This window comes from Macaca thibetana, chromosome 4 (assembly GCF_024542745.1).
Source record: "Macaca thibetana thibetana isolate TM-01 chromosome 4, ASM2454274v1, whole genome shotgun sequence".
NCBI lineage: Eukaryota > Metazoa > Chordata > Mammalia > Primates > Cercopithecidae > Macaca > Macaca thibetana.
Window position 1 is genome coordinate 148,539,807 of NC_065581.1, and position 144,179 is coordinate 148,683,985.

Genomic DNA, 144,179 nt, shown 5'->3' on the forward strand with positions numbered 1-144,179 from the left:
AATGAAGGAGAATTGTGTTATCTGGTAGAGGGATTTCCAAAAATGACTTATACTTTGGGTTAAATATGTTTATTTAAAAAAAACTTTCTCCATAGACGTTTTAGATGTCTATTATCGATAGAAACTTGTGGTTCTTGAAACTCCTGTTTACATTTCATGAGGTAGTTCACACATATCTTTTCAAGTGGAATGGGTAATGGCCAGTGTATTTGTTAAAAACTATATATATCACATGTGTTTATGTATGTATGAATGTATATTCTATACACACGTGTATTCTATTATCTTTCTGAGGCAACGTTAATGAATTGCCATATGCACAGGAAAAAGAATAACTGTCATTTGATCCATAAATCTGCATTTGTGTTTTAGTATGTGTATATAAAAAATTATTTACCCAGTAATGTTATTTGACATTAAATTGCAACAAATAAAATTTATTGGTGCTAGTGGTTTGCATGATAAACACAAGTTTTTTGTGTATTGATGACCAGCACTTGTATTGGGTGAAAAGATAGTTACTCCTGCGGTTCAAGAAGGGGGAAAATAAAAGACTTGACTGTTTCATAAAAGGCATAAAACATTAATACACAACGTAGATTCTTTTATTCTGGAATTGTGACTGAAGGACAGTCATGGGGATTAAGAACAATACTTTAAAAACAAAAATCTTGTTTCCCTTCAGTTAAATCATTTCCTTCACTGTTTCCTATCTCATCTTTTTTGTTGTTTTTTGTTTGTTTTTTAACAGTAAATCCCAGAACAAAGGTTTAATAATCTTCTTTTCCATCGACTGACTGCTTTTTTGGATGGTAGGCATTCTCTGGTGCATTGGTTCAGAAGACTTCACCAGGGAAGCCCATGGTTGACCTTTCAATATGATCATGATATTTTTCATCTTCGCATAATATGGCTGCTGTGTCCTCATCCTTCAATGAAAAAGTCTGTCATTTCCACCACAAAGACCAAAGGGAAAACATTTTCAATTAAGTTTCAACTATTTTGTTAAAATTCACTTGTCAAGTACTCTGAAAATGTCAACTATTGTTCTGTTCTTTTAGCACATAAATGTACAAATTCTCATCTGAACCTTAAAAAAAAGACATAATTCTTAATTTCTATGCACAAAATAATGTAAAAAATATATAAAACATTAAAAAATTATCAAAACTATACGGAAAATTCAAAATTGACCAATCATCTTGGGAGATTTTAACACACTTCTCTTACAAACTGGCGAATTAAAAACTGATGAATTAAACAGACTGGTATGTAAAAGACATGAATCAATTAACAAAACACATTCTTTTCTTGCACACATGGGCCATTTCACTAAAACCAACACATACCAGATCATAAAGCAAGTATCAATGAATTTCAAACTCATGTAGTCACATCACAACTTAGAAGTTAGTGGCATAATATTTTTAAGGTCTGAAATTTAAAAGCACATTTCTAAATGATTCATAGGTCATGAATAAATCATAAACTTTAAAATACTTAGAGCTGAATAATTTGTGGAATGCAGCTGAAATGGTACTTCAAGGTAAATTTTTAGCCTTCTCAAATTAAACATTTAACAACTTTAAGAAATTAGGGAAAGACTTAAGAATAAATCCAAAGAGAATAAAAGATTGGAAATTGTAAAATTAAGAGCAAAAACTAAGGAAATAAGTAAAGACTATAATCACTATAACTGAATTCAGCAAGAGTTATTGAGACAAAAAGGCACAAAGAAAACAATATGAAAAATGATAAAAGCGCACATTAAACAGAGATTTTAAAAAAGAACATGGATTGCTATGCTAACTTCTGCTTTAAGCCAAACTAGAGTAATAGGGACCAAGACAAAAACAAGAAACAATAGTTTCCAGACATTAGACATCAGATAATGAGGAACCATGATCTGCGAAACAGAGGAAGCAAATTAGCTGAGCCCTATGACTGCTCTGTCTCTTACTGCCTAGAGTTTCACAATTGCCGGGCAAGGAAGGGAAATCCCGGTATAGCTACGAAGTCTCTAAGTTGGGGAGAAAGAGTTAGGAAGCCACGGAGGACAAAACTAGAGTTCACAAGGTAGAGTACCAAATGTGACAAAACTACAGATTGCTCCAGATTATCTGCAGAGGATTCCCCTTGAGTCTTCAGCTGAGTATTGTTGACCACATGTGACTACTACCCAAGGCCTTCTAAAGAACCACCTGAAAGCACAAGGGGAAAAAATTTTTGGAGCCCACAATGATCAGGAACAGTTTAAGTTCCACTAGCCAAAGTGAAAATCCCTTGTAATTCATAGGGTAATAAAGTACTCGGAATGGTACTGACTCAGCAGTAAAATAAATGTTGTTCTGTGCCTGCCTTACAAAGTTTAAAAGCAATCCTTTGAATGTTCACATTTTTTCCCCTAGTAACTTGTGTTAAGAAGAATATGGGAAATTCAATATCCAAACATGTAAATGCATGCAAATGAAAAATACTACCCATAATAAAAAAATCAATAAACAGAAACAGACCAAGAAATGACAGAATTAGTAGCAAGGCCATTCAAATAGCTATTATTATTATACTTGCTGTGTTCAAGCCAGCAGAGGAAAGCTTGAGTATGATAAAAACTGGAAGATATAAAACAGATCCAAATTGAATTTTTAAAGATAAAATACACAATGTCTGATATAAAAAATACACTAATGGAATTAAGAGACCAGACACAACAGAAGACTAGTGAACTTGAAGACGAAGCAATGAAAACTACACAAAATGAAAAATAACCAAAAATAAGCATTAATAAGCTGTGTGAGTATTTCAGGCAGACTAAGTAGAATTGGAATTGAAAAAATGTTTAAATAATTGCTGTGTTTCCAAATTTGATAAAAACATAAATCCATGGATCCTAGGAAGCTCAGCTAACTCTAAGAACAAGACTTGGTTGCTTTGGGGTGTAAAATATGCGTTTAAAACTTTGTGTTACTGGCATGTAATTTAAAAAACATACTGTAGCCCTGCACTCCCTACTGAGCACTTGAAATATGGCTAGTGCCAGTGAAAAAGTGAACTTTTGCTTATGGTGATGGCAGCATATCTCTATGAATTTATTAGAAAATCATATTGTTATTGCCCAAAGAAGAAACTTTGTACCCAGTCACCTCCCATTTCCAACTTTCCCCAGTCCTAGATACTAATTTATGTCTGTTTCTATAGATTTGTCTATTCTGAACATTTCATATAAATGGAATCTGGTTTCTTTCACTTAGCCTAATGTTTTCAATGTTCACCCATGTTGTACTATATATCCGTATTTCATTTTACTACTGAGTAATATCCCATTTTATGAATATAACATTTTATTTATCCATTGGCTGATGAACATTTGTTTCTACATTTTGACTATCATGAATTGATCCCTTTATCAAATGACACTCTTTATCTCCAGCAATAAATATTCCTTGCTCTGAAATGTACTTTGATATTAATATGGCCACTCCAACTTGCTTTTGATTTGTGATAGCATGGTATCTTTTTTCCATCCTTTCACTTTTCACCAATTTGCTTCTTGAAAATGTTTTCTTAGAGGTAAAATACGGCCTTACTTTTTTATTAAAACTGATAACCTCTGCACTTTAATTGGCATGTTTAAATCATTAGTAATTACTGTGATTACTGATATAACTGGGTTTGATCTATCTTGCTATTTGTTCCATCTTCATTTGCTTTTTCTCTTTTTCTGTCTAGTTTTGGATGAGCTATTTTTTATAATTCTATTTTTTCTCCTTTGTTGGTTTTAGAAAGTAAATGGATTTTTAACCAATAATAGCATCTGTCTTTGTTCTGTTAGGAAACAACAATCTTAAGAAAAAATGAAATGGACACATTTATATAAATGCAATTTTAAAATATTTTATTATTTGTTAATATAGTGTTGTAACATTTCATAATATTGCATACTGCTCAAAAGTTGGTTTATTTAGTAGGGTAAGAATATCTTCTCTTCTTACTCCCCAGTCAGAATTTAAAGATATACTATCCTTTTAGAGCTCTATTATATTGGCTCCTAAAATGTCACATTTCATAAAACCATGTAATGAATAAACGTTAAGAACAGTTTGATTTCACAGTTTCACAAGCAGCCAGTAGATTGCTGAATTGAGAACCGCAACAAAAATTCGCTAAGACTTTTTTATATTTATTTTTCCATAATGCTCCGTCTTAAAAGAAGAAAAAAATATAAAGGCAAAGGTAATATATGCTTCTTTTAGTCCTTTATCCAATAAATCAACCTTTAATTGCAAATAGATTTTACAGTTACCAAATGATATGTCAGTTCCGTGCCAGCAGAATGTATTACTTTTTTGCTTTCTTGTTCTGGTGTTACCAGTAAGTTGAACAAATGACACTAAAATTTAAGAACACTATCACTTAAAACAACGTTTTGAAATAAAACATAGTAAAAAGACCACACCAGTCAGTCAAGTGCTTATAAATATAAAACAAGCATAATTGCATAGATTAAATAGGAGAAATTCAGATTCAGACAAAAATAAAACACCAAATTTAATTAAATAAATGAAAAGGACTCTTTCAAGTATTTTCTTGATATTTGCATTAATGCTACATGCATTCCTCTTTATAACACTTTTTTTGGCATAGTTTATCTTGGATATAAACATAACAAATCTTAGAAAAACAAGTTAAAAAAGTATTTTTCCCCCCACAAGGGCCAGTGAAGACTAACGAAAATACATTTTGGAGCATTTTATTTTTTTTCTTTCTTTCTTTCTTTCTTTTTTCCTGGTCAGGGCTCTGCCTGATGAAATATTTTAAATGTTATACTTGAAAAGAGTAGCTATATTTTTGTAGAATTTTAATAACAAAGTATTTGTTAGTCTTGATCCAATAAACTCATCAATAAGCCAAGTCAAGCCAAGTCAAGAGCTGGTCCCAACTGCTATATAGTGCTCTTTGCAATCAAATATAAAATTAATTACCCAAGTAATATATTCAAGGAAATAAATATAACTGTATTTAAATGCTTATAAAGTATAATCATAGTCTGTAGAGATATGTTTGTTTTACCGGCAAAATTTAAGTTCCCTTTCATAGGTCATTCTGTGTGTATGCATGAACACAAACATATATATTATTTTTCCTTCTATAAGAACTATTTTGTTTGAAAAATTTGGCTTAGAAATTTATTATAGTGACTACAGGGTGCTCAAAATAAAAGGAGGCACAGCTGGTCAGTTTATGAATCATGCTGCATTATCAATTTTAATTGACTAGAAAGAGTAGAATACCCTGTCACCTGATACTTAGAACCATCTGCACCACAAAAATGTTCATCTGATAAATTCACCATCAATTTGGTAGGCTTTAATGTAACTACCCTGTTTTTTTAATACAGATAATGCAAAAGGAAATCATTTTATACTCAACTATATACCTTCCACTATGAAAAAAGGGGCACAGATACAATCTTCTACTTAATAATAAAAAAGGGCTGGCAGATGCACTCAGCATTACGAACACCATTTAAACCTGTATTTTACACCTGTAGGTTTTAAGTGTCTTGTCAAAAGCTTAGTTTCATGATATGTAATTTACAAAGTGATATATTCTTTAAAAGTACTCCTATATACATTTTCCTCTTGGAACATGCCTCTGATTTCCAGCAGAAACATTACAAATACTATCATAAATGAAATCTTTCTTTAAAGAATAGACCATGAATCATATCAAAATTGCCTTAGTTCTCATCTTAAAAAGAGTTGTAAACTAAGTTTTAAGTAAGTGTTCTAGGTATATAATTGGACACGTAAATAGCCTATGTATAACTATAAATTAAAAGATTGAGTTCAACAGTAGTTGAACTGTGAGAGTAACGAACACACATATATATGTATAAATAAATATATATATAATTTTTCTATTGAAACCTTTCTTTTAAATTTTCAGTTTGAAGAGGTTTTTGCTGTTAAATCATAAAATATACATATTGACCAATCTGACATGAATGTAATCTATGATTTATAACAAGCAGCAATATGACCCTCCGAGTATTACTAAAAGAAAAAAGTCTATCATAGATTTGAACCATATTAAAGAATCTTTAGCAATTTTCATTATCATCATCATTTAGCATCCAAATGTTAAACGTATTTAATAAAATTTAACACATAATAAGGTTATTTCTTCAGGATAATTTTGTCATTCAAGTACCTAAACTTACTATTATATAGAAAATGAAACTTTCAATTACTGCTCTGAAAAATCAGAGAAATAATTAGTTATTATTTTAGATACGTAGCACTACTTTAGATTCATGATGACATCTCTTTCATGATGATCTTTAAAACAATGAGTGAAAAACAAACACTGTTTCAAAAATGGTAGCATATTTGGTTGAAATACAAAATATACTAATATACGTAGCACTTATATGTTAAAAACAGAAATATTTAAATGTTTTGTAATCTTTTTATGTGTTCAACATGAAGAACAGCTTCTCTCTTCACAATTGCCACATTTGAATGGATTATCAGTACAGTATTTCTTCTGTTTTATAAATAAATTTTATAGGTATTCTGTTGCAATTTTTTTGCAAAGTATAACCTACAGCACAGTGATATATATAATTTAAGGTAATAAATACTTTCACATTCTAATTTAGCATTTGCATTATTTCATGCTTCTGAAGCTTTTTTGTTTTTATTTCTGCTTCAAGATAGAGGTAGATTTAGTAGAGATTGGGTATGTAAGACTTACTGCCAAAATGCAATTATCAATAGGTTTACTGCTAATGTGCAGTTTCCAAGAATGCTTGAAAAAATTCAGAATCACTAAGTAATACTTCACCAAAGTTCTCCTTTTCAAGCTTAAATTACTAAATAATTGCATATTCAATTATTCACAAATAGATACAAAAATCCAAACAATAGAAGATATAAATACAGGCACAACAACAACAAAACTAAAACAACAACAAACTACAATGAAAGATTGCATCTGAATGGAAATTTTTGTTTCATTTTGCTTTCTAAAAGTGCACCAAATTCTCTTTTCTGTTCTATGTAAAAAAAGAAACGTTCTTACTGACGCTGGCAACAAAGAGGAGTTACCTGAAGCTACCCTTTTTAGCCATAAATTTTTCTTCCTCCAGTATGTTAAAGTTGAAATCCATCCATTGGTGCTTCCTGCTGCTGAAATATAAACTGTTGTTGGTTTTCATCCACCTGAGGTACAATGCTGGGGTCATCTTCTTCTACACCAAAGTAATGTTCAATCAGATCAAATGCCTTCTGGTAAATTTCCTGATTTTCATGGCTTTGCAAAAACTCAATTTTATCCAGACCTATTATACAAAGCATATATATAAAAACAAATTGTTACTACAATTTCAATATATGTTTAAATCAAAATAATAAATGAACATCATCTATCACCTCACTGGCAATGGGACTGCTATTTTAATCTAATGGTTGCACATATTGATAGCCATCACTTATGGTTTATACTTCAAGAATGAGAGTATGTGGCAGTGTGATATGAAGAAGGACCATAGGCCTGGGAGTAAGATCACAGACACCACCCTGCTAGGTGTGTGATCTTGGCCAGGTAAGTTCAGTTCTTCTGTTTCTCAACTGTAAAATGGCAGTTTTAGATAAAGTAACTCCACAGGTCCTTTCTAGAGCAACTAACATAGCGCAAAAAGGGAAAGCAACAAAACAAATTAAATGAAGAAACTAAAACATGCTGAGCCAGAGAATATCAGTATGAAATAAATGTGTAAAATTTGCAAACCCATACAATAAAAAACATACAGCTGCTGTATGATTTAACAGAATTACAATCTACAATTGAAACTGAAAGGCCTCATTTTGAAAGGATGACGAGAATCTATAGCAATAGATTTTACTGCTTATCAGAAAAAGCTCCACACATAAGTCTGGGTAGTGCTGAAAACATATTTCATTTAATTACAGACAAACCACTTCAATCAGATTATCACAGAATAAAAAAGCAGCAAAGAAGTCATATCTATATACGATCACAGAATAGCTCAAACCCTAGTCTAACTTGGGGTCAAAATAATGACTGTAGTAAGACAATACTCTTAAATCAATGACTAAATCTTGTATTCATGTAATGTCTTATCCAGTGATGTTATATAATTTGAAAGAAAGACAAAGTGATATCATGGGCTTTAAGAATCAAAAGTAAAAGTCTGAATCAGCCATACAATGTAAGCGGACTTAATACAGAAAAGTGAATATTTAATGCAAATAAAAGAAAATCAATTTAGATTCATGCCTTATCTAAAATAAATTCCATATGATTAAAAGTTTTAAGAATCTAATTTTTAAAACTTGGCAAATAAAAAAATTAATTTTCATCAAATCTCTGTGGAGGCAATGACTTTGTAAACTTTGAAAGAATAGAAAATTAGACTGAGTTATTTACGTTAAACATAAATGAACATGGGATGTTTTATTAAAATAAAAGAATGTACTCAATGGACGATCTGAAAAAAAAACAGACCTAGGAAAAAGCCATATCAAAATAAACTACTATAAAATAAAATTCAAATTTTTACCAAAAAAAAAGTCAAATAGATAACCAAAGTATAATAAATATGCAATTTGGATGAGGAAATAGACTAACTCATGAAAAATACATACTACTATCTATAGTAAGTAAACCAAAAAAATGTACATAAAAGCAACTTGGTGTACTATTTTACATCTGCTAAGTCCGCAAAAAAAAAAAAAAGTATGAGGTTGTAGAATAGATTCATACAATGCCAGTAACTCTGTCAGCAACAGGCCTTTGGAAAGCAAAATGAGAAGACATATCAAAAGCTTAAAAAGAAGTCAGTGCCTAAGACTCAGCAACTGAATTCCTGAAAATTTATCCCTGGATATTAATTCCATAAAAGAAATAAATTTATACACAGAAGGATGCTTATTTTGGTATACATAAAGTGATAAACTGGGAACAAACTAATGGTCAACAACAGGTTATGGTTAAATTTCCATTCAAATGGCTAAAACTTCACTCAATATATAACATTATGGCCAGACACGGTGGCTCATATCTGTAATCCCAGCACTTTGGGAGGTTGAGGTGGGCAGATCACTTGAGGCCAGGAGCTCGAGACCAGTCTAGCCAACATGAAGAAACCCCATCTCTACTAAAAATACAAAAATCAGCCGGGCATGGTGGCATGCACCTGTAATCCCAGCTATTCAGGAGGCTGAGGCACATGAATTGCTTGAACCTGGGAGGCGGAGGTTTCAGTGAGCCAATATCACACCACTGCACTCTGGCCTGGGAGACAGAGTAAAACTGTGTCTCAAAAAAAAAAAAAAATTACATATTTATATATAGTATATATATAACATTATGTGGCCATTATAATAAAAAGTATGTAGAAATTTAAAATTTCTCCAAATGTTAAAAAGTAGAACATAAAACTATACATACAATACAATTAAGTCAATGTAAAGTATTTGTGCATAAAGACAACGTAAAAAAAGGTAAACAATAAAAATAAATTGTTAGGGTAATAAAATTATGGGTGACATTTTAAAACTTAAAAAAATATATACTGCTTTTACAACAAAAAAAATGTAGGGAACTAGAAGGGGAAAGTATCTATGACAGATAGTTAAGAACTGACTATAATTGCAAATTTTTAACTGATTGCTTACCATATGCTTCTTCAATGAGAGCACAGTATGGATTAACGCCGATTCCATTCTGCTTAGATTCTTGTTCTCCAAGACGTAAAATATTTTCAAGTCCATTTAAAGCCACTTGGACTATTTTGGAGTCCATAACAGTCAAAAGATCACAAAGTGGTTTAATGCAGCCTAAGGCTACCAAATACCTTCAGATTAATTTAAAAGAGAAGAAATGGGAAAAAAAGATTTAAAAAGACTTAAGTACAAAAGTGTTACTGTTTGTAACAATAACGCAAAAATATTTTTCATAGTGAAATGTTATATAAGCAATTAAGAAAAAGTATTCCTACACAAATGTAAACATTACACATATTTAAATTCTCACATAGGAAACTTAAAATTTTCTTTACTCAACTATTCTCTAATTTAACATACTTAGCAATAAATGGTCTTGCAAAGACTATAAAATACACACACAAACTGGTACTTGGGCCTGTTTTTCATGGTGCTCATCTGAGCACTAAACGTACGTTCGAAAGGTTTCTGTTTTTTTTTTAAAAGGCAAGCCCACACACACACACACACACACACACACACACACACACAGAGAGAGGTCATAAGGGGGTAGACAGAAATGGAAAGAAAGAAAAGACATCTAAATTAAACTTGAGAAAATTTCCCATAAAAACAATCACAGCTAATGTTCTAAAACATATGCTGTGTTTCAGAAGCGCAGAAGGCCTCTACGAACAAAACAGGCTCTCTTGTGAATAATTTTCATAAATAATATTCACCAAAAAATTCCATTAATTTCTGAATGCGTGTCCTTTTCTAGTTATTGGCTGGTTTTTTGTACTCTATAATGTAAATTAAGTAACTGATTTGTTCACTTGGCAAAAAATCCGTATTAAGTACAAAGGTTAAAAACATACTATGAAGCCAGGCTGTGTGCCTTCAAGTCCCAATTCCACTCCTTATTAGTTTTGTGACCTTGAACAATTACTCTGTGTCTCAGTTTCCCCATCTTAAAAATGGGAATAATAATAGTACCAACTTCAGAGAGTTGTTGTAGGAACACAATAGACATTTAATAAAAGTTTCTGTCCCTCTTTTAAAAAAAATGTATATACCTTCACTGGAGCACTCATTTGCCCTATACTGTACTGTAATTGATCAAAAATATCTGTTGAATGAATAACTGCCTCACAGTTAAGAGATTAAAGGAGATAAAATACATGAAAGTAGCTGATACATTGCTGGTGCTCAATAACTGAAATGACTTAGCGCAATAAATGGCAATAGTAGGCACTCAACTAGTGGTATGGATGCAGAACTTAATCTGAGATCAAGAGGTCTTTTCCCATATATGCAGACTTAGTGAAATGATTAAAGTGCTTAGAAAAATAATTATCTCAATTTGGGTACTTGATCCATACTAATAAATTAAAGGAATAATGTACAGAGTAGATATAACCACAAAAATTAATTGAAAAAATACAACTATTTGCAAGTGAACAAACTTGCAGCCCTAATAAAATAAAAATAACATCAGCATTTAAAAAATACAAAATAGAACAAAGGAAGGGTCTTGATTTATTACTGCTTGTATCCATGACACAAAGTGGAAATACTGATTAAAGCAAAGAGAATAGAAAATAAAAGGCAGAGACAGATGTTACCAATATACACCAATATAAATTTGAGAGAACAAGATAATACTACAAATGAAGGCAATAAAAGACAATTTAACAATAGGTAGATTTCAAAATCATGTGATTTATAAAATAGCATTGTAATTTGACTTGTTTTATAAACTGAAAAATAAATCAAATATGCATTAGAAAATATTTTCTAAGAAGTCTAGTTTCATGGAGGGATCCTCCAAACAAGACGATTCTGTAGAAGTAAAGCTTTTAATAGAGGTGTAAGTGAAACTTTGCTATGTCAGATAAAAAAGAGTGAAAGTACATGATAAAAAGAGATTCAGGAATCAATACTGACAATAAAAATTATGATGATTACAAATAATAATAATAGTAGCTATTCTTAGTTATTATCTATTAGTTATTAATAATATGTTTAGGAACTGTGCTGACACTTCAAAGACATAAATTTCACTTAACTATCAAGATACAGTCCCTCAGTTTCATCGGAGATTGGTTCCAGGACACCCTTCCTCTCAATACCAAAATCCACAGATGCTCAATTCCTTTATATAAAATGGCATAGTATTTGCATACAACCTATGCATATCTTTCCATGTATTTGAAATCATCTTTAGATTACTTATAATACCTAAAACAATGTAATTGCTATGTTACTAACTGTTGTATTATGTTTTTAAATTTGTATTATTTTGTACTGTTGTATTGGCATTTTTCACTGTTTTTTTCTTTTTTAATATTTTTGACCTGCAGGTGGTTGAATCCACAGATGCAAAACCCAAGTATATGGAAGGCTGACTATACTACCATTACTATTTGTTACTGGAACTCATTTTTTAAAATGAAGAAACTAGATTAGAGGGGTTAAATGACTTTATCAAGACCACACAACTTTTACTGAAGGAGCAGGATTTGAAATCAGGCTGACTTAAAAGCCCATGCACCTATTATTTATATTGTCAGCAGAATAAATAAATTTAAAAAGCTTAGACTCAAAAAGCTAATATTAAAAAAAGGTAACTAGTATAGAAAAATAAAAGTAAGATACTATCCATAGGCAAGGCTAACAGTCAATGAGGAGCAGAACGTCACCATATAAACAGTGTCTATTTCACTTTTTATTTAAAGAGGATATTCAAATTTGTTAGCCATTTCTATATAATAAAGCTATATTTTTGTGATTAAAAAATATTTAATGCCCATGACAGTGTACTCTACAAATTAACACAGACCGTTCCCATTTGGATTTTTAATCTCTGATTTTTCATAAGCAGCCTATCAAGGAGAATGATGTTATATTTTAAATGAAAAAAACAAAAAAACCATTGTGAATGAGTAACTGATATAATACATGCCGTCATTTCATATTATCAAACTGACTTAGAAATAATACTTTAGTTGCATCAGTAAATAAAAAATACGTTTTATTTCAACTTTTGTCTCATTTACATTTAAAAAACAATTAAAAAGTGTATATCATACCTTATTTGCTCTGGAGTACCTCCTGATGTCGCATTAGTTATAGCCCAAGCTGCTTCTTTTCTGGTACGAAACTCTGCTTTCTGAAGAATCTCAATCAAAACAGGAAAAATATTTGCATCTATAACAGCCTGAGAGGGGGAAAAATATATAATCAGTACAAACACTGTTTCTAAAATATTACCAGCAAAAAAAATATTGAAACTCAATGGCTTCAAAATGTCAAGGTTTTTGGAAATACTTTTCCAAGAATTTTTAATTTCTATTCTATCAGCAAACTTTCAAATATTTTTCTTTTTACATAGGAAATTGGCTTTTTAAAGACTGGAGAATAACAAAATATAAATTTTAGAGATGATAAAGCACAAGGCATGTGACTGATCAAAATGGATAAGTAATCACTGACACAAAAAGCTTGATGGGACCCTAATAAATCATTAAAAGCTTTGAGAGGAAGATTATTGCGTAACTTATTTAAAACTAATGCAAAAAATATATATATTTCTAAAGACAAACCATTATGTGTCAGGCACTGTGCTAAACACATACACACACACACACACACACACACACACACTCTTGCTATATTTCACTAGAATACTACAAGTAAATGTTATTATTTTAGAGGAGGAAAGGCCATGTTCTTTAAAATACTTTTTCGGTATCTTTTTAAAAAGGAATCTTTTTTAGTAACTCAATAAAAAACATTTAAAAAGTGTTAACTTTTGTCCAAACTGGTTTCTTAGACCTTGCTGTTCTACTCTCAGATCTGGAGGGTAGTTACCTGAATCTGAGCTCTATTTCCAGCAGTGATGTTAGAAACAGTCCAGCAGGCTTCTTTTCTAATTGACTCCTTTGGGCTACTCAATAAATGTAAGAGACAGGGTAATGCAGAACAATTCAAAATTACCTAAAACAAGTTAGAAATGGAAACAAAAAGTTTTATAGTAAATAACCTATGTGAAAAGCTACTAATGAATTATTTAGATGTACAAAAAACATTCTAGAAAATGAAATTAAGAAAGGAGAAATTCCTTCCAAAGGAAAATTTGCTGTCTTCTACACTTCTGCGATTGATAAACCTAGTCTCATGCCACTATAAGGAAGTGTCCTGTTCTCAGCCCATTAAAATGAAAATCATTTTAATGTATTTAACTACATTAAATGCGACATCAGGAGGTGTATCCTTCATATTTACAAATGTTCTAAGAGTTCAACTAATAAAACTGAAAAAAGATTTGGTGACTTGAGGTCAGGATCCAACCTCTAGTTTTCCCAAATGAATTGTTGAAAAATATATATATATCATACAGTCTGAAAAAAATCTAATTCTACAATAATTAAAAACATTAGCATGTAGAATCAATTGGCTTCATAAAAATTTTTACTATCTTACTCTTCTTCCGTAAACAAGTATATTCTGCATTGTCCCTTTACATTCTTTATTCCATTGCAAGATTAATTATGTTCCTATATTCAAAATACTCCAATGATTTACATTAAATTCATCTGGTGAAGAAGTATGGAGCAGTGCACCAGAAATCCAACGGAAAATTACAGTATATGTCTAGAATGGCATTTTCATTTAAAGAGCTATATTAAATGAATAACTGTCAATTACTAAAGAGCAACTGTTTAATAACTTTGATTAGTATCCAAATAGGCCTTTAAAAGGATAAAACTGAAAAAAAATATGTAAGTTAGAATAAAAAATATACTGTAAAGCAGTAAACAAAGGAGAATCCAACGTGTTAAATAATTTAAGTTTCTCTATCTTCAAGAAAGATTGTGCTGGGCATAGCGACTCATGCCTGTAAGTCATACTTTGAGAGGCCAAAGCAGGAGGATCGCTTGAGCTCAGGAATTTGAGACCAACCTGGGCAACATAGCAAGACCCTGTCCCTAAAAAAATAAAAAAATTAGCCAGGTGTGGTGGTGCACACCTGTGGTCCCAACTACTTGGAAGGCTGAGGCGGGAGGACTGCTTGAGCTGGGAGGACTGCTTAAGCCAGGGAGGCAAAGGCTGCAGTGAGTCATGATCACACCACTGCACCCCAGCCTAGGGGAAAGAGCAATATCTTGTCTCTAACTAACTAACTGACTAAATAAATAAATAAATAATAAGATTGTAACCCAAATCTGGCTGGAGTCGATCTTGACAGCATATCTTCTTTGACATCTCACCATCCTCCAAGATACAGACACAGACACACACACAATTATGGTGATGTTAAAATCTTGATTAATATGTAATCAAGTTGTATGAAACATAAATTTGTTTAAGTCCCTTATGTTAACAACTTACGATACTCAAGTCTGAACTCACCTGTGTTTGAATATCATCACCAGTCACAATATTACCAACTGCCCTCAATGCAGGTGATACAACTTTATAATCATTGTGCCTAAAAATAATAAAAACATGAACCTAAATACTAGTAAGAATTTAAAATTTACACAAAAGTTACAAAAATACTACAAACTCCTGCAGGGTGTTCAGCCAAAGATCCCACTGAAGTTTTACTAATCATTCTGATAACCTTTATAACAAAGGATCTAATCCAGGATCATTCACCACAGCCAGTGTTCATGCCTCTCCAGTCTCTCCAGAACGGTTTCTCAGTCTTCCCTCGATTTTCATGATTTTGCCATTTTTGAAGATCAGAAGCCCGTTAATTGGGTTTATCCAATGTTTTTCATGATTAAGACCCAGGTTATATACTTTGGCTGGGGGATATCATAAGTGCTATAATCTTTTCATTATATCCCAGTCTTTTTTTTCCCATTATATTGGTACTGAATTCTGGTCACTAATTACGATGATGTCTGCCAGACTTTTCCGCTTTACCATTATCGTTTTCCCGTTTATAATTAATATAATTAATATTTTGCAACAAAATACTTTGAGATAATGCAAAATTCCACTCCTTAACCTACTTTTACCACTAAGTTTTAGCATCTCTTGATGCTTATTCTGAAGTATTGGTAATTATTAGTATTATTACCAGTGATGTATTTCTAATACTATCATTCCAACTACATGCTTTAATGTGGACTTATGGGTTTCGTATTTTATTCAATAAAATGTACATTAATATAATTTATTTCAAAGCACAAATTGTCCCAGGTTTGGATAGTGAGAACCCCTTCAAATAGGCTTCTGTGTCCTTTTGACATCTGTCCATTATTTGAGCACTCATTACTTCCTGCATTCATCTTACATTTTCTCAGTCCCACCCCTGAAACCAGTCATTTCTCCAAGAATCATGGTTCCTTTTAATGGAGAGTAGTGTTTAGAAACTTCAATCTGAACTTCAGTTTCCTTAGCTTATTAATGTAGAAGTGTTACTGCTCCCAGGCCCTTCAAGAGGATGCACACACACACTTACACACATATATATTTACTTCTATACCTAGCTATGTTAAGAGCCATGAGTTCACACTGATATTTTTAGTTCTAATCTAAAATCATTAAATTATTCAGGCTTTCTCCTCTTCCATATTTTTATCTCTATTCTCTGATAACAAGAAATAGCTTCTATTTTTCTAACCTCCCTATACCAGCCAATCTTCTACCTCAGCTAGACTGGTATCCCACGATGTGCTGGCTCCAAGCCCTGCTCCAGTCTGCTTATCTGCTCACCCCAGTGGGTGTCATTATCAAGTTTAGGTCCTGATCCCCCCTGCTGAACCTGCATGCCCACCCTCCTCTGATGCTGTCCTCATGCTGGGACCCCAACTCCTTATCAGACCTCGCTTTGTGCCATCTACCTTGTTTGGCCCTACAACGGCTTCTTGACAAAAGAAGAAAGGAAGGAAGATAATACATTTTTTAAAGAAGGTAAGAAGATGAAGTTATGAAGTTACAACATCTTTTTAAAACAAGTTTTCTTAAATGTTTTTAACTTCTTTGTATAGAAAAGCTGTTCTTTTTAAGGAAAATAGCTATAACAGCCCAGCAAAGAGAAACATGTTATCTTTAATAGAGGTGAAATACTAAATGGCTTTCACTACATGGACTTTTACTCAAATTAATTACTATAATGAAAAATAAACTAGATTATTCGTTCTGTGAGAGGAGAAACTATGTTCTATACTTCATTAACAATGTCTCACACAACACCTTAGCAGATAACAGGCATTCCATAAACACTTATTAAGTTTCTCTAACTCATAAAGAGATCACATTAAACTAAGGAAATTCATTTACAAAATAATTAGTCCCAACTACAAGACATAAGTTCCAAATTTTAGGGTCAACTTTCTAGGATTGTGTCTATTCTGTTAAGTGTAGGGTCAGTAGCTTTTTAATTTTCCCTGAAGACAGTGACTCTTGAGATATTTACAAAGCTATTACTTGAATTGCTCATTTTAAATCCCAATCATACAATTATTAAGCATAAATTATTTATAGTTACATCAAAAGTTCCACCAATCTTCGACAGACTCCAGAATCAATGACTGCTTGAATTTTATCATTGGGTCCATCAGAGAGATAAGAAAGGGCCCAACACACGTCTGCTAACACATCTGGGTCACTGCTAAACAACAGTCGTGACAGGACATTTAAGCAAGGTGAAACCTGTAAGGGAAGAAAGAGCATATCTAAATTTTTTTCTCTATTTAAAGCCAAGTTTCCTCAGAAAAATATAGAAATTAATTTTAAAACAAAAATTTAATGTTATAAAAATTTATATTGTTTTAAAATTATAATCAGATATATGAATATGAAGCTAATTATGACTACTGTTAATCTTATATTGAATAAGATATGTAGTAAAATTTGTTTTAAAAAATAGTAAAATATTTGGGATCTCTTGTCTGTGTCTAAATCATACACACTCCCACAAAAAAAGCACACCAAAACTGAGAAGTTCAAAAGTTCTACTTAAGTGTTTGCTATGAGGATCACAGAATATAATCTAACTTTAATAAGCCTCACTTGACTCATTACATGTACTTATCTGGAAATAAATCTACTAATCATTTGAGGAACTAAGGTACAGAAAGTACAAAAATAAATATATTTGTGAAGGGTATTCAAGTGGAAGTCATTATTAATAAACTATTACACTGATAAGAATGCATGTAGCACCTAAGAACAGTGCCTGACATAGAGTAGGCACTCAAATGTTGGCTTTTTTTTTAACTCCCATGATCACTATTGATGCTATGTTCCTTAAAGTTGTTTTTTTTTTTTTAAAATAAGCAACCTAACATATCCCTTAGTCTTTCTCCTCAGTTAAGAACTATGTTAAGCTGGGCACGGTGGCTCACGCCTGTAATCTTAGCACTTTGGGAGGCCGAGGCGGGTAGATAACCTGAGGTCAGGAGTTCAAGACCAGCCTGACCAACATGGACAAACCCCATCTCTACTAAAAAAAAAAAAAAAAAAAAAAAAAAGAACTATGTTATATGTTATATACCCCACAAATAAAAAGTGATGACATTTTTCTTAAATGTTCTAATATTTTAGATGACTTTTCCCTTTAACCCTGTTTTAAAGATTATCAGTATATAAACCATTCTCTTCTGAAAGCAGTTACCATCTCTGCTGGGCCTGTCCTCTAAAGATGATTTTCAAGATTATCAGTATATAAACTATCGTCTTCTGAAAGGAGTTACTGTCTCTGCTGGGCCTGTCCTCTAAAGATGACCCTAGGACTCATGTACACAAATCAGTTAGCTTACAAAATAGGTATGTCCATCTGTTAGTAGGCAAATAAAATCAGCACAACTGGATCCTTCTCCAACGATCAAGCTTCCACCCTTGCCAACCTCCTCTTCCTTGAACAGAGAAATCAGGGTTTGTTTTTCTTTTTTTTTTGTTTTGTTTTTCAGACAAGGTCTTACTCTGTTGCCCAAGCTGGAGTACAACCTCCACTTCCTGGGCTCAAGCAATCCTCTAGCCTCAGCCTCCTGAGTAGCTGGGATTATAGGCGTGAGCCACCATACGCAGCTAATTTTTGTACAGACAGGGTTTCACCATGTTGCCTAGGCTGGTCTAGAACTCCTGTGCTCAAAACAATCCGCCCACCTCAACCTCCCAAAGTGCTGGGATAACAGGGCATGAGCCACCATGCCCAGCCAAATATCAGGTTTTTAAAGCAAATATAAAGTATGTTAAAAAAAATTAATATAGCTGACATATGTCTTTTCACTGAGTTAAAAAACAATGAACTAATACATATTTCCAGTATTAAGTGAGCAAAGTAAAAACATTTCTGCCCCAGTATCTTCTCAGGAAAAAAGAAAAGAAACAGAAATACAAATTCTAACTCTGAAAAAGCCAGTAGACATTAATAATCCTGTCCACAATATATAAAGACAAAAGTGAATAAAGAAACAGTAACCGACTCAGGAGAGAAAAGTGGAACCTTAATGCCAGGAGAGGGAACTACCAGTAAGAAGAAAGCTAATTTATCTCCCCACCATCATCTCCAAATGCTTAGAAATCAGAGGCATCAGGTATCACAGACAGGAGGGGAAACGGTGCTAAAATAGAGGAAGAGATTAAAAATCCGATAAGCAGCAGGTTAGACTTTGGGTCCCTACTACAAAGGTAAGTGACTAGCATTCTCAATGCTACCAAAGACTGGAAGTTTATTTGAAGGAGAAACTGGACAACAAAATGTGAATCACAGAAACTGAACTTCAGGATATAAAGCACAGTGGAGGTTGAAATGAAGCACTAGACTAGAAAGTAGGAGATAAGTGTAAGTCTGCATACTGACTACTGAAAACCTCTAGCTCTCTTCCAATACTCAGTTCCCAGATGTTTATTATTTGTATTTTTTATTTTTGAGACAGGGTCTTGCTCTGTTGCCCAAGCTGGAGGTACAATGGCATGATCACAGCTCACTGTTGTCTCAACCTCCCAGGCTCAAGCAATCCTTCCATCTCAGCCTCCTGAGTAGCTGGGAGGACAGGCATGTGCTACCACACTCGGCTAAATTTTTTTATTTTCTGTAGAGACAGGTTCTTACAATGTTGCCCAGGCTGGCCTCGAACCCCTGGGCTCAAACGATCCTCTCACCTCAGCCTCCCAAAGTGCTGAGATTACAGCATGAGACACAGTGCCCAGCTGCAGGATATTTAGTAGCCAGGTATGTTACCTACTCTATACCTCAACCCAATCTACCCATCTTCCAGCAAGAGAATGGAAACTCTGTCTCTGAAAAAAATGAATGGTCTCTGAAGAGAGACTGAAATTTAGTGTTCCTCAAAAAAATATGGTTTTGCTGCCCAATTATCCTACAATGAAGTCCATTTATACACTCATCTTCCAATCAGCTTTTTAGTTTCTTCCGAAATTTGTTCAAAGATCACCAGATAAATGAAGATAGCCTCCAACATTAAAGTGATTAAGACAAACCACAAACAAAACAAAAAAAGCACAAAGAAACAGAGACACCAAAAAACAAACAAACAAAAAACACTATAAATCCTTAGATATGACAATTTGCTGAGTCCATAAAAGAATAGAATTCTACCTAAAGATGAGCAACCAGAGAGTAAGAAAACTAATTATTGAAAAGATAAAATATGATTGTAGAAATGAAAATTTCCAGCCTGGCGTGGTGGCTCACGCCTGTAAATCCCAGCACTTTGGGAGGCTGAGATGCGCAGATCCAACATGGTGAAACTCTGTCTCTACTAAAAATATAAAAATTAGCCAGGCGTGGTGGCAGGTGTCTGTAATCCCAGCTACTTGGGAGGCTGAGGCAGGAGAATCGCTTGAACCCGGGAGGCAGAGGTTGCAGTGAGCTGAGATCGCACCACTGCATTCTAGCATGGGTGACAGAGCGAAACTCCATCTCAAAAAAAAAGGAAGAAAAAAAAGAAAATTTCAAAAAAAGTGAATGATTAAAAAACAAATCTCTCATATAAAATTACAGAAAATGTACTTAACAAACAAGCCTTAAGCCCCAAAATGTGATATTATTTCATAAGTTTGGAATACATAAGTAAACAACAAAGTTTCCCTTAGGAGTTCACATTTTAGTGGAAGATTTTTAAAAATTAAAATACATATATAAGGGCCAGGCGTGGTGGCTCACACTTATAATGCCAGCACTTTGGGAGGCTAAGGCAGGCAGATTGCCTGAGGTCAGGAGTTCAAGACCAGCCTGACCAACATGGTGAAACCCCGTCTCTACTAAAAATACAAAAATTAGCTGGGCGAGGTAGCGTGCGCCTGTAATCCCAGCTACTCTCAAGGCTGAGGCAGGAGAACAGCTTGAACCTGGGAGGCGGAAGTTACAGTGAGCCAAGATAGAGCCACTGCACTCCAGCCTGGATGACAGAGCGAGACTCCATCTCAAAAAATAAATAAATAAATAAATAATAAAATTAAAATACATAAACAGAAAAACACATATATTATGTTAAAAGGTGATTTGAAGAAAATAGAGTAAAAACGAAGAAGGTCAGGTACACTCATGGGCTGACAGCAGTTGTTACAGTAGGTAGACAGACTTAAGCGGGGCATGAGAGGACTGCTCCCCCACCCACTAGGAATGTCAGGTGATGGTTTGGCAATTATCACATTGCATCTTTAAAAGTGATAAATTTGGCAGCCGGTGCCAGGAAGAGGCCATTTCCTGATGATCCTCACCTGTTGCACTAAAGTGTTAACTGAATGCAGGCACCAGGGAGATGCAACTTCTCAGGCATGTGCATTAAGAGACAAAATGGCAGAGTATAACTTTCCGGGGGTGGGGGGCACACTATTGGAAAAGGGAAGAAAGCCTCAGATGGGCATGCATACAACTTCCTAAACACACTGCTCATGCTCACCTTCCAAGGGTAAGGAGGGCACTGGGCATGGAGGCAGCACACCCTTAAGGGAAGAATCATGGGAAATGGGCCAGTCTATAGTCCTAGGATCAAGGTTAATTTAAACACGGCACTTGACCTCAGTGCCTGCTTGGGTCCCTTCCAAGAGTACTTTCCTTTCTTTCCTGTTCTAAAGCCTTTTAAATAAACTTCCACTCCTGCTCTGAAACTTGTCTTGGTCTCTTTTTCTACCTAATGCTCTCAGTTGAATTATTTCTTCTGAGGAAGCAAGAATTGAGGTTGCTGCAGACCCATAGGGATTTGCCGCCAGTAACTTGGATATCTTCCACTGGCACCACAGTGACAGATTACATTATTAAAAATAGTGGTAACAGTAGAGCTCATAAAAAATGTGACTTCTAAGCAAACAAAGATGAGGGAATCAGTCAAGTAGTTACCTACAAGGAGACTGTTGTAAGACAGTGGTTGTCAAAGGGTGGTCCATGGACCCCTGGGGGATTCCTAAAATCCTTTTGGGGGTATATGTGATGTCAAAACTATTTTCATAATAATACTAAGACATCATTCGTCTTTTTCATTTTGTTGACATTTGCACTAAAGGTACAAAAACACTGGGAGGTAAAACTATCGGCATGTCAGCACAAATCGCAGCAGTAGTATCAGAATGCACTGCATATCTTTGTATTCTTCACCTCCAGCTAAAAGGGCAGTGGATGGGGAAGAGCCAGTTTTATTTAAGAGTTAATGTGAATAGACAATAAAAATTACTACTTTTATTAAACCTCAACTCTTGAGTTTATGTCTTTTGAATATTTTATGAAATGAAATGAAAAGTAAAATGAGAAGGCATACTAGTTCATGATTTACCTTTGTGAATTACAAATGTATTATTTTTTATCCCCAGAAACTTTATCACTAGATCTTTACCAAAGTTTAAACTTCTCTTAGTGCTAGATACTAAATTTAGATACTAAATTCAAAAGAAGTAGAATGGTATTCTAAAAATTTACCCCCTTTCTGCCTTCCTAACAGCATCTTAAACAATAAAACTAAACTGGGAATTAATTAATCATCTGTATTTCTAGAGGCAAAATGCAGTAGATAGGGAAACAGATACCCTAAGATATAAAAGTTACAATGGAAAAGTACAAACGGTGAACCTAAAGAATTATTAATCTTTTGGGGGACTTATTTTCCTATAAATGAGAGAACTAGACTAGAAGATTTCTAAAGTCAATTCCTTCATACATGTGGTTGCAGTGACTGCCTCTGGGCACAGGAATTTAAGGTGTGTTAGGAAAAGTACAAGGGACACTTCCTTTGTATTGTAAAGCTTTTGAATATTGTATATGTGCAAACATTGTATGGTCAATAAAGAAAATAATTACTAAGCAAAAAGCGGAGTTCCTTAAACATCAAAAAGCTATTATATAGAAACTTAGGTTTATGGAAACAGATTTTTTAATTTGTGTATTTTACTCATACCTTACTAAAGTTTGGAGGAGGGTTTTTGCCTCTACATAAATTTGAGAGGGCCCACACAGCATTTCTTGTTGTTGTGAGTCTGTTTGAATTTGTTAATAACCTGCCAAGAAAAAGGAAAAAAAGGAATTATCACCTTACATTCATTTTTCCTCTTCAGCTATCGTAACATAAAATTTCTCTCCAATATATTTTATAGGATATTCAAACTAGTAAAATAGGAAAAAAGAATCTAAAATTCATTATGTTTTCAGAAGCAAAATAAGCATATTACAGTTCTATTTTCTAAAGTTTGAATCTACAATCTGAATTCTTAAAAGAATTCTTAAGAGGATGTCATGGGAAATTTACTTATTTCTATATATATTAAAGAAAGAATACTAGATTAATTTTTTTTTTTTTTTTTTTTTTTTTTTGAGACAGAGTCTTACTCTGTCACCCACACTGGAGTGCAGTGGCACGATCTCAGCCCACTGCAACCTCTGCCCCCTGGGTTCAAGTGATTCTCCTGCTGCAGCCCCCTGAGTAGCTGGGATTACAGGCGCCTGCCACCGCGCCTGGCTAATTTTTGTATTTTTAGTAGAGATGAGGTTTCACCACCTTGGCCAGGCTGGTCTTGAATTCCTAACCTCGTGATCCACCCACCTCAGCCTCCTAAAGTGCTGGGATTACAGGCGTGAACCACCATGCCCGGCCAGATTAATTTTTTTAATCATGAAAATAATATATGAATTCAGAAAGCAAGGAATACAGTTTCAAATTATATAAAGATTACCTACTGACAAGGGAAGTTCTTTTGTTGTGTTTTTAACAGAGTATGTCTTAGTATTTTTTTACCTGGTTTGCAATGAACCTTGGTATCTACTAAGAAACTGAGTATCTATAATGAGAATTTTTCTTCTCAGCTCCTAAGGAGTTACTACTTACAGGTTTTTTTTTTTTTCAAAGCATAACTTTATGTTTTAGTTATTTATATTTAAATAGGAGATCCCCTAAAATAGTAGTACTTGAAACTTTTAGAATTATGGACCCCCTTGAGACCATAATGGATCCTTACCTCAGAAAAAAAGCACATACATCAAAATTTGGCATGCAATTTCAGGATTTTGTTAACCTCCTAAGGACCTCCACAAACCTGCTAGAAGTACAAAGAACCTAGGTTAAAAAAAATCCCCGTTTTAGAGTGACATATGCAAATATGGTGCAGAACAGGTGCTTGTTCCTGGGGGAACACCAAGAAACTTGCAAACACTGTCAGAATCAAGTTGATTAGAATTCTGAAGACAGTCAAAAGTTTATGGCAACTAAGATAACTTTTAACCAGGAAAGGGCTGAAATCTGGTAGGAAAGGTTTCCAGCATTTTAACCTACTCTTACCCAACCCCCTCCCCAGCCGGACAGCAACCTTTAAGACAGAAGCCTGAGTTCTCACTGTGGGTTCCTGGTTCTGAAAGGAGTAGAGCAGAACTTGTTTCCAAGGAATTGTGTTTGTCTGTTCTGACCTATTTGGAGGCTCCCTGAAAAACTGATGCAAAGGGCTTGCCTTTGTTTTGCATAACTAGGAATTCTCTCAGGGTGGAAAAGTAGCTTTGTAAACAAGGAATGGTCCTCAAAAACATTAAAAGGCAAATGAATGAGATGTGACACCTGAGCAAAAGATACAGTTGAGGCAAACAAGGGACACATTGAAAACCTGTCTGGAAAGGTGGGGAGTAAGATACTTGGGCTACGAGGGATGTGAAAAGCTCCCACATGTATAAAACAATCTGAAGGCCCATGCACATGTCCAGGGCAGAGTCCACAATCAGAAAAAACATGAAGAGACCTACGCTTTCACTTCTAGTTTTTCTTTAGACTTAGCACTAGCAGGGAGTAAAGTAGTGCTAAGTCACAGCTGTAATCAGCCTGACTAAGCATTGAAGAGGTGGCTCAATGCAGGGCCAATCTTTAAAAACCTGGAGACTTTTTTTGTTTATTTTTGGCTCCAGATATTTAAAGCACTCTCTGCTGTCAAACCATTAGCTACCCACTGAGTTAAGGGAAAAGAGATTTCAGAGACCACGCATGACAAGGAATACAGGCTTTATAAAATTAATTTTAAAAGTCCCCAAATAAATAACTACAACAAAGAGCAACACGAAAACCTGGAAAGAGAGGAGAATCTGATTTCCATAGTTCCACAGTTACAATAATCAGTCAGTTTTTCAACAAGAAATTATAAGGCATGCAAAGAAATTTTAAAAGTTGTAGTCCATTAACAGTGAAATATATAAATTAAAAGAAATTTTCCCTGAGAAATCACAGACATTGGATTTACTATGCAAAGATTTTAAATTCATTGTCTGATACACTCAAAACAGCTAAAGGACCTATGCACAAAAAAAAAAAAAACTAAAGAAAACTATAAAAACAATGTCTCAACAAATACAGAATCATCACTATGGAAACAGACATTATAAAAAGGAACTAAATAGGAATTATGAAGCTGTAAGTATAAAACTGAAATTAAAAATTCACTAGAGGGATATAACAGCAGATTGAGCAGGGAGAAGAAAGAATCCACAACCCTAAGATAGGTTAACTGAAATTATTAAAACCGAGAAGCAGAAAGAAAAAGAATGACAAGAAATGAACACAATCTAAGAAAGCTGCAAAATACCATCAAGTATACCAATATATGCATAATGGAAATCCAAGAAGAAAAGGACCGAAAAGAATATGTGAAGAAATAATTATTGAAAACTTTTCAAACTTTATAAAAGAAATGAATCTACATATCCAAGAAGCAAAATAAACTCTAAGGATTAACTCAAAGAGATACACATGAAGACACATGTAATCAAAAGACAAAGACAGAATCTTGAAAACAAAAAGAGAGAAGTGACCCATAGTATACAAAGATTCCACATAAAGATCAATAGCTGATTTCTCATCAAAAACCATGAAGGACAGAGGCAATGGGATGACATATTCAAAGTGCTGAAAGAAACTCTCAACCAAGACTTGAATATCTGGCAAAACAATCCTTCCAAACAGAAGGAGAAAGTGAGATTCCTACATGAGCAAAAGCTGAGGAAAGGCATCACCAGCAGACTGGCTTTACAAGAAGAGCTAAAGGGAATCCTTCATGCTGAAATGAAAGGGCAATAAACAATACCTCAAAACCATACAAAGAAATAAAGAATACTGCTAAAGATAGCTACATAGGTAACTCTAAGAGCTAGTATTACAGAATTTTTGGTTTGTAAATCCTCTTTTTTTCCCTACATGACTTAAAAGTAAAATGCAGGGGCCGCGCACGGTGGCTCACGCCTGTAATCCCAGCACTTTGGGAGGCCGAGGCAGGCAGATCATGAGGTCAGGAGATCGAGACCATCCTGGCTAACACGGTGAAACCCCATCTCTACTAAAAATACAAAAAATTAGCCAGGCATGGTGGCGGGCGCCTGTAGTCCCAGCTACTCAGGGGGCTGAGGCAGGAGAATGGCATAAACCTGGGAGGTGGAGCTTGCAGTGAGCCGAGATCACACCACTGCACTCCAGCCTGGGTGACAGAGCAAGACTCCGTCTCAAAATAAATAAATAAATAAATAAATATATAAATAAAATTTTTTTCAAAAGTAAAACGCAAAAAAAAATTATAAATCTAGGGTAATGGGCACACAATGTGTAATATTGTAATTTGTGGCAATAACAAGAAGGGTGAGACAGAAATGTATAGGAGTAGTGTTCTTTGTATAATTTTGAAGGTAAACTGCGAGTAATTTAATGAAGGTGGTTACAAGTTTAAAGTGTTAATTATACTCCTTAGAGTAACCATTAAAAAAAAAAAAAACTTTTAAAAAAATAGGAAAGGAAACAAGAAAGGAATCAATACTGTAAATTATTTAAAAAAAAAAAAAAAGGGACATTTGGAAAACAAATAACAATGGCCAGGTGCTATGGCTCACACTTATAATCCCCTTGCCTTGGGAGGCCAATACAGGAGGATTGCTTGAGTCCAGAAGTTCAAGACCAGCCTAGGCAACATAATGAGACTCTGTCTCTACAAAAGCTCAAATAATAATAATAATAATAATAAACTGGCAACAGTAAGTCCCCATTTATCAGTAGTTATAAATGTGAATGAATTAAACTCTCAAAAGTAGTCAGTAACTGGCAGAATACATTAAACAAAACAAAACCCATAATAAGTCTACAATGCAGTCTACAAATGACTCATAGAATCAAAGACAAAAATAGGTTGAAAGTGAAATAGAAAAAGATCTTCCATGCAAATAATACACTTGATCTCAGCCAAAAGGCCGAGAAGCGATTTTCCATGCAAATAATAACAGAGCCAGAACAGTTATACTAATATGAGACCAACTAGACTGTAAGTCAAAAATTGTTTTCAGAGACAAAGAAGAACACAATATATTGATAAAAAGTCAATCTATCAGGAAGAAGTAACACATGGGCCAGATGCAGTGGCTCATGCTTGTAATCCCGGCACTTTGGGAGGCCAAGGTGGGTAGATCACCTGAGGCCAAAAGTTCGAGACCAGTCTGACCAACATGGTGAGATCCATCTCTACTAAAGATACAAAAATCAGCTGGACTTGGTGGCATGTGCCTGTGGTCCCTGCTATTCAGGAGGCTGAGGCAGGAGAATAGCTTAAACCTGGGGGCGGAGGTTCAATGGGCCGAGACTGTACCACTGCACTCCAGCCTGGGCAACAGAGAAAGATTCTGTCTCAAAAAAAAAAAAAGAAGTATCACTTAAAAACTTACGTGGTCTAGGCCGGGCACGGTGGCTCATGCCTGCAATCCCAGCACTTGGGAGGCCAAGGTGGGCGGATCACAAGGTCAAGAGATCAAGACCATCCTGGCTAATACGGTGAAACCCCATCTCTACTAAAAATACAAAAATAATTAGCCAGGCATGGTGGCGGGCACCTGTAGTCCCAGCTACTAGGGTGGCTGAGGCAGGAGAATGGCCTGAACCCGGGAGGTGGAGCTTGCAGTGAGCTGAGATCACGCCACTGCACTCCAGCCTGGGCGACAGAGCGACACTCCGTCTCAAAAAAAAAAAGCAAAAACAAAACAAAAACAACTTACATGGTCTAACAAGAATGCCCCAAAATATACAAAGCAAAAACTGACAGAATTGGAGTGAGAAAAAGACAGTTGTGCAATGAAAATTTGAGAGAGCAATATGCTGCTTCAAATAATAGACAGAACTTCTAGGTAGGTAATTAATAAGAAAATAGGGGAATTCAACACTATAAATCAACTAGATATAACAGACATCTAGACAACATTCCATTCAAAAATAGCAGAATATATATTTTTTCTCAAGCGCACATGCAACATTATCCAGAATACATTATATGTTAGATCACAAAGCAAATCTAATAATTTTTTCTTTTTTCTTTTTTTTTTTTTTGGGACAGGTTCTCACTCTGTTGCCTAGGCTGGAGTGCAGCAATGCAATCTCAGCTCACTGCAACCTCTGCCTGCCTCCGGGCTCAAGCTATCTTTCCACTTCAGTCTCCTGAGCAGCTGAGACTACAGGCACGTACCACCACACACAGCTAATTTTTGTATTTGTGTAGAGATGGGGTTTTGCCATGTTGTCCAGCTGGTCTTGAACTCCTGAGCTCAAGTGATCCGCCTGCCTTGGTCTCCCAAAGTGCTAGGATTACATGCATGAGCCACCACACCCAGCTCCAATAAGTTTTTTTTTTTTTTGAGACAGAGTCTCACTCTGTCACCCAGGCTGGAGTGCAGGGCATGATCACCGCTCACTGCAACCTCTGCTTCCTGGGTTCAAGCAATTCTCCTGCCTTAGCCTCCTGAGTAGCTGGGATTACCAGCATGCACTACCAAGCCCAGCTAATTTTTGTATTTTTAGTAGAAATGAGGTTTCGCCATGCTGGCCAGGCTGGTCTCAAATCCCTGCCTCAAGTGATCCGCCTGCCTTGGTCTCCCAAAGTGCTGGGATTACAGGCATGAGCCACCATGTCTGGCTCTGGCCCTGATAAATTTTTGAAAAGTGAAATCATAAAAAGGACCTTCTCTGACAACAATGGAATGAAACTAAAAATAAAGAGGGAAAATTAGAAAATTCAGAACTATGAGTAGAGTAACATACTCTTAAATAACTAGCGAATTAAAACACACACACACAGACACACACAGAGAGAAAATACTTTGAGATAAATAAAAATAAAAACACACACCAAAACTTAAGGGATGTAGTGAAATTAATACTCAGAAAAAAATTTAACACCCATATGAAAAAAGATAACCTTCCACCTTCAGAAATTAGAAAAATTAGAGTACATGAAACTTACAGCTAGCAGAAGGAAGAAAATAAAGTTAAGACCAGAGATAAAATACAGAATAGAAAAACACTACAGAAAATCAGTTAAACAAAAAGGTAGTTCTTTGACCAAAAAAAAAAAAAAAATCAACAAAAACAAGCCTTTATCTAGATGGACAAAAGGAAAATGATTCATATTACTACAATTTGGCTGGGTGCAGTGGCTCACACCTGTAATCTCAGCACTTCAGGAGGCTGAGGCAAGCGATCACCTGAGGTCATGAGTTCAAGACCAGCCTGGCCAACATGGTGAAACCATGTCTCTACAAAAATAAAAAAAATTAGCCAGGCGTGGTGGTGTGCACCTGTGATCCCAGCAACTTGGGAGGCTGAGGCAGAAGAATCACTTGAACCCGGGAGGCGAAGTGTGCAGTGAGCCGAGATCATACCATTGCACTCCAGTCGCAACAGAGCAAGACTCCATATATAATCATATTACTACAATTAAGAATGAAAGTAGAGACACTACTATCAGCATTTCAACAACAAGAAAGAATTATATGAGAATATTATCATCAAAAGCCAAGAAAGATAAGCTACAGGAAACGAAAAACCACTTGGAAACACAGAAACTACCGAACCGACTTAAGAATAGAAAATCTAAATAGAACTATAACAAGATATAGAATTCTAATCAAACATTTCCCAAAAAGGAAAAGTCCAGCATCAGATGGCTTCACTGGTGAATTCTACCAAACATTAATGAATAATTCTCAAACTCTTTCAAAAAATAAGAGAACACTTAAAATAATGGAAAGAATGTAACTGGATTATTTGTAACTCAAAGGATAAAAGCTTGAGGACACAGATACTCCATTCTTCATGATGTGCTTATTTCACATTGCATGCCTATATCAAAACATCTCATGTACCCCATAAATACACACACCTACTATGTAACTGCAAAATTTTTCTTTAAAAAATAAGAGAACACTTCCTCATCAATTCTATGAGGATAGCATTACCCTGATACCAAAGCCAAAGACGTCAAAACAAAAGTTACAAAAGAAAAAATATTTCTTTGGAATATACATACAAAAATCCTCAACAAAATTCTAGGAAACTGAATTTAGCAGCATATACTATGACCACATGGCATTTAACCAATGAATGCAAGGAAGGTTCAATATACAAATATCAATCAAAATAATAAACCATATTAATATAATGAATTTAAAAAACAAGTTATCATTTCAACTGGATGCAAAAAGTATTTAAAAGGGCTCAACATCCTTTTATGATAAAAACACTAAACAGGTTGGACCTGTAATCCCAGCACTTTGGGAGGTCGAGGCAGGTGGATCACGAGGTCAGGAAATCACGACCATCCTGGCCAACATGGGCAAACCCTGTCTCTACTAAAAATACAAAAATTAGCTGGGCATGGTGGTGCACGCTTGTAGTCCCAGCTACCTGGGAGGTTGAGGCAGGAGAATTGAACCCAAGAGGCAGAGGTTGCAGTGAGCCAAGATCGTGCCACTGTACTCTAGCTTGGCAACAGAGCATGACTCCGTCTCAAAAAAAAAAAAAAAAAAAAAAAAAAAAATCCAGAAATAGAAGGAAACTACCTCAACAGGATAAAGGGCATGTATCGAAAACCATAGCTCATATCACACCGAATGGTGAAAGAGTTATAGTTTTTACTCCGAGATAAGAAGACAAAGACACTCATTTTTGTCACTTCTAAATAACACTGTAATGGAAGCTCTATCCAAAGCAATTGTGCAACAAAAAGAATTAACACAGCCAAATTGGAAAGCAAGAAATGAAACTATCTGTAAAAAAACAAAAAATTTAGAGATGGGGTCTTGCTATGTTGCACAGGCTAGAGTGCAGTGACTATTCACAAGCATGATCATAGTGCACTACAGCCTCAAATGACCCTGACCTCAAATTCGAGCTCAAGACCAGCATGGCCAACATGGTGAAACTCCATCTCTACTAAAAATACAAAAATCAGCCTGGTATGGTGGTGCACACCTGTATTCCCAGCTACTTGGGAGGGTTGAGGCATGAGAACCACTTGAACCCAGGAGGCTCCTGACCTCAAATGACCCTCCCTACTCAGCCTCCCAAGTATCTGGGACTACAGGCACATGCCACTATGCTCAGCAATGAAACTACCATTATTGACAGATGACATGATCTAATATATGGAAATCCACAACAATCCACAAAAAAACTATTAGTGCTAATAAATTCAACAAAGTTGCAGGATACAAGATCAATACACAGGCTGGGTGTGGTGGCTCACACTTGTAATCCCAGAGCTTTGGGAGGCCAAGGGGGGATGGATCACTTAAGGCCAGGAGTTCAAGACCAGCCTGGCCAACATGGTGAAACTCTATCTCTACTAAAAATACAAAAATTAGCCAGGTGTGGTTGTACATGACTGTAATACCAGCTACTTGGGAAGCTGAGGCACGAGAATCGCTTGAATCTGGGAGGCATAGGCTGCAGTGAGCCAAGATTACGCCACTGCACTCCAGCCTAGGTGACAGAGCAAGACCCTGTCTCAAAATAAATAAAATAAATACATAAATAAATAATCAACACACAAAAATCAGTTGTATTTCTATATACTACCAAGGAACAAGTCAAAAAAGAAATAAAGAAAACAATTTCATTTACATTTGAATAAAAAGAATAAAATACTTTGGAATACATTTAACCAAAGAGGTATAAAACCTGTTTACTAAAATCTACAAAATACTGTCAAAATGAAAGAGCTTAATTAATCAAAAGATATCTCAAGTTCATGAATTGGAAGCCTTAATATTATTAAGATGGCAATACTGCTTAAAGTGATCTACAAAGTAAATGAAGCCCCTATCAAAATGACAATGACCCTTTTATGGAAATGAAAAAGTCAACTTACACCCACTAAGAAGATCTAAATCAGAGTAACAGATAATATGTGTTGGTGATGATATAGAGAAATTACAACACTCATACATTGCTAGCAGAATGTAAAATGGTATAGCTGCTGTGAAAAAGTTTAGTAGTCTCCAAAAATTAAAGACAGAATTACTATATTACCTGGCAAACTCCACTTCTACGTATATACCCACAAGAATTAAAAACCAGTACTGAAACAAAACCTTGTATATGAATGTTCATAGGAGCACTATTTATAGTAGTCAAAAGGTGGACACACCAAAGTGTTCATCTATTAATGAATGAATAAAATGTGGCACATGCATAAAACGGAATATAATTCAGCCACAAAAAGAACTAAGTACTGATACATGCACTATAATATGGATGAACATTGAAAACAGTAAGGTAAAAGAAGCCAGACACAAAGGTAATATATTGTATGATTCCACTTATGTGATATATACAGTATACGCAAATCCATAGAGAGAGAAAACAGATTTGTAGTTTCCAAGGCACAAGGTGATGGCAAAACAGGATGTGACTGCTAATGGGGGTACTGGGTTTCTGTTTAAGGTGGTAAAAAAAATTCGGGAACTAGACAGTAGTGATAGTTGTACAATGTTGCAAATCTACTTAACGCCACCAAATTGTACACTTTAAAATGGTTAAACTGGTTACATGTATTCTACCACACTAAAAAAAAAGTTTCTGTTCTAAAGGCTTTCCTAAAAACAGATGTGAGATTTCTCCAAAATAAAACAGATTTGGAAATAAAATAGTTATACTGATTTTGTATGCTAAGAGTTGACAAATTTTTAGGGTTTGCAGGCCCTCTTTCTTGTTTCTATTACTCACCTATGCTGATACAGCATGAAAGCAACCAAAGACATTAAGTAAGTGAATAGGTGTGACTGTGTTCCGATAAAACTTAATTTACAAAAACGTGAAGCAAGCCAGATTTGGCCTAAGAGATAAAGCTGGCCAACCCCTGTTGTATATTATTGTTCTTTTTTTGTGTTAATGGAGTTATTATGAGAAAGTACAAATATGCTGCATTATAAAGTTGAGTTAAATTACAGCAAAGTTGTATCGGAATAGTTTATAGTAGGAAAAGACTTACTGAGAATCAAATCAATACTAATAAAATAAATTAAAATATCACTCAAACAGAACAGATAAAATGACACATTCGTTTTACATTTATTTAAGCATTACCAAATATGAATTACAATGTGAACAACAAATAATGCATAATCATTTTTTAAGCTGAAAACTTTTCCTTTTGCCCAACTCCAGTGAGAGTATCTAACTTAACTTCCTTTTAACTATCTTTCTTATTTTTTTTAATACTTTGCAACTAAGATGAAGTTTTATAATGAAACTCTGAAACTTTCCAACTTTCTAATACCCTTTTTGGAAATTATTATTATTACATTATTATTATTATCTGAAATGGAGTTTCACTCTTGTTGCCAAGGCTGGAGTGCAATGGCACGATCTCAGCTCAGTGCAACCTCCACCTCCCGGGTTCAAGCGATTCTCCTGCCTCAGCCTCTCGATTACAGGCATGCACCACCACACCCGGCTAATTTTGTATTTTCAGTAGAGACAGGGTCTTTCTCCATGTTGGTCAGGCTGGTCTTGAACTCCTGACCTCGGGGGATCCACCCGCCTCGGCCTCCCAAAGTGGTGGGATTACAGGCATGAGCCACCACGCCCAGCCTGAAATTGTTTTTATAACTATTACTACATAGCTGGGTACTGGTTATTCTTCCTTCATTTTATTTTTTAGTTTGGTTTCTGCAATCATGGTTAAAAAGCACCTTAGGACACTTAAAGAGATTAGACCTAAGAAATGTTTACTACTTCATAAACCACTACCTACTTGAGATATTAACAAATAATAAAATGAAATAGAGACAGAACAACAAAAACAAAAATTGCTCAGTTAATTTATACACCACATAAATCAGGTGAGACAAGTATCAAATTGAAACTTTAAGAAATGTTTTTAATAGTACAGACTTCAAAAGGATTAATATTGAACTCTAAATCAGTACTCTCTTTTATAGCTCAGCTAAATTCTAAAATAATATGGACCATTAACTTTAAGCCCATAATAAATGAAATTATAGTGAGTGGTTCAGTGGTTTGCACACAGATCTTCGATTAATACTGGTTAAATGAAATCATGCCAAGAAATAACTTGTCCACAGAAAGCTAGAGTAAAACGTTTTATGAAAACTAGTGTCTAGAAATTTATTCTTCCTATTCAATTCCTCAGCTGGAGAGGATGAAGAATGTACCTCCACGCAGAAATGAAGAGTAAAATATTTACTTCTAACCATCTCCTTGATTAGTATTTTTCTTCACTACCTGCCATTGGCATTTATCCTACATAAAGATCCTCTTAATCATAAACAATATGTATAAACCTGTCTTTCAAAAATTTTTATGTCATTTCTATAAAGGACCTTATATTATAGGGTAATTTCTTTTTTAAAAAAATACATAAAGTAGTTGGAGAAACTATTAGATAAATCACTTTAAGTAAAATTCTAATCCTGAAAGAAAAATCTCTATCTTAAAATCTTTGTTCTTTTAATAAAATTTAAAACATACTGACATCCTAAATACACTATCTGTTCAAGTATTAAGGATTCCCTGCTATAGCAATATGTAAATTTTATTGTATTATAAACTACTATATATCCTTGTTTTTGCAGAATAATTATTTTATATTTATATCAGTAAGCATCAAGTGAGCAATGACCACTGTTAAGTGTGGTTTAAGAGAACATAAAAGACACAGATAACAATTTGAAAATTTCTCTTGGTTCTACCTACTTTCAAGCTACTGTAGGCCTGATAACCATGAGACAAATTTAAAAGTATGACTGAAGAACTTAATTACATATGTAGAATATAGTGGAGTATATAGTTTTTGATACATACTTAATTGTGATAAAGTACTTACTCTAAAAGAGGTGGAAGTATTTCACAATTCAAAACAAAATCTCTGCATTCTGCATTGTCACCAGCAATATTGCCAAGTGCCCAAACAGCCTTAGGAAAAAAAAAAATTATCTTAAAACAATATTTTAAATTAGAGGCTTTCCTTCAGGAATGAGATTTTAGTACAGAATGAACAAAGCAACAGTTTGTGACATGTTAAAAAAAAAAGTAGAGAAGAAAAACTTTCAAAATGCAATTTAATATTTTTATTCAAATTGAAAGATAGGACATTTAAAAAGTTTTCCAGCTGAGCAGGGTGGCTCACATGTGTAATTCCAGCACTTTGGGAAACTGAGGTGGACAGATCGCTTGAGACCAGGAGTTCAAACCCAGCCTGGGCAACACGGTAAAACCCTGTCTCTACCAAAAAAATGACAAAAATTAGCTGAGTGTGGTGGCATGCACCTGTCATCTCAGCTACTTGGGAGGCTAAGGTGTGAGGATCACTTGAGCCCAGGAGGCAGAGGTTGCAATGAGCCATGCTCCACCTTGGGCAACAGAGTGAAACTCTGTCTCCAAAAAAACAGTTTTCCTTGCGTACTAGTGAAATATCTATACTGTTCAACAAAGAGCATAGTTTACTCTGAATTTACACAGAAAGACAAAATATATCTATCTAGCACATTTTCCAATTATAATCATGCACTGCATAACATTTTAGTCAATAACAGACTGCATATAAGATGGTAGTCTCAAAACATTGTAACACCATATCTTTACTGTACCTTTTGTATTTTTAGATACACAAATACTTACCACTATAGTCTATAGTAGGCCAGGTGCAGTGGCTCATGCCCGTAATCCCAGCACTTTGGGAGGTGAGGTGGGCAGATCACTTGAGGTCAAGAGTTTGCGACCAGCCTGGCCAACATGGTGAAACCCCGTCTCTACTAAAAACACAAAAACTAGCTGGGGGTGATTGCAGGTGCCTGTAATCCCAGCTACTCATGAGACTGAAGCGTAAGAATTGCTTGAAACCCAGGAGGTGGTGGTTGCAGTGCAGATCATGTCACTGCACTGCAGCCTGAGTGACACGGCAAGACTCTGTCTCAAAAAAAAGAAAAACTGCCTACAGCATTTTTAGTACAGTAACATGCTGTATAGGTTTGTAGACTGGATGCAAAAGGCCATGCTATAAACCATCTAGGTCTGTGTAAATAGACTCCATGGAATATGCACAATGATGAAAATGTGTTTCTCAGAACACATACTGATTTACTAAATTTCAATTAGGTAAGAAATTATGCAAATGCAAATTATCATATTATTTTATCATTTACTTTTGTACTAACACCATAAACTTTTCGTGTTAGTACAAAAGTAGACATGCTACTTTTCAATTGGGAAAGTTTTATTTCAATGTTTAAAATATAAGTTAGTATTTTTAACATCTACTCTAGACCTAAGATTTTTCTGTTTGTTTTTAAGAAAAACCTTTAAACTAAAGACATTTTCTACCTTGTGGAGGATAATATTCTGTTGGTGGAGATCTTAATTGGTATAACATTCTTGGAGTCTGACTTTGAAATACATAGTAAGAGCTTTAAAAATTTTATCTTTTGGCCGGGCACAGTGGCTCACGACTGTAATCCCAGCACTTTGGGAGGCGTAAGCAGACGGATCACCTGAGGTCAGGAGTTCGAGACCAGCCTGGCCAACATGGAGAAACCCCATCTCTACTAGAAATACAAAAATTAGCTGGGCGTGGCGGCAGGCGCCTGTAATCCCAGCTACTCGGGAGGCCTGAGGCAGGAAAATTGCTTGAACCTGGGGAGCGGAGGCTGCAGTGAGCCGAGATCGTGCCATTGCACTTCAGCCTGGGGGACAAGAGCAAGACTTCGTCTCAAAAAAAAAAAAAAAAAAAAAAGAAAATTTTTCTTTTGACAGGGTAGTCATTTTTCCTAGTAAAATAATCAAAAGGCACATAAAGAGTGATGACATATAATGATATTCATATTATTAACAACACCAATAAGCTAGAAATAATCCAAGTGTACAACAATTGAGGAATAGATAACAAATTATGGTACATGTCTGAGCAGATATTGAGTAATCAGTAAAATTTCCTTGGAAGAATAATTACTGCCATAAGAAAAGGCTCCCAATGTTAGTGTTAACTGAAAAAATATATATATAAAATGAAATGAATAAAATGGTAGATCAACAGATTCATATACATAAAAATGACGCAAAACAAAAATGTCAAATGACTTGATTTTATTCAGATGGTACAATTATATGTAATTAAATTTTCCCTCTTACAACAAAACTTTATTAAATTTATTAAAAAATGGTTCTATTCAAAGTAATGTGATACTCTTAAAACAAGCAACAAAATAATCTACATACACGCAGAGAACAAGAAGTCAAACCAGTCCCGCTTTAAAACCCAGCTCTGACATTCATTGTGACTTTAAGTAAGTTACTAACTTTTGAGTCTCAGTATGCACTTTTTTTTTGAGACAAATCTCGCTCTGTCACCCAGGCTGAAGTACAGTGGCATGATCTCAGCTCTCTGCAACCTCTGCCTCCAAAAGCTCAAGGAATTCTTGTGCCTCAGCTTCCTGAGGAGCTGTGGCACCATGTCTGGCTAATTTTTGTATTTTTAGCAGAGCTGGGATTTTGCCATGTTGGCCAGGCTGGCCTCGAACTCCGGGCCTCAAGTGATCTGATCGCCTCAGCTTTCCCAAGTGCTGAGAATATAGACATGAGCCACCATGCCCAGCCTCAGTATGCACTTTTATAAACAGGAATAGTAATTCCTATGCTAGCTGCAATCACATTTATAGAGAACCCAGGATTATGTCTGGAACTGTTCATTCTTCCTCCCTTCTAACTTAACACCAAAAGCACTACTGTAATTTAATGCAATATACAGCAATTAGAAACAAAAATGAATTATACATTGTAATTACAAATGGTACTTTCGAGAGAAAACTGAATTCTAGTGCATATAACAATACAAATTAGAAACGTACCTGCTCTTGAACATCTTCATGTTCAGAATTAAGAAGTTTGATAAAAATTGGAACAGCCCCAGTTTCAATCACTACCTTGGTATGCAGAAAAGTTCCAGATGCTATATTAGTTAATGCCCATGCAGCTTCAAACTAAGAAGAAAAAAAGATAAAATAAAGGAAAGAACCAAAGAAATGCCAGAAAGGCAAAGAAGGAAAGAGAGGGAGTAAAGACCTGCTAGGACAACTGTGAAAGACTGACTTAATAAGGTTCACCGTGAAGTCAGATTTAAGGATTAAAAACTCTTAGGAAAAAAAGTAATTGTCATCAAAGATCACTGATTACAGAAAAGATAACTGATAAAATGTAATGAAAATATACAAAATCAACAATATATAAACACCTTTGAATTTATAATTCATAAAACTCCTCTTTATTATTACAGAGCCAAGCATTCTAAAGCAAGCAGTTTAAAAACAAATACGAGACACTACTTGTAACAACAGTATGTTCAGGACACTTAGAATCATAAGAGGTACTTATTTCTCTACAGATCATGTAACTTTCTACTTATTTAAGAAACAAAAAAATTAGAAGTTGAGAGATTTAGGTATCCGTCCAACATCAAGCTTTCATTATTAACAGAGCCAGTGCTGGGACTTCTGGTATTTTTTTAAGCTGCAGAGTCTCTGAGAAGTTACTCATATCAACTCAATTAAAATCTGAATATATATATACATTATGGATTTAAAATAAAAGCAACTGAGAAAATTCATGGCTCCAAAACAATGAACTAGTGAATTACTGAAAGCAACCCACAAATCCAAAGGCAAACTAAGCAGCGATTATAGCTTAAAAAATATTTCACATATTTGACATATAAAATTAACCATGAAAAAATTTTTTTTAATATTTCACATAAATGTAGATGTCATTATAAGTAACAAAAAATGTACCCAAAGGCATTACTGAAATACTAAAAAGTACAGTTACTTTTACGTTTAGGACTAAGAACAAATTTTAAAGGGAATTTATATTTAAAAATAATGGAGACCATAGTTCTAACCAATTGTAGATAATGAAATAAACTAGTGGACAACTAAAAGGTTACTCTACAAACTTGCCCCTAGTATCCCCCAGAAAGCCTTAGTGGAGACTGGTAAAGTCAGAAGCCTACCAGCAACCAATTAAACATAAAACGAGTGATAAGCAAGTGTCAACTGTGAAAACCTAGAGCGTATGGCTACAATTTTTAAAAAAAAGGTAAACTTTCCAGTTAAAAAAAGAAAATAGAGACAGAATGCCTATTCAGCCTCCTTTCATTTTAACTATCTGACAACAATGGCAACACCTCTGATTTGTCAAAAGGAGCCAAAAACCTGGATATTCATTTGAAATCCCCCAATTTTTTAACGTTTAATATCTAATTCACGTTTTAAAACATGCGCAGGCCAACAAAACTTGTTTGTAGGCCCCCAGTGTGAGATCTGTTAGTTAGATGGACCAATCATATGAACTAACATGCTTCACATGTGCTTGGGTAACATGGCACAACATGTAGCTGTCCCAAGACCACACTGTTGAATTTCTATAGTTTTTAATTACAGTGATTAATAAATGTTTAACTTCTGTGTGTGTGTGTGTGTTTGTTTATTTAGAGACAGGGCCCAGGCTGGAGTGCAGTGGTGTGATCACAGCTCACTGTAACCTCAAACGTCTGGGCTCAAGTTATACTCTCACTTCAGTCTCCCAAGTAGATGAGACTACAGGTGCATGCCACCACAGTCAGCTAACTTTTATTATTTTTGTAGAGATGAGGTCTCACTATTTTCCCAGGCTGGTCTCAAACTCCTGGGTTCAAGAGGTCCTCCCTCTTCAGCTTCCCAAAGTGCTGGGATTACAGGTGTGAACCACCATGCCCAGCAAATCTTCCCACACTGTGCTGTCTACACATGCTATCTTCTAAACCTAGTATTAATTTTCCTCTTTTCAGTCTGCCAAAGGCTCCTTCATCCTCAAGACTAGTCCTGCAACACTACCTTTGTGAAGTCTTAAACTTAAACTTCCCCTAAACAGAGTAAGTTGCTATGTTCTGTATCCCCAGAGTACGTTGTTTATAGCTCTGTTAGAGCACTAAGGACATGACGTTACCACAGATCTTTTTTATGTCTGTCTTTCCCAGGAGAAAGTGAGGAATTTCTCTGGACAGGACATCTGAATTTTGGAACTACAATATCTTACATGATGCGTGGCTCAAACTAGTTCTCAATAACTTTACTTATTCACATTCAATCATTTCTTCTTTCATTCAATTGGAATTAAAAAGCCAAATAATAGGTATCAAGAGGTCTGGGTTTTAGTCTGGACTTAGGGCTTGTATAAAGCCATGGAACCAGATTTCATGATCTCTAGTTCAAAATAATTGACAATAAAACTGTAACACGACTAAAGTAGCCTCTTAGAGACTCTTATTGTAAACATTCTCAACAATTTTTCACATTCATACATGCAATACATTCCTTTGCTTATACCTAAAATGTGAGGATCTTTCCCAAATTATTCAGCTAGGTAGACCACTACTCTTAAGTCTTAAATTCAATAATTGTTACTGAAGTAACAGTCCTCCATTATTGACAATAGCATTTATAAGTTAGATGTATGTCTTGTGCAATTCCTGATACACAGATAAAATTCCAACCTGTACTCTGACTTAAGAAAATACATAGCAATGAATGTCAGGAAAACCAATCTTTTTTTAACATTAAAATATTCACAAACTTCAGTAAATTACCATTAGTAGCAAATTATTTGGAAGACATCTTAAAATTGTAACTATATCATGGTTGAGAACCCATGTTCTTTATGACAAACTTAACTCTGATCACATTTCTACTAGATAACACTAAATACTAATTTATTCTGTTTTGAAAAAAAGAACTAATCAATCAGCTAAAAGTGTTTTAAGAGGTAAAAGTTAGAACCCTGGCTAGCTAAGAATCAAAATAAATTTAACAACATTTTAGTCCGAAGTTTTCTAAAACAAAAAAGTTATTAAAGGTTAACAACTATAAATTGTTTATTAACAGTAGTAATGATTTTATATACTTTTTCCAAAATTGCTTAATAAAATAACAATTCCTAGAAAAAACTAGCACTGCAACCATGTCCAAGGCAAGACAGGTGGCACTACCTTTTCTTTTAATTACCAAGTATTTACTTAATGCTTACAATAGAGTCAATACTGCAGAAGTTGCTTTCACTAGAAACTTTAACATGTCATTTCTAGAGAAAAATTAAGAAAGAAAACTTTAGACTCACTTGTAAAGTGCAATTTTCATTTCTTTCAAGAAATTTCACAAATCTCTGTACAACTCCTGGTTTCTGTATAACTTGATCTATTGGTGGATTAGGTTCTAAAAATTTAAAAAGACTTAAGTTATTACAAATACACAAAAAGAAAACAATCTGGTCCCTGTGTCCATTAACAGGGCACATAAAATAACTCTTTCCTAGGCTTCCCTGACCCAAGATTAAAACCCTTAGCTAGATGTAATTGAAGTCAAATTTTCTCCAGAGTATAACCTTTTTTGTACATTTTGCAAATTCCACTTTCTCATTCACTGCAAGAAATTTTAAAAATATTTCCTACATAAACATTTAAATTTTATAAATTGAAGGCTATTGAGGACACCTTCAAAACACTGATTATTTCTGTCCAAAACTCAAAATACCAACTGAGGAATAAAGTTGCCACTAATTCTTTACAGTACTACCCTCAATTTCTAAGCATATCTCCTTCATTATCAACCACAATTTACCTAATGTCTGTCAAACGAGATTCTTTTTTGTCCGGGAATTATTTTTTACAGAAATGCTAATGGACTGCCTACAATTATTGATAATTTTCATGAAATGCAGACAGTTTTTGAGAATCATAAAATATCTAGGAAGCTTATATAAAATCCAGACAAAGACATTTCAGGTACTGGTCATCTAAGTATAAAGAACTCTCTCTTCTACCTTGGCTTCAGCAAAACGTAACCTCTGTGGTTCTTCCGTAACTTCCCTATTGGTGCCCCTTTGGGATAGTGTTATTCCTGTTTATTCTCATCTTAGAAAATGTACCTATTTTGTTAATTCAAGTACCAGATATTATTACTATTTGTGATAATTCACAAACCTAACAACCTTAGCTTCGTTGTTCTTAGCTGAATTCTCCTTTCCTAGATTTCAGACCATATTCCTAAGTGACTATAAGATGTATTTTTATTTTCACAACTTTTAAAATGAATTTTCACACCTTCTTTCAAAATACAGCATACCCAAAATCAAACTCATTATATCATCATGGTTCCTTCCCTTGCCCTGCATCCACCAGCCAAATTGCATATTACTGAGTTATGTATTCATGTAGTCATGCAAAAAAGAATACTCATTTCCACTTCTGATTCTTCCTTTTCTTCTTACTTCCTCTATTTGACTGTGTTACTGATCATAAAGAACTCATATATTAATGTTAACATACTGCGTTTAATGAGTAGGATGAATAAGCAAATGGTGGATATAAAACATCTGTACAAATCGTTCTTTTTGATATAGAAAAATATTTTCATTAAGTTTTAAGTCAGCTCAAATCCTAGAAACCTTGCTCTCAATTGTTAAGAAAGATTTACTTAGAAACAGACTTCCTTCTTCCTTTTCATTGTTATACAAATTTGCTATTCTTCTAAACTTGGGCAAAATTTAGAAAATTTCTGCAAAGTTAGTAAAGTTACACCCATCAAGTTTTGTTTGGGTGTTCTAAATGAAAAGCCCCAATTCTTCAAAATGGAAAAATGAATTCCAGATCCTAACTTATACTGTTATAAAACATCGACAGGATAAAACAGTAAGTATTCTTAATCATTTTACCTTCCACCTTAAAAAAATCAAAACAAAATTATAGGATTGCAATTACCACCTTCACTTTCTTGTTTTTTCTTTATTTCCAAAGAAAATCATAAATATATTATCCTATTTTGTTTTAAATTTAATGGACAGAAATTTTGTCTTGCTCTTTATGAAAGAAAGAGATGAGAGAGAAGGAAGAAAACACAGGGTTTTGTGGTTGGCGGGTAGGGCGAGGTGGGCATTGAGACTGTCAGCTATATATATAAAAGTAAATATAGATATGAGATATACCCACACATACGCATAAGAACCCAAATATAGTTTCTTCCTGGTGAATTAAAAGCAACACATTTGTATTTATCTTCATCTAAAAGAAAGCAATTAAAGTGCACTTGGATTGTCAGCTAATCTAACAGGTATCATGAACTACTATTAGTATTATATTGACAGGATGATAGTCTATATAATCTTATAATAGTGATAAACTGCTACCGAGAAGACTTTTAGTCATTATGGCAATAAGTAGTATATGGGGAACATCTCCTTCAGAACTGAAAACTAAGCAAGAGTCAAGCAAAAGAAAAAAGCTTTGGAGAACTTTCTACAAAACTGGGATTGAAGAAAAGGATGGTTTGTGATTTACATCCACAAGGGTGGCCATGACAAGGAAATAAGTAGAAGATGTAACAAAAGGTCACCGTCACAGACTTAAGTCAGAGGAGTAAAAGCTAGAGCTAAGACAGGCTGTGCAGTACCCAGGGCATATTCATATCTTCCTAGTGTCTACAGTAAGAACACTAATTATAATAAAGAAATGCTTGCAAAAGAGGCAAAGTTTCCTGTGGTTTCTGCTTCCAGTTCTGGGCTCTAGATGCTTGCTTTCTCATATTTCCTACTTTGACAGATCAAATAAAAATACAGTAAATCTATTATTTTTCTAGGGCTGATAGACTTGGCAGGAACCCACATCAATCAGTGAAAGAAAACGTCTATTAACTCCTTGCTGTATGTCCAACTAGGCAAGCATAATTCCATTACAAAGAAGAAACAGAGAACACAATTGTCTCTGTGAAAGATAGTACAGTTTAACAGAAACAGAATACCTTTAGGAATTAGAGTAAATGAGGACAAAATCTTCTGATCAAGGAATTCGATACCCAGACAACTTGCTCAAAGACATCAGAAATATAGTATTTAGACATATAAAGGCTTAAAAAAAATTGTACCAATGCAATTTTCCTAGAATGGGGGTAAGAAAGGGGTAGAAAATCCTTCAAGCAATGCTTTAATAAAAATTTAATCAAGATAAAGAATTCAATAATAAGGAAATGTTACAAAAACACCGGCGGCAAACTCTAAAACTCTTAAATAAATCTAAATAAATTATGTTAACAGTATGACATGTCAAAATAAAATCTTGACGAAATATAATTAAAAAACAATTTAACAATATTAATCTGACTCAGAAAATAATCCCAATTATAAAAACCAAAACTATGAAGTATTGTGAGGAAGAGAGAAGCCATTCTTGATTGCATAAGGGTTTCTTGACATTGCTAAGGTATGTGAGGAACAGAAATTGAAAGTTAAATTTATTTATGAACATAAATTACAGTAAAAAAGCAAAAGTGAAAGCCTTATAATCTATGCTAACCTGATCACAAGATTTCTTTCATTCTTCATGTGTCACTAACCTCTGTCTCTCTTAGGATGATAAGGCAGTTGAACTAAGGGCATTTTCAAAACCTTATCAGTTCATATATAAAATCCCATAAAATTAGAACTACTAGTTCAATAAATTCCATATATGAAACACAAGACAAAGATTTAAATTTTTACTTAAATGAATTCTTATTAACTCAATATAAAATTGGTCAAATAACATAAAAAGGCAATTATGTATTATAAAGAACCAATAAATAAGGCAAAATATTCCACCGAATTACAAAAAAAAAAAAAAAAGCCAAATAATGAATTACTATTATATAAGCATTTTTTTCCTAAAGATAACTGTGAGGCCAGGCATGGTGGCTCACACCTGTAATCACAGAATTTTGGCAGGCCAAGGTGGGAGGATAACTTGAGCCCAGGAAATTGAGACCAGCCTGGGCAGTATGACAAAACCCTGACTCTACTAAAAATACAAAAAATTTAGCTGCACGTGGTGATGTATGCCTGTCATCCCAGCTACTCAGGAAGCTGACGTGGGAAAATCACCTGAGCCTGGAAAGTAGAGGCTGTAGTGAGCTGTGATTCCACTACTGCACTCCAGTCTGGGTGATGGGAGTGAGATGTTGTCTCAAAAAAAAAAGAAAAAGAGAATTGTGAATGTTGGTAAAAATAGTGAAATGAATGCTTGTACAAACTGAAGATGGGAGTGTAAATTAATACAGTTTATTCCCTTTGACCCCCTACTTCACTTTTATGAATGAATATTAAGGAAATTTATATTGCTTAACAATTATTGTAGCATGTTTATGGTAATCTAAAATTGAGAAAAATTTAAATGCCTGATTACATCATTTTATGTTCATACTCTATGTTATGGTACCATTTAAAAAATCATGTCTGAAAAATATTTCTACAAGAATTAAAAAATATATATCTCTAACCTTATTTCTTGGCAGCAGGATTAGTCTCTTTATATTTGCCTCTTTAACTGCTTTTATATTTTTACAATTTTTCTAGAGTCAACATATGTTACTTTGGTAACATCATATTCAAAAATGGATGTTACTTTACAATATATTTTACAGAGAATATAACACCTGTGTCTAGCAAAGAAAGGTATTTTAAAATTAAAAAAAAAAACAATAAAATAAACCTCTACTACAAAATCCTGTAATATCAAATAAGCATACTGAAAATAATTCTTGCCTTTAGAAAGCAGCTTTCTAAATTTCTGTGTTGCTGTTAGCTGTTGATCAGCATTATTAGAAAAAATCATCTGAACCATATCTGTAGTAACAACTTCTTCCTAAAACACACACACAAAAATATAATTAACATGTAAACATTTTACATGAATAATTTTGCATGCATAAATATTTATTATATATACTATTGCTAAAATTATTGAGGTATAATTTGAAATATATTTTTGTAAAATATACCTCTGGAATGGGTACAGTGGAACTAATATCTGGATCCTGTATAGGACTTTCAAGCATAGATTCATCATTTCTGGGCAAAGAGACATTTCTGCGTTTGAACAACTGTAATAAAGAGAAATCAGTTTACACATTGAGCTTTCCATAAAACATTCAATTGCCATAGAATTCCATATTTTCATTTGAGTGGACCAAAAAACCCTATCAATTTTATAACTTAAAATTCTGAATATTTGAGTATTTCCCAATCATTACACTAGGAAGTAAGGTATTTATGAGAAGTCAGAATTTCCGGGCTAGCTTTTGGCTGCACAGACTACTTCACATCACTTAAATCTCAGATCTTTTACCAACAGTAAGCTTGTAAATGGAATACACATAGTCATTCTATAGCACTTTAAAAAGCACATATTTCCACACTGGATTATGAGGTATCTAAGAATTTTTGCAAGAAAACTTAAAAAGCACATCTGTTACACAGGAAAGATAACATCTGATACATTAACTGCTTTAGTATATCTGATTAACAAGGAATAGAAAACAATTCTTAGGAATAACAGTCCTATGCTTATTAATTCAGGAGCAGATAAAAATGAAGCAGAAAAAAAGAAGAAAGAAACACGGTGAGTTCACTAAGGGAGATTTATAGGTACGGTTGACCCTCCATATCTGTGAGTTCCACGTTTCCAGATTCAACCAACCTGGATCAAAAATAATAAGAAGAATAAAAAATAATAAGCCAAACATGGCAGCACATGTGTCTGGTCTCAGTTACTTGAGAAGCTGAGGTGGGAGGACTGAACAAGCCCAGGAATTGGAGGGCAACCTGGGCAACACAGCAAGTCCCCATCTCTTAAAAATCAACAACAACAAAAATACGAAAATAAAAAAAATACATATTTTATTTTACTTTATTTTTATTTTATTTTTTGAGATGGAGTCTCGCTCTGTTGCCAGTGCAGTGGCACAATCTCAGCTCACTGCAACCTCCACCTCCTGGGTTCAAGCAATCCTCCTGCCTCAACCACCTGAGTAGCTGGGATTACAGGCATGCGCTCACCATGCCTGGCTAATTTTTGTATTTTTAGTAGAGACAGGGTTTCACCATGTTGGTCAAGCTGGTCTCAAACTCCTGACCTCAGGTGACCCGCCCACCTAGGCCTCCCAAAGTGCTGGGATCACAGGCATAAGCCACTGAGCCCGACAGTAATACGTATTTTTAAACAATACAGTATAACAACTCAACTACACAGCATTTACACTGTATTAGATATTATAAGTAATCTGGAGATGACTTAAAAAATACAAGAGGATGTGTGCAGGTAATATGCAAATACCATGCCACTTTACATAAAGGACCTGAGCATCAGTGAATTTTGATATCCGCAGAGAATCCTGGAACCAAGGAATGACTCTACATTTCCTAAATCAAAATTTGAGGAAAACAAAATCTGATTATATTGTTTTTGATAGCTAAATAAATATCAGGGTTTTTTTTTTTTTGAGATGGAGTCTCACTCTGTCACCCAGGCTGGAATGCAGTGGCACGATCTCAGCTCACTGCAAACTCTGCCTCCCGGATTCACACCAATCTCCTGCCTCAGCCTCCTGAGTAGCTGGGACTACAGGTGCCCGCCACCATGTCTGGCTAATTTTTTTGTATTTTTAGTAGAGACGGGGTTTCACCATGTTAGCCAGGACAGTCTCATCTCCTGACCTCGTGATCTGCCTGCCTCAGCCTCCCAAGGTGCTGAGATTGCAGGGGTGAGTCAGCGCTCCCAGCCTGTTCCTATTTAATATGTAAACAATCCTCCTTCTAATCATTTATTCAACACGATTTTTTTAGTACCTACTATAATGCATGAAGGACTGTGTTAGATGCTGCAGATAGGGAGATGAGAAATCACAATCATATTTCTGAAATAGGTCTTGCCTATTACATGCCTGTAATCCTAGCACTTTGAGAGGCACAGGCAGGAATGTTGCTTGAGGCGAGGAGTTCAATACCAGTCTGGGCAACATAGCAGGACCCCATCTCTACTTACAGAATAGAATAGGCCTTTTCTACTTTCTTCACTGCTAGTCCTTTTCACACATCAGTTTTAACTCATATGTGTGAGAACCAGTTCTTTTACTTATTTATAAATACTTCTACATTTAAGTACACCTTGGAATAAAAAATGTTGAGATATACTCTCTTAAATGATTTTACATTCTTTATGTCACATATGCAAAGTATAAGCAGAGATCTGGCTAATAAGACAATGGGGGAACAGTATGAGTAGCATGGGAAGATGACAATAATTTACTTATGGGCAAGAATTGTGAAAACTACAAAGCAGCAAATAATATATAATGTTTCTTTAGGGGGCAAATTTTATAATGACAAATGGAAGTGATCTAAATAGAGCAAGGGGAAAAATGTATTAGCAGTGAGGTAAAAATATAATTAACACAGCAGGTTTATCAATAAAACAGAAAATCCATTTCTCCCAGGACTAAAAGTAGCACAGAGTTCTGTTTCACAAATTTACAATTATGATGCCTGGAGTCTAATAAATAATAGAGTTAGCTATATTCAATTTCTTAAAACATTTCCATTTTAAATTATCCAATAATTAGCAAATAATTAAACTTTTAAAAAACAAAATTAAATAGCTAAAAACACCTACCTGTTCTTCCCTTTTTTGTTTTCTAAGCTGTATTCCCTCTTCTTCTCTTCGTCTACGCATCTCTTGAGGATTCAGGGCTTTATTCTTGTAACTTTTCATTCTATAGTTATCTTTCCCTGGACTAGCCATGGCATCTTAAAGGAAGGAGAAAAGAAAACAGACACTGATAACTCACTCTCTTAAAACAACAGGAGACACTTAATCTAGCAACTAAATTCAGGCTCAATGATTAACAGGCTAACAAAACCCATTCTGAAAATTATGTACAAAGAATACTTTCCCTTAATTCCACATCAAGATTAGAGCAAAATGACCACATATTTGAGAAATAATATCTTAAACAATTTTGGAATAAACGAAGACAAAGTTTACCCTATCTCATTGATTCTAAGATGCCACAACCTTTCCTGTCTCCCTAGCCCCCGCAGTGTTTTAACCTTTCTGAAACATAATTACCATCAGGAAATAATCATGAATTATTTGGTAAAAAAAAAAAAAAAAGTCTTCTAAATTACAGTTTCTGGCTAGATCAAGAAATAACCAGCATTGAAGTGTCTTATTTTTAATGGAATATGATATTAGGCTCCAGTAAGCACATCTCAAATATTTATTGGGGTCTGGCTTCTTACTGAAGGCACTGCCTTAAGAGCTATGGCCACAAGGGTCAGGACTTGAATTATGACTACAATATCAGTTTTTAGTACTCCAGTATAATTAGTTCTTTTGAAATACTAAAATACATGTATACTTTATTTTTAAGTAGTTTTATTGCAAATGTATTTTAAAACATTAACATTTTTATACATATTTTATAAATACATAGAATACATGCAAATATATTTCATATTTGAAATATATGTGCTAGTTTTACTTTTAGAAAGTGAATTATAAACTTTTTAACAATGTAACAGTATTGATATCTTGATATTATCTTATAGAAATATTAAAATACTGATATTATAATCTATTCTGGATGTATACATCACACACACAAAAAAATCAGCCTAAAGCAGGGTGCCAACTTCAGTTTAACATTAGATAGTGAGTACCCAGTATGTTATTCTGTTAAATTCAGAGGACATATCCATGTCTAACCAGCGACAATATTGTGACCAATTAGCTTATGAAGTAAACAGAAGAGAAGGAAAGGCTGGCATCTGTCTGCCATCCCTGTTACTGAAGAGACAGACTAATGAATTGGCAAATGTTATTGTAAGCAGTAAAGTACACTAAAATATATGCTTTAAGTCTTGTGGGAGCAGTGAAGATATGGCAACTAATTGTGCCTTAGGGACTTCTGAAAGCTTCATGGGTATCCTATCTTAAAGGAAAAGCAGGAAAGAGAAATGGGAAGAATCAAGCATTTCAAGCAGAAGGAACATATGCAAAGGCAAAGTTTTTGAAGAAGCCTTGCATAACCAAGAACAGTAAGAGATTGAGTGTGTCCAAAATGAGGATGCATGGGAGAACATAAAGCTGTAAAGGTAGGTTAGAGTCCATATGGTTCCTATAATGCAGCTGTGAAATTTGGACTTGATCCTAAGGAACAGAATTGAAGAAATGAAGGAAAAGGTTCTTTTACATAGTTAAGAGAGAGACAGGAGAGATGCTGAAGGCATGAACTAAACAAGTTACTACAATGAAAACACAGAAGACAGGTTGGATTACAGAAACATTTCTGAAAGTGATTCAGTAAAAATTAGAGGCCATATGAATGTAACAGATATCTGGTTAGGAAGAAAAAGGAGTTTAGGATGACTCCATGGTTTTTAACTGAGCCATTTGAGTAGTATGGCAAGATAACCTAAGACAGAGAATACAGATGGAGGATCAGAGTAGTGGTTGCTCTGTTTACATATCGGCTTTTTTCTGAGACAAGAATAATGAATTCTGTTATTTTAAGTTTATTTTAAAATTTATATTTAGTAAAAATCACTCTTTTGGTATACAGTTCTATGAATTTAACAAATGTATAGGCATGTAACTATCACAATCAAGATACAGAACAGTTGTTACCCCCAAAAACTCCCTCACGTTGCTCCTATTAGCCCTCCCTGACCCTTAACATCTGGTAAAAACTGAATTCTTCATCCCTACAGTCCTGCCTTTTCCTGAACTTCAGAAAAATGGAATCATACAGCATGTAGTCTTTTAAATCTGGCTTCTCAGAAAAAGTATAGAACACCTCATAATATAGCCAGCCAGGGAGGTGAAAGACCTCTAGAGTGAGAATTACAAAACGCTGCTAAAAGAAATCAGAGATGACACAAATGAATGGAAAATTATTCCATGCTCATGGACAAGAAGAATCAGTATCGTGAAAATGGCCATATTGGCCAAAGCAATTTACAGATTCAATGCTATTCCCATCAAATTGCAAATGACATTCTTCACAAAACTAGAAAAAACTATTTTAAAATTCATATGGAACCAAAAAAGAGGCTGAATAGCCAAGGCAAACCTAAGCAAAAAGAACAAAGTTGGAGGTATCATATTACCTGACTTCAATCTGTACTACAGGGCTACAGTAACCAAAAAAGCAGGGTACTGGTACAAAAACAGACATATAGACCAATGAAACAAAATAGCCCATAAATAAGGCCACACACCTACAACCATCTGATCTTTGACAAAGCTGACAAAAACAAGCAATTGGGAAAGGACTCGCTATTCAATAAACGGTGCTGGGATAACTGGCTAGCTACACGCAGAATATTGAAACTGGACCCGTTTCATATACAAAAATCAACTCGAAATGGATTAAAGACTTAAATGTAAAACCCAAAACTATAAAAACCTTGGAAGATAATCTAGGCAATACCATTCTGGACACAGGAATAGTCAGAGATTTCATGACGAAGGGGCTATTGCAACAAAAGCAAAAATTGACAAACGGGATCTGATTACACTTAAGAGCTCCTGCACAGCAAAAGAATCTATCAACAGAGTAAAAGACAACCTACAGAATGGAGAAATTATTGCAAACTATGCATCTGATAAAGGACTAATATCCAACATCTATAAGAAACTTAAACAAATTTACAAGAAAAATACAAACAACCCCATTAAAAAGTGAGCAAAGGACATGAACAGACACTTTTCAAAGGACATACATGCAGCCAAGGAGCATATGAAAAAATGATCAACATCACCGATCATTAGAGAAATGCAAATCAAAACCAGAATGAAAAACCATCTCACACCAGTCAGAATGGCTATTACTAAAAGGTCAAAAAGAGTCAGGTATGGTGGCTCATGCCTGTAATCCCAGGACTTCAGGAGGTGCAGACATGAGGATCGCTTGAGCTCAAGAGTTCGAGACCAGCCTGGGCCACACAGTGAGACCAAGTCTCAACAAAATATCAAAACATTATCCACGCAGGGTGGCACGTGACTATAGTCTCAGCTGCTCGAAAGGCTGAGGTGGGAGAGTCACTTGAGCCCAAAGGTCAAGGCTACAGTGACCATGATCACACCACTGCACTCCAGCCTGGGCAACAGTGAGACCATGCCTCAAAAAAGAAAAGAAAAAAAGTCAAAAAACAAACGTAAATTAGTTCAATCACTGTGGAAAGCAGTGTGGTAATTCCTCAAAGAGCTAAAAATAGAACTACCATTTGGCCCAGCAATCCCATTACTGGGTATATATCCAGAGGGATATAAATGATTCTACCATAAAGACACATGCACACGAATGTTCAGTGCAGCAGTTTTCACAATAGGAAAGACATGCAATCAACCTAAATGCCCATCAATAACAGACTGGATAAAGAAAATGTGGTACATAAATACTATGAAATACTATGCAGCCACAAAAAAGAATGTGATCATGTCTCCTGTGGGAACATGAATGGAGCTGGAGGACATTATCCTTAGCAAACTAATGCAAGAACAGAAAAACAAATACCACATGTTCTTACTCATAAGTGGGAGCTAAATGATGAGAACACATGGACACAAAGAAGGGAACAACAGACACCGGGGGCCTACCAGAAGGTGGAGGGTAGGAGGAGGGGGAGAAGCAGAAAAAAATAACTATTGGGTACTAGGTTTAGTACCTGGGTGACAAAATAATCTGTAAAACGCCCATGACGTGAGTTTACCTATATAACAAATTTGCACATGTGACCCTGAGCCTAAAAGGTAAAATAAACAACAACAACAAAACCAACAAAATAAATCTGGCTTCTTTCATTTAGCGCGGTATTTCAGTCATCCACATTGTTGGCATCTATCAACTCTCCTTTCTTATTGCTATTATTCCACGGTAGGGACATATCACGGTTTATCAGTTTTCCAGTTAAAGAACATCTGGGTGGTTTCCAGTTTTTGGAGGTTATGAATAAATTTGCTACATACATTCATGTAAAGGTGTTTGTGTAAACATAAGTTTTCATTTCACTCAGTAACTATCTAGGAGTAGAACTGATCGATAATACAGCAAGTTTATGTTTCACTTCATAAGAAACTGCCAAACTTCTTTCCAAAGTGAGTATTCCATCTTGCATTCCCATCAGCAATGCATGAGAGTTCCAGTTGCTTTGCATCCTGTCTCCACTTGATAATGCAAGGGGTTTTGTTGTTGCTGTTGTTAGTCATAGCCATTCTAATAGGCGTATAGTGACTCCGGTTTTAAACATGTTAAATGTATAGTACTTGGTGCACATGTAGGAGGCACTGATCTATAGATGGTTGAAAATATGGATCAGAACTCAGGACAGGGATCTGGAGTGATCATTCAGTATCATGTAGAGCTACAGAAGAAGGATGACCAAAGGAGAAACCTTGGGGACAATTATATTTTAGTGGAAAAAGGCAAGAGCAAAAGAAACCAAAAAGAAGGTCAGAAAAGTAGAAGAATAAGGAAAAATATAAAAGTCCTGCAAAGGAAAGGAGTTCAAAAGATAAAGGAATATTTAAGATGTAGTACCACTGATAACAGGCCACTCGGTTTATTCATTCATTGATTCATCCAGAAAATAAAAGTGCCTGTAATAATCTAAGTACCATATCAGGCATCAGATGTGGTAATTATGTCACTGGTAAAGATAGTGAGACAAATCTCACTACTGGTGGAGCTCAAGGTAGAAAAGAAGGGGCTGAGGCCTTGAGAATGATTGAAAAGAAATGCATGATTAATCTGCCAAAATTCCTTCTTTAAAATATTTAATGGATTCAGCAATACTATGTGCACCTACAAATAGTTATCATTAGTAACTGCTCAATATGGCCAGGCAGGGTAGCTCAGGCCTATAATCCTAGCACTTTAGGAGGCCAAGGAGAGTCGATCACTTGAAGTCAGGAGTTCAAGACCAGCCTGGCCAATATAGTGAAACCCCGTCTCTACTGAAAATACAAAAATCAGCTGGGCATGGTGGTAGGAGCCTGTAATCCCAGCTACTTGGGAGGCTGAGGCAGGAGAATCGCTTGAACTCAGGAGGCAGAGGTTGCAGTGAGCCAAGATCGCGCCAAAAAAAAAAAAAAAAAAAAAAAAAAGGCCAGGCACGGTGGCTCACGCCTGTAATCCCAGCACTTTGGGAGGCCGAGACAGGTGGATCACAAGATCAGGAGATTGAGACCATTCTGGCTAACACGGTGAAAACCCTGTCTCTACTAAAAATTAAAAAAATTAGCCAGGCGTGGTGGCAGGCGCCTGTAGTCCCAGATACTTGGGAGGCTGAGGCAGGAGATTGGCATGAACCCCGGCAGGCGGAACTTGCAGTGAGTCGAGATCATGCCACTGCACTCCAGCCTGAGCGACACAGCGAGACTCCGTCTCAAAAAAAAAAAAGGGAGGGAACTGCTCAACATATCTTTACTAATAACAATGTTTGGTATTATTCTCTATTTTATATCTATAAAAAGCTAGACTCTTGAAAGGAAAGAGATCAGAGTTCATTACAGAGCAAACTGACCACAGTATTAGTTGTTGAATTATACAATACGTATAAAATATTTAAGTAAAATAAAATGCTCATGGAAATAAAATTCTTAAAATGTTTATCACCTATATATGTAGCATATTCTAGGCCACTGGCTGTAAACATTTTTAATCACACATCCTACATATGTAAAATGTATTTGTGCATTCATCCTCAACATATTTATTTCTATACATGCATTACTATTCTAATATACTACTCTAGCATAAAATTCACAAAAAATAGAAATTTTTAATGAAAGTTTGAAAAGGTAAACAAATATAAGTTCTAATATTTTCTTACCACATCTGACTGGATCATCTTGTGCCCTCCCACACACACACACAAAGGCGCTACTTATGATAGCATTAATCCAAGCAACCACATTGTAACCTGTTCAGCATAAATTTTAGCCAAATAAAATATAGCCCCGACAACTCATATATCACTTGTTCCTTTTTCTTCAATAGTACTGACTTCCGGCTTCAGATTTAACACCTGCATCCATCCTCACTGCAGTTGATTTAAAGGGGACAATAAATCAAGGGAAATTATCTCTAAAGGGGCCCCACCCAAGGGGATTGTTTCTTTCACTGAAAAATAAATTTAAAGGCTGCACTTCAAAGGTTGAGGTCTCATAAAACTTAAATATGGCCGGGCGCGGTGGCTCAAGCCTGTAATCCCAGCACTTTGGGAGGCCGAGACGGGCGGATCACGAGGTCAGGAGATCGAGACCATCCTGGCTAACACGGTGAAACCCCGTCTCTACTAAAAAATACAAAAAACTAGCCGGGCGAGGTGGCGGGCGTCTGTAGTCCCAGCTACTCGGGAGGCTGAGGCAGGAGAATGGTCTAAACCCGGGAGGCGGAGCTTGCAGTGAGCTGAGATCCGGCCACTGCACCCCAGCCTGGGCGACAGAGCAAGACTCTGTCTCAAAAAAAAAAAAAAAAAAAAAAAAACTTAAATATAAGAAATGTTATTCAGGCACTTTAAAGCTACAGAACACAGGAATTTTTTTTCATTCATAAGCTTTCAACGGCTCTTAGAAAAACCATGTTTAAGTTGAGCAAATAACTAGAATCTGAACTTACGATTTTCTTTCTTTAATATCAAACGACATTATTTCTCATGCCAGTAAAGCCTTCATTTCCATGGGGCTGGGCGCCTCATTAGAGAAAGTAAAAGACTGCACAAAGTGGGGAAAGTGCCAACTAGAGAGCCCTTATAACCAAACAAGCAATACTTAGGTCAGAGAGACAGAGTTGTTCCTGACCTACCAAGAAAGCCACTTTCCTACAGATTATGAGTCATTATTGGGTGTTGTAATTGAGAGATAAATCATTAGTGGTTTTGTCTTTTTTAAAAAAACGTGTCCAAAAAGCTCAAAAGTAAATGCCAGTGTCATATTCTTTTTTTTGTTCGTTTTTGGTTTTTTGAGACAGAGTCTTGCTCTGTCGCCCAGGCTGGAGTGCAACAGCGAGATCTCGGCTCACTGTAAGCTCCGCCTCCCGGGTTCACGCCATTCTCCTGCCTCAGCCTCCTGAGTAGCTGGGACCACAGGCGCCCACCACCACGCCAGGCAAATTTTTTTTTTTTTTTTTTTTTTTTTTTTTTTTTGTATTTTTGGTAGAACGAGGTTTCACCATGTTAGCCAGGATGGTCTCGATCTCCTGACCTCGTGATCCGCCCGCCTCGGCCTCCCAAAGTGCTGGGATTACAGGCGTGAGCCACCGCTCCCGCCGCCAGTGTTACATTCTTTAGGTGTATCACTGTCATTTCACAGCTTTCAAATACTTCCATCTCCTATGCATTATCGATGAAAAACTAAGTTTTCATCTTAGAACGGAGCTGACCGACTATTAGAAGCGTGGAACCCAGGCTTGCCTTGTCGTCGGGAATGAGCACTAGAGGCACCTGCACGCAGGTGGAGGAGGGCAGCTGGCGGAGTGAGAGGGCGAGGCTAGGAGGCCCCCGGGATGGAACCCGTCTCTTCTTTGGACACTGTGGAATTTCCATAAGCTGCTGGACACAACCGCTGGGTACCAGGTATGAGTGGCAACATTTGGCAATTCCATTAACTGAAAAGAACTACCGGGAAACGGTGAGGCGGGGAGGCGAAGACGAGACCGGTTGCCCATCACTCCTTCTGAGGACCTGCTGAAAGAATCTGAACTCACCACGCCTTCGCGTCCGCAAGAGAATGGTCCGGCTGCCACGCCCCCGCGACCGCTGTCGCCCTGGGGAAAACATGAGAAACACCCGGCACCGCCAGGTTCCAGAGACCTTTGCAAAGGAAGGGGTAAATAAAAACTATGGCCCCAGAACTAGTAGTTCCCAAAGGGACGAAACCCGAGGCTCCCCCAACCTAGCCCGTGTTCACTCCAACTTACCCATTAATGTGGCACTCTCCGATGCCCTGATTTCCCAGTCCCAGCGGCGACGTGTGTGGCGGGTAACAGAAGGGCCGCCACTCCGCCCCTGGCGTGAAGCCTAGCGACCCAGTTTGCAATCCAAGATGGCGGCCACCTGCGCCCCTTCTCCGAGACCCCGAGGCTCGGCTCCCAGAAGCCCTTGCACTCGACGCGGCGGCGGCGGTGGCGGCGGCGGCGGCGAAGGAGTGGTGGCCTCACATCCTAGCAGTGGGGCGTAGGGAAAGTGCGCGCCTCCGCCCCACCCACCGAAGGAGGAGCCTGTGCCTGCGACAACCCCTAGATTTTAGCTGCGCTTGCGGTGGCCAGGCTGTGGGTACTCTGCAGCCCCTAGACCTCCGTGCGTGCAAAGGGACAACCCCCTCATTCATTTATTCTTCACGCGTGCGTGCATGCATACATTCTTAAGGATATAAACTGTGTCAAGTACCATTTTAGATTCATTATTGGGGCTACAACATTGCAAAAAAGATGGTAAAAATCGCAGCCTTGTTGAGTGTACAGAGAGGCTCACGTTTTCTTCAGCATTAACTTCCTTTTATATGCTCTGCTCGTTTTGTTTCAAGCTTTTTAATTTGTCATTTATAATTTTATATTCTATAACATCTGTGGGTTTTTGTTGTTTGTTTGTTTGTGTTTGAGACGGAGTCTTGCTCTGTCACCAGGCTGGAGTGCAGTGGCATGATCTTGTGATCTCGGCTCACTGCAACCTCCGCCTCCCAGGTTCAAGCCATTCTCCTGCCTCAGCCTCCCAAGTAGCTGAGACTACAGGCATGCACCACCACGTCCAGCTAATTTTTGTATTTTTAGTAGAGACCGGGTTTCACTGTGTTGGCCAGGATGGTCTTGATCTCTTGACCTCCTGATCCGCCCACCTCGGCCTCCCAAAGTGTTGGGATTACAGGCATGAGCTACCACACCCAGCCACATCTGTGGATTTTTGACAACAATGTAGTCACCAGTAAACGAGTAACTTCAGTTAAAGTAGTGTAGATTATAACACACAGCCCTGTAATCTACCCTGGAGTTCAACAAACGGTGTTGAAAGCAGACTGTGTTCCAGATGCAATGCTAGGAAGAGAATAAACAAGATAATAATACATGAATCCTGCCCAGAAGACGTTTGCAATTTTTTAAGAGGAAAAACATGATGACAAATTGTTTTAAGATGTTTGCTATTTTCAATAGTTAAAAAACAAACAGGAGAGAAGGGATTATTTAACTGTGAATATGTAGGGCTGAGAAAGGCAAGCTTGAGAGAGGAAACCTGGGCACTGTTACCAGAAAGCGTTGCCAATCATGTAGTGAAGTGAAAGCAAGTTTATTAGAGAAGTAAAGAAACAAAAGAATAGCTACTCCATAGGCAGAGCAGTGGCTTGGGCTGCCGGACTGAGTATACTTATAGTTCTTTTTTTTTTTTTTTTTTTTTGAGACGGAGGCTCGCTCTGTCGCCCAGGCTGGTGTGCAGTGGTGTGATCTCGGTTTACTGCAATCTCCCCCTCCCGGGTTCACGCCATTCTCCTGCATCAGCCTCCCGAGTAGCCGGACTACAGGCGCCTGCCGCTACGCCCGGCTAATTTTTTTGTATTTTTAGTAGAGACAGGGTTTCACCTTGTTAGCCAGGATGATCTCGATCTCCTGACCTTGTGATCCTCCCGGCTTGGCCTCCCACCGTGCTGGGATTACAGGCGTGAGCCACCAAGCCCGGCCAGTTATTTGTTAATTATATGTTAAACAAGGGGTGGATTATTCATGAGTTTCCAAGGAAGGGGGCAGGCAATTTTTGGAACTTAGGGTTCTACCTTATTTTAGACTGTATGACTTCTGGATGTTGCCGTGGCATTTGTAAACTGTCATGGTGCTGGTGGGAGTGTCTTTTAGAACGCTAATGCATTCTAATTCGCGTATAATGAGAAGTGAGGATGACCAGAGGTCACTTTTGTCTTCATCTTGGTTTTGGTGAGTTTTGCCTGTCTTCTTTACCACATCCTGTTTATCAGCAGAGTATCTTGCATGGACCGCCTATCTTCTGTGACTAAGAATGCCTAACCTCCTGGGAATGTAGCTCAGTAGGTCTCAGCCTCACTCTACCCAGCACCTGTTCAAGTTGGAGTCACTCTGGTTCAAACGCCTCTGACAACAGCACTATTGAAGTATTGATAGGAGTTTACTTGCCTTAATCACCTGGTCACCTTATCCCTATCTTATTTCCTCCCTACTCCTCTATCCTGGGAGACTGAATTCAAAGAGACAATGGCCAGACAATATATACAAATAGAACACTAACCTATAATCTTCAACAACCAGTCCAGGAAGGCAACTTGCTGTGTCCAGTAACCAGTCCAAGAAATCAGATTACTAAATGTAGCAACCAGTCCAGGAAGCCAAGCAATAACCCTTGTAGCCATCTACCCCAAATGACCAGGATGTGATTAATAACTGATAGCTTCTCTAATTTTTGTCTGGGATTCCAACTCAAAGCCAGCTAGAGAAAGCCAAATATCTACCCATCCCTAAATAATTACACAGGATGCCCTGCTTTTAATTAGCCCACCTGCAGCTTCTCCATGCCAACAGCCTTGAACTGGCATACCTGAAGCTTTCCCTTTTTTTCCACTCTAAAGCTTTTCCACTCTCTGCCTGCCACTGAGTCTCTGACAAATGCAAGTGATGGTGGCTGACTCCCTTGCTATTGTAAGCTTCAAATAAATTTGGCTTTGCTTGTTCTCATTTAGATGGTCTGCACTTGTTTTTATACTCCCGAAGAAGATTCCTGCTATCTGGACATGTCTTCCCTCTGGATAGATATGGCAGAAGAGATGGTAATGGTGTCTTTTAGACCACTGCTCAGAAGGGTCTAGGTCCTGGCTTTTCATATCCAGGAAAGAACTGGAGGAATAGGATTGGTATCAAGATGCTGACGTCATTAGTTGTATGCAATGCCAATCACAGCAACTTCCTACCAAGAACTGACCTTCTACGGCATCTTTCCCAATCTGCCTATCAAAATAAAATCCACTTCTCAGTGGTCCTTTTATCCCAAAAGCTGCTGCCTCAAAAGTAGAGAGCTTATTGCCCTATTAGATTACTTCCTCCACAGGCCATGATGGAAAAGAAAGGTTTCTAGCCCATGGGCAACAATATCTTTTTACTTAGGCAGATGCTATGGTCTGAATATTTTTGTCCCCCTCAAATCCATGTGTTGAAACCTAACCCTCAAAGTGATGGTACTGAGAAGTGGGGCCTTTGGGAGGTGATTACATCACGGGGATGGAGTTAATGATGGGATTAGTGCTCTTGTAAAACAAGGTCAAAGGAAATGCCTTGCCCCCTTCACTATGTGAAGGTAGAGGTACTGTCTATGAGGAAACTGGCTATCATCAGAGACTAAATCTGTCTAAGCCTTGATCTTGGACTTCTAGTTTCCAAAACTGTGAGGAATACAGATGATCCTCAACTTACAATGGGGTTATTTCCCAATAAACCCATCAGTAAGTTGAAAATATTGTAAATCAAAAATGCATTTAATACACCTAACCTACTGAGCGTTATAGCTTATCCTAGACTACTTTAAACATGGTCATGACACTCAGCCTACAATTGGGCAAAGTCGTGTACCACAAAGCCTATGTTAGAATAAAGTTATGAAGAATTTTTGAATCAAAAATCAAAATTTGAAGTATGGTTTATTGTTAATGTGTATCACTTTTGCACCGTTGTAAAGTTGGAATGTCATATAGGTCAAACCATCATAAGTCTGGGGACTGTCTGTAAATGTTCACTGTTTATAAGTCAACCCATTTTTGGTATTTTTGTTATGGCAGCCCAAATGGAATAAGGCAGCAAGTAAGTTACCAAAGTAAGAACATACTTCTGAGATCCTGTTGATCACTGCCAAGTTAAAATTTGATATACTTAACTTTACAATGACCCCATGAGATAGAGGGCACTGAGGCACAGATGAATGTGTAAGTAAACTTCCACTGTCACAGGGCTGGTAAGAAGCAGCTGTGATTCGTACCTAAGTAGTGTATCTTAATGAGAACTAGGTGAAGACTCAAAGTTATTAGTAGCAGGATCATATAATTTATGTGAATCGGGACATTTTTGATAGTGGAATGGGATGCTATTAATAACTTTTTTGAGATGACTGTCCTGAGCAAACTGGGACACATGACCCTCCCAATTGTTGAAGTTATAAATTATTGTTAAATTTCCGTCACTTCTGTAGCACAAGTCATTCCACACAACAGCATGTATCCTTGTTGCTGTCGATAGGTCTGATCCAGGGTGTGGGGACAAGAGTGACTTTATTTGAAATGCTAATCTGCCATGTAACTTCTGACTAACCCCAAGTCCAGGAATGCTCCCAAAATGTCTAGTCGATGTATTACTCTTTAAGTAGGAACACCTATTCACTGTAAATTTCCTCCAAAACAACCCTTGATGCTGTTGCAGAAATCATAGGCTGTGACACCTGTAGCCACCTAAACATTCCTTCCAGAGTACGTCTATTTTCCCCAAGATATAAGCCCTGGGTTTAGAGGGTTAGCCCTGGGTTTAGTGGTATGGAGATCTACCTGTCTTGCAACCACCCAAGACCACGCTTCTTTCTGTAAGTTACCCTAATGAATCACCCAAGACCAACAAACTCGATTTTTCTGCATTTTTGGGTTCTTGGCTTCTTCAGCATTTGGGGGTTGCTTTGCATATACAGCCCTTTCACAGAACACAGGGAAACAGACTGAGATTCAAGACTTGCCACCTGATATTTATTGCAGAGTGCTCTTTAGGAATAATAACTGTCAGGAGTGAGGAGGCAGGATTCTACAGAGAGATAAATTATGCTGCATCGTTAGCAACAGAATCTTCAGACAATCTTACAGGAAGTACAGAAGCTGGGATGGCCCTCCAGAATTGTCACTGTTGAGGCTAGAGGGTCATGTTTCTATCAATGAATCAAGAAGTCTTTGGATATCACTGAATTAAATCCAGAGAGGAGGGTTAATCTTGGGTGAGGCAGCAGCTCCCTTTAACCAGAGTGCAGTTTTTGAAGTGGAACGTGGCCTAGAGCCCTCATCAGTGAGGGAAGAAAATCCTTTAGTCCTGAACAAGGATCTGGGCAGTGTACCAAAGGTCCTACCACACATACTTTTTCAGTTTTCCAAAGACAAAGAAATGAATGGCCTTCTTTCAGCTTCATGCCTCCTCTTTCTCATCCTCCTTATTTGGTCTTCCTCCTCTAAACAACCTATAAATGTTGGGGCCAGGCCTCTTTGCTGCATTGGCTCTCTAGGTGATACAACATACTCCTGTATTTTTAAAAGCCATCTACCTATAAACCACTTTCTCCCAAATTCAAATCTCCATCCCTGACCTCTTCCTGGAGGTCTAAACTCATATATCAAACCTCCATTTGGATGTCTGATGGGCATTTCAAATTTAATAAGCCAAAACAGATTTCTTGATTCTATCCCATTCCACTTTGTTCCTTTCTCAGGCCTCTTTATCTCTGTAATGATACAACTATGCAGCCAGAAACTCCAGCTAAAAAACTTACGAATCGGCCGGGCGCGGTGGTTCATGCCTGTAATCCTAGCACTTTGGGAGGCCGAGGCAGGCGGATCACAAGGTCAGGAGTTCAAGACCAGCCTGGCCAATATGGTGAAACCCCGTCTCTTCTAAAAATACAAAAATTAGCTGGGCGTGGTGGCGGGCGCCTGTACTCCCAGCTACTTGGGAGGCTGAGGCAGGAGAATTGCCTGAAACCGGGAGGCAGAGGTTGCAGTGAGCCAAGATCGTGCCACTACACTCCAGTCTGGGCGACAGAGTGAGACTGTGTCTCAAAAAAAAAAAAAAAAAAAAAAACCTTACGAATCATTCTTTACCTTTCCCTTACCGTGCCTCCTGTCTTTTGCTTCTAGCTCCAAAATAGTCCACGTCTTCACCTAGTCCATTTCTACTGACACTTCTCCTAGCATTCCATCATTTATTTTGTAAACTGCAGTAGTATCCTAATTAAGCAATTTGTACCTACCTTGACTCCTTTACAATCTATTCCCTGTCCAGAAGGTGTAGTAATTTACAATTACATTCTTATTTATTATAATCAAATAATACAAATATATCATTTAAAGGGTCCAATAATAAGTTTGTCATGAAAATAAACACTTCCCACCTGACCATCCCCAGATGCCACTCCCCAGAAGCTACTATTTTCAACCTGTTTAGGTGTTCTTATTGGTGTCTCTTTTCTAATTAAATATTTTTAAATCATATACTGCCATTTCTTGATTTTTAAAGTCATAGACATTTTCTATTGTTATAGATGTAAAATGAGAATTTGTTACTCATAACTGCACTAACCTCCCAACATACACATTTACACAGACTTCCTGATCTCACATCCTCCAATATAGTTCCATCAAAATTATTTTGGTTAAATCAATATTTAATTTTTATGTAAATAATTATATTCCTTGTATTTTTTTTATTGTTCTAAAATTAATTGCCTGTTTTCTGTCATTATCATTTGCTTAGTTTTCTAACTACTCATCACTAACTCATCTTCAAACACACTGCTGGAGATGTGTATTATTGTGTGTGTATTGCTGCTAACTACTCATCACTAACTCATCTTCAAACACTGCTGGAGATGTGTATTATTGTGTGTGTATTGCTGCTAACTACTCATCACTAACTCATCTTCAAACACACTGCTGGAGATGTGTATTGTATGTGTATTGCTGCTCTAACCAATTACCACAAACTTACTTACTTAAAATAACACAAATGTATTATCTTACACTTTTAGAGGTCAGAAGTCCAAAATGGGTCTCACTGGGCTAAAATCAAGGTGTCAGCAAAGTTGTGTTTCTTCCGGAGCCTATAGGGGAGAATCCATTTCCTTGCCTTTTCCAGTTTCTTGAAGCTACCCACATTCCTTGGCTTCTGGATGCCTTTCAGCAATTACGTCTCTCTGACCTCTGTTTCTGTCATCACATCTCCTTTTCTAAGACTGACCTCCCTATCTCCCTCTCATGAGGACCCTTATGATTATATTGTGCCTACCTAGATAAACCCCTCCTGTCAAGATCCTTAATCACATCTACAAAGTCCCTTTGCCATATAAAGTAAGATATTCACAGGTTCTGTTAATAAGGAAATACAATCTTTAAAAAAAAATTTTTAATGTTAGAGATGGGGGTCTCACTATGTTGGCCAGGCTAGTCACCAACTCCTAGCCTTAAACAATCCTCCCACGTTGGCCTTTCAAAGTGCTGGGATTACACATGTAAGCCACCATGCCTGGCCAGGACATAAATACCTTTGAGGGACATTATTCTGCTTAACAGAATATATTTCTCTCAGTATGGTCATAAACATGAAGTGATCTGTCAGTTGCTTCTTCCCTCCCTCCCTCCCTTTCTTTTTCTTCCTTTCTGCCTTCATTCCTGTCTGTTCTCTCTCATCTAGGTAGAGTTTTTTTTATGGAATTCCATATGTTCCACTTTGTTTTTTGAAATGGAGTCTCAATCTGTCACCCAGGCTGGAGTGCAGTGGCGCAATCCTGGATCACTGCAATCTCTGCCTTCTGGGCTCAAATGATCCTCCAACCTCAGCCTCCTGAGTAACTAGGACCACAGGCACACATCACCACGTCTGGATAATTTTTTGTATTTTTGGTAGTGATGGGGTTTCACCATATTGCCCAGGTTGGTCTCAAACTCCTGAGCTCAAGCAATCTGCCTGCCTCAGCCTCCCAAAGTACTAGGATTACAGGTGTGAGCCACCATGCCCGGCCCCATACCTTCCACTTTCTTTGCTTCTTCCGTCATTTTGGTGGGAACTTCCTGGGGAATAATAAGAAATAATGTTTCAGGAGAAATTATTATTGAGTCATGAATTATCATGTCATTTAATTGATAACAAATTTTCCATTGTTTTTTGTTGTTATTCCTCTCTGTATTTCTTATTAGTTGGATGTGGAATCCAATTTCTCATTTGATTATTTTTCTTTCCTGTTTTTCTATCCCTTGTTCTTTTTGTTCTCTTTTCTGAGAAATTTCTTCGGCTTTATCTTCCAGGCCTCTATTAATATATGTATTTTAAAGTATGCAATATTTTTAATCCCAACACCTATTTCCTATATTGGATTTAGAGATTCAATACATTTTCTTATCTATCTGAGAGTATTAATTGTGGTTTCCATTGAAATATTTTTCTTTCTTTCTTTGTCTGTTTCTTCAGAGCTTACTTTTTAATTTATGATTATTGTTTAGTTTTCCATCTTACTTGCCATAGGCTGTACTCAAATGCTTGGAACACTTGAGTATCTATTCATATTTAAGAATAAGACATTAAAGAAACCTTCTATACACTGTGCATCAGCAGGGCTTGTTTATTCACCAATTGGCAGCCTTTCCACAGAGTGGTAAAATGGGGACCTGGCTGTTGTCATTGGATAACTTCCTTAAAGTTGACATCTGTAGGTTTTTCTCTTGGGACAACTGATTTCTCTGGGGAGGAATTTTCCAACCTCCTGCCTTGGAGGCAGAAATCACATATCACGATGTGATGGAGGAAAAGGAGCAAGAGGTTCATAATTTAGCATTTAGCCTTCGCTATTTCCCATTTTCAGTCCAGTGCCTTTACCCTAAGGATAAGGTTAAGCCTTTGAACCCCCTAGGAAAGGGTTCATAGCTGTTTTTTTGGTTTGTTTTCTTCATGAACTAAATCTGTAGTCTTCTGTCTGGAAAGGAAAGAGGAGTCTCATGGCAACCTAGCTGTATTACAGTTCTTCAGAGACACATAACTAATACTATATACGAGAGGCAATTTATTAGGGAATTGACACATGATCACAGAGGTGGAAGTCCTACAATAGGCCATCTTGCAAGCTAGAGCACCAGAGAAGCTGGTAATGTGGCTCAGTCCCAGTAGCCTCAGAACCACGGAAGCAGAGCGTGTAGCCCCCAGTCTGAGGCTAAAAGCCCAAGAGTTCCTGGGAAGCCACTGGTGCAAATCCCAGTGTCTAAAAGCTGAATATGGTACAATCTGATGTCCAAAAGCAGGAGGGAAAAAGGTGTCTTGTTCCAGAAGGAAGAGCGCAAAGAGAGAGGATTCCCTTTCTTTCCTGTTTGCCCCAGCCTAGCCCTCAGCTGACTGCATGGTGCCTGCCACACTAAGAGTAGGTCTTCCTCTCTCAGTCCACTGACTCACAGGTCAATCTCCTCTGGAAACACCCTCACACAGATACAGCTAGAAACAATGCTTCACCAGCCATCTAGGCATCCCTCAATTCAGTCAAGTTGATACCTAAAATTAACCATCACATTGGTGATGGAGAAAATCTAGAGTTGGAGTTCTAACCGTTCCTTATTCAGACTTTCGGCAAAATGATCCTTTATTTAGTTCCAAATGTCACCATCATTTTTAGAAGTATCTTGTCTTTAATTTCTGAAATTTTCAGATTTCTGGGAAGGAGGAGTGTATTAGGATGAAGTAGGAACCCTACTTAGGGGCCTGTGGGCAACCCCCAAGCATAGAAATAAAGGAAAATATTGAGTTCCTTCAAGGAAAATTCCAGGAACCTAGCTAGTGCTGAGAAATAAATAAGCAATTAAATAAACAAAAAGGTAACAGTAGCTTAAAACAGTAGCCCAAAAAAAAAGTCAGGAGATGTTTTATTCCTTAGAGAAACTTAAGATATTAACATATGACCTTGAGTTGTTTTCCAGAAACCCAGATCCCCCTCCAAACAGATCTACTGTCCAACATGATTTGGCCCCTGTCTACAGATAAGGGGAAACTGAAGACTAAATCCTAACGTCTGTTCTTTGTTCTAAATTTCTTCCCAAGGGGCCTGGAGGAGATCACACCCCTGAGCCAGAGCTAATATTCTTTTCTGCTGATCCCAAATTTTTAGACAAAGCTTTGCCTCCTTAGCAAATCAAACATCAGAAAATCTTTGAATCCACCTGTGATCTGTGCCCCCACCACTTCAAGATGTCCAGCCTTTTAAAATCAAACCAACATATAGCTTCCATGTAGTGATTTACGATGTCGCCTATAACCTCTGCCTCCTCACCTTTAAAAACTCTTACCTGTAAGCAATGTGGGAGTTCAGGTCTTAAGCATGAGCTACTCAATTCTCCTTGCTTGGTGCCCTACAATAAATGCCTCAACTCTCTCTTGCTGCTTTCCCAGTGTCAGTGTTTGGCTGTGCTGTGCTGGGCAAGCAGAAACCTGTACAAGTCAAGACAGTACGGCTTGACTTGTTTTTTGTTGACATCTGTTCTGAGTTAAGTTCGTTATTAATCATTTATCTTTTTTTAGCTTTCAAAGTTTTGTAAAATCTCATTAGCTGTTAGTAGTATTATTTTTTATTTTCCTCCTATCATTTTAGTAGTTTTTGAGAGGCAGAGAAATATAAATGTACGTATTTGATCTTCCATGTTTGTCCACAAATTTCCAGAATGATTTTTTTTTTTTTGAAACAGGTTCTCCTTCGGTTGCCCAGACTGGAGTGCCATGGTGCCATTATGGCTAACTGCAGCCTCAACCTCCTGGGGCTCCGGTGATCCTCCCACCTCAGTCTCCCGAGTAGCTAGAATTACAGGCCACATCACCACACCCAGCTAATTTTTGTATTTTTTTTTTGTCGAGATGGGTTTCTCCATGTTGCCCAGGCTGGTCTGGAATTCCTGGGCTCATGTAATCTGCCCGCCTCTGCCTCCCAAAGTGTTGGGATTACAGGCGTGAGCCACCGTGCCTAGCCAATTTTTAAAAATATACTGTTTATCATCAGATAACATCACCCTCCTATTTAAATACCTCACTAGCTTTCTACCAGGTCCTACATGATTTGGCCCCTGTCTACAACTCTAACCTCATCTTGTAATCATATTCCCCCTTACCACATTATGCTCTGGTCAAAAAGTGTTCTTTTTGCTCCAGCCTTAGGCCTTCGTTTTTGTTATTTTATGTGTCTGAAATGCTCTTTCCCCTGTTGGTGCAAGGTTTGTTCATCAGCACACTCAACTCTTCAGTGAGACCTTTTTAAATCTTAGTATCTCTATAATCCAGTTTTTTTTCTTTTTTCCTTTTTTTTTTTTTTTTTTTTTGAGACTCAGTCTCAAAAATCTATCGCTCTATTGCTCAGGCTGGAGTGCAGTGGCACGATCTCAGCTTGCTGCAACCTATGCCTCCCGGGTTCAAGCGATTCTGCTGCCTCAGCTCCCGAGTAGCTGGGATTACAGGCACCTGCCACCACGTCCAGCTAATTTTTGTATTTCTAGTAGAGACGGGGTTTCACCATGTTGGCCAGGCTGGTCTTGAACTCCTGACCTTAAGTGATCTGCCTGCCTTGGCCTCTCAAAGTGCTGGGATTACAGGCGTGAGCCACCGCGCCTGGTCAATCCAGTTTTATTTTCTTCATAGCACTTATCATGATCAGTTAATTAACTTTTTATTTCCTCTACTTCACCAGCATGTAAGCCTCCAAAGTCCTGAATTTTGTGTGTTTTGATTACTGCTGCAGCTCCTGTTCCAAGCAAAATGCCTAATAGACACTCTTTAAATATTTGTTGAATGAAATAAAGGCTGAATGACATGATATTTGTGATTTTGGGCTAACATGGTGGCTCACACTTTGGGAGGCCAAGGTGGGAGGATCATTTAAGGCCAGGAGTTCAAGGCTGCGGTGAGCTATTATAGCCACTGTGCTCTGGCCTGGGTGACAGAAAGAGTCCTCCTCTCTAAAAATACATACATACATACATACATACATACACGCATGCATACCAAGATATTTGTTATCTTGTAACCTTGAGGAAAGAACTTGGTATCCTCCACCTTCAGTGCATAGCTGGGAGCTTGATACCTAGCAGCATTATAAGCCCTTCATTGATACTAAAATAGAGTGCTACGCAGCAGGCCCTACAGGGAGTTTGTAGACTACTATTTGCCCCAGGACCTGCCCTATGAACTTATTCAGATTAAGTCTGAATGACCTCAGAGCCCAGTTTTCTCTCCTAGCAAATCAGGAGCAGGAAACCCGATGGAAGAAGGAAAAACTCGGAAATGGGAGGAATGCAAAAATGACTACATCTCCCAGAATGCACTGCACACAGACCGGCGTCGAGCGGCGCATGCTGGGATTCTTTCTTTTCCGTGGGCGTAAGGAAGTGCTTTTTGAATGAGGTACTGCGGGCCGAGGTGTTGGAAGTTCCTAATTCTTTCCTCGTTAACTGTGAAACTCTGCGTGTTGGAAAGGCCTGGCCTCAGTCGTCAGGCCGGGAGAGGTATTGGACGCCGCGCACGCACTCCTCTGCCAGCGAGGCCCGAAGGGGAAGCCTAGCGACGCGCAGTGTGGCAGCTGCTGGCCTCTGGGCCGGTAAGAATTGATGGTCCCCTCCCTCATTCCCCAGGCCCAAAGCCTTGACCCACTTAGTGCCTGCTAGTTTCGCGTCCCTGGCTTGTGCCTTTGGCGCGGAACGTTTGGGAGACTCGGCCTTGCGGCATTCTGACTTCACCCACCAAGTGCCTAGCCTGGCACTGGGTACCTTCTTATCTCTCACTCGCTTCCTCTGAGGCGCCTGGGTACCCTCTTGTCTCTTACCCGCTTCATCTGAGTCCATGCCCAAGTGCATCATTCTGTGTCTGACCGTGTCCCAGCCACCGGAAGAGAATAAACTCCGGGTGTGACTTTAATCCCACTGGGGGCCCGGGAGAACTGCCTTCTAAAATCAGAGACTATATCCATTTGTCTGGAGAGAAATGAGAAAAATAAGGACAATGTAGGGAGGTATTTTAAAGGTAAATTTGTTTAAATGAAGGGAATAGTGCCATTACTTTTCCTGTTTGATTTTAAATAGTCTTTAAACACTTTTATGTCAGTAGTCAGCACTTTATTTGTCCATAAAATCCAAAAGTAACTACCTTTGGATTTTACAGTAGTCTTTGACAACCTCAGAGAGATGAGATACCTTGCCCAAAATGACGAATCTGAAATTATTACCCAGTTCTCTTGACTCTGGAATAAGTGCTTTTTTTTACTATACCACTTCTGCTTTTATTCTTGGGGCTGAGGATACAGGCTGCGGAGCATGACGGGGTTGGCATTTTGGCTTCCACCTTTTTCTGCTTGTGGTGACCTATCTGAGCCAGAATTTCTTTGTGTAGAACGATAATAATAGCACTTAAATTAGTGTGACACATTTAAGGCTGTTTAAGTGTTAAACTCTGCTATTAAGATGTGTTTATTTACCCTCCTCAATATAATCAGCTTCAGTGTTCAGTATTTAGATATATCAGTTGATAAATAGGTTTCTTTTCTTCATTTTTTCTTACCTGATTTATCTTACCTGGACAATTTTTTAAACGTTATTTTTTCTCTGCCTTGGGCCAGAGACATTTTTTTGAAATATTTTATTTTAAAAATTACTTGTTTTCATTATTGCCTTTTTTTTGAAAACATAAACTTGAAATTTTGGTTGATATTTATAAATAAGTTTTTGTATTTGAGGAACAGTAAGTACATTGAAAACTTCTTCATCAAAATAATCCAGCGTTAAAGACCAAATAATTGTCTCAAATCATTTTATGAAACACATTTTTCCTTCAAATCTTACTTTGAAATTTAAAATAATGTTATGTTCTTTTCTAGCTACTTGTCATACCATGCTTTCCTGTGATATTTGTGGTGAAACAGTAACCTCAGAACCAGACATGAAAGCTCACCTAATTGTTCACATGGAAAATGAAATTGTATGTCCGTTTTGCAAGTTGTCAGGTGTGAGTTACGATGAAATGTGTTTTCATATTGAAACAGCTCATTTTGAGCAGAATACACTTGAAAGAAACTTTGAGAGGATAAATACTGTACAATTTGGAACTTCAGATAACAAGAAAGACAACACCCTACAGTGTGGAATGGAAGTTAATTCAAGTATTCTTTCAGGTTGTGCATCTAATCATCCAAAAAATTCATCTCAATGCCTGACTAAAGATAGTACTTTAAAACATGAAACCTTTTATTCAGAGAACTTAACTGAATCTAGAAAATTCCTGAAAAGTAGGGAAAAACAGTCTGGCCTAACCGAAGTAAAAGGATCTATTTATGAAACAACGTACGGTCCTCCCGAATGTCCATTCTGTGGAAAAATAGAGGAGCATAGTGAAGATATGGAAACTCATGTGAAAACAACGCATGCCAATCTTTTAGACATTCCATTGGAAGGTAAAGTTTTCATTTCAATGTAAATTATTATAAGTTTACAGCCTCAATTTAATATGTGGTGGTCTAAAAGTTGGTTTGTAAGTCAGCTTACCACAGATGTGTTTTGAAATCCATTTTATGTCTATAGCATTTTTCATTTGCCATTATTGAAATATAAAAGTACATTATGGAAAAGAATTTTGATGCAGATATAAAATGTTTCAGCTACATTGAGAGTAGTTTTGGAACTTTCTGTCTAGTTTCCGGAGGGTATTCTTTTTATTGTCACTAACCCAATAGCATCTGGACTGTCCTGGACTCTCTGACTTTGCATTGAGTTCTAGTTTGACTCCATTATTCTGTTATGATTGGAGAACAAACTGTCTGTGATATCAGTTCTTTTAAATTTGTTGAGGCCTGTTTTATGGCTCAAGACATGATCTGTCTTGGTCATGTTCCATGGGTACTTGGGAAAAAAAAGTGTATTCTGCTTTGTTGGGTGGAATGTTGTATGTATGTCACTAGATCCTGTTGTTTGTGTTCAGATTATTTATATCCTTGCTCGTTTTTCTATAGTAGAACTGTCTAGTAGTTCTATCAATTTTTGAGAAGGGGTTGTGAAATCCCTGATTATAATTGTAAATGTATCTATTTTTACTTCCAGCTCTGTCAGGTTTTGTTTCATGTATTTTGAGGCTCTGTTGTTGGTGTGTACACATGTAGGATCTTAGGTCTTTTTCTCATTGTTGGACTTTAAGAATTTGTCGGGCCAGGTGTCATGGCTGTTGCCTGTATTCCCAGCAAGTTGAGAGGCCAAGGTGGTCAGATCCCTTGAGCTCAGGAGTTGGAGACCATCCTGGGCAACGTGGCAAAAGCTCGTCTCTTCAAAAAAACAAAAACAAAAACAAAACACTAGCCAGGCCTAGTGGCTTGCATCTGTAGCCCCAGCTATTTGGGAGTCTGAAATAGGAGCATCACCTGAGCCTGGGAAGTGGAGGGTGCAGTGAGCCGTGATCACACCACTGCACTCCACTCTGGGTGACTAAGACCCTGTCTCAAAAAAAAAAAAAAAAAAAAAAAATTGTTCTGTATTTTGGATACAAGTTCTTTTTTGGATGTGTATTTTGCAAATATTTTCTCCTAGTCTGTGGCTTGTTTTTTCATTCTTTTAACAGTGTCTTTCATGGAGTAGAAGTTTTTAATTTTAACAAAGTGCAACTTGACAATTTCTTCTTTCGTGGATCATGCTTTTGGTGTTGTGTCTAAAAACTCTTTGCCAACTTCTAGAAGTTGGATAGTTTTGCATTTTACATTTAGATCTGTGAATTATTTGAATTAATTTTTGTAAAAGGTATGGAGTCAGTGTCTACGTTCTTTTTTAGTGCATTTCTCTGATTATGAAATATCTTGTATGTAGTTGTTTTAATTTCCTCTATTATGAACTGCATGTTACATTTTTTGTACACTTGAGTTACATGGATTTTTCACCTGGATATTGTCAAATATTTTCTGAGTTTTTTTCAGTTGCTTTTAAAATATATTCTCAATACTAATCCTACAGCTGTATTCTATAAGATGTTGCTTATCCTTGAATTTTGTGCAGTATTTGAATTTTGTTTTTGTTTTCTATGTATTGTCTAAAAAAGTATTCTTTACTCTGAGTTCAAAAAGGTATTCTCATATATTCTAAAAACTTTAATGTTTTATATTTTCACTTTTTAAAATTTTTTCTGGATTGTGTGTGTCTGTGTGTGTGTGTGTACATGTGTGTATTTCGTGAACTTGGGATCTAATTTTTAGGTTTTCTCTGTACAGAAACCAGATTTATCTCTGATTTATAATATAGTTTCTGTCTTTTATTACATTTTCATATCTGTGTGGGCCAGTTTCTGGTCTCTTACTTCTGCTTTATTTATGTATGTGACTTTTGTTTCCTTATTACACCACCATTTTAATAACTATTTTGTAAAATGTCATCAACATCAGATAGGACAGTTTTTCCCTTGTTCTTCATTTTCATTATCAACTTAGACTTTCTCATTCTTTTGAGTTTTATAGCCATATTGTCAAGTTTCATGAAAACTGTTGTAATTTTGTTTTAAATTAGATCAAAGTACATCTCCCCGTTAATTCAGGTCATCTTTTGTATCCTTTAATACAATTTTGTGTTTTTTTTTTTTTTTTTTTTTTTGAGATGGAGTTTCGCCCTGTCACCCAGGCTGGAGTGCAATGGCACGATCTCTGCTCACTACAACCTCTGCCTCCTGGGTTCAGGCAATTCTCCTGTCTCTGCCTTCCGAGTAGCTGGGACTACTGGCACCCACCACCATGCCCAGTTAATTTTTGTATTTTTAGTAGACAGGGTTTCGCCATGTTGGCCAGGCTAGTCTGGAACTCCTGACCTCCGACAATCCACCTACCTCGGCCTCCCAAAGTGCTGGGATTACAGGCATAAGCCACCACGCCCGACTTTGTGTTGATTTTTCATTGTACATTTGTGTTAGCTTTATTTCTGTATAGTTTATAGTTTCTGTTGCTTTTGTAAATTAGATTTTTTCCCTCTCATCTAAGAAACTTTTGTAGTTTTATAGAAACACTGTCAATTTTTATAGATAGTTGAGGTATCTAGTCTTATTCAACTATTACTAATTTTATTTTATTTTATATTTTTTGAGACAAGGTCTCATTATGTCACCCAGGCTGGAGTTAAGTGGCATGATCATGGCTTACTGCAGCCTTGACCTCCTGGGCTCAAGTGGTTCTCCTGCCTCAGCCTCCCAGGGAGCTGGGACTACAGGCCTGCACCACCACGCCCAGATAATTTTTTTTTTTAGTGGAAATGAGGTCCTGCTATGTTACTCAGGCTGGTCTTGAACTCCTGTGCTCAAGCAGTCTTCCTTCCTCAGCCTTCCAAAGTGTTAGGATTACAGATGTGAGCCACTGCATCTGGCCTGTTACTAATTTTAATAATTCTACATTAATTCCCTTGAATATTCTAAGTAGATCATTTTATTATCTGCTAATAATGAAAACTTATGGACTGCTGCAAGGAAAAAAATAAGTGTATTGATTAAAAATGCCTGAAAATCCTTTGCTGACACAATGTTTCCTGTAAGTTTCTCAGGACCAGTAAACTGGTGAATTATGGTAGTCTTATGAGTCTGAATGTTTAGTTGAGTTTAAAAAAGACCTGTTGTCATTAGAAGTACAGAAGTTAAATAGGAAAATAGCTAGGTTTAACCAATGTTCAGTTATAGTAAATGGAACAGGTGAATTTGCAGGTGGTTTTTAGGGAATGATTATCATATAGAGAAGATGCATGGAATCTGGACTAGAAAGTAAAGAAAAACATGAGGGTGGTAATGAATGACAAAAAAATAGGGTTTGTATATTCTATATAGGAGGTTTTAGTTAGGTCAAACAGTTTTTAGAGTGGTAGAATTAAAAGAAGTGAGATGGAAGGATAGGTGGTCGGGAGTGATATTTGAAATTGAGATTTCAGAGGTGGTTCATTTATTAGTGATAACAAATTATGGGTATAATTTTTGTCATTCCGTGGGTAAATTAGGGTAAAGGAAAAGATTATTGGAAATAAAGGCATAGAACTATCCCTATGGATATTGAAGTTGCTAAGAATGATCATAGTATAGGGGCTAGGAAAAGAAGATTTTGATCCAGGTGTTAAAATTGCTGCTAGTAAATGAAAGGAGTGTCTAAGACTTCAGAAAATATTAGGCACTAAGAAAGGTAGGTGATGCCATATTATGGTGACATGAATTATTACAAAAATGGGGCCTAAAACAGGTTTGACAATGATGAAAGGGAGCAAAGGGGATGCCTCTTCTAGTTCTAGGGCCCTGAATTGTGCAAGAAAAGTTGCCTCTGTGTTAGGGGGCTGTAGAGAAAATGGGATGTCATGAACCAACCAGATTTTAGTTAAGAAGGTGAAGTGAATATTCAGAGAAAGATTGTATGTATAGAGAAGCTGACTGATGATAGATGATATTTCTGGAAGGCATTGGGTAGGTATTGGGAGAATAGGAGGGGTAATAGCTTGGGTCAGATCAGTGGATGTCCTTCAGATATTTAAAGATTGTTAAGACACTGCCACTGAACAATTAGATTGGATTCATAGACAGAACAGTGTTGGTGGTTATGTCAACCCTAGATGACTCCACCGGACGATGATGGCTAACCTCTGAGGCATAGTTTAGATTCTGGTGGTAAAAAAGGTATACAGGGATATGAGGTGTAGTGTGGTCTAATGTTGAGGAAGGTTGGTTATCACTTAAAACTAGAAGGGATGGAGGGTTTGGCTTGCAGTAGTGTGATGATCAAAGAGATAAGCAAAGGCCTCCTTGACATTGGCTCTGACTCTAAGTCATATTATGGTAGAGAACTGGCTGAAAGACTTCTCTTATATCTCCCAGCATTACTTATGGAAGCTGTAAACCATTATTTCTTAGTGCAGATTTTGGAAATATTTTTTGAGTGCTTATTAATACTTCATTTTCTCTTGAGCTTTGCCATTGAATTTTTTATTCCAATGATTATATCTTAATATTTTCATTTTTTTCATCTTTCTATTTTTGCTTAGTAACTTTCTGTCCTGGTTTCAAAGATTCAGTTACCTCCTTTATTTCAGTGAGCATTTCGGACATACTTATTTTACTGTTGATAAGGATGACTGTAGCTCCATTTCTTCACAGGTAACTTTTTCAGTTTATAGATTTCTGGGCTATTTTTCTTGGCATTGCAGCCCCCAATGAGTTTATCAATTCAAATTTTAGTGTTCATCTGTTCTGGGAGTTTTATATGATCCCTTCCCTGTGAAGCAGTTTCATGGTTCCTTCACCCTGGCTGTTCACAGTCTCTGCTTTCAGACCAGGCCTTACATATATGGATTGATCCATGCTTTCACTCTGCGTATACACACAATTCTGGGTCCCTCTTCTATGTCCCCTATCTGCTAGGTCTTGGTCTTATAGATGGACCACTTCTGTTTTTGGCAAGCTAGACCTGTCTGCCTGCAGTGCTATGTGATGGATGTAGCTCTTTAATCTCCTCCTCCTGTGTAGACAGTATTACCCTAATTCCCAGCTTTATGCTGAATGTTTAAGTTCAGCACCTTAGCACTCTGGTGGGTGCTGAGAATTTAGCCCTAAAAACCCATATCTAGACTGGGCCCTACTTACCGCTTTGGTTTTCCTTTCTGCTTCTCTTGTTTTGACTACAGATCTGAATATTTATTATTAATATTTCCTTTTTTTGGAGTGGTGTGAGAGGTTTTGCTATGCTCAGCCTTCTATCTTGACCCTAGAACTAGAAAAATAGCTTTTAAATCCACTACAAAGAGCTTTTACTTATATAAGGTTAATAAGTGGTAGACAGTCTTTGACATGGGGTGAAATACCTAAAAGTTAAAAAAATAAAACCAACTTGGTTGGGCATGGTGGCTCATGCCTGTAATCCCAGCACTTTGGGAAGCTGAGGCAGGAGGATCACTTGAATCCAGGAGTTTGAGACCAGCCTGAACAGCATAGTGAGACCCCAGCTCTAAAAAAAAAAAAAAAAAAAAAAAAATTAGCTGGGCATGGTGGCGCATGCCTTTAGCCCCATCTAATTGGGAGGCTGAGATGGGAGGATTGCTGGAGTGAGCCATGATGGTGCCACTGCACTTCAACCTGGGCAACAGAGCAAGACCCTGTCTTAAAAAAAAAAAAAGAATTGAAATTAAAAAATAAAAACAACTTAATTATGTCTCTAATACAGACTGTGATCAGCCACTCTATGATTGTCCTATGTGTGGGCTTATATGTACCAATTACCATATTCTTCAGGAACATGTTGACTTGCATTTGGAAGAAAACAGCTTTTGCCAAGGTATGTTTATATGTTTAAAGATAAAAATATCATTTAATTTCTACTTTCCAGGACACATATCTAATTTTTAGATTTGTGACATGGAAAAAAATATTTAAAAATACATCTTTTCCTTTAAAAGTGTTTTATTTACAAGTTGAGGCCATTTCTTTAGCAGCTAGAAGTAACTGCATATTGTATTTGGTCAGCAAAAATTGTTGAACTAGAAAACTGCCATATGGCACCTAAAATTTGACAAATGAATGTGAACTATATAACCAAAACATCTTTCAATGCATCTTGAGCTGCTTGAGCAGGCTTCTAAATGACTTATTGGTTTTATTGTGATTCTATAAAAGTTTTCCTTTCTCCCCTACGTTTTTTAATAGTGGCTTTGTTTAAGTAATTATTATGGTGTCTTAGAAGTGGAAAAATTCTATATGAATTTTAGAAGCCCACTGAACGAAAATAAAAAGTAGATCCCAAGAGAAACCAATTGTATTTTACCCTATTGCAGTTTTTTAAGGTACGTAGATAGCTTCTATTAAGACAGAGGTCTTTAGTGTCCAGCGTCAATGATCTTAGTACCAGTATCAGTGTTCATGGACAGTGTTACTGCTCACTCACCCTAACCCAAAGTTGAGATTATTGGAGCAAAGATGGAAAAGTCCTCTGCTCTGGTGGTTTCTGAGTGCCTGCTAATTCTTACTCTTATTTATGATAGGCTTTGTATGAGCACATATATTACACTGTAAACGTATAGTGGGTAATAAGAAAAAGATATGGTCTAAGTAAATCACTGTAGATAGCCTCAGGGGACACTAAACATTGAATGTGACTTGTATATCTCCAAGAATGGAAGGGTGACCAAATAGGAAGATGTAGCAGCAGCTGAGAACTTTGAAGGGAAAGGAAGAATATTCAGTGATATAATTAAAACATCAGGTCGAGGGGTTAAGGAGACAAGATAGTGGCCAGAAGCCACTGACAAATGGATCTGGGGGACACTGAGTAGAGAAGATGCAGGGTGACTGTTGCAAAGTTTTACCATTTTCAGGGGCCAAACAGTAATTAAATTATTATCTAACACCTGTACTTTGTAAATGTGTATTTTTATGCTCTTTATTATTTTCTTTTTCTCCCCTAGTATTTCTTGGAAAAATCAATCTGCCTTAGTTATGTTAAGGAGTATCAATGAAGGATGTTACTTAACCTTTTAAAATTCCGGTTTCCTCAGTAAACAATAATATCTACTTCATAAGATTGTTATAAAGATCAAATGATATAATTAATGAAAAGTGCTTGTCACAGCTTAAACACTCAGTGAGGCTGGACATAGTAACTCATGTCTGTAATCTCAGCACTTTGGGAGGCCGAGGCTGGTGGATCACCTGAGGTCAGGAGTTTGACACCAGCCTGACCAACATGGTGAAACCCGTCTCTACTACAAATACAAAAATTAGCGGGGCATGGTGTAAGGCACCTGTAATCCCAGCTACTCGGGAGGCTGAAGCAGGGGAATCACTTGAACCCGGCAGGCAGAGGTTGCAGTGAGCTGAGATCGCACCATTGTACTCCAGCCTGGGCAGTCAGAGCAACACTCCGTCTCCAAAAAAAAAAAAAAAAAAAAAGTCACTATTAGTTGTCATTTAGTTGGAGGTTATTCCTTACTGAAGCAGTTCTAAGTTTTGCTAGATTTGTACTCAGTTCCAAATCATCACAGTCATGAATAAATGGCAAATAATAGCATTTACTCTATTTTAAAAACATGTATTAAATAATAAATAATCTTTGATTGTAACAGTTATTTTATTCTGAACATTAAAAATACCTAACAGGCATGGATAGAGTCCAGTGTTCTGGTGATCTACAATTGGCTCACCAGCTTCAGCAAGAAGAAGACAGAAAGAGGAGATCTGAAGAATCAAGACAAGAAATAGAAGAATTTCAGAAGCTGCAGGTACAAAGATTAATAAGAATTATAATATTTTGATTTGGTAAAGTTATTTTTCAAATATGCTTTCAGGACTCCAGTATATTATTTTTGTCCTTGTTATTATTCAAAAAAAAATTTGAACATGTTTGTAACAGCCACCATTTATAAATATTCATTCTAGTCGGGCACAGGAGTAATCACTTCACATATAATATCTCAAAATCTTTACAACAAATTCATGGTTATTTTAGGCTCCTCCACCCCACCTTTTTTTTTCAGATGAAGAAATGGAGACAGAATGGTTAAGTAACTTGCTCAGTGTCAGGCAGCTAATTAGTGATAAAGCTTGTACTCAAACCTGTGTAAGCTGATGGGACAAATTAGGAAACCAAGACTCAGAATTTAAGTGTTTGTATAGATACTTGGAAGTGAAATTTATACCTAGAATTAATGTCTCCTGAGTCTTAAATTATTTTACAGATCACAATTTCAGGCATTTAGAAAGAACTATTTTATGGGAAAATGCTTTTTTAATGATATTTGAGGCTTCATTTATCTTAGGTGGGTGATTTTACCTGTTGGACTAAACTGGCAGCATCTGCTATATTTTTAATGCATTTAAAATTTTAATGTCTGTTTTCCTTTTTTCAATCCTAATTTGTAGACTATAGTGTTATCTGTGCTAATAATGCTCATAGATTTTGTTGTTGTTTGTTTGTTTGTTTTTTTGAGACGGAGTTTTGCTCTTGTCACCCAGACTGGAATGCAATGGTGCAGTCTCAGCTCACTGCAACCTGCGCCTTCTAGGTTCAAGTGATTCTCCTGCCTCAGCCTCCCAAGTAGCTGGGATTATAGGTGTGCACCACCATGCCCGGCTCATTTTTTTGTATTATTAGTAGAGACGGGATTTCATCATGTTGGCCAAGCTGATCTTGAACTCCTGACCTCAGGTGATCCACCGCACCTCCCAAAGTGCTGAGATTACAGGCCTGAGCCACCGTACCTGGCCTATTGCTCATAGTTTTTAAATGTTCTGTTTTTAGCGATGATAGGATAGTGCATAAATAAAAAGGGTTTACAATTGAATAGGTTTGAAAGTGTTCAGTTAAACAGGTTTGTATACTTTGGGACTTCTCAAAACCTTTAATATACTAATGTGCATGTACATATCACAATTTTTCCGGCCGTATTTGACCTCTCTTTTTTTTCTCAAACATCTCACATGGGTATTGTTGCTTAGAATGTGCTTTGGAAGACCTAATGTAGGATTTTTTTTCTCACTGGTGACTCATAATACTTGCAAAATAGGAAAGAAAATTGGCTTTTCTTAAGACCTTTATGCCTTATGTAATTTAAAACATGATCAATACAAAAAGTTTCCAATATTTAAGGAGATTATGTAACTTTGCAAGTTAGTCGTTTAGGTCTCTGAAAACTTTTCCATGGTTTTATACATACTATTTGAGATTCTCAGTCCAGTGTACAAAACATAGTTCATTTATTGTGTAACATGACTGACTAAATGAATTATGGATTAAGTAGGCCTTTGTGGACTAGATTGGGAACCAAATAACAAGGACTGACAAGTTTCCTTGAAAAAATCAGTAATGCATTCAGAACTCTTCTGCCTCTCCCAATACCTGAGGTAGAAAGACAGGATCCACGAGGTCAGGAGATCGAGACCATCCTGGCGAACACGGTGAAACCCCGTCTCTACTAAAAAATACAAAAAACTAGCCGGGCGAGGTGGCGGGCGCCTGTGGTCCCAGCTACTCGCTACTCGGGAGGCTGAGGCAGGAGAATGGCGTAAACCCGGGAGGCGGAGCTTGCAGTGAGCCGAGATCGCGCCACTGCACTCCAGCCCGGGCGACAGAGCGAGACTCTGTCTCAAAAAAAAAAAAAAAAAAAAAAAAAAAAAAAAAAAAAAAAAAGAAAGACAGGATCCTCTGCTTTCCCTACTTCAGGAAAAGCAAATCTCTTGCCCCTGAGATTGATTATAAAGAAGTGGTTGCTTATTAAGTCAATACTTTTTTTGTGTATATGTTATTAGTTTTTGTAAAAATCTTTAAGTTACCTTGTATAAAGTCTATAAACTAGAATGTTTCAACATGTTTCCAAATAAAATTATGATAAGTTTCCATCCTCATAGAGTTACAGGGATGTAAAAAGTCATTTATTTTTATGTTCAATAGAGACAATATGGTTTAGATAATTCTGGAGGATACAAACAACAACAACTACGAAATATGGAGATAGAAGTAAATAGGGGAAGAATGCCTCCATCTGAATTTCATAGAAGAAAAGCTGATATGATGGAATCATTAGCTATTGGTATTGATGATGGAAAAACAAAAACTTCCGGTGAGTACTTAAACATCAGTCATTGTTTTAATATTGCTTACACCACTGAACTAATAATGAGAATCATTTTAATTTTGCCTAATTTTCATAATCCATCTGTGCACATTATTTTTTTTAAAATGTGTCATTTTAAAACCTCTGAATTATTTTTACAGTAAATAATTCACTTAACACTTATATTGTGTTACTTGACATTTAAAAAACTGCTCTAGACAGTGCTAAGAAAAATATAATGTGAGCCACATATATAATTTTAAATTTCCTGGATCCACATTAACAAAAGTGAAAAGGAACAGGTGAAGTTAATTGTAATAGTTTAAACCAGTGTATCCATTACATTATTATTTCAAAACGTAATCAATATTAAAACTATTACTGAGACATTTTACATTCTTTGTACATTCTTCAAAATCCATTGTGTATTTTCTACTTTACAGCACAACTCAATTTGGCAGCCACATTTCAAATTCTCCATAGTCACAAATGGCTGGTGGCTGTTTTATTGTTTGTACATTTTTAGACACTGACAGCTCTATATACATTGTATCCTTTAACTCAAACATCCTCTCCTGTACTGTTACATATTCCAAATAAGGTCACTGTTGCTTAGAGAAGTTACGGTGACTTTGCCAAAGCAAGGTTACACAGCTGGTTATTCCTAATCATATCTTCCTTGCCCCATAATACGGCTTTTTTCTGACAAGTATTAAAATTTTTTTCTTTGTATATATTAATATATAAACAGACTTTTTATGGAAACAAACTTTGTTACTGCCACCCAGATTTTTTGAATCTTAGTGTTTTGCCATATTTACTTAAAAGTTTTTAAAGCTTCAACACCTTTCATAGGTATTCAAAGCCCTTTATATACCCTTTTACTGATTCTAATTTGCCCTCCCCACAAGGGAACTATTATCCAGAGTTTGATATTTATCAGTCTCATACATGCTTTAGTACTCTTACCGTGTATGTACACTTGCATAAAATATTTTGCATGTGTTTATATATAAATGGGATACAACATGTATGCTATAAATTGTTTTGCTCAAGTATGTTGGTTCTTACAGTTCTGCTTCATTCATTTTAGCTGCTGTATAGTATTTCCTTGTATGAATTATAGCTCATTTACCTTGTTTTCATATTGATGAACATTTAGATTGTTTCCAGTTTTCTACTCTTATAATTTATTAGCATGTCTCCTCCAGGAGTTTCTCTAGTATTGCATCCAGAACTGGAATGCTAAGTTAAAGGGCATGCAAATCTTCAACTTTGTTAAGGTTATTGAAGAATTGTTTTCCAAAGTGCTTGTAATCTACACTCACACCAGTGTATTTCACACACTGTATCGTGACACTTTTAAATTTTTGCTATTTAACAGGTTATGAGATGATACATGTTTTAATTTGCATTTCCTGGATTACTCCTGAGTTAGTTTCCTCTTGAATGAATTACCTATTCTCTTCCTTTCTCTGTTCTCTATTGGGTAGTTTGTTCTTACTGATTTATAGTAGTTCATTAAGTATTCAGAACACTATTCTTTCATTAGTTATATGAGATGCAAATATCTTTTTCAGGCCTATGGTTTGTGTTTAAATGTTATATATAGTGCCTTTAATTAGACAGAAGTTTTGAATTTGAATATAATCAAAGTTCTCAATCTTTCTATTTATTATTTGTGTCTTAAGTAACTCCCCCATCTTTAAGATCACAAATATATACTTTTACGTTTTCTTCAAATATTTCTATTTTGCATTTCACATTTTGATTTTTAATCCTCCCAGAATTTATTTGTATGTATATGTTGGAGGGAGGAGAAAGAAGATAGGAATCTGATTATTTTCTCCTTATTTATAACAGTCCTTATGGCAAGTATGTATTATTCTTATTTATTTCACTACCATTTATTGAATCTATATTTTCTCCACCTATTTGTAATACTGTATATTATGGATTTTCATATATCCATGAGTCTGTTTCTAAAGGCTGCCTTTATATTTTTTCAGGGGTCTCCACGTAAAAAATTTCTCACTATGGCATAGAACATCCTCCAGATGTGTGATATGATTCATTAGGGTACAGGAAGAAAACATATCTGTAGAAAAGCACACTGCCCTGTAATATAGAAGTGATTTACTGTCAGAGATTTTTATTTTTCATTAATTATGCAAGTGTTAATTAAGCAGCTATCATTTAAAGAGCCTTCACTATTATACTGCAATCTCATTATAATTTTAACAACAGAATATAACTGAAGATAAGTTTACTGTGGAAAATGTCTAAAGAGATTTAGGTGCTAAGGAATAAAAAGTATAAGGAAATTTCCCCCTAAAGCAGTTGTATGATGTTGCTAAGACAGTGTGGCACTCCATCTGATATGTAACATATATACTTAAATATACTAGAATGTTTATTACTTTTCTTTCTATTTTTTCTGTCTGCCACCCCACCTCATTCTTAAAGGGCTGTCTCAAATCTTGATCTCTTAATCAAAGTCTATATATTAAAATCTACATTTAGCTTTCTTTTTCTGAATTCCTAGGGTACCCATTCATTCCATGCTACAACATTTAGTACTCAGTTATATAGTATTTTAATTGTTGTTTTTCTTGAATTCAAGTCTTTCTAAGTTCTTTGGAAGTGGTTATAGTGATCAGTATTTCTCCTTTTCATGGTGCAAGGCACAGCTACAACTATTGGTTCATTTAATTGTTTTTATTTATTGATCTTTTATTGTCTTTCTTAAAGATAGAAACCCATTTTCTTATAGGAAACCATTCAAGCAAAAAGGATTTAGTTATTGTCTTTGGTGCCACAAGCTATGAGAAAGTTATGGGGAATATAAATAAGATCTCCCTACCCATATAGGCTTCACAGAGTCTGTAGAGCATGTAAATATACACAGAGAACTATAGTATTCTGTGACTGAATGTGGCTAGTACCTTGGGGACACAAAAGCAAGGTTAGAATCAGAAAAAGAGTCTATGAAGACAGTAGCATGTGAAGGATCTATAATTTTGAAACATAAGGAGAGTATACTAAAAGCAGGAAAGGAACAAAGTCAGATGTCCATTGTCCTAACACCTTGTTTTTCCATATTATAGCACTTGTTATAGTTGGGGTCCATGACATTTTAAAGGATATTATCATATTTATCTTTTTGTACTTAGCACTTAGATAGTGCCAGGTGTATAAAAAGTACTTAGCAAATGCTGAATTTGAAAATTATAGTTTAAAAAATTAAATTGAATTAAAACTCCATGGGCCAAATTATGTTTAATGTGTTTAGTTAGGCCACAGCCAAATTTAAAGCAAGAAGAGTAATGTGAAATAAAGGTAAGTCGATAGATAGCTTTCTGTGGACTTCATATAACATAGATTAGAACTATTCTAATTAGGTTTATAAGGCTGTTAATAAGATTCCTAAGCCTATTGTTCTGCCTGAAGAAAGGTTGTCTTCTGTTGTCTCAAACAAATTAATTCATCTCCCCAAATAGCAAAATGGAATAAGTTACTAAAGGGTTGAAATTTAGTGTATTGGAGTATGGGATATGTTTATTATTCATGCAGTTGAGTTTTTAAATGAAAACATTTGTGTTATCTCATGCTTCGAAAATTACAGAATAATCTGCAAAATAAAATCTTAAATTACAAAAAAATTAAAACTGTTAGTAATAGAAAGCTATTAATATTTTTTGATCAGGAGCAAATTGATTAAGACTGAATGATCTCCTGTAGTCTATACAATAAAATGGAGAGACAAGAAGAACTTTCATTCAACAGTTGTACTTTATGTGCTGGGCCCTGCAGATGCAGAAAATTTCAATGAACTGTAATAAATAATATGCTAGTGTGAGGAAACTTGGACTATAGTAACAAGCAAGGGCACAAACTAAGGTTATAGCAATAAGAAGGTGAAGAAGATGGAATTGACAGGATTTAGATATGGAGTGTGAAGGAAAGGTTGATACTAAAAATGTATGACATAGTCATATAAAAGTGATAATGACTGCTTCTAAATCTCTTTTCTACTTTAGGAATTATTGAAGCACTTCATAGGTATTATCAGAATGCTGCCACAGATGTGAGGCAGGTGTGGCTTTCTTCAGTGGTGGATCACTTTCATTCATCTTTAGGTGACAAAGGTTGGGGTTGTGGTTACAGAAACTTCCAAATGCTACTTTCATCATTATTACAAAATGATGCTTATGATGATTGCTTAAAAGGTATGTGAAATCTAGTACTCTGAACTTGTCATCTGATAAAATACATATGATATAGAATGATATAGCATACATAATTAATAGCTTTAACAATTAGCAGATATTTATATAAGAAACCTGAATTCTGGTTAGAAGAAGAGAAAATGATAGAAGACGTCAGGAATAACTGTCTTAAAAACTGTAAAGTTCCCCTAGTACATGATGCACTGCTAAATGATATTATTCAGTATTAACAGTCATGTAATATGTTTGCTTGTGTAATTTTAGGTATGTCGGTTCCTTGCATTCCAAAAATTCAATCTATGATTGAAGATGCATGGAAGGAAGGTTTTGATCCTCAGGGGGCCTCTCAACTTAATAACAGGTTACAGGGAACAAAGGCCTGGATTGGAGCATGTGAAGTATATATACTCCTGACCTCCCTAAGGGTAAAGTATGTACCTTAAAACCTAAATAAATGTTATTTCCTTATCTGGGAGCTTTGTTTTTTAAAATTTTATTTTTTATCAAAGAGATAGTTTAAAAATAAAATTAAGTAGCACTGAATTAAGTAGTATTGAAAATCAGTAACCTATTCACTATCTTGTGCTCTCCTCTACCCTCAAGTCCTGTCTCTCAGAGGCAACTGTCACTTCCATTGTTTTTAAATAGTATGCTTTCATAGCTGTTTCTTGGTTTATGAGTTTTAAGTATTGTCTGTTTTAATATCTTATACTTGTTTACCTTCAATCCTTCTAATATGATTAAACCTCAGTTTTTATTAAAATCAGAGTTTACATCATTTTATGAAGTCAGATTTTATTACACAATTGCATAAATATTGCTTATTGCTGATTTTGTTTTCTAAAATCATTTATAATTTTTTCTTGAGTTAATAATTGTGTTTCCTTTTCTCTTTTACTATAATATGTGACGACATCATGGCCTCAAGTTTTTGCACCCCACCTGTCATGTAATCTGAGGCTCTCCTTATTCTTGGACACATCCTTCTTGGAGCCTTCTGTCCTCTTTGCTCCAATCTGGACTTTTTGCCTTCTAGATCTACAGCTATTATCATGTAGCATTTGTTCACTCTGTGTGTGTGTGTGTGTGTGTGTGTGTGTGTGTGTGTGTGTGTGTGTTAGGACCTGGATTTGTCTTGGATTTCATGTCTCTTTTTTAGGTTACTTCCTTTTGCTCGAGCACTTCCTTCATTAGTTTCCTGAGAAAGGGTGCCTAGTCATTATTACTTAAATGATAGTTTGGATGGCTATATTATTCTTAATTCTACAATCATTTTCACATCAAATTAAGTTTCTATTCTTCTGATGTCTAGCGATGAATATTACTATTGAGATGGTAAGATGTGATCAGATTCTCATTTTTAAAATGTATAACCTATTTATTTTCTATGGAAGTTTTTCCAGTCTTCTCTTAGCCCGTCATAATTTCATGATATTATGAAATTTCATTGTGGGGTGTAGGGCTTTGATTCATTGTGTTAGTCATTTGTTTTTCTCTTTGAATCTGGAATTGTGAGTTGTCTAAGATCTTAGTTCCATCTAGGATAGTAGGTAAGAGCTTGAACTTTGGAGTGAGACTGCCTAACCTTGATTCATACCTTTCCTACTTAATAGCTGAATGAATGAGCTCATCTGTACCTAGGTCTACCATTGATAAAAGAAGGTATTAATAGTAGTTAGACAATTAAATGGAATAATAAAGTGCTTAGAACTGTGACTGGCACACAGCGTGACTTCAGAGGTTAACTATTGTTGTTTGAAAGTTATAATCCCTCCGTTTTCTTTGTGGAACCGTTGATAGATGGCCACTGAACTTCTCTTTTTTTTTTTATTTATTTGAGACGGAGTTTTTGCTGTGTTGCCCAGGCTAGAGTGCAGTGGCGCGATCTTGGCTCACTGCAACCTCCGCCTCCTGGGTTCAAGTGATTCTCCTGCCTCAGCCTCCTGAGTAGCTGGGATTACAGGTTCCTGCCACCATGCCTGGCTAATTTTTGTATTTTTAGTGGAGACGAGGTTTCATCATGTTGGCCAGACTGGTCTTGAACTCCTGACCTCAGGTGATCCATCCGCCTCGGCCTCCCAAAGTGCTAGGATTACAGGCTTCAGCCACCGCTCCCGGCCTGAACTTCTTTACCTTCTAAGTTTATCATGTCTTTTTCTTTAAAATCTTTGCCTTTTGTTTTATTTTCTAGATTTACTCAAATTTATCTCCCAATTACTGTATTGAAATTTTTATTTTCACCATTATGTTAAGGGGTAATTTCACAGCATCATTTTCTTTATGGTTGCAAAATTTCTTCCAATGTTTTCTTTCTATTGCCTGCATTTTGTTTGTTCCATATTAATTTATTTTCATGTCTGTTACTTTAGTCTTTTCTATTTTGAAAGCTTTCTTTTAACTTTTGGAAATCCTTAGTTGTCCATTCAGAGAGTGAAGAATGAAACATTAAAAAGCTGATTTAATGAAACATTAAAAAGGACTGCATAGAGCTTGCAGATTAGCAGATTTCATTTAAAAGTCTTAGGTGGAAGGTTACTATTTGATTGGGGTACTCTCAAAGATCATTATATAGAGAGATCTTTTCCCAGAAGTTATCCAGAGAAGAGTTTTTCACTTTCCTCCCTAGAGTTCCTGCATTAGTGGAGGGGAGAGTTAAGGTGTGATTTGCCTTCGAAGCAAACTTTCAATTAATCTCATATTTTTAGCCTCACTGTTCTCAAACCTTGTGCTTCTAAGCTTTCAGCCTCTCTCTGATTTTGAAACATACAGTCTCCATTTTCTTTTCTTTTTTTTTTTTTTTTTTTTTGAGACGGAGTCTCGCTCTGTCGCCCAGGCTGGGGTGCAGTGGCCAGATCTCAGCTCACTGCAAGCTCCGCCTCCCGGATTTACGCCATTCTCCTGCCTCAGCCTCCCGAGGTAGCTGGAACTACAGGCGCCCGCCACCTCACCCGGCTAGTTTTTTGTATTTTTTAGTAGAGATGGGGTTTCACTGTGTTAGCCAGGATGGTCTCGATCTCCTGACCTCGTGATCCGCCCATCTCGGCCTCCCAAAGTGCTGGGATTACAGGCTTGAGCCACCGTGCCTGGCCCATTTTCTTTTATTTACTTGGATATGTTCTCTGTGCTGCTTTTCATTTTCTGAAGATGTGAGCTTTTTTCCTCTCTTCCCATTCTCTTTGTCCGGATGTTTAAATCATTTTCTCCTTCAGTATTGTGTCATCGGGCTTTTAAGAGGAAATAGAGATAGATGTCTGTGATCATGTTGAATGGAACATTTGCCTTAAGCTTTATGGCTTTATATTTTCTTTTATGTTTGTTTCTAAGTTATTTAACCAGTGTATCACATTCTTTTTACCACATTAATTGATTAGATTCAGAGGTAAAAATATTTCTTTCGTTTATATAGAAAAACTAATATTGTGTGTATATATAACTTTCTTGAATTATTTAAATTTAAAGAACTATTTTAATGCCCTCTAAATTTATTTCTGCTTTCCTCCTTTTTCTTTTTGCCAATCTGTTCACACTTTCAGATTATATATACTCTGTCATGTTTTGATGTTTTGAGTTTTAAAGTAATTCTTTTTCTTTTTCTTTTTTTTTTTTTTTTTTTTTTTTTTTTTTTTTGAGACAGAGTCTGTCTCCAGTTTGTCACCCAGACTGGAGTGCAGTGGCGCAATCTTGGCTCCCTTCAACCCCTGCCTCCCAGGCTTAAGTGATTCTTGTGCTTCTGCCTCCTGAGTAGCTGGGATTACAGGCATGTGCCACCACACCTGACTAATTTATTTATTTATTTATTTTTATTTTTAGTAGAGACGGGGTTTCACCATGTTGTCCAGGCTGGTCTTGAACTCCTAGGCTCAAGCAATCCACCTGCCTTGGCTTCTTAAAGTATTGGGATCACAGGCATGAGCCACTGCACCCAGCTGTAATTTTTGTCCAGCTTCTTTCTTGGTACCTTAAATAATTTAGAAAGCTTTTTTATTAATATATTGTGAATATGTTTAACAGTTATTTACATGTCTTTTTGTTGCTCTCTATATGAATTATACTCTGTAGGGTACTGTTTAATTAGTATTCTAAATGTAAATATGCAAACTGCTAACCCCAAAACATTCTTTTTACTTATAAACAGTTTATCCAGAAGTTTATTTGAGCACTTAAAACCCAGTAACCAGCATTAAATTTGCTGAGGCTGAGGTTAGCAATTTGAATGTTTTAGAGATTTTATTGCCAAGAGAAACAACGACAGGATATCTGTGCTGTAGTTTAAAGTGATGATAAAGCTGTCAAATGCTTTTTAGTTGTACCTGACCTTTCAAAAACAGTCGTTGAGTAGTATAACCAGTGTTTCTGGTTAAAAAATTGTTTATTCAAGGGTGACTTACTCTTGAAGGAAGAATACCACAGTGGTCTGGTGGAAAATAGGAGATACATTTATAGATGTGGGTACACACACATTTTTTATGATCTTTGCAATTATTTTCTGTTACAGAGATTTGAAGTATTTTGGGTCTATTTGATATATACAAATGGCTAATGAATTAAAATCAGAAATCAGCTTCTAACTGATCATCAGGGTTAGAAACTAGAATAAATACTGTGAAAAAATTATGTGTAGATGACTTTTTAAAAATCAAGTATGGTCATTATTTACTATTCATGGAGATTTTATTTATCAGAAAATGTTTGTAACCTTTAGGTTAGTCAGCAGACTTAATATGAAGTTCTTTAAATAGGTAGCTAGTTAGAGGAATAGTTAAACAGGGAGAATTGTTAAATAGTTATCCCCCACAAAAAGGAGTTTTTGAGAGAAATAATAAAAATTTGTATTTACTTTTCTTTCTTCTTTTACAGGGAAGTAATGGTTAGAAAAAGTTAGTTCTAAACTAAGAATTTGTTGTATTTGATAACTCCATCAATGAAAATATTTTAAAATGCCCTTTAAATATGCATTTTGTCAATTTTTAATAGGTGTCATATTGTTGATTTTCATAAGTCAACTGGTCCTTTGGGTACACACCCTCGCTTATTTGAATGGATATTGAACTATTATTCTTCAGAGGGGGAAGGGAGTCCAAAGGTAGTGTGTACATCTAAACCTCCTATCTATCTTCAGCATCAAGGTTAGTATTAATATAACTCATACTTGACAATGTTATTTGTAAGATAACAAATTGTTGCTTTTAGACAGGTTAAGGTTTCTGTTTGTTTGTTTTTTTAGAGAGAATTTCGCTCTGTTGCTCAGGCTGGAGTGCAGTGGCACATTCTTGGCTCGCTGCAACTTCCACCTTCCAGGTTCAAGTGATTCTCCTCAGCCTCCTGAGTAGCGGGGATTACAGGCGCCTGCCATCATACCTGGCTAATATTTGTATTTTTAGTAGAAACGGGGTTTCACCATGTTGGCCAGGCTGGTCTGATAATAGCAGAGAGTATTATGACATTAATCTGTCTAATTTTTCAGAGCTCCTTTGACAGTACAATACTGTCTTAGGAAATTAAGATTGATATTTCTACAGTACTTTGTTGGGTAATGAAGGTTGATATTCCTGACATCTTCAGGACCTTTTGCACTTGTTGTTTTCTGTTTTTGGTTCACTTGTCCTTCATTGTTCATCCCTTATCTTCTTGGGTCTTTACCCACATGTCACTTAAGTGAGGCCTTCCCTGACCTTGCCTTACCTTACTTAAAAGTGGAACTCAAGGCCAGGCATGGTGACTCATGCCTGTAATCCTAGCACTTTCAGAGGCCGAAGCAGGAGGATTGCTTGAGCCCAGCAGTTTGAGACCAACCTGAGTTGACATAGTGAGACCCTGTGTCTACAAAAACGTAAGAAAATCGGCACATGCCTATAGTCCTAGCTACTCAGGAGGCTGAGGTGGGAAGGTCAGTTGAGCCCTGGAGTTGGGGGCTATAGTGAGCCATGATTCTGCCACTGCACTCCGCTGTCTCAAAGAAAAGTACAACTCGAGGCCGGGCGCGGTGGCTCAAGCCTGTAATCCCAGCACTTTGGGAGGCCAAGACGGGCGGATCACGAGGTCAGGAGATCGAGACCATCCTGGCTAACACGGTGAAACCCCGTCTCTATTAAGAAATACAAAAAACTAGCCGGGCGAGGTGGCGGGCGCCTGTAGTCCCAGCTACTCGGGAGGCTGAGGCAGGACAATGGCGTAAACCCGGGAGGCGGAGCTTGCAGTGAGCTGAGATCCGGCCACTGCACTCCAGCCTGGGCGACAGAGCGAGACTCCGTCTCAAAAAAAAAAAAAAAAAAAGTACAACTCATCCCAACATCCCACCACTGGCATTTTCTTCATTTATTTACCTCGTTTCTAGAGTATCTCTTCCTATTAGGATATAAGTTCCAAGAAGGCAGGCACATTTGTTTTGTCTGCTGTTATATACCTTTGTGCTTGGAATAGTACTCCGCACATAGATACTTGGTAAATTATGAATGATGGTTTGGATTGACAGGAATAAACAGAAGTAAATATTAGGAATTTCATTGTTTAGGGATACAAACTATAAGAGGTTAAGCTTCCTTCACTGATTTCTAGCATTTATAGATTTACTTTTGTTTACCTTTTGGAATCATGAGAATTTTGTTCTAGAACAGTTTTTGTTCTTTCATTTGAGATAATTTGAATAAGAAGGATCAAGGGATTGGGAAAGGAAAAGTAAAATATTTGGCAGAATAAAAGCAGAGTTTTTTTTTGTAATGAAGCCTTTAGAAAACTAAAGTTAAATGAAAAAACTGAAGTAGAACTAAACTCTTATGTCTTAGGAGAACTCAGATACATATGTGTCAGAGAGTCCGACTATATATTCTAAACACACATATGCTCACACAGCATATATACAGAGACTATTTGTATAACTGTAAGTAGATGTGACATATGTATAACAAAAAAAAATCTTTTGATAGGTCACAGTCGAACTGTTATTGGAATTGAAGAGAAAAAAAACCGAACATTATGCTTACTAATATTTGATCCTGGATGTCCTTCTCGAGAAATGCAGAAATTGTTAAAGCAAGACGTAGAGGCTAGCAGTCTCAAGCAACTTCGAAAATCTATGGGAAATTTAAAACATAAGCAATACCAGATAGTGGCAGTAGAGGGTGCTCTTTCTCCAGAGGAGAAAGTTGTAAGTATCTAAATATTTATATGTGAAGTTTGAATGAGATGAACTTAAAAGTTTAAAACTTTTAGTTTAAAATCAATGTTATCACTTTTTTCTTTTTTTTTTTTTTCTTTTTTTTTCCCTCTTTTTTTTTTTGGAGACAGGGTCTCACTCTGTTGACCAGGCCTGAGTTCAGTGGCATGTGATCATGACTCACTGCAGCCTTGACCTCCCAGGCTCAACTGATCCTCCTGCTTCAGCCTCCCGAGTAGCTGGGACTACAGGCACATGCCACCACACCCGGCTAATTTTTATATTTTTTGTAGAGACGAGGTTTCACCATGGTCCCCAGGCTGGTCTCAAACCCCTAGGCTCAAACGATCTGCCCACCTCAGCCTCCCAAAGTGTTGGGATTACAGGCGTGAGCCACTGAGCCTAGCCCACTTTGTATTCCTTAGTACCTTACTCTGTTTCATTAAGTTTGAAAAGACATTTGGTTTTATATGTTTTTAGTTTTCTGGAATGAACATATTTATATTTGAAATGGTACTTTAATGACTTTCTATACTTAGAGCTTCATAAAAGTATTTAATGTCAGGTGAGCAATGAATAATAGAAACATATATAAGAAAATCTAACTTAATCCAAGGAGACCTAACTCATATTGGTCTTATAATTATGGTTTATTAATATATGATTCTTGTGATTCCTAAGGCTCTATTTTATGCACTTGGGCTTATTGGATATTCACATTTCTAGAATTTAACTTCATTAGAATTTCCTCTTGTCTTTATTCCTTGCAGTTAAGTGATGCGCACAATATTACAGAAAAATTTCTAGGAATTGAATCCTAGCCACTACACTGTCAGGGAGGGACATAATATTATAGAAAAATTCCTAGGAATTGAAAATTTTCCACTTGATATGATAGCACATCAAGTCTAGAAAATGTGTAAACCCTAAATTAAGAAAAAAAGCTCCAGAATACTTCACATTGATTTATTTCCCTCTAAAGAGAAAAGACACTGAAGACTAGAGACAAACAGTTATGGAGAATAATGGGATCATGGGGGAAAGGACTATAAGTTTTTGAAATAATGGAGCTAGAGTAATCTTTTCAGCCTCGTAACATGGGATGTAAAGGCAAGGATTGTTTAAGAGGTTCTTTAAGTTACTTATGATACATTAAAAGATTTCTTTGTAATGATTTAAGTATAAAAATTGCATTCATTTTTTTTAACCCTATCATTAAATTGTCCAGAGAAAGTTAAAGTTTTGTTTTAATTATTTTAAAATACCAAGATGCTTACTCACCAATGTACACATTGAGAACATTTCATACATTAATTTTTTTTTTTTTTTTTTGGAGACCAACACTCACTTTATCACCCAGGCTGGAGTGCAATGGCTTGATCCCAGCCCACTGCAGCCTCTGCCTCCCTCCCCGATTCAAGTGATTCTCCTGCCTCAGCCTCCCGAGTAGCTGGGATTACAGGCATGCACCACCACGCCCAGCTAATTTTGTATATTTAGTAGAGATGGGGTTTCACCATGTTAGCCAGGCTGATCTTAAACTCCCAACTTCTGGTGATCCACCTGCCTCGGCCTCCCAAAATGCTGGGATTACAGGCGTGAGCCACCATGCCCAGCCACATTAATTTTTTTAACCCTATCATTAATTTGACCAGATAAAGTTAGAGGTTTGTTTCAATTATTTTAAAATACCAAGACACTTGCTCACCAGCGTACACATTCGAGAGCATAGGTGTGGTTAAATATTACTATGGAGTCTTGCTGAACATTTTAGTTAGCTGTTATCTTTCTGGTCTTGGAAATGGAGCTGTTTATGGTGTTAGAATACTAAAAATGTGCTCTCTGCACTGTACATTTGATGTTCTAGTTTTCTGAGTCATGAACAGTAGCTGTGCTTTAACTGTAAGAATCGTAACTTGGCTAACAATGTGTAACACTGCCAGATAGAAAAGGAATAACAATAATAAATATAATAAGATTTTAATTATAATAGATTGAAATAACACTTGTCTAATGCTTATTCTGTACTATGGGCTATCCTAAGCACATTACATATGTTAACTAATTTAATCCACACAACAGCCCTATAAAGTAGACACCATTATTAATCTCCATTTTATAAAAGAGGATGCTGAGGCAGAGAGAAATTGTATTCCTAAGGTAGCACAACTGCTAAATAGAGAGTCAGGATTCCAATTTAGGCAGTTTGCATCTGGAGCCCTGCCCTATATTGCCTTTTCTGTAAGGATACAAAACCTCATAGTCATGTTTGCTGAGCTTTTGTATGAACAGTTTCACATTTCTTCTTGAAAAGATATTACATTTTGAAAAATGAAAAAAATTTAACCTTACTAGTTTAATATAACTTATTTTTTTTAGCATCTGTTTCTTATAGTGATTCTGTCCTTTTTAACAGTACTTTATACTGTAGGAATTCAGCCAATATTAATGTGCCAAGTGTTTTGCAGATCATCAGGTGGAAGTCTGCAGCTTTATCTAAATTAGGGCAGAATAGTAATTTTACTTTTATCTCATATTAGCTTTTATAACTAATTTTTTAAAAGTCTATTTCTTCAAAGCAATAACTACAATTTTTTAAATTATAGGATTAAAAACAATTTTGATAGTTTATGGTATCCCAAAATATTTATATTTATAACTGCATTTTATGTTTTGTTCTTCATATTTGTACTTATGATGAGTTCTGATCTTTTAATAATCATTCAACTATTATAGAAAAAGAGTGATTGGTTTTCAAAAATTTTTTTTTATCTTGGCCACTGTCTTATAATTACCATAAGACATTTCTACCATAGATATGTTTTGAGTGTCTACTAATTTTAAACCGTGTTCTAGATGTTGGAGCACTTGTTTAGGTGAAGGGATTTATTTTAGACTATATCACCTAATGCAGTTCAGTTAAATAGTAAATACAAATTTATGCAATAGCCATGTTCCTTAATTCTTTTTCACATTATGATATGCAGTTTTATTTTTATTTTTATTTTTTATTTTTATTTTTTTGAGACGGAGTCTGGCTCAGTCACCCAGGCTGGAGTGCAGTGGCTCGATCTCGGCTCACTGCAAGCTCCGCCTCCCGGGTTCACGCCATTCTCCTGCCTCAGCCTCCCAATAGCTGGGACCGCCGCCACGCCTGGCTAATTTTTTGCGTTTTTAGTAGAGACGGGGTTTCACCGTATTAGCCAGGATGGTCTCAATCTCCTGACCTCATGATCCGCCCGCCTCGGCCTCCCAAAGTGCTGGGATTACAGGCGTAAGCCACCGCGCCCGGCCGATATGCAGTTTTAAAGTTACCCCACTATATTCTTAATTTTCCATTGTGTCATTCTTGTATTCTCAGCTTGATTTAACTTAGTTTTAATTTAGCTTGGTTTGACATGTCTTGATTTGGAACTCAGGTTTTGAAAATAGCACAAACATTGAAAATTTTTTTGAAGTGATGTTTTTAAGACTATAATGAGGGATATGCATAATGTTTATAAAGTTTCTCTCTGCACAGCCCTGTCTTCCTCTAGCCTCCTCTGTTTTCGTTCATCTCTCTCTGACTTTGAGCCAGCATTTTACTTTTGACTCATTATTCCATAAAAAAGTGACATTTTCTATTTCATACTGTTTTGTCTTTATCTCGATAGGAATTTTCTTTGTTTATGTCTTGACTGGAAAAATGTTTATTCCTAACTTTATAAGTTTGAGAATACAGTTTTTCTTTAGGAATTTTCATTATTATCTTGAAAAAAAAATCCAGATTTTATTTTTTATGTTAGAATGACAACACATATTCTAATTAATTGACTTATAGCTTAAAATTGTTTTTAAAAATTTCTTTTCAAGGCCAGGAGACAAGATTCTCAAGTCTTTACAGCCGAGAAGATTCCTTGAAGAATCAAGCATTTCAGTACTTGAGAACAATGCTTTGTTTTCTAAATGTAGATATTGAACTCCTTAACACAATTATGAATCTGTGAATTCTCTAAGTCTTAACATAATTTAATTTCTAAAATGCCTGTGTTAATTAAGTTATACCTATCATACTTCATTGTTTGGTAAGTATTTCAATAAAATGTCTTGTTTTTGCATTGTGGATTTTGTTTTTCTTATCTATGTTTCAGAAACCAGTTTTATTTTATAACTGTAAGCTAATATGCATTGGGTCCTTACTTCTGTTAGGTACTCTTAGTATGTTACATATATTACTTAGTTTAATCTTCAGAATAGTTCTGTGAGACAAGTACTATTATTAACCCCATGAAGAAGCAAGCTAAAGCCCTGAGAGGTTAGTAATATGCCCAACAAAATAATCTTGATCCAGGGTATGAACCTAGGCTATCTCACTTCCAAGCAAACTCTTACCATTAAACTATTTGGCTGTCTTCCATTAGAGAACATATATAATAAAATGTCTTCCTCACTGCTTAGAAATAATATTTAGCAGGCATAGTTCTATAAACAAGGATTTGCTTTTATTGTTTAACTATACAACTGTGATTTAGAGTCTTGTGTTTAATGTGTTCTGTAGAAAAGAAACTTTCCACTTCTTGTTGGATATGCCATGTGTGGTTGCAACCAAGAATCCTGGCCAATGTAATTCATCAAAAAATTACCAGAAGCTCACAGTCCATGGGTAGAACTTAGCTGGAACCAAACCAACATTGGAAACTAGAATATGGTCTAATTTATAGAAGGAACAATCTGGTTAGGAGCCCATAATTTAGATCCCAGAGAGGCTACATCTGATTGGCATGAGGCTATCTAATGGGACAGAGGCAGTTCCTCAAAAGGAAATCAGGGTAGATAAGGAAATGGATATTAAGCAACAAAAAAGAACATGTCTACTATGTCGTGAAAATGAATAACAACCAACATGAATGAAGTCTTGTGAATTTTAGGTATGCCAACAAAGATTGAAAGTTGCACTTCAAGAATGAAATAGTATTGCCAATTTAATTTTGGAAACCATCTTTCCTGATGTTCTGTCCTTCAGACTGGTAACCAGTTTTCTTTCTTTTTTTTTTTTTTAATTTTTTGAGACATGGTCTTGCTCTGTCACCCAGGCTGGAGTGCAGTGGCACGATCATAGCTCACTTGACCTCCTGGGCTCAAGCGATCCTCCCATCTCAGTCCCCCAGGCGCAGTTTTCTACTTTATATCCCCTTGCAGTTATCCTGGGTTTTTTTGTTTGTTTGTTTGTTTTCTTGAGATGGAGTCTCATTCTGTTGCCCAGGCTGGAGTGCCAATGGTGCGATCTTGGCTCACTGCAGCCTCCACTTCCTGGGTTCAAGCGATTCTCCTGCCTCAGCCTCACAAGTAGCTGGGATTACAGGCATATGCTATGATACCCAACTAATGTTTGTATTATGTTTGTATTTTTAGTAGAGATGAGGTTTCGCCATGTTGGCCAGGCTGGTCTCAAACTCCTGACCTTAGGTGATCCACCTGCCTTGGCCTCCCAAAGTGCTGGGATTACAGGTTGAGCCACTGTGTTACCTGATAATGTGATAACCTCCTAACTGGTCTTCTTGTCTCAAGTCTGGATTCTCTCTCATCCATCTACACTGTAGCAAAATGTTCTCAAATACAAATGTTTGTGTGACTTTCTAGTGTAATCCTCTTCACTGTTCATGGGTAAAATCCAGACTTCCTACACACTATAGCCCTGCTTTGCCCCTGCAGGCTCATCTCTCACCACTTCTTGCAGTTGAAATTTCATTCCTTTCAGCCAAAAGTCCTTTGGCAGGATACAGCTGATGCCACCAAGAACCTTCTCCCATAGCACTCCACCTGGTGGCTCTTAGAAGTGCTTCCTGACTTGCTGAAGTCTGAAGTCAGTCATCTTAAGTGTTTGACAACAATGTTACTCCAAGTGCAGATCTGTGATCTGCAAACTGAAGGTCTGTGGCAAGGTAAGTACAGATGTTGAGAACTGCTGTGTCATTTTATTTTTAAAAAACAACAGTAATGAATTGGAATTTTTTTTAACTTACCAAAATTCCTTTATCATAGAATTTGAGAAGCACTGTTCTGTGTTACCTGTAATATTTGTATCATAACACTTGCTAAATTGCAATTGATTTTACATTTCTATTTACCTTTTTATAGTTCTCTCTTCAGTGAAAGCTCTATGATTTCAAGAGTAGTGCCTAATTTTTAGTCATAGCCACAGGTATATCTGGTACATATAGGACTTAAAAATGTTTTTTTAGTGAGGGAAAATAATGTTTTAGAGAAGTAGTGCTAGAAAATATAAGTCAAGTCTCTGGCTGTATCCAGCTAACCATATCTGTGCAAAGCAAATCATTTTTCCCCAATCAGTTCAAATCAATTTCTGTAGGATGAAAGAGGAGTCTGAGAAGACTTTGAGAAGTAACAAAAGGGTTAAAAATTTACCAGCCTGGCTAACATGGTGAAACCCCATCTCTACGAAAAATACAAATAAAGCCAGGCGTAGTGGCGCGCACCTGTAGTCCCAGCTTCTCGGGAGGCTGAGGCAGGAGAAACGCTTGAACCCAGGAGGCAGAGGTGGCAGTGAGCCGAGATTGCACTACTGCACTCTAGCCTGGCGACAGAGACTCTGTCCCAACCACCTCCCCACCAAAAAAATAAAAATAAAATAATTCAGTGTTCCCTACAGTTTTAAGCAGGTGATGGAATTATGATACTATCTCAAGCAGGAAAAATGAATATATATGCTATACAGTGTTTGCACACAATATCACAGTCACGACCATAGGTAATTACAAAGGTTTAAGAATACATGCTGAGATCAGTTCTTAACAAAGGTTAACAATACATTACTTTAGTGACAGTATTTTTTGTTTTCATACCCCTTGACACTCTTTAAAAAAGTATTGATGTTTCCAAGAATTTCCTGTGGGTTGTATCTTCCAGTGTTTGTCATATTACAAATTAAACCTGAGACCATTTATTTATTTATTTTAATTGTTTTACCTCACCTGGACCATGTGAAACCTAAGCCCTTTTAAAAACAAAAATGTACAAGCACATATTCCATTATCCATAACCCTCAGAACAATGATGTGATTGCATGTTATTTAGCCTCTGGAAAATCCCATGAGTATCTTTCAATAAAAATGTTAGTATTTCTACATATGAAATTTCAAGCTTGATATTTTCAAGATTGACTTTTGCAGTTGAATAATTTCTGACATGTGTATGTATATACACACACAGAAAAGTGTAAAATTAGTCTCATATAAGGGGTATGTGTGTATCAGTGTCACATAAAACCAGGCTAATTTTATGTTTATTAGTCATAATCATCTTCCTCATCTTCATCTTCCTCAGATTCTTCATTCTCAGCTGCAAGTAGAACTGCTTCTTGTGCAGCCCTGAAAGCTTGCTCCTCCTCCACACTGGGGTCATCCATTTCTGTAATTTCTGGTCCACTGGGGTATTCTTGATAAACTGGTGGTGGAACTGGGGGTGTATAATTGTCTGGACTATACTTATGACCCCAACCTATGTAGAAATTTTCAAACTTTCTGTAAGTAAAAAAAAAAAAAGGAAAGAAAAAAAGATCATTATATAATTTCTCAGAAAAATGGACCCTTCTGTAATATTAAAGTACTTAGAATATCATGGTCCTATAATTTAAAAAGCAATGCATGTAAAATGCTAGAAGTAAAATATTCCTCAATGATTTTTCTACCACAGGGAATTGTTTTCATTCAAACTGCTTAAGCTGGTTAAAAAAAAACTGTGGGACTAGACACTGTTAAAATGTACCCTACACCTAGACCACAAGCAAAAAAAAAAGCCTTTCTTCCTTCAATTATTTTCAGGGGAGGAAAAAAAAGTTATTACCTTCCACAAAGTTAGAAAGATTTAAAAATAGCTAACCCTGCAGACTCCTGCCTGGGCAAAGAGTTGGGCTTGTAGTTAGAAACCTATGTGTTACTTTTTTTAGGTATGACCATAGGCAATCACAAAGAGTTTACCTGGCACACCAGACTTGGAGTACAATGCATTGCTGTCTTTATGGGAAGTTGCAGTCAAGGATGCTGGCCCCTTTGGCTAGTCATGCTCTTCAATGTTTGCATTCCTAGACCAAGTGCTTCCATTCCTAGGTCTCTTTATCTGAGGCCTTCAGCAGAGACCTTTCCAACCCCTCCTTTCTCTGCTCTCTGTGCTCAGCACTTTTTCACTTCCAGCCCCTCTCATCCTCCTCTTGGTCTCCAGGTCTGTAAAACTGCAGGAGCCATTTGAGGATTCCCTTGTCAATGAGATGACCCCAGCACCTCCACATCTATGATAGCCATATCTGTGCTGATCCACCTGACTCTCCACTAGAGGGTCATTCCATGGGGGAAAATGGAACGGGGATGTCAAAGGTTTCTCTTGCTTATACTATCACAGTAAATGATTGAAGGCTTAACTCTCATTTTTAGCTTGTTGTGCTTTAATGGCTACTCTAACACCTGGCTGCTCAGCTTTCTCTCCAGATAAGCTAAGCTTCTGACACTGGGTTATTAGGAAAGAAATGGAAACATAAGACAAATAGAAGTATATGTTCTAGGTAAGGGATAAAATTATTTTCAGTGTCCTCTTGATCTTAATTCCTTTGAAAGCGATAGCCTATTTTAATTATCTTTTATCAAGATTTCCAACAAAAATGATCTGAGATTTAAACTAATTTAAATACAGCTTAGAAATACCTCCATTAATCTTCTAAGTGAATGAATAAGTCATTACCCAAATAATCATTGATGAAAAACCATATTTTATTTCAACAAACTGATAATTAAGATGAAAGGGTAGAAGTCCGAATTACTACTTAATGTCCTGAATTTGATGTTTTATTGTGTATCACAGATGTTATTTTAATAAATTTTATGCCAAACACACATAATATGCCAAAGATGCGTTAAAACGATAGTACCGGCCAGGCATGGTGGCTCAAACATGTAATCCCAGCACTTTGAGAGGCCGATGGGGGGTGAATCATGAGATCAGGAGTTTGAGGCCAGCCTGGCTAACATGGTGAAACCTCGTATCTACTAAAAAAAAAAAAAAATACAAAAATTAGCTGGGCACAGTGGTGCATGCCTGTAATCCCAGCTACTGGGGAGGCTGAGGCAGGAGAATAGTTTGAACCCAGGAGGCGGAGGTTGCAGTGAGCTGAGATCATGCCACTGCACTCCAGCTTGGGTGACAGAGCAAGACTCTGTCTCAAAAAAACAAAACAAAACAACAAGAAGAAAACAATGATAGTAACTTAACATTGTAGTGGTTATTTATAATTTCCAGAGCTTAACTAATCACAGAAATGGCTTTATAAGTGGTCAGATACTTACTTGCCATTGGAGAAGGCATATGCTCCAGGCCAAAGGTTGGATTGAAGGACTGCAATAGCATATTGTGGAATGAGATTTGAGGATAACCGTGTTGTCCAAGGGGGTATATTCTGAATCTCTGGAACCCAAAGAGAAATGCAAAAGCTTAATTCCTGACTAGACAAGAATCTACTGTGTAAGCTATTTTTTTAAATCCACACATGCATGCACAAACACAGATACACACATATTTGATATAGAAAGGAAAAACAGCAGCAGCTTAACAAAATCAGGAGGGTACTTCATGAATGTTTTGGAACAATGGAATTTGAAATATATATCTCCATTTTTGCAACCAAGACAAGAAGTTTTATTAAGGGAAAGGAGGCTTGTGTGGTAGAGTGAGTAGTATTTGATGGCCTAATGAAAGGTATATTATTATTAATTGAGATCAAGGGTTGCAAGCACAAATACTCCAAAACTGAAGGGAAAGAAATAATATAGGAATGAGAGTAGAGTTTTTAAAAACCAGGACCAAGAATATTTATGCCATTTGTTTATGGTCTGCAGAATGCAAGACAAGAATAATAAAGGAGACAATTGTCAGCATTTCCAGAAAGCGCTACAGCCAACTTATGTTTCCTCTCTACATGACTCCTTCAACCTCTGTCAGACAACATTGATGTGGCCAGCTATATTCTTCACTCCCTATCATCCCAGAACACGAATGGGAAGAGGATGAGACCTTGGCTCTTGTTCACTTTTTAGAGCTTTCCAACTCTCATATTTACTATATAACGCACATAGTATATTATGTTGTTTGTGTGTCTGTGTGTGATAATAGTTATGTAAAATAACCTAAATCTTCCGAGATTGGTGTCAAAAGAGGAGGTCCCACTTCCTGTTCTATGTAGTCAGGCTCTTCTTTTTCTTCATCTTCTTCCTCTCCTTCCTCTTCTTCTTCCTCGTTTTTTTGTATGGAGTTGAACCAATTACAGCGACCCTAGGAATGAATGTTGCAAGATTTAGTAGTCTAATGGGGACCTTAAAATTTCAGAACATTCATTTGAATTGATCAGGATGAAGCATCACTCTGGGAATTTAATCGATTATTCATTCATTCAATTCTATGTACATTTTCCAAGTGCTAGTTTCATCTAGGTTGTTTCAAGGAAAAAGCCATGCTGTTTATTTTGAGAATTTGCCAAATTCTTGAAGTCACAGAATGTGTATTTTAAAATTATCACTTATATTTTAAAATTAGCAGAACCTTAGTGAAAAAGGTAAGAGTGTTATTTTACTGGTTTGTGGTAAATAATCTATGAGAGAGCTGAAGCTATTATGATAATGATTATTAACAATAACATTTAAATGTGGTAATAAGATTATTTATGGAGGTTTAGGGTTTATAATGTCTCATTTAGTTAACTCTTATGTAGAGAAAGCTAAGAGTATCTCTTATCTAGATCAAAGTATAATGAAGATTTTCTACCTGCAGATGAGGTAGTATAGCACAAGGGTTAAGTGGATGCACTGGGTCCATTCTGTGCAGTCTCACATCTGATTCTGTTCCTTATTAGCTATGTTCCTTTTGTCACATTTCCTAAACTCTCTGTTTCTATGTCCTCATCTGAAAATTGAGGATAATAATACTGTTTCATGGGGTTGTTGTAAAGATTAAATCTTATACACACACACACACACACAAACACACGCACACCTGGAACAATAGGTGTTACATAACTGCTATATAGCACTGTTACTTTGTTTTTTGTTTTTGTTATAATCCCTTACTGTTCTTGACATAAAAGCTACAGGTATTATAGAGATAAAATTAAAGAACTGTTTTCAAAATTAATGTACCCATCTATATTAAACATATAAAAAAATTGCGTAATTGCAGAACACACAAATCTAAATCTGTACATCATTTGTCAAATGTTCCACAGAAGAATGTGTTTTATTTTCAAATAGAAAATAAAGTCTGTTTGGAGATCCCTGGGACCTTCAGTTATATAGACAATTATATAGACACCGGAATTTTATATTACTCTGCATTTTTGGCTGTGTTTTTAATTATCTCTTTTCCTGCCTATTAAATAGAATCCAAAGGCCTTTATTTTGTGTATCTTCATGCATTATAGTGATAATTTAATGAATATTTGCTTAATTACCTGATAGATTGAGAACTGCAAAGCTCCTACCTGAGAGAGAATATGCTGTACATGATGAACCCAATTGGATAGGGATTCTACTAGATCAATCACTTGGATGCCTTCGAAATCAGGGTTTTCCTCAAAGCTATTTTGCCCACCTTCTACCTCTTCTTCTTCCTCTCCTTCCTCTTCACCAAACTGATAAAATCCTAGAGGACTGACGTGGGTTCCTGCTGAAATTCGGGCAATTTGCGCTCGTAAATAATTACTCTCATTTCCTGGGAAAGGTGGGTAGCTTATGACGGGAGCATCCAATCGCCCAGTGAAAAATTTCTTGATTTTTCTTGCAATTACAATTTGTGCAGGTATAACTGGTGGTAACTTCACCCATGGTCTTCCTGGTTCATTGCAAACAAAATAGACATATTTGTTGGCACCTGTTCTACTTTCTTCTTTTGGTATAGCCTGTGGGGCCTTGTAAAAGGATTTTGGTAATTCATCTTCCTCATCTTCATCAGCTTCACTTTCTCCATTGTCCCTCTCTTCAGCCACATCTTCCTCTTCCACTTCCTCCTCATCTTCCCCCTCACGAAACTCCACTTCAGCTACAATATAATTCATTTCCAGACCCAAGATCTTTCCCCAGAAGCGGCATCTTTGGATTGGGTGGGTGTCAGTAAGCTGTTTGAGGGCAAGAAATATGCGGTATGTCTCATCTGTGCCCAAACCAACTCCAGCTTGTTCAAAATAAAAAGCTGACTCCATTACATTTGGAAGAGCGTTTTCTGCCTGCAGAAACAAATGCTGTGGTTAAAATTTATCGATAAGACAAATGCTTGCTTCCCTTGTCTTTTTTATGTATCTTGATATTCTACTTTCTCCACCACTTCTTTGACATTTCTCTCAAGATTTAGATCAAATTGGCTGGGCACGGTGGTTCACACCTGTAATCCCAGCACTTTGGGAGGCTGAGGTGGGTGGATCACCTGAGCTCAGGAGTTCAAGACCAGCCTGGCCAACATGGTGAGACCCCCGTCTCTAATAGAAACACAAAAATTAGCTGGGCATGGTGGTGCCTGCCTGTAGTACCAGCTACTTGGGAGGCTGAGGCAAGAGGATCACTTGAACCCGGGAGGAGGAGGTTGCAGTGAGCTGAGATTGCACCACTGCATTCCAGCCTAGGCAACAGAGTGAGACTTCATGTCAAGAAACAAAAATACTTAGATCAAAGTATGATAATTCCTGAATCTCGGTTCTTCTCTCATTATTTATAAATGTAGCTTCTCTTGTATCTTATACTCATTAATGTATAATAGCTACCTTGTTTATGTACATAGGTAGAGAAAATTTAATAATCAGTATGAATAATAAAAATTCAACATTCCTGTTTTATAAAAAATATTTAAGTGACTCCCTTACTATCCTAAAATAAGATGTAGAATAACTATGTACACATATATTTAGAACAAAATATGGTTTTACATATGTCTATATTACTATATATCTTTAAAAATAATAAACATTTATTAAGTGCATGGTTTTATATATATAGGACCACTAAAAATTAATGTAGTATCCTGTGTAATGTAATGTATGGAATAAATAAAAGGAACATATAATAAAGTACTCATGTCTATACTTGAAGCCATAATGTAGTCAGATGCTCCTCCTACTTATAATAAATTATTTTGAATTTAAAATGAGAGAAATAAAAAAATTCCACAAAAGAAATACAGAGAAATGAATAAGCAGAGTCTCAAATGAACCATAGAAACACATTTGTGAAGGCTGGGCATGGTGGCTCACGTCTGTGATCCCAGCACTTTGGGAGGCCGAGTCAGGCAGATCACAAGCAAGACCATCCTGACTAACATGGTGAAACTCCATCTTTACTAAAAACACAAAAAATTAGCCGGGTGTGGTGGCGGGCACCTGTAGTCCCAGCTATTCGGGAGGCTGAGACAGGAGAGTGGCGTGAACCCGACAGGCAGAGCTCACAGTAAGCCGAGATCACGCCACTGCACTCCAGCCTGGATCACAGAGAGAGACTCCATCTCAAAAAAAAAATAGAAAAAAGAAAGAAAGAAAAAGAAACACATTTGTGAAAAAGTAGGAAAGAACTTCAACTATAGGTCAAGAAAACTTGCAAGACAAACCTTGACCCTCAAGATGAAGAACTTGAGAGCTCTGCTATTCTTACAAATGATATGCTATTATTTATATTATAATTGTAGTGTCAAAATAAGTACAATGACTTTTTAAAATCCTCATCGCCTTGATGTAGGATTGCAAAAGTCTTTCCTTGACATTTGCTGTACCTATCCTATTTGGCCCTTTAGAACTATTTCATCTTAAGTCTCTTTAATTGCTCCCTTATTTCTTGAGCTCCAAATGTTGATGTTGTTAAAATATCCTTTTCACTTATCGCATCTCTCAACACTTTATGCTTGGAAGAGTTCTCCACACCACTTCAAGTGATAAGTGGCTGTTTAAAGTTTCTTTAACTCTGATTTTCTTCCATATTCTACACATATTTCTAGCCACTTCTGATAAATTTCACTTAAGTATTCTAAAAATACCTCAGTTTAATATTTAATTCACGTTTCTCTCAAAGTTTTCTCTTTTTTCTATGTACTCTTTCTTCACCAGTGACATCTCAGTTTCTCACACCAGAAAGTTTGGTCATCTTTGTTTCCTCTGACTTCCTTGACCTTCAGTATTTAAGTAGTTAGATTCCTATTGATTCTAGCACATAAAAATTTGTTGGCATTATTTCCTCCTCTTGTATTCATTTATACTGCATTAGTCACCATCCTCACTACTTGTGCTATAGCAGAAGGCTTCTAACACTCTCCTCCCGGCCCCATTCTACCTTTCTTTTTTCATTATCTTTCATATTATGATCAGAGTTATCTTTCTAAACCAAAAGTCAGACCATGCTATTCTCTATTTAAAAACTTCTTACTGTTTACAAGAAAGAAGTTACTTATCAACGCACAAAGAACAGTCTGGCTTTAAGCACTCTGTTTGCTTCATTTCCATCAATCACTCCCTCAAACCCACACTCGACTTTTCCAAACATCAAATAATCTTTCCTGATTATTTTATTGTTCTTTTTTCTAAGAATTTAATTTCTAAGAGTCTTCACCTGGTGAACTCCTGCTTATCCTTCATGGCCCAAATGAAATATTACCTCCACTAAAAAGCCTTGCCCAATTACCAATAGCAGAGTTAGTTGTTCCATTCTGTCATTTATCATGTTGTCAAAACAATATAATAATAATTGCTACTATTAAGTTCCTATTATAGGCCAAATCCTTTATATATACTACCTCCACCCCTCAGGTTTTTGCCATTTGATTGTCCTTAAGGCTTGGAAAGTTTAGCCTCTTGCTCAAAATCACACAACTAGCAAGCTAGTTGAACTAGGATTCTAACTCAGATCTGGCTACCTCCAAAGCCCATGTTTACTCCATCAAATGAGGCTAGCTCTTTATTGCACTAATCAAATGGCTTTCCAGTCTTTTTTGCCTTTTTCTAAATTGTAAGCAACTTAAAGTCAGAAAAGTCTTTTTCCCATGTGTATCTCAGTACTCGGAATGCAGTAGTCACATTGTGTATCAATAAATGGGTGAATGAATAAATGAATGCTGAAGACTAAGCAAATGAATTCTGGTGTGGTTAAAGGCAGGAATAAAAACATGAACACTCTAAACGTAAGTCAGGGACAGGGTTGGTCATGTAGTTCATATTTCAATGCATCGGAGAGACCTCTCTGTCTATCTGTTCCTGCATCTTTCTACTTTCTGAGGTGGAGCTTTTAATCTTCACCTGATGACTCAGCTGTTCCAGGCTGTAAAGCCAATCTTATCCCTTATGAGGAAGATTTATGGAATCTAGTTAAAGGGCCCAGGTCCCATGATCAAAACAGCTTATTTGTATTCTCACCCCATATCCTAGTTTTAGGACGCAAAGTCCTACCTTGTAATGCTGTGCCTATAAAGGGCACCCATTCTTACCCTGAAGTCTGAAGTTTCTTTGATTAACTCCTGCATGAGAATGCCTGCCTATCTGCCTCATCTCCATATGCTGTTCGCTCCCAGACTCATCATCACTGGATATGGCTACAGAACCAACTGCCACCTTGTTGAAACTGTCCAATGTCAACTCCTTGACACCTATCACCTGTTCCTTTTGTATGAGTACTACAGATCTTACTGTCAGTTAGCTCTCTCCTCGTAGGCTGCTTAGCCTAGAGACAGCATCTACTGTCTCTCTTCTCTCTTCCCTGACAGAGTGCTATTTTGAAAATACCTTACTCCAAACATCAAATTTGAAAGTATATAGACACATCTTAAATAATCTAGTGGTAACAGAACGTAAGTTCAGCAGATGTGTACAAATTACAAGTATATGAGTATTTAGGAAACAGAATAGCCAATACTATTATGAAATATTTGAAATTAAAATTTCTTTGATATATAAGATTTTATTCTCTAATTATAGCTTTTTTCAATCTCTGTCACCAACTCCAAATATTTTCAACATTTTGTCTATGACGATTTAAAAAAGTATTTTACTCCTCTCCTCTTGTATTACGTCCCATTGATGTAATATACATAATATCAAGTCATAACATAAGGAGCTTGTCTTAGAAGAAAATACAAATGACATTAGAAGTGCTTCTGAATTTTCTAATAAATATGCAACTGGATTTAAAACCTGATTTTTAATTATCTAACATTTATTCATTATTCAACAAATCTTTAGCAAAAGATAGCTGTACATCTAGATCTGCACCAGGCACCTTGGAGAATATAAAATGTGAAGAAATCCTTTTCTCTAATATTAAGAAACTTAGCATACAAACCTATAACAATCTGTTTTAGCTTGCAAAATACTAAAACACAGTATGATAAAACAAGAAATCCCTAATCAAGGAAATGACTAGTGTGAAATGAGGTTGACTAAAGAAGGCTTGAAGATACTTTCCAAAAATAAGATGCAAATACTATGTAAGAAGCTATAAAGGCCAGGTGCAGTGGCTCACTCCTGTAGTCCCAACATTCTGGGAGGCCAAGGTAGGCAGATCACTTGAGGTCAGGAGTTTGAGACCAGCCTGGCCGATATGGCGAAACCCCATCTCTACTAAAAATACAAAAATTAGCTGGGCATGGTGGCACGTGCCTGAAGTCCCAGCTACTCAGGAGGCTGAGGGAGGAGAATCGCTTGACCCTGAGAGGTAGAGGCTGCAGTGAGCCAGGATCGTGCCATTGTACTCCAAGCCTGGGCACCTGTCTAAAAAAAAAAAAAAAGCTATAAAATACAGTTGGTATGAATTTAAAGCCACAGCTATTCATCCCAAATAAAATCCTAAGATTTAATTATTAAAATTTATAGTAGTGACTTACTATTTCATCTTCCAATTCTTGGTCAACTCCTTCCAAATGTCCCTGGAGAAAAAGAGCCTTTTGCTTTTCTGCTATTTCATATGTTGGAAGCATCTCATTCTCATTGTGGAGTGCATCAAATTTTTTACTAAAATGTGCCATCTTCACATCTTGGCTAATATTTTCAAAGATGTCGACAGCATTTTCAGGACGCTCATTTAATATCTTGGTCAACATATTAGAAAGATGATCATATCTATCCAAACAGAGAAAATTCCAGATAATATACATGTCAAGAGCATTTGAAGAAGCATTTTTCTTTGACATTTCTGAGGTCATTAGATAAATATAGACGTTAAATGAAAAACAAAAAAAGAAAAAATATAGCTTAGGTCAATTAATATAAAGTAGGCAATTATTGAACAGCTATTTGCAGACTCAGTTAGTTTGTTTTTAGGGAACTTCAATAACTGAAAGTCTTCAGAGATTTTCAGTGGATAACACTTAAGGTAATTTCTACTATGCCAGAAATAACTTATCCTAGAGTTTTCCTCAGGAAATGATTCTAATATAATAAGGATGTTTAAGTTATTAAGGAAAAACATTTTAGAGCATGATACATATTCCACATCAGGTACATTTTCACATTTTATTTCTGAAATTACAATCTTTTGGTTATATATTTAAAAGTGATTAACATTATTTTTCACTCTTTACTATAACTTCTTTTCCATTCCCCTTCCCCTGCCCTCACCCAATCCAATTTGATTTCTAATCCTGTTGACTCTGTCTTTAAGATCTGTTCTCTTTCTTTCCATTTTTTTTTTTAAGCCAATTGGTACTTCAGTGTTTCTCAGAGCATCTTGCATTTCATATTGTAACATCCACTTACACACAACAAAAAAGTGCCATTAAATATTACTTACCTTTATTGAAATGTGATACAATCTAACATTTTGTTCTATTCTATTACAAACACTGCCCTAGATTTTTATTTCACAACTGAATTAGTGAAATTGCCTCTATCCTCTCAGTAATATATTACATTTTATATAGAACTGCTAGTGTTTGCTTTTTCAAATACCAGAATTACAAAGTGAATGTTAAGAGGCCAAAATGTCTGTCAAAGTGTTCCTGTGTCCTGTCAAAGTGCTCTTTTCTTGAGAAAAAACTCCTCTGTTCAATGTGGAAATTTGTATAAATTGCTTCTCTGGTGGATACGCATTGTATCTCTCCAACTTTGTTTCTAATTATTAGTTCATTTAGACCTTCTAATAAAATTACTTTCATATATTTGCTAAGTTCTACCTGGGAGCTTTTGCTTGCTGTGAACCATATATATAATTTCTCTAAAAAAATAATTTAAAATTCCTTTCATTCTTAGGGACTTAGCACTCAAGTCATTCCCCAAAATCATCCTTCCCTGGTTCAGAGGGGTTCTTCCTGAGAACAATGATATGCTGCTCTGAAATGTTATTACATTATATATTTCCTATTCAGCAACTGCAGTAGGTTCTTCACGGCCAAGATTAGGATTTTGTATATCTCCTCTCTTATTATAGTCAAACAAAATAAACAGTTGTTCAATAATTGCCTACTTTCTATTAATTGACCCAAGCTATATTTTTTGCTTTTTCTTTTTCATTTAATGTCTATATTTATCTAATGACCTCAGAAATGTCAAAGAAAAATATGTATATTATATGGGAGATCAATGTAAAGGGCAGTTAAAAATATTATACAGTATTTGAAGAATATAAAATTCCTTCCTCAAATAATTCTTGTAAATGAACAGAAATGTTTTGACTAGGAGTTTCTTTAAAACTTCATCAAGCTTCCTTAATATTCATGCACTGTTGAAACTCATGGAGAAGGCTGGGCGCAGTGGCTGCCTGTAATCCCAGCACTTTGGGAGCCAGAGGTGGGTGAACCACCGGAGGTCAGGAATTTACGACCAGCCTAACCAACATGGTAAAACCCCGTCTCTATTAAAAAAAACAAAAATTAATCAGGTGTGGTGGCAGGCACCTGTAATTCCAGCTACTTGGGAGGCTGAGTCAGGAGAATCACTTGAACCCGGGAGGCGGAGGTTGCAGTGAGCAAGATCATGCTACTGCACTCCAGCATGAGTGACAAAGTGAGACTCCGTCTCGAAAAGAAAAGAAAAAGAAAACTCATGGAGAAGACTGCAGACGAAAAACACTGTTGGTTATCGGGCAATAGCTGGGTTAATAATGAAAGGGTTTGATCTGCTTCAATAGCAGATGTGGATGGCATCAAATTAGGGACTCTCAATCCAAATTTTCATTTTATTTTTCAGGTTTCAATATAATGCATATATGTGCTTTATTCAAGTCCACACCTGAAAATGCCTTTGTGTCAAATTATGAAATATATGCATTAGGTTTTCATTTACAATTATAGTTTTTTCTATTAGGGAGGATTAACAATTTATTTTTTTAATGGAAGAAAAGGAGCAAGCAATTCTTTCCTATAGCCTTTTAATTCAATGACGAAAAACCATTTTCAGATTCCATATTTCAGTCAAAGATTGTTTAAATTGCCATGAAAAATAGCTTTTATGGCTGTCAAATTAGATCTGCATATAAGAGATGGAGTTAAAGTCATCTTTTACTAAACAATTTTGAACTGCAGGCACTAAAGTACTTAGAGGATAGCAGTGAATATTATGGAAGATATTCACTTATTACCTCAGAGACAGCATTTGGAAATAAAATTAAATTTAGATATGTAAGTAATATCAATTATAAAATATAAAATAATTCAATAAAAAATTTCTCATGTTTTTGCATTCAGTTTTAAATTGTTAGTGAACTCACAAGTATTTGTAATGTATTCCTTTGCAATTTTAATAGTTTGTAAATTCATGCTTGTTATCTAACATAGGGCAATATGTCAAGCAGTTTATCAGAAATTCAAGTAGAATCCACTACAGGGTAGCAAATTACATTCTTGCAGCTTAAGTAAATTGTAGTTTAAAATATTAACTAATAGGCTGGGTGTGGTGGCTCACGCCTGTAATCCCAACACTTTGGGAGGCAGAGGCAGGCGGATCATGAAGTCAGGAGATCGAGACTATCCTGGCTAACATAGTGAAACCACGTCTCTACTAAAAATACAAAAAAAAAAAAAAAAATTAACTGGGTGTGGTGGTGGGCGCCTGTAGTCCCAGCTACTTGGGAGGCTGAGGCAGGAGAATAGCGTGAACCTGGGAGGCAGAGCTTACAGTGAGCCAAGATCGTGCTACCGCACTCCATCCTGGGGGACAGAGTGAGACTCTGTCTCAAAAAAAAAAAAAAAAAAAATAATTAACTAATAAATAGTATTTCAAACTGATCTCACATTTCATGAGATTTCGCACATCATACATTAATGTTTTTATTCATTAGACTTTACAATTTTATCTCCTATATCTTAAAGCCTAGTAATAGCTGCAAATATTTGCCACAATGTATACTCAGTAGGCATTTAATTAATATTTACTGATTAATCAGGAAGCACCCCAATAGATTATGGTGAAAACTTGGGAATTATGATTTATATACATTGGTTTTCATGCATAGTTTCTGACTCGTAAGTCTCATACCACTTTTCATTTCTCCCCAAGATAGGCCTTAGAAACAAAGTATACTCTAACCTTTCTCCATGTCTGGCCATAATGAAATTCTCTAACCTACTTTGTCTGATTGACGGTCATAAGACCCGCATTTCAAAAGAGGTCCTGCTCCATATCAAGGAGGAAATAATGCTCCACAGAGAGGCCAAGAAGAATCTGGATAGGCCTTGCTGGGTCTCCCCACTCAGTCTCTTAGCATTAGATTTTACCCCTGTAAGTCACATTTCTACACAGTCATCAATCATGCCTATCCAATAACATCTCCATAAAAGACCCAAGAGAACAGGTTTCGGGGAGCATCTGCCAGCTGAACACATGGAGGTTGCTGGAGGGTGGCCTTCCCAGAGAGGGCATGGAAGCTTTGCACTCCTTACCCAATACCTCTTCATATGCATCCTTTGTAATATCCTTTATAATAAGCCAGTAATATTAGTGTTTCCCTGAGTTCTGTGAGCCACTCTAGCACATCAGTCGAACCCAAGGAGGGAGTTGTGGGATCCCTGATTTATAGCTGGTTGGTCAGAAGCACAGGTTAATCAGCCTGGGGCTTGTGATTGGCATTGGAAGTGTGGGGAAGTCTTGTGGGATTGAGCCCTCAACCTGTGGGATCTGACGCTGTCTCCAGGTGGATATGTCAGAATTGAATCAGAGGACACCTAGTTGATGCCCACTGCAGAAGTGATTGCTTGCTTGTGGATAGGAAAACAGAATCCCAAACATTCTGTCACAGAAGTCTTCTGTGTTGAGGCTGGGCGCAGTGGCTCATGCCCGTAATCCCAGTTACTTGGGAGGCTGAGGTAGGAGAATCACTTGAACCCGGGAGGCAGAGGCTGCAATGAGCCGAGATGGTGCCACTACACTCCAGCCCGGGCGACAAAGCAGACTCTGTCTCAAAACAGACAAAACCAACAGCAACAACAAGAAGTCTTCTATGTTGGTTGTTGTAGAGTGAAAGAATATAAAAAGCATTCATTTCTTCTTACTCGATTAATAGTTGCTGGCATTGTGCTACCACTAAGTATATAGTGGTATACAAAATTCCGAGTCCCTACCCTCTGGGGGCCTGCAATCTAGTGGGAGAGTCAGATAATCAAATATAAGTCTATCTCTCTGTATATACAATTATGAATGACATTAAATGCTATGAAGGAAAAGAATAAGCTTTTTAGTAGTGTTCCATGGAAGTTGAGTTCCGAAGAATGAGGAGCCAGCCAGACAAAGACTTAGAAAAGAAGCCTTCTGGGCCCAGGGAACAGCCATGGGGCTGGAGCTTAGTGATGGAGGGAGAGGTAAGAGTCCCTAAGTGTTGTCAGCCACTGGAATCTTGAGCAAATTAGGTTCTCCATGACTTGGTCTCCTCATTTACAAAAACAAGTGAGTTGTATTAGATGTTTTCCAAAATCCCTTCTAGCCCTAAAATACTATTGACCCTATCATTATGTAACTCTGGAAGCAAAAATCTATAGAAATCTACATTGTCGTAAGTTCTAAAATTAAAGCTATAATGGGATGGGCAGAACATATGTAGACTATTGATCATCACATTTTAAGAGACTTGGATAAAATGGCATGTGTTCCAGGTGGCTTGTATAGTGACCAGTTCTCCTAGTTTGTGAGGACTAAGGGGTTTCTTAGGATAAAGAACTTTCAGCGCTCAGCCAAACTGAGATGGTGGTCACCCTAGCACAGCCTGGGTTGGGAACTCAAAAGCCATGCAAGCCATAGCATCTACAGATGAGAGACATATGATTGCTTTCACTGGTAGACAGTTATTTTTCACAAGTATCCTGGAGAGATGCTTGGACTTTATGGTCTTTATGATATCTTTCAAGCCCGAGACTCCATAATTCCTAAGTTTTATTTTTTGTGTGTGCCTAGGATCTTTGAAGAAGCTGCAGGAAAAGCAAAAAAAAAAAAAAAAAAAAAAAAAAAAAAAAAAAACGTTAAGAAAAAGAAGGCATAAGAATCTCCATTAATGACCTGTTTTGAGTCATGTGATCCAGACTTATGTCATTAACTCTCTTTTACTAATACAATCTTTTCAAATATATTTTGATTCACTCACAGAAACACACTCTCACACAGAGATACTCAGACACCCTCTTGCTTTGCCAAACTTTTATCTTTTTTCCCTCTGAGACTTACAGATTAAAGCCCGACTTGCTACTAGTCTTCAGCAGGTAAGCCTTAGCATTCTGAATGGCGGTCTCAAGCATGCTGGGGGCCCCTTCAGAATCCCCAGGCGCAGGCAGCTGTAAATCACAATCACTGTTTGAGTCTGCCTCCTGAAAAACGTCAAATCTCAGCTCTTTCTGTTTAGCATTGTTATAGCTCACGTCCCTTGGTCCACACAGGTGGAGTTTGGGTTGCTGAGACTGTTGAAAGGTGTTTCGCTCTGACTGGCTTGTGTGAAGAGGAACTGATTCTCTTTTATCAGATGATTGTTCCAAAGGATCAGGATAAGGTGTTCCTGCTTCAGGAATCACACTCGTGGTCCTGTGTGACTGAGGTGGTGCCGCGAGGTCTTGTCTGGCCGGAGCCGGGGGAGAAGGAGTGGAAGAGGGCTCCCGCCGAGAGAGAGGAGCGGGTGATGATGTTTCTGGCCCCGCGGGGCCACCCAGAGGCGTCCTGGCTCTAGACTGGGGGCTCCAAGGACGGCTGCTTCCGGACTGGCGTCCAGTTTCTGGCCCCTGCTTCGCCTCCAAGGGCTCAGACGACTCAGGCTCAGAATATTGGGGAGAAGCTGCTGTCTTTCCTTCCCATGACCGCCTTGCTTCCCCTAGTTTTTCTTGGTTTTCTTTTTCTTGCTTCGGGGAGGTTGAGTCTTCCATGGAAGCAGTTCGAGAAAAAATGTTCTGGATGAAAGGGGCGTGAAAATATGGAAGAAGGCAACTCAGTTCAGTTACTTTGCCGCGGTCTCTTAAGCGATTTCTGGGTCCTGGTTGCTCTGTAAGTTGCTGCGTCCTATCTCCATAGCAACCCCAGGCCGGGTTCCTCTCAGAAAAACACACAGCGCCCTGTTGCCGGGATTCGAGGGCGGAGACTGAGAGAGAGATGAAAATCCTAGCTTTGTGATTTGGTATAACCTCGTTCTATCGCAGCCAATCCGACTTAGACTAGACCAGTCTTGCTTGGAAACTGAGAACTCCAGGTCCTGCGCCTTGAGCACAAAGGAAGAATGGCGACCCCATGCGAGAGATCTTCAGGGGTCTGAGACTTTGATCCAAGTTGTGCTGTGAGGAGCGAGTGGTGCGTTAGTGGAGGGACAGTATATCCATGAAGCGTGTGTGTGGAGGGTGTGTGTGTGAGAGAGAGAGAGAAGGAAGGGAAGAAGAGAGGAAGGGAGGGCGGGAGGGAGAGAGGGAGAGAGAGGAGGAGAGAGGGCGGAAGAGACCGACCTTGGTAATCTTGGAGATGCAGGTGACAACGGGACCCCAGTGAGCTGACCATGAGAGCCCAAGCCTCACATTTAGCGTGCATCACCTACAACCAACCAACTTTAAAGACTCGGAGAATAGACAAAGCAGTCCTGAGTTTTGTTCTTCCTGCTTATAAGGAATCTCCTGATGATTAGGCAGAATATTATACTTGAGGATAAGGCAATACAGAAAACTTATAAATAGGCAATTCGTGGGTTACTCGTTTTCAAATTAACACTAAACTATATTGGCATAATATAATTTTTATTTGATAATGTAAATGTAAATGCATAATTTTGCAATGATTTAAGGTCAAGATTATGACTATTCATTTCTAGTATGCAGTCTCCAATATGAAGAAGGTATAGAAGATTGGATCATATCTGGACTTAATTATAAACCATACATTAATTAAAGTATTTAATGTTAATTATTTGTTTTGTACTTCTTTCTCTTTTTAAATATACCAACAAATACTTGGCATTTGACAGTTTACATTGATATAACTTATATTTAGCAAGATGTTGCTCTAAATTCTAACTTCATGGAAGAACATAATACTCTCCTCCATTCGGTGTGGTGAGGGAATCACAGACTAAAATAAATTTGATAAAAACTCTGTGCCCACATACAAAATGTTGAATATAACTTCTGCTGGCACAGATTCTTTAAAGTCAAATGTCTGGGATTTAGAATGCTCGAATTTCTAAAACCAAACATTAAAATATACTAGAACAATAAATTCTGAGGTCTTTTGGTAATTGGTGCAAGAAGTTAGCATTTTTCCCCCTTAATTTCTCTCCCTTGCAGCTGGCAAGCTGTAATGGAGGCTTTTTTTTTTTTTCTTTGAAAGACAAGCCAGAGGGCCAGGTGTGGTGGCTCATGACTGTAATCCCAGCACTTTGTCTTTTTTCATGCAGGTAATCCCAGCACTTTTGTCTTTTTTCTTCGAAAGACAAGCCAGAGGGCCAGGCGCAGTGGCTCACGCCTGTAATCCCAGCACTTTGAGAGGCCAAGGCAGGTGGATCACCTGAGGTCAGGAGTTTGAGACCAGCCTGGCCACCATGGCAAAACCCCGTCTCTACAAAAATACAAAAATTAGCTGGGCATTGTGGCTAGTGCCTGTAATCCCAGCTACTCTGGAGGCTGAGGCAGGAGAATTGCTTGAACCCAGGAGGCAGAGGTCACAGTGAGCTGAGATCGTGCCACTGCACTCCAGCCTAGATGACAGGCCTGGACTCCAGCCTGGGCAACAGACTGGAGTCAAAAAAGCCTGTGTCAAAAAAAGAAAGAAAGAGAGAGAGAGAGAGAGAAAGAGAGAAAGAGAGAAAAGAAAGACAAGCCAGAGAAGGGTAGTAAGGCCAGGAGAAAGAATGCATGAAGGAACAGACGTAGCTTGCTTATCTCTCCAGTTTAGGAGTGAAGAGCAACTGAAAGGAAGAATATAACTGTCCGTTATTATTCCTGCTTCATTTTCAGTCCAGAGCTTTATCTTGACTCTTGACTCTTGACAAAGCTTTATCTTTGATTTGACTTTGACAAATCCTAAATTTGCTTCTTACTGTTCTTAAGATAAAGACTAAAGCTCTTAGCCTACTTATGTTCTCAGTTTTGTATTAAGCTTCATATAATGCTGACCTCATAAAAATGGGTTGAGAAGTGTTTCCTCATTTTCTGTTTTCTGGAATAGATTATCTAGAACTGGTGTCATTTCTTTAAATGTTTAGTAAAATTTACAGTGAAACTGTATGAGTTTGGAGACTTTTATTTTAGGTGGTTTTTAAACTGCAAATTCAAACTTTTAAGTTGTTATAGGACTGTTCAGATGATCTCTTTTATCTTGGATGCATATTGGTAGTTTGCAATTTTAAAGGATTTTATGCATTTCATCCAAGTTGTTGAACTTAACGTTTGCAGAGTTCTTTGCAGTATTCCATTCTCATCCTTTTAATGTTTCCGGGATCTATAGTGATAGCTCCTCTTCCATTCTTGATTTTGATAATTTGCCCTCTTTTTTTTTCTTTGTCTTATTAGAGGTCTATCAATCTTACTGGACACTGTTAAAATTAGCTTTGGGTTTTATTTATTTTCTCTATTATTTTTGTTTTCAATCTCATTGATTTCTGTTCTTATTTGTTTGCTTCTCTTTACTTTGTATTTATTTTGCTCTTGTTTTGCTAATGTCTTGAAGTGGAAACTTGGATTATTGATTTGAGATTTCTTTTTTTTTTTTCTGATGTAAGTGTCTAGTGTTTGGTGGTTGTGGTTGTTGTTGTTGTTGTTTTGAGACTCAGTCTCACTCTGTCACCCAGGCTGGAGTGCAGTGGCACAATCCTAGCTCACCGCAATCTGCATCTCCCGGGTTCAAGCAGTTCTCCTGCCTCAGCCTCCCGAGTAGCTGGGATTACAGGTATCCACCATCACACCCAGCTAATTTTTGTATTTTTAGTAGAGATGGGGTTTCACCATGTTGGCCAAGCTGGTCTCAAACTTCTGACCTCCAGTGATCCACCCACGTCAGCCTCCCAAAGTGCTGGGGATTACAGTTGTGAGCCACCGTGCCTGGCCCTAAGTGTCTAGAGTTTTATATATTCCTTTTAAACATTCATTTTTACATTTTTATTTTTATTTTAAGTTCTGGGCTACATGTGCAGGATGTGCAGGTTTGTTACATAGGTAAACATGTGCCATGGTGGTTTGCTGCACCTATCAACACATCACCTAGGTATTAAGCCCAGCATGCATTAGCTATTTTTCTTAATGCTCTCCTTCCTTACCCTCCACCTCCTAACAGGCCTCAGTGTGTGTCATTCCCCTCCCTGTGTCTGTGTGTTCTTATTGTTCAGTTCTCACTTATAGGTGAGAGCATACGGTGTTTGGTTTTCTGTTACTGCATTAGTTTGCTGAGGGTAATTGCTTTCAGTTCCATCCATGTCCCTGCAAAGGACATGATCTCATTCCTTTTTATGGCTGCGTAGTATTCCATGGTATATATGTGCCACATTTTCTTTATCCAGTCTATCACTGATAGGCATTTAGGTGGATTCCATGTCTTTGTTATTGTGTATAGTGCTGTTATGAACATACACATGTATCTTTGTAATAGAATTATTTATATTCCTTTGGGTATATACCCAGTAATGAGATTGCTGGGTCAAATGGTATTTCTGTTTCTAGATTTTTGAGGAATTGCCACACTGTCTTCCACAATGGTTGAGCTAATTTACATTCCCACGAATAGTGTAAAAGCATTCCTATTTCTCTGCAACCTCACCAGCATCTGTTATTTCTTGACTTTTTAACAATTGCCATTCTGACCGGCATGAAATGGTATCTCATTGTGTTTTTGATTTGCATTTCTCTAAGGATCAGTGATGTTAAGCTTTTTTTCCTATGTTTGTTGGCTTCATGAATGTCTTCTTTTGAGAAGTGTCTGCCCTTTAAACATTATTTCAGCTGTATCCAACAGATTTTGATATGTCATTTCCTTTTAATTCAGTCCAATATACACTATTTAAAATTTCCGTTAGACTTTCTCATCGAGCTGTGAATTATTTTTAAGTGTGTTATTTAATTTTCGAGAGTTTGGAGATTTTCTTTTTTTTATGATTAATTTATATGTAATTCCATTATTGTCAGAGAATATACTTTGTATGATGCTATATTAAGGTTAAATTTCTGATTTTGGATTTATTTTCTGTGGCATTCACACAGCTTCTTACATCTGTATGTTTATGTTTTTCACCAAATTTTAAAATGTTTCAGCCACTATTTTTTTTAAAAAATGTGTTTCTATTCCACACTCATTCTTTTGCTTTTTTGCCCCAGTGGCATAAATGTTAGATCTTTTGTTGCCTTTCCACAGATCCCTGAGTTTCTGATCATTTTTTTCATCTATTTTCCTTATGATGCTAAATTATATAACTTCTATTGACCTATCTTCAAGATCATTGGTTATTTCTTCTTTTGTTTTCATTCTGCTTTTGAGCCCATCTAGTGAGTTTGAAAAAATTTGTTATATTTTTCCATTGTGAAATTTTTTTAATGATTATTTATATCTTTAATTTATTTGCTGAGGCTTTCTATTTTTCCATTTGTTTTAAAGGTGTTTATAATTGCTTCTTGGAGTATTTTTATGATGACTGCTTTAAAATCTTTGTTAGGGAATTCCAACATTTGTGCCATCCTGGTGTTAGCATTTGTTGTCATTTTTCATTCAAGTTGAGGATTCCTGGGTTTTTGGTATGACAAATACTTTTGGATTTTATCCTACATATTTATATTTTTGGAGACTGTGGTTCCTACATAAATCTTCTATTTTAGTAGACAGTCAACTTTCCTAAACTCATAACATATGTCCAATCCAATTTTGTGAGCTATAGTTTGAAAGTCAATTTAGTTTTCAAAACCTATGAAATAAAATTCTGGTCTGCCTCTCTATGTGCTACTCAGAGGTCAATTTAAAACATGAGCCGTATTCACCCAGACATTCAGTTCTCATACCCTTTGTTGTGTTGATTCTTTTTTATTTTATGCATGAATCACTTAGGGTTTGCTTAGTAATTTATATACAGGTTTAAAAAATTCACCCTCCAACCCCATTGGGACTCCCCGGTGTACTCTTTACCTCATTCTGTAATGGGGAGGGGATGGTGTGTGCAACCTCTTTGCAACCGTTCACTTAACGCAGAATGGGAAAGAGAGAAACAGACGCTGCCTCTGCTCCTGTTAATGCAGGGTGGAGACAACTGACAGGACTCTACCTCACAGTCTTAAAAAGGCTCAGTGTGTGTGGCAGGGGATAGGATACCACCTCTGTTTGTGCTCATGTAGAGTAGGGACAGTTAAACAGGCTGAAACACATTGGCTCTACAGTACCCAGTGTGCAGGAGGCAGCATGTGGCTGCTTCTTTGGGTTTGACTGTAGTAGAGTGGGTAGAGTACAAATAGATTCGGTTCTGTAGGGCCTTCGTATTCCTAGTCTTTGTCTAGGGAGAGAAGACCCTTCCTAAGGCTTTTCAAAGTCTGGGCACGCTGGAATTTCCACGTGTAGATTTCTCTAGTGCCATATTTGGATATATAAGGTGGGGGCGGGGGGAAATCCCAGAGAATTCACCACTGGGTTATTCCTAAAATTCTGTGATCTCTGGCCAGTCTTCCTTCTTTTCTCCACCTTTCGGAATCTTCTGATAGTTTATTTTACTTGGGGTTTTTAGTTGTAATTAATGGGAGTAGAATGGTATGTGCTTACTTTATCCTTCAGTGATCAAGGGGCTAAAATCCTTGAGAAACGAGAGGATTAACCTAGGAGTTGGTCATTAATTACAGTAAGAATAGATAATGAAGGCTGAGTCCTGTGGCTTATGCTTATAATTCCTGTGCTTTGTGGGACTGAGGTGGGAGGATCACTTGAGCCTAGGAGTTTGAGACCAGCCTGGGCAACAGAAGGGTACCCTGTCTGTACACAGTAAAAAAATTAGCCAAGCGTGGTGGCACATGCCTGTAGTTCCAGCTACTCAGGAGGCTAGGGTGGGAGGATTGCTTGAGCCTAGGAGTTTGAGACCAGCCTGGGCAACATAACGGGACACTGTCTGTATAAAATAAAAAAAGTAGCCAAGCGTGGTGGCAAGTGCCTGTAATTCCAGCTACTCAGGAGGCTAGAGTGGAAGGATTGCTTGAGCCTGGGAGGTCGAGCCTGCAGCGAGCTCTGAGAGTGCCACTGCACTTAAGCCTGGGCAACAGAATGACAGAGTGAGACCTTGTCTCAGGAAAAAGAGGAATAATAATAACAGTAAATAGATAATGGGTGATACGAATAGATGACATGAAACTCAAAACTGAGTGTTTTTATGGAGGAGAGTGGGCTAATAATCTGAAAGGAGCAATAAGTAAAAAGGAAGGCAAAACCCCAATAGCGAGAAAGAAAATAGCCACGACTTGAGTTATAAGGGAAGCATTATCTTAGAAATGTTCATAGTAGCCTCTGAGGATCATTTGTATTTCTGTGGAATCTATTGTAAAGCCATCTTTGTCATTTCTGATTGTGTTTTTTTGGATCTTTTTTTCTTTGTTAATCTAGCTAGCCATCTATTGATTATTTTTATCCTTTCAAGGGACACGCCTGTAATCCCAGCACTGTGAGACTGAGGCAGAGGATGGCTTGAGCTCAGGATTTCAAGACCAGCCTGGGCAACATGGTGAAACCCCATCTCCACCAAAAGTAGAAAAAATTAGCCCGGCATGGTGGCTCAGGCCTACGGTCCCAGCTACTTGGGAGGCTGAGGTGGGAGGATTGCTTGAGCCTGAGAGGCAGAGGTTGCTGTGAGCTGTGATCACCCCACTGTACTCCAGCCTGGGTGACAGAGCAATATCCTGTCTAAAACAAAAACAACAACAATAAAAAAGAATCAACCTTTTGTTTAGTTGGGTTTTATTTAATTTTGTTTTAGGTCTCAATTTCATTTAGTTTTGCTCTGATTTTAATTATTTTTGTATGCTAGGTTTGGGCTTACTTTGTTTTTGATTTTCAAGTTCTTTTAGGTGTGATGCTAGGTTGTTGAGATCTTTCTATCATCTTGATGTAGGTGTTTAGCACTATACATTTTCCTCTCAACACTGCTTTTTCTGCATTCCAGAGGTTTTGGTACTTTGTGTCACTATGTTCATTTGTTTTGAAGAATTTTAAAATTTCTACCTTTATTTCATTGTTTACCCAAAAGTCATTCAGGAGGAAATTGTTTACCTTCCATTACTTGGAAAGTATTTGCGTGGTTCTGAGAGTTCTTCTTAGTATTGATTTCTATTCCTATTCTACTGTAGTGCAAGAGGATACTTGATATAATTTTTTTTTTAATTTCTTGAGTTTTGCTTTATGACTGAGCATGTGGTCAATTTTATAATATATTCCATGTCTAGATGAGAAGAATGTATATTCTGTGGGTGTTGGGTGGAGTATTTTGTAGATATCAAATACTGACTTTAAGTCCAGAATTTCTTCATTAGTTTTCTGCCTCCATGATCTGTCTAATGCTGCAATACGGTGTTCAAGTCCCTCCACTATTACTGTGTGGAGGGACTTCAAAAAAGGCTATCTAAGTCTTTTTTTGGATCTAGGAGTAATTGCTTCATACATCTGATTGCTCCAATGCTGGTTGTGTATATTTAAATTTTTTTGTTGCATTAAATCCTTCATCATTACGTATTTTCTTTTTTTGTCCTTTTATACTGTTGCTGGTTTAAAGTTTGTTTTATCCCATGTAAGAATAGGGATCCTGGCTGGGCGCGGTGGCTCAGGCCTATAATCCCAGCACTTTGGGAGACAGAGGTGGCCAGATCACAAGGTCAGGAGTTTGAGACTAGCTTGGCCAGCATGATGAAATCCTGTCCCTACTAAAAATACAAAAAAATTAGCTGGGTATGGTGGTGCGCGCCTGTAGTCTCAGCTACTCGGGAGCCGAGGCAGGAGAATTGCTTGAACCCGGGAGGCGGAGGTTGCAGTGAGCTGAGATGGCGCCACTGCACTCCAGCCTGGGCAAAAGAGTGAGACTCAGTCTCAAAAAAAAAGAAAAAAAAAAAGGAAAAATAAAAGAAAAGGGATCCTGCTCTTTTTTTTGTTTTTCATTTGTGTGCTATTTTCTCCATCCCTTTACTTTGAGCCTATGAGTGTCATTCCATGTCTTGCTAAGACAGTAGAAGGTTGGATCTTGTGGTTTTTTTTTTTTTTTTTTTTGAGACAGAGTCTTGCTGTGTCGCCCAGGCTGGAGTGCAGTGGTGCGCGATCTCGGTTCACTGCAACCTCCGCCTCCCTCCCTGCGTTCAAGCAATTCTCCTGCCTCAGCCTCCCAAATAGCTGGGACTATAGGCGCCCGCCATCACACTTGGCTAATTTTTTTGCATTTTTAATAGAGACGGGGTTTCACTATATTGACCAGGCTGGTCTCCAACTCCTGACCTCATGATCCGCCCGACTCGGCCTCCCAAAGTGCTGGCATAATAGGCGTGAACCACTGCACCTGACCTGGATGTTGTTTTTTAAATACAGTTTGCTAGTCTGTGTCTTTTAAGTGGAGTGTTTTGAATGTTTACATTGAAGATTAATATTTTTATGTGAGGTTATGGTGTTGTAAGCTGTTGCTTTGTAATCTCCATTGTGTGGTTGCTTTGTTGCATCTGTGGGCATTGTACTTATATATGTTTTGATGGTAGCAGATATTGTTCCTTCATTTCTGTGTTTAGAACTCCCTTAAGCCTCTCTTATATGGCCGGTCTGGTAGTAACAGATTTCGTTAGTGATTGCTTACCTGGAAAATACTTTATTTGTGCTTCATTTATGAAACTTAGCTTGGTGGAATATGAAATTTTTAGTTGGACTTTATTTTCTTTAAGATTGCTACAAACAGGCCCCCAGACTCTTGTGGCTTGTACAATTTCTGTTGTGAAGTCTGCTGTTAGACTGATGGACATCCCTTTATAGGCGATATGGCTCTTTTCTCTAGCTGCCTTTAAGATTGTTTCTTTCATGTTCACTTTGGAAAATCTGATGACTATATGCTTTCAGGATTGTCATCTTGTGTAATATCGACAGGAGTTCTCTGAATTTTTTGTGTCTGTGTTATTGAATTCTCTAGCAAGCTTGGGGAAATTTCAGACTATATCCTTAAATATGTTTTCCAAGTTACTTACATTCTCTTCTCTCTCATGAATGACAGTGAATCACAAATTGATTGTTTTATGTAATTCCATATTTCTTAAAGGCTTTGTTGATTTTTTAAAATCTTTTTTCTTTATTTTTGTCTGACTGGGTTGATTTGAAGGAATGGTCTCTGAACTGAGAAATTCTTTTTTCTGCATGGTCTGGTCTGTTGTTAAGGCTTCCAACGGTAATTTGAAATTTCTGTCATAAATTTTTCAATTCCAGAAATTCTGCTTAGTTCTTTCTTAATAAAAGTATGCCATCTTTCAAAACTTGGATCATTTTTCTAGGTTCTTTTTGTTAGATTTAATTTTTCTCTTGAATCTGGTTGAGTTTTTTGGCCATCCATATTCTGAATTCTATGTCTGTCATTTCTGACATTTCTTTTTTTAGGATCCATTGCTTGGGAGCTAGTGGGGTTCTTTGGAGGTGACAAAATGCTGTGGCTTTTTTATGTCCAGAGTTCTTGCACTTGTTTTTTCTCATCTGGGATAGCTGATTCTTCTCTCCTTTTTAATTTGCTATCATTTGGATGGATTTTCATTATTTTTTAATCTTTTTCCCCTTAGGGATACAACAGTGGTGTGTATGATGTCTGATCAATTGGCTTCATTTCTAGGTGCTTTTAGGGTGCCAAGGCTCTGTATAGGTTCCTTGTTTGCAGCTAGGTTCATGCAGTGACTTTCTCAGACGTTGCTTGTTGTAGCAATGTAATTTTGTTTTGTGGTATAATTTAGGCTGCCTTCCAGTTGGTAGCACTTAACAGTGAAGGCCAGGGGATAGGCTCCTACTCACTGTATTTGCCCATTTTTATTTTAGTGCATCTGAAGCAGTGTTCTGGTGAGGAGTGGTGGAAGACAAGACATGACTCTCTCTCTAAGTCCATTCCTGGGCCTTGGTGGTGTCTCCTTCAGCTACTGGCACTTACACTCATGTTACCTTTGTCCTAAAGGGGGCTTTGGCAAGCTGTGCTTTCTGTATTCCCTTAGGGGCAGTCAGCACCAAGGGGTAGTCACCAGGCAATCCATTACTACCTGGGACCCACCAGTTCTCTGTGCTTGCGGAAGTCAGAGGGGACTGTGGGGTTGTCTGTGTGTGATCTGGTGATGCAGTTGTTAGAGATTTTCAAACCGGAGTGACTCCATCTTGAATAGGGGCTGGGTAAAATAAGGCTGAGACCTACTGGGCTGCATTTCTAGGAGACTAGACATTCTTAGTCACAGGATGAGATGGGAAGTCAGCACAAGGTACAGGTCATAAAGACTTTGCTGATGAAACAGGATGTGGCATAGTAACCGGTCAAAACCCACCAAAACCAAGATGGCGATGCCAGTGATCTCTGGTTGTCCTCATTGCTCATTATACGCTAATTATAATGCATTATGCTAAAAGACACTCTCACCAGCACCATGACGGTTTACAAATGCCATGGCAATGTCTGGAAGTTACCCTATATAGTCTAAAGAGAGCAGGAGCTCTCAGTTCTGGAAAATCTCTGCTCCTTTCCCAGAAAACTCATGAATAATCCACCCCTTGTTTAGCATATAATCAAGAAATAACTAGAAATATATTCAGTTGAGCAGCCCATGCCACTGCTCTGCCTATGAAGTACCCATTCTTTTATTCTCTTATTTTCTTTATTAACTATCTTTCACTTTGCTCTATGGACTCAGCCTGAATTCTTTCTTGTGGAAGGTTCAAGAACCTTCTCTTGGGGTCTGGATCGGGACTGCTTTCCAGTAACACAGTGGCTCAAGCATGGGGGATCCCCAGAAAGGGCAGTGGTATCACGGGTGTGCAACTTCTATGACACCTGCAATCTGCAGTTTTTTAGCCCAGTAGATGGCTGTTAAATATGATCTTTTCTGTTTACCCCAATTGCTTTTTAAATTTATTTTCATAGGCTTTTGGGGCACAGGTGGTAATTGGTTAATGAGTAAGTTCTTTAGTGGTGATTTGTGAGATTTTGGAGTACTACCACCCAAGCAGTATACACTGAACCCAGTTTGTAGTCTTTTATCCCTCACCCCCTTCCCACCCTTTCCCCTGAGTCCCCAGAGTCTATTTTATCATTCTTATGCCTTTGCATCCTCAGAGCTTAGCTCCTACTTATGAGTGAGATCATATGATGTTTGGTTTTCTGTTCCTGAGTTACATCACTTAGGATAATAGTCTCCAATTACATACAGGTTGCTGTGAATGCCATTAATTCATTCCTTTTTATGGCTGAGTAGTATTCTAGTGTGTGTGTGTGTATATATATATATAAAACAGTTTCTTTATCCACTCATTGATTGATGGGCATTTGGGCTGGTTCCACATTTTGCAATTGCAAATTGTGCTGCTATAAACATGAGTGTGCAAGTATCTTTTTCATATAATGACTTCTTTTCCTCTGAGTAGATACTCAGTAGTGGGATTGCTGGATCAAATGGTAGTTCTACTTTTAGTTATTTAAGGAATCTCCACATTGTTTTCCATGGTGGTTGTACTAGTTTACATTTCCACCAGCAGTGTAAAAGTGTTCCTTTTTGCAACACATCCACACCAACATCTATTATTTTTTGATTTTTTGATTATGGCCATTCTTGCAGGAGTAAGGTGGTATCTCATTATGGTTTTCATTTGCATTTCCCTGATAATTAGTGATGTTGAGGATTTTTTTCATATAATTGTTGGCCATTTGTATATGGAGTCAAAGGAGATCATCTCGGAGCTTTAAGATTTGACTGCCCCACTGGATTTTGAACCTGCATGGGGCCTATAGCCCCTTTGTTTTGGCCAATATCTCCCATTTGGAACGGCTATATTTACCCAATTCCTATACCTCCATTGTATGTAGGAAGTAACTAACTTCCTGTTGATTTTACAGGCTCATAGGTGGAAAGGACTTGCCTTGTCTCAGGTGAGACTTTGGACTACGGACTTTTGAGTTAATGTTGAAATGAGTTAAGACTTTGGAGGACTGTTAGGAAGGCATGATTGAGTTTGAAATGTGAGGGCATGAGATTTGGGAGGGGCTGGGGCAGAATGATATGGTTTGGCTGTGTTCCCACCCATACTTCATCTTGAATTGTAACTCCCACAATTCCTATATGTTGTGGGAGGAACCTGGTTGGGGGTAATTGAATCATGGGAGTGGGACTTTCCCATGCTGTTCTCATGATAGTAAATTTGTCTAATGAGATCTGATGATTTTAAAAATAGGAGTTTCCCTGCACAAGCTCTCTTTGCCTGCTGCCATGCATGTAAGACGTGACTTGCTCCTCCTTGGCTTCCACCATGATCGTGAGGCTTCCCCAGCCACATGACACTGTAAGTTCATTAAACCTCTTTCTTTTGTAAATTTCCCCTTCTTGGGTATGTCTTTACCAGCATCATGAGAATAGACTAATACACCTGGTCTTGATGAATCTTCCTATTTATTTTGATCCTCTAAATTCTCTCACTAATGTTTTACATTTTGTTGTGTAAAGATTTTGCATTTGTTTTGTTAAGTTTATTCTTATATGTTTTATTTTTTGGTGCTAAGTGCAAATTGCATTTTATCTTAATTTGTTTTTATCATTATATAGAAATATAATATTCTTGTACCTCATGAACTTACTAAGAATTATTTCTAGAACTGTTTTTGTAAACATCTTGAGAATACAATATTAAGTTTTTGAGAATAAAGAGAGTTTTATTCCTTCCTTTCTAAACTGGCTGCCTTTATTTTCTATTTATTTTATTTATTGCACTGGGTAAAACCCAATGTTAAATAAAAATGATAGGAATGATCCTTACCTTGCTCCCTACTTTGAGAGGAAAGCATTTAGTCTTTCTCCATTATGTGTGATGTTATCTGTAAGTTTCTTGTAGATCTTCTTTATCAGGTTTATAAAGTACCTTTCTATCTTAATTTGCTGAGAATTTTATATCAAAATTGAGTTTTGATTTGGTCAAGTAACTTTTCTTTGCCTAATATGATGCTATTATGATATATTTTCTTCATTGTATTGTGTATTTCATAAAACTAATTTTTGGATATTTAGACCAACTTTGTATTGATGTGATTCATTGCATTTAGTCATCCTGAATAATCCTTTATTTAAATAGCTGGATTCCACTTGCTAATATTTTGTTAGCTATTTCACGAGGTATATTAGTGATATAATTTGGCTGTGTCCCCATCCAAATCTCACCTTGAATTGTAGCTCCTATAATTACCTTGTGTTGTGGGAGGGACCCAGGGAGAGATAATTGAATCATGGGGGCAGTTTTCCCCATACTGTTCTTGTGCTAGCAAATAAATCTCCTGAGATCTGTTGGTTTTATAAGGGGAAACCCCTTTTGCTTGGCTATCATTCTCTTCTCTTGTCTTCCACCATGTGAGAAGTGCCTTTTACCTTCCATCATGATTATGAGGCCTCCCTAGCCATGTGAAACTGTGAGTCCATTAAACCTCTTTTTCTTTATAAATTACCCAGTCTTGGGAATGTCTTTATCAGTGGCATGACAATGGACTACAGTAAATTGGTGCCAGTAGACTGAGGTGCTGCTGTATAAATATGTGCTCCCACACATTTCCAAGGCCCACCTAGAATCATTTTCTCTAGCAAGACTTGGGGTCTATGGGCACTAGCCAAGGGCACTAGTTCAAGACTCATCCTTCCAAAATCTGCCCTCAGCTAGTTCTGATCTACTGCTCTGCTGCCACTGAGTCACCTTGGTGATTTAAATCATTTTATAAGACGTTTTAGTTTTGGCTCCCCCAGGAAGCAGTCTAAAATCTACATGAAGATGAAGTACTCTTAGGAACAGTCTGTGAGGAAATGAAAGAAGCACGATTGGGCAGAGTCAAAAGTTGAACTACACTGTAGTTGTAACAGAGACAACAGGTATTTGAATAGGAAGCTAAGGAGCTGGGATGCCCTTCAGAATTGTTCTAAATTGAGAACGTTTTGTTGCTACAGATGTGAATGCATGACAGCATTTATGCAGTTGTAACTGAGGGAGGTATAGTCTGCACATCGAAATAAGCTTTTATTTCTTTTCTTGAATTATATATTTATATATATGTATATATTTTTAATAATGGCAAAAAGAAGATGAAGGATTATACTTCTTCATTGTAAATTAATTGTGTAGGGTAAGTGGAATAGGTGAAATGTGAAAGATAAGAGATTCATAGACGAGTCTCTTGAAACACTTCCTTCCCTGGTAAGTGACCAATTTGGAACATGTTGATCAATTTTTCTAAGTTATTTATATTAAGGAAGTATTATTATCCTAATTTTACAGATGAGGAAATTGAAAATCAGGGGTTCAAGAATTTTTTTCAAGCTCTCACAGTTAAAGAGCCTATTATTCCAATTCTCACTATTTTTTCACAAGTCTGACCAACTGTATCATATATCTTCATACTAAGCAATGTGTCAAATTTCAGTGATGAACTAAAATATTAAGATTTAAATATTAAATCTTCACTATCTTTTTTTCTCTTGTGCTCAAGCTCCCTAGGGCTGGCTCAAAAGCGTGGAGGTTCATTATCAGTTGAGTGTCAATGTCGGAAAGAGAAAACCCCAACCCTCCTATATAAAAAGTACACGTGCACAGAGATACTTCCTATCTCAAATAGAATCCCATAAAATTAGTTGATAGTAGCAAGGAAAGGAACAACACATTAAATGCATACCTTTGAAGATTTGCCTAACTCTCTCCTTTAACATTATTTTCATGGCTTTAGGGTCAATAATTACCTTTTGCCTTTTAAAAGGAAAATAATTATCTTGTAAACAACTTTAGTAACAGATCCTAGTTTCTTACAAGGAACTTTAGAGATTAATCCATCTGACATCTTAAAAACAAAATTTAAACATCAGAAAATATATCCCAAATAATATCAAGAGTGATCAAGAAGGTTTCCAAAAAACTTTATCCCAAAAGTATAGGTGAAACATGTTCTAGATCTGTATTTTCAAAACAGCCTAAGTTCCATCATATAAACAAAACCACCATATATGGAGTATAATTCGATTTAATTTCATGATTCTACCACATTTAGATATGTTTGGACTGCGTGTGACCAAAATCAATAACCTATTTTTCAGTGTCTTGGGCTTGTAGCAACAGCTCACATCCCAGTGATTTCCAGGTCCTTTTATCATACAGATAGTTCGTTTAACTATCTCTTTGGGGCCAGCAATAACATGGCTTCATTTTGTTCATCCATTGAGCACTATCATTTCAGCAATGAAGACTCCCTTGCCTGAAACCCCATGTGGTTTCATTTACAGGCCTTTCTACCTAATGGTCTTGGAGATTGAGGTCACGGAACCTGTAAGCTGCCTTGATCTGCTGAGGACTATGGTGAGGTGAGTGAGGCATTGGTCTCAGGTGCAAACTTTAAGGAGGCACTGAAACTCACTAATCAAAAGAAATAATATTTTAATGCAATATATATAAAAATCAAAATTAATGTAAAATCTATGATGTACAAAATAAACATCAAAATGTTAAATAACACAAATTTTTCCTTTGCTTCAGGCTCCAATATGGCTCTGCACTTCACTGTTATTTAAATATGTGATTTAATAACCCTCCCCACCTTTGTAATAATCTTAAACCTTGAACTTTCGCTGGCATTTTTCCACCTTTTAATACTGGAGGGGATTAGGTGCATTCCCAACCCAACTCACTTCCTTTCCTCCCAACTGCAGATGCAGTGGCTTGAATTCCACATTCTGACTGCGCCCCTCCCCCCGCCGCCGCCACACACACACACACTCACACACACATTTTTATCCAAGATTTCTACCCTTAGAAAGAGCCCCAAGGCCACTTCTTTGCTTCAGTATCAAAAGATCTCCTAAGCAAAATTGTGTTTGAAGTAGAAAAGCAAGTTATTTCAATGTTTAGATGAATTAATTCAGGATCATTTTAATCCAGTATATTTAAGAAGAAGTCTAGTTTTTATTTCTAAGGACATATTTAGCGTAAGCATTCACACTGAGACCACTACCTGGGCCAGGTCACCTGCACACACAATTCGTCTTGCCACCTGCACATGGAATTCATCTTTCCAATAAAAGTATAGAAAATAGTTTTTTTTCTTTTTTTGTAGTTTTAGCCGCAATAGTCTCATGTCTTGAAAAATCTAAGTTTTGTTGGGATTTTTTTTCTTTTCTTTTTCTTTTTTTCTCTTTAAATATTAATGCCATTTGGGAAGCATCTAATCAAAATAAACCATTTCTGAGTCTTTGAACTCAGTATTCCATCTTTTAAATCTGGTGCAAATTACAGGAATATAAGACTATGACTGTCTTTTTACCTTTTGAGTTAAGACCAACTAACATACCTGAGTTACCATATCTTTGGCAGTTTTAGTGTCCTCTGTATAACCTATCCTTAACATTCTAACCTCATAACTTATTAATATCATTAAATAACTATTATTTTTGCCCCACTTCACCCATCTCCTACCTCAAAGAACCACTCTTGAACTTGTCATTATCTGAAAGAACTTCTCAGAAACCTAAGTCTCTTATGCTTCTTTCCAATCTCAATCTCCCAGGATTCAAATTTTCTCTCTTTTCCTTATTTCCCATTAGGAATAATCTTTGATTTTAAAAAAGAGATATGTAGCTTCCATTTCTCCCCACATAAATGCTTCCTTTGACTTATTTTTTCATCCAGCTTAAATTCCAAGATACAACAGTTTAAACATGTTCCCATGCATCTTCAACTTGATTTCATTTAGTCATCCAATAAATTACTACATGAATAATTATTTCAGATTTCAATGATTATTTCATCCAATAATTGTTTAGTATAGATTCTCTACAAAGCTATAAATATAAAGCCAAATAAAACACAGCTCCTGCCCTCCAACTGGTCATTTCAAGCACTTCTTTTGAGAAGACTCCTTGGGCCATCCCAATCCCAGGTTAACTTGGATGTCCCTCCTTTCTGACCCTGGAGCACCCTGTAAGTTTTCATTCAATACTGTATTTATGTGCACAGAAATGTGAGAATACCTTAAGCAGACAGACTACATCTCTTGTCTTTTATCATCCCACTGGCTAGCATGTGCGCATAAGGTTTGGCTGAAAACAATTTGACTAAATGCAATTTGACCAAATGCATAAAGCAATTTGGCTAATAGATAAATTTTAGGCAGAATGGTATTGTAAACAAATATTTGTTACTGGTTTTAAAATTTGTAAAATACTGGTATACTGGGGGTAGAGTGTGTGTATGGCAATTACCCAAAGCTTCGTGTATCTTAAGTATTTTTATCCATATTTCTAAATTGGCAGAGGGACGCTCCTTTTGTCACATTTTCGTTTATCCCAATCTATATATCTAACAAATTATGTATTTTAAAAATTACAGGGGCCAGATGTTGTGGCTTATGCCTGTAATCCCTAGCACTTTGGGAGGCCGAGGCATGCGGATTGCTTGAGCCCAGGAGTTCAAGACCACACTGAGCAACATGGTGAAACCCTATCTCTACAAAAAATACAAATAATAATAATAGTAAGCCAGGTGTGGTAGCACATGCCTGTAGTCCCAGTTAATTTGGCAGCTAAGGTGGGAGGATGGCTTGAGCACAGGAGGTCAAGGCTGCAGTGAGCTGAGATCATGCCACTGCATTCCAGCCTGGGTGACAAGTGAGACCCTATCTCAAAAAAATAAAATAAAAATTACAATGTTACAAAACAGTAGTACAAAAGGACTTATTCATGTATACACTCAACAAGTATTTACAGAGTGCCTGCCCTCTGCTAGGCATTATTCTCAGAGTAACAATAAACTGGGGAGCAGACAGACAAGGTCCATCATCACGTGTACATTCTGGTGGATCCCACTTTTGAACAGAAATGACTAGAAAAACCTCTGACTAGAAACTTACTCAACCAGATACCAATATCGTACATCTTTAAGTTGAAGGACTTATGTTTTCTAATGTACTTTTCCATTTTGATTTTCCAATATAAATGGGCACTGTCAAACAATAATAGGAAATAAATAGGAAACTGGCCATAAACAAGAAAAATGCTATTAAAAATCTGAGATTTAGGATTGTTGAAAGGTTTCTTTTTCTCTTAAATAAACCCAAATCAATTTTCAGGTCCATCCTTCTACTCAAAGGTATATTTGAAGAACTGGTACATTATCTTATAATAATAAAAGCAGGAATATTAATGATCTGGCAATTTTATTGGTGTTTTTAAGATATAGTTGTAATAAGAAAAATTTTAATTTATAAAAGACATTGATAAAATAGCAAGCAAATAATTTTTCAATAATATATGTGGTAGGAAGGGGTTAGTTTGCATAGAATATAAGCTTAGTATATAATTGACATGACCTTTGCTCCCATCCCACTTCCTTAGCCTTCCACAATATGGCTCCAATATGACTTTCTAGTCTTATTTTCTGGTAGGCACCTAACAACTATTGTTCTCCAGGAAATCTGACTGAAAAAATTATAAATATAATTTAAATTATACATATATAACATAAACAAATAAAACTAATTTGTTGAAAGCAATTTGGAAATTGGCCTAAAGCTACTGAGAGAATGGTGGCAAATATGACTTTGATAGAAATGCCAAGTTCATCAAAACTGTAATTTCCTAATCACTAATTTTGTTGTTGTAAGTTTTATTTTAGTATTGGTATAAGAGCGCATCGTAAGGTAGCTTTGCAACCCTTTATCTTTGGCAAATATTTTGTGTTTACCTTTTTTTTTAAAAAAATTTAAACTTAAAACTTCTTTTATGTTTTATTATTCCTATTTATTTGCAGCCAATAATCTCGTGATGCATTGTTCATTATGTAAAAATTGAAAACAATCTAAATATTCAACAGTGAAGGATTTTCAGAGCTAAATATCCTTCATCTTTGTGTAGGGAGATGAAGAAGTCAAGAAAACTAATAGAGATTATTCTGTAAAGGAGAACAGCTGCAAAGGTAGAGATAGGTAGTAGCTGTAAGAGGAAGGTCTAGCAAGTACTTTTTAAAATAAGTAAATATGTAGTAGAAATGGCCAAAAGGTGGAAAAACAAAACTAAATATAACAATTATTTAAAATTCATCATGTTAATTATGTAAGGAAATTAAAAAGCTTTGGTGGACTGGGTAGAACCTCTTCTCTCTCTTTTTTACTTCAATTATTTAAAAACATCACCACTAGTCTCTTTTTCTCACTTGCTCTCTCTCCCCTCCCCTCACCTCCTTTGCAGCAACCCACTGCTATCTTTGTCCTCACTTGGTTCAGTATTCCTGGAATATGTAACTGCATGACAGGATGAAGATCAACAACTAAATACTATTTAGCATTGATGGTTCAGGACCGTGGACAGCACTCATGTTGGGAATGGGGCTTGCTGAAATTGCAGTGACTTTGTAAGTTTGGTCTATCACAGAATAAATTTGTTGGCGTGGCTACAAATGGATAAGGTGCTCACCAGAATATTAAAACTCATGGCTGAATTAATTTTTTTTCTTCCCTTCATGGAGGGGAGGAAAAAAAAACATTAACGCAAAGAAAGGCTGGCACATACTAGCACTCAAATACCTTAACTGAAATGAACTTTTCACCTTAATGATAAAGAGTGGCTCAACATGTAGGTGTATTTGATGGCTCTTTTAAAGTGATCATTCCAAATCAATAACAGAAAAGGAAATTTGTGTATTTTTTTTTTTACTGTGCTGTCCATGGTGTCAATGAAAATAAGGTTGTTAAAAGTTGAACTAAAAAATGAGAACTGAGTTGAGATTCAGTCACTAACACAGGATAATGCAAATTTGTTTTAGACGTAAAATTAAAAACATCATTATTTTTATGACAAAATTTTAAAATCCTTTCATGACTTTGTCCAACAATTTAAATGACCCCATCATCCATCCTCTGACACAAGTAACTTAAGTGAAAGGTTACTTGAAACTTCACCAATGGAACCCTGAAAATTTAATGATATACCTTTCTGGCAGCATTCTTTCATCTTTGTCACCTTGATACAGTTCCTAAACAGAAAACAAACTAATGCTACTCAAATCTACATGTTTACATAAACTCACATTTCATGTGTCATCTGTTCTGAAGAGTCTTTTTCTAAAATTAGTCCCTACAGGTCTTGAAGTGTGTGACTCTCATTTTGACACACAATCATACAATGGCTCCAACTTTTGCTGCCTGACTCATATGTCCTCTGAAAGACAAACATTGAGAGCTATTTGAAGTAGTTCATTTACTTTTCTGTTACACATCATTACACCTAAAAGGGCTGCCACACAAATATTGAACACTTACAAATCATCGTTTTTCTGGAATACAAGAGTGTATCTCTTTGCTTCTTGGCACATGTATCTCTGGAGTATGACAGTACAATCAGTGAACTCATCCTTTAAATTGATGAGATGTTATTATCATTCCTCTTAGTTTTACCTCAACTGGGAAATGTTCACATAACCATTTAGATGTGTTGCCTTAGATCAGCATTTATCCAACTTTTTCCCCAAGGCATCCACCTCTGCTGGCAAAAGTGCAGGAAGCAGGATCTAGGAACATTATTCCAAGTTGTAGATGGCAAATAGAACATTTCTTTGAACTCTCATGCTTTACTTTAAAATACATTAGAATTAATTTTGTACTCTATTCTATAATTCATTCATTCAACAAATATTAGGGGCCTACTGCATGCCAGGCATTATTACAGGGATACAGTAGTGAATAAATATATTTGTGTTTGTTTTTAACCTAGTAATATTTTAATACAACTGGCACAAATAGAAAAACAAAAACTTTGCCAAAGCAAAGAGCAAAACTGATAATCCAAGATGGAACAATTATTGCTTCAAATACTACTAGTCATGCTATTGCAACCTGAGAGTATATTTGCACCCATTTGAGCAGCGTAGTCTTGGGCTAATTCCCAGAATACAAACCCAATGGTAAATATTTACTCTAGATGAAAATATCTGAGTTATTAGAACTAACAAGGTTGTCTTCATTTTACCATTAGATTCTGCCTTTAGGTTCTGAAATGGCAAAGGTAGACATCCACTTTAATACCTGGAGAAATATATAAAGCTAATTCTTAAAAATCACATGAAGGGGATGGGGCGTGGGGTATCATTCTTGACACTTCAAAGTTAAGTCTTGATTTCAGCACCACATTGCTAACAATTGCTTTTTTTTTTTAACCTTAATTGAGCAGCTTCTTCCAGGTTCTTATGTATCTGCTGATTAGCTTCAAAAATATGGGAAAAGCAAAATCTTACATAGGACAAACTTTTGGATTTCTCCCTGCATCGAAATGCTGAACATTCCTGTTGTTATTCCATTCTATTGGTCTGGGATCAAGGTTGACGTGAAGATTCCTTGAAAAGTATTAAACTCCTCAATGGTAATTTTATCTTAAATCATTTGCTTTTTGATTATAAGGTCTAACTCCAATAACAAATGATTAATATTGCTGTCTGTGGGTATGTGGCATATGTATTTTTTACTGGAGGCAGCTCTTTATAATAGCTTTATAAATTTAAAATAGCACAAGTGATTTCCTGTTGGGGTTAAGAGTCCTCCAAAACTGTAGTGACTGAATAACTTGCACGAAGCCTGGCTTTCCTACCTGGAGCCACCAAGTCAATCATCCGAAATTACTACAAAGAACTCTATGTGCATAGATGTTAATGTGTTTCTCTTGCAGACGATGTACGACCACCAAAATTCAAACTCCTTCAGACTGGTTAATTAGAGAAAAGGTAAAGAAAATACCAAAATATATAGACTTCACAACTACAGGACAGTGGTTCTTAATCCAGATTGTGTATCAGAATCATCTGTAGAACTAGTATGAGATTTTGCTGTTTTAAAATTCAGATTGGGGATCAGTGTTCGTAAATCTAACCTGAGAGGGGCCTAGGAATGCATACCTTTTAGAAACTCCACAAATGATTCTAATTTAAATACTCTAAGACTGCTATGGTTTAGATATTTGTCCTCTCCAAATCCCACATTGAAATTTAATCCCCAGTGTGGTGGTGTTGGGAGATGCGGGCTAGTGGGGTGTTTGGGTTATGGCAGGTAGAACCCTCATAAATAGACTAATGCCTTCCTGTGGGGAGCAGAGGTAAGGGAGTTCTCACTTTACTAGTTCCCACCAAAGCTACTTGTAAAAAAAAACAAAAAACAAAAACAACCCTGGCACTTCCACCCTCACTCTCTGGCCATGTGATCTCTACACACATAGTGCCCCTTCCCCTTCTACCATGAGTGGAAGCAGCCTGAGGCTCTCACCAGGTGCAGATACCCAATCTTGAACTTCCTGGCCATCCAGAATTGTGAGCCAAATAAATCCTTTTCTTTATAAATTACCCAGCCTCAGATATTCCTTTATGGCAATACAAAATGGACCAAACGAAGGCTAAACTTCATTTTATTCCTGATCATAATATGGGCCTCCTGGTTTTGTGAAGACTTAAATTTAGTGTGCCTGGAGGCTAGAATCTAGATGGTTTAATGTGCTAGTCACCTCAGTTTTCTCACACTTCATATAAAAGACAATGCTTGAAAACCAGAAGTAGCCACAGTCTCCAGCACAGAAATTCCAAGTTACTCCAGTTTCCTGTGTATAAACTCGCTCATGTGCACAGCACCAGCCTACCTTCAAGTCTTGGTGTTATAGGCAGGTTCTCTCTCAATATTAGGTGATTTTAAATACGTAACCTTGTGCTCACCAGTAAGAAGCCTTGAACATTTTATATTTGAAATTTTAAGGTCAGTTTATTAAGTTCAATGATGAAAGCTATCAGAAGAATATTCTCCTGAAAATAATTTTTTCTTAGAAAAAAAGAAAGGAAAACAAAACCCTCTGAGCATAGCCACAGATGCTGTGGCAGTCAAGCCTCTCTGCAGATGGGGACAGTTCATTAGTCAGCTGAGTCACTCTCTGGGTCAGCAGGATTATAGTCTGGATCATCTTCATCATCCTCCAGCTCCAAGTCATCCATTTCTTGGAACAAAGATTCATCTACCTCCACGTTGTTTCCAGCTGGAAAAAAAAAAATCACCTTTAGTCTTATACTCAGAAATAAAAGATACAACTCATTGGCACTACCAAACCGAAATCTCTAAATATGCATGTGAGGTAGGAGTGATGAAATCCCAAACTATAATTACTACATATCATACCAAAAGTGATTTGTATTGGTCAGTAGAGACTCTGAAATTTTAAGAGCAACTTCATGTTTCCAGTTCATAATCTAAAAATCCAGTTATTAAAAAGAGCTTTACATTCTTTATAAAAAGAATTTATAATGTAGCATGTTATAAGTTGAAGACAAGGATGATATGTTCTCATGGTTATAGAAAATTATCACTGACCATGGGACCTGTATGAGGAGTTACGTCTTCCAGTAGTGGCAGATAAGCATTGTTAAAGCTCAGCCATACTTGTTAATTAATTGATTTGATTTGATCTTCATTCTCACCCAGTTCCCCTTTTAACCAATGGTATGCCTTCAGTTACAATGTCTAAAGCCTATAGGAAACAATACCCAGGCTCTGCATTAAACATCTTCACTCTTCAGTGTGTCTGAAGTAGATAATACAATTAAGTCCTGGCCAAAGAATAACCGGCTCTGTCTAGGAGACATAGCAAAGGCATCATGGAGTAAATGAAGTCTGAAATATCTTCATGATAAATTTGAATGCACCAAGAAGAAAAGGAGCCAGGAGGAAGCAATTTTAGGTAGAAGTATATGCAAAGGGAGAGAGAAAATATAAGACCTTGAATAATTCTAACTGGAAGATGAAATTCCTGAGAAAAAACACCTGAAAGTAACATAGATGAAGGCCAGACTGAGAAAGACTGTGTAGGTCATTCTCTCCCTATAAGCAGTGGAAACCATCAAAGGATTTTAAGGAGAGAAATTTTATGATTAAATGTGGGTTTTAGAAATACCATCTCACAGGGAGTGACTATAGAATAGATAATGGCACTAGAAGGAGGAAGAGATTTAGGGAAATAATTTAAGAAGCTACCACAAAAATCCAGGTAAAAATGACAAAACATTTAAATCAGAAAAGGAAAAGGTATCAAAAACTTTAAAATGTTGCCTGTCAGTAAAGGCCTAGCTTAGATTAGAAAGCATTTAGCAGTAAGCTGTATCAATACTGCCTCTTAACCTTCTTCAGCAGGTAATTCAGAACAAGGCTGAAAGGCCAGAAGCTAAAGGATTCCCAACTGGCAAGACAGACACAACAAAAGGTTAATGAAGTACAGAACTCTAGAGTGCTATCAGAGGTGTGACTGAGTATGGAGCCCAGTTTAAGAAAACACATGTAGGCCATAAGCTCCCAAGGGGAGAGAACTGGCCCATACTGTACTCTGCTGCATCCTCGGTGGCCAGGACAGTGCAATAAATATTTCTGAATGAATGGATGATGGATAGATGGAAGAGAAGAGGATAGGTGGTAGGAGAAAAGCACAAGGGACTAGATGCTCCAAATACATTAAGAGTCATATGAAAGGCTGGTGAGAGGGAATGCTAGACGTTAAACATCAGGTTTTTACAAGCTCCATGACAGACCATGGAATAGTTTTCACAGATCTGTGATACTAGAAATTTGAAGAAAACAGGTCACCTGAGTCACAATAACCTGGTTTACTAGTTGTGAGGATAGTGTGATCATCATTGTTTATCTATTTCTATCTTTGATATTGCTTAAGTTATCAAAAAATTTAAAATAATGTTGCTATAGAATTACAACATTCATTTCAAATGTATAAATTGGTCAACCACTAGAATTTATTCTCCAAAATGTATTTTTTAACAGCCTTGGGAGGAAAAAATGTACAATAAATAAAGTTCAGTTTGATTTTCATGGTTCAAAATTAAAGAGACTACATTATATATATGTGGAATTATTATTATTATTATTTTTTTAATAGAGTCAGGGTTTCACTATGTTGCCCAGTCTGGTCTCAAACTCCTGGGCTCAAGCAATCCTCCTGCCTTGGCTCTCCAAAATGCTGGGATTACAGGTTTGAGCTACTGTGCCCATCCTACATGTGGAATTCTAATATTATCTTACCATCCTCCAAGAACTGGATATCAGATGTGTCAAGATTATGATCCGTTTCAAATAGTTGTTTCCCTTAAAAAAAAAAAGTATGTTTAATTCAAATGGCATAGTTTTTCTCCATTTTCACTACGACACTTAGAAAGCAAGTTTGAAAACCTCTTTTTCCTGTGAATTTCAATAAATTTCTGAATGTATTCAGTAGCTGAGTGGCATATGAAACGTATCTGCATTAAAATGGAACAAGTGAAAACTCAGTCTGCCTTAGGGTACTAGAAAAACAAATGGGTTTGACTCTACTACTTCTAAGACATGATCCTGAATGTCCTTCTATCATAGGATCTAGCAATTATAACACTTATATCAAAGATAAGCCATAAAAATTAATTACAAATTATGAGTAGAGAAATATCATCTGGTAGATATGTTTTCTCTTTTTGTCCTAGATGCCTATGTATATTATTTTCTTACAGAAATCTGACCAAATGATCCTCTTGCTATGTAAAAAATGATACAGGAGGGTTTAGGAAGAACAGGAATGGCAGGGGAATCATACCACTTAATTTATTTTTTCCTGCTTGTTCTTCTTCTTTCATCCTTTTCTTTTTAATTTCCAAGAGTTCTGCATCAAACTTGGCCTTCCAATTTAAGAAATTCTCAATTGTAACTGGAGTACCATGGAATAATTGCTTAGAAAATTAAAAAAAAAAAAGTCACCAGATTAATGAAACAGCAGTTTAACAAATAAATCCTAATAGTATCTTCTAAATAAATAAACATAACCCCTTATAAGAAAAACAGAAAAATTAATGTTTGAATTTTTGAAATATTTAAACTGATTTCTGCCTGCACTGGCTACTCTCACTGGTTTTGGCAACATACTTTGGAGTAGTCCTTTTTTTTTTTACTTATTACAAAAAACAAAGATAATATGCAATGTATTTACTGTATTTACCACCATAGCTCTTCATTGTTAAGAAGAAAAGTTGTTGCTGTCTGATATGGTTTGGCTGTGTCCCCACCCAAATCTCAACTTGAATTTATCTCCCAGAATTTCCATGTGTTGTACGAGGGACCCAGGGGGAGGTAACTGAATCATAGGGGCCTGTCTTTCCTGTGCTGTTCTCATGATAGTGAATAAATCTCATGAGATCTGATGGGTTTATCAGGGGTTTCTGCTTTTGTTTCTTCCTCATTTTTCTCTTGCCACCGCCATGTAAGAAGTGCCTTTCACCTCCCACCATGATTCTGAGGCCTCCCCAGCCATGTGGAACTGTAAGTCCAATTAAACTTCTTTTTGTTCCCAGTTTTGGGTATGTCTTTATCAGCAGCATGAAAACGAACTATTACACTGTCAATAATGACATGTTTTGAATACACATCAATTTCTAATACTAAATCATTGCTTTGTCACTTTATTTCAAAATATGAGGGTTTCTTTACATTTAGTAACTATTTAATTCACTGTAGTATAGGGGATTTATAATTCTAAACTCTATACCAAGCTTGTCCAACCCATAGCCAGAGAGCCACATGCAGCCCAGGACAGCTTTGAATGTGGCACAACACAAATTCGTAAACTGTCTTAAAACATGTTTTTTTCTGCAATTTTTTTTTAGCTCATCAGCTATTGTTAGTGTATTTTATGAATGGCCCAAGACAATGCTTCTTCCAATGTGGCTCCGGGAAGCCAAAATATTGGACACCACTGGCTCTATATCATAGGTGAAATCTTTATACTTCTTGGTCTTATCTGCATGAGTTTTACTAACTTTTACTGATTATCATTCATTACTCACGCTATGCCACCAACCAAATGAAGGACTTCTACAATTTTACTCTTAGTAAAACTTTACTAAAATTTACTTTTATTTATTTTTGTGATTTCCAAAAAAAAAAAAAAAAAAAAAAAAAAAAAAAAAAGCTGCTATTGATCAAAAAAACCCTCAAAACCCAACCAAGCCACCAAAAACCGATTTAAGAAATAATAAAAGAAAACAAGGCTTTTAAATATACCTTTTCAGCTTCTTCTGCTTCTTTTTCTTTTTGTTTCTTTTCTTCTTCTCTTCTAGTTTTTATCTGATCTACTATTTCATTCAATTTTTCTTGCACAGCTGTCACTAGAGTAAAAATCATCACCATACCAAGATTTTCTTCAGCCTATGTAACGCAAAAACGTGATGAGGAATAAATTCTCAGAAAAATAAAAGTCTATACATTTATAATGATTACTAATTTGGTTATACCCTATGTTCATACAGTTCAATAAAAGATCATTTAAGTGAGCATATATATAAATAATAATATCTTATTTGAAAAGTCATGTAAATGTGCCATATCCAACCTGAAACAGATACTGTAGTTCAGCAAATTCTGTTTAATAATCATATAGGTAAAA

The 144,179-nt window shown here is 36.7% G+C and overlaps 4 protein-coding genes and 1 pseudogene across 9 annotated transcripts in view; 1 reads left to right on the plus strand and 4 right to left on the minus strand.

Moving 5' to 3' along the window:
- Positions 1 to 3,874: 3,874 nt before the first annotated feature.
- On the minus strand, positions 3,875 to 57,639 carry KPNA5 (karyopherin subunit alpha 5). 2 transcript variants are annotated; one of them, XM_050786617.1, is made up of 14 exons: positions 57,304 to 57,639; positions 48,993 to 49,126; positions 46,324 to 46,425; positions 46,088 to 46,187; positions 41,639 to 41,733; positions 38,341 to 38,472; positions 35,325 to 35,413; positions 23,105 to 23,204; positions 17,239 to 17,402; positions 15,147 to 15,225; positions 13,605 to 13,730; positions 12,824 to 12,951; positions 9,705 to 9,883; positions 3,875 to 7,345 (listed from the first exon to the last, which is right to left on the minus strand). In XM_050786617.1, the coding sequence occupies exons 1-14, from the start codon at positions 57,305 to 57,307 to the stop codon at positions 7,158 to 7,160; spliced, it is 1,620 nt and encodes a 539-aa protein (XP_050642574.1). In that variant the 5' UTR covers positions 57,308 to 57,639; the 3' UTR covers positions 3,875 to 7,157. The 2 variants fall into 2 exon arrangements, with proteins under 2 accessions (XP_050642574.1, XP_050642573.1); XM_050786616.1 differs by lacking the exon at positions 57,304 to 57,639 and adding an exon at positions 57,091 to 57,290.
- On the minus strand, positions 27,322 to 27,417 carry LOC126954132 (uncharacterized; annotated as a pseudogene).
- Positions 57,640 to 69,492: 11,853 nt separating the features above from the next.
- On the plus strand, positions 69,493 to 97,200 carry ZUP1 (zinc finger containing ubiquitin peptidase 1). Of its 2 annotated transcripts, XM_050786613.1 has the most exons (10): positions 69,493 to 69,739; positions 71,012 to 71,584; positions 77,336 to 77,446; positions 79,264 to 79,385; positions 81,554 to 81,722; positions 85,757 to 85,945; positions 86,210 to 86,375; positions 90,920 to 91,071; positions 92,869 to 93,089; positions 96,951 to 97,200. In XM_050786613.1, the coding sequence occupies exons 2-10, from the start codon at positions 71,026 to 71,028 to the stop codon at positions 96,996 to 96,998; spliced, it is 1,737 nt and encodes a 578-aa protein (XP_050642570.1). In that variant the 5' UTR covers positions 69,493 to 69,739; positions 71,012 to 71,025; the 3' UTR covers positions 96,999 to 97,200. The 2 variants fall into 2 exon arrangements, with proteins under 2 accessions (XP_050642570.1, XP_050642571.1); XM_050786614.1 differs by lacking the exon at positions 71,012 to 71,584 and having other exon boundaries at positions 69,496 to 69,739.
- A 2,645-nt stretch (positions 97,201 to 99,845) lies between these two features.
- RSPH4A (radial spoke head component 4A) lies at positions 99,846 to 116,886 on the minus strand. 2 transcript variants are annotated; one of them, XM_050786611.1, is made up of 6 exons: positions 115,738 to 116,886; positions 109,977 to 110,211; positions 104,614 to 105,354; positions 103,268 to 103,412; positions 102,431 to 102,548; positions 99,846 to 100,618 (listed from the first exon to the last, which is right to left on the minus strand). In XM_050786611.1, the coding sequence occupies exons 1-6, from the start codon at positions 116,421 to 116,423 to the stop codon at positions 100,384 to 100,386; spliced, it is 2,160 nt and encodes a 719-aa protein (XP_050642568.1). In that variant the 5' UTR covers positions 116,424 to 116,886; the 3' UTR covers positions 99,846 to 100,383. The 2 variants fall into 2 exon arrangements, with proteins under 2 accessions (XP_050642568.1, XP_050642569.1); XM_050786612.1 differs by lacking the exon at positions 103,268 to 103,412 and having other exon boundaries at positions 100,514 to 100,618.
- A 22,567-nt stretch (positions 116,887 to 139,453) lies between these two features.
- RWDD1 (RWD domain containing 1) overlaps positions 139,454 to 144,179 on the minus strand; it is a 23,052-nt gene continuing 18,326 nt past the window's right edge. For all 3 annotated transcript variants that reach the window (XM_050786631.1, XM_050786632.1, XM_050786633.1), the window contains 4 exons: positions 143,798 to 143,941; positions 142,338 to 142,470; positions 141,794 to 141,856; positions 139,454 to 139,748 (listed from right to left, as the gene is read on the minus strand). In XM_050786631.1, the coding sequence (XP_050642588.1) occupies positions 139,627 to 139,748; positions 141,794 to 141,856; positions 142,338 to 142,470; positions 143,798 to 143,941 (462 nt within the window). In that variant the 3' untranslated portion in view covers positions 139,454 to 139,626. The remainder of the gene's footprint in view (positions 139,749 to 141,793; positions 141,857 to 142,337; positions 142,471 to 143,797; positions 143,942 to 144,179) is intronic.

Bases quoted from the DNA above. Each gene is read 5' to 3' on its own strand.
- RSPH4A (XM_050786611.1), bottom strand. From the start codon at position 116,423: ATGGAAGACTCAACCTCCCCGAAGCAAGAAAAAGAAAACCAAGAAAAA. The intron at 110,212-115,737 runs GTAAGTCTCAGA...CTGTTTGGATAG, and splicing joins AGCAAGTCGGGCTTTAATCT to ATATGATCATCTTTCTAATA. The intron at 102,549-103,267 runs GTTATTTTACAT...TTTGGGTTCCAG, and splicing joins ACCAATCTCGGAAGATTTAG to AGATTCAGAATATACCCCCT.
- ZUP1 (XM_050786613.1), top strand. From the start codon at position 71,026: ATGCTTTCCTGTGATATTTGTGGTGAAACAGTAACCTCAGAACCAGAC. The intron at 71,585-77,335 runs GTAAAGTTTTCA...TCTCTAATACAG, and splicing joins TTTAGACATTCCATTGGAAG to ACTGTGATCAGCCACTCTAT. The intron at 93,090-96,950 runs GTAAGTATCTAA...TTTCTTTTCAAG, and splicing joins TTTCTCCAGAGGAGAAAGTT to GCCAGGAGACAAGATTCTCA.
- KPNA5 (XM_050786616.1), bottom strand. From the start codon at position 57,163: ATGTTTTCCCCAGGGCGACAGCGGTCGCGGGGGCGTGGCAGCCGGACC. The intron at 41,734-46,087 runs GCAAGAATTATT...TTAAATTTTTAG, and splicing joins TAGAAAGCTGCTTTCTAAAG to AACCTAATCCACCAATAGAT. The intron at 17,403-23,104 runs GTATGAGTAAAA...CTTCCCTTACAG, and splicing joins CTCCTCCAAACTTTAGTAAG to GTTTCACCTTGCTTAAATGT.